This window comes from Cajanus cajan, chromosome 6 (genome assembly GCF_000230855.2).
Source record: "Cajanus cajan strain Asha chromosome 6, NIPB_CcT2T_4, whole genome shotgun sequence".
Taxonomy (NCBI): domain Eukaryota; kingdom Viridiplantae; phylum Streptophyta; class Magnoliopsida; order Fabales; family Fabaceae; genus Cajanus; species Cajanus cajan.
This window is the reverse complement of record NC_138522.1, coordinates 57,649,332-57,771,227: the sequence shown is the minus strand read 5'-3', so window position 1 is coordinate 57,771,227 and position 121,896 is coordinate 57,649,332. Positions and strand designations below refer to the sequence as shown.

Genomic DNA, 121,896 nt, shown 5'->3' with positions numbered 1-121,896 from the left:
TCAAAGGAGGGCTAAAGTGCCTTTGTGTATTTTATTTTAATAATGAAATTACATACAATTAAATAAAAGCATCAAAACAATTAATTATTAATTTTTAAATGCGTTAATTTAAAGAATATTTTGCAGAAATAGAAAATTTAGTTGTGTTTTTTTCCTGTCCTTGCAAGATGAATCTTGGCATCAACAAAGGCTAAAGAATTTATGACCCATTCGGAGAAAAAAAGGAAGAAAAGAATTACGTGGTTGGTTTAGGTTTGTGATGGACCTAGTAAAGTCTGGAAAGAGATAGAAGAGAATCGCGAATAGTAGGATCGAGGAAGGCCATTGAAATAGTCCTGTAGTTTTAGGCTTCTATTCAACGCTAGCTTGGAAATTGGAATGTGAATAAATTCGGACCAAGTAAAGTAGTTTAGTATTCTCAATAACTCCAACAGTAGTGGGAAGAGAGAGAGAGAATCTTAGGAGGAAGAGGAATGGCGACGAATGTGTCAGAGAAGCAAGTGATGGTGGTTGGAGTCGACGACAGCGAGTTTAGCCTCTACGCTCTCCATTGGACTCTCGATCACTTGCTATCCCCTGCTTCCAATTCTACCTTCAAGCTTGTTCTTTGTCATGCCAAACCTACTGTTTCCGCTTCTGTCGGTTTTGTTGGCCCTGGTAACCGCTAATTGCTAACTCTTCTTTTCTTATTATTATTTTTTCATTCCTAATTCACCATCATCTCTTCCAGGTGCTGCTGAGGTCTTACCTATTGTCGATGCTGATTTGAAAAGAACCGCGGCCAAAATCACCGACAATGCTAAAGAAATATGCAAGAACAAATCTGTATGCTATTTCATTTCATGCTACCTATCAAATTCTATTTCTTAAATTTCCATGCTTTTCAACCTTTTCTATGCACCACCACGTATTTTATGTATGCATGCATACCACACACTCGTATTAGATGTATTAGAACTATATATGTTGTTTCAGTTTTAATAGTTTGAACGTGACATGCATTTGATAACGATGCATCATGCTCAAAGCTGCAAAGTGGTAGAAATAGCACTACCTATACTTGATTTTGTCTTCGTTTAATATTGGATTCGAGTAAACATTTTCTTCTTTTGGGGATATAAAAAGATACTGAAAATTGCTGAATGTTGCACCCATCTTTCTAAGAAAATTTGATTTGCCTTTTTTTCTTTTCCAGTTTGAGGGAAAAAGAAAAGAAAAAGAAAAAAAAATGCAGATATATAGGATATGACGCTATATCATTTAACTTCATATTTTTTATGTTGAAGAACATTAAAATTCTATATACTGTGTGGCTGTGTAAAACTATGTATTTATTAAATTATTATGTGATGGCTAAATTAAACAGGTAAATGACGTAGTAGTGGACGTGGTGGAAGGTGATCCTAGAAATGTTCTCTGTGAAGCTGTTGAGAAGCACCATGCTTCAGTGTTAGTTGTGGGTAGTCATGGTTATGGGGCTCTAAAAAGGTACGCGTTCATTCTAGTCCTAGTTATCTTTCTATTTCTTTGTAATGTACTAATGTTGTAGGTCATTCTCCTTTCTTTACATATTCTCTTTAATTAGTCTACTTTGAGACAGTTTTTCTTAGCAGTGATATTCTCCAATTTTTTAATAAGAGTATGTTCTCTTTTAGAGTTTAGAGAAAAGTGTTGTAATTTTTTTATATTTAGTGAAGTTCTTTCTTTTTGTGCGTTGCCTATTTTGTTCTTCTTTTGCTCGTTTTCTATTTTAGTTGTGAATTAGTATTTTGTTATATTATGACGATTATAAGAGTCAAATCTTCACTTCAAAATATCTTAATCCATCTTCGCTTTGACACTATCTTTATTTTGCAGGGCGGTTTTAGGTAGTGTAAGTGACTATTGTGCTCATCATGCACACTGCAGTGTCATGATCGTGAAGAAGCCAAAGCCCAAACACTGATCTTGTTGGCTGTGATTAAATAGCGGCATTAAAGCAATGAACATAAATCTTTTCAGCCAAAAGGAAAATAAATGTTCTTAAAAATTCATAGCATATCGTTTGCACCATGCCTCGCTGACTTTATGCTTTAAGGTTTTACTTTTTTATTTTCAAAGTTAGAATCGACAAATAATGTAAGTAAGCACAGTACTTTTTCCCTTCCCCGCCACCTGGTGGTGCTTGGTTTATTTTGTTCATGAGAAATTTTTATTAATGTTATTGTTCTGCGCCTATAACTTGTGATTCCGAAGCATTAAAATAGGCTTGCTTTTTTCTGGTATTAAGTTTACGAGCATGTTGAGAAATACGGTAACAAATTATATATCTTACACACTCTTCGAACATATAATCTTTTATGATTTTATGTTTTCTAATAAGTTATAACCATTGAAAAAGTATGTATTAAGGAAAAAAAAGTGTATTGACTCAATGGTTTTGATTTTTTTTTTTTCGCTTACATGTGTTGACAATCTTATTATTAATGAAATGATGGAACTTTCTTTTGATAAAAAGAAGGAAAAAAGTGTATTAAAAGATTCAATTCTCATTGTTATTTTTGTGGTTTGTGGTCCCTTAAAAAAAAAAAAAAAAATTGTGGTTGAACTGGTTTGACCCATCGGTTCACTGGTCGGACCAGAAAATTGACCAGTTCAATTCGGTTTGAAATGAGTCAAATGCATAACCGATCTAACTTAAGGTTTGGACCGGCTGAACTACCGATTCCCGTTTCAACCGGTCTGATCAGCCGGTTTGATCCAGTTTTTACAACACTCCTATTAGACATGTCAAACCTCTTCAACACATCTAAGGCATACTTACTTTGATATATAGATCTCATCTTCCTTTTGTAAAATTTCAATTCCAAGCAAGAATCTCATTATGCCAAGATCTCTCATATCAAACTCCTTCATTAAGCTCTTGAAGGTACTCATTAAGTACTCATCATTATTCTTGTATACAAGATCATCAATATACACACTAACAATTAAATCCTTCCATTTGAGGAGTACTTCAAGAATAATGTTTGCTTATTATTGCTTTTTGTGAATCCCACACTAATGTAGTATGACCCAATTCAACAAAACCATGCTTTAGGGCTTGTTTCAGCCTACACAAAGCCTTGTGAAGCTTGTAAACCTTATTCTCATATCCCTTATGTTCATAACCTTTTGAATGCTCCACATATACATCCTCGGTTAGAGTGTCATACAAAAAAGCTGATTTCACATCAAGTTGAAACAATTTACATCCTCAATTTATTGTAATAGCTATTATCATCCTCATAGTATCCATTTTGCTTACTGGAGCAAACACATTTGTATAGTCCACCTTATGTTGTTGAGTGTAACCTTTGACTTCTAACTTTGCCTTATACTTATCCACTTGACCAATCTCATTCAACTTAGTCTTGTAGATCCATATAACTTCTATCTTCTTTGCTCTAGCTAGAAAATCAATGAGTTCCCATGTCCCGCTCTTTAGTATTTTTAGACTCTCAACTGAGCAAACTATGTAATTGAATCTGTTAGCTAAGGACCTCAAAATCTTCTCTATTATGATTATATCCTTCATTTGTTTCCCTTAAGTTCTCATCTTATTGGTCGTACTCATAACTCAAGAGAAGTAGTTAGTTACTCTCTCGGCTGATTTCATCTCAAGAATCTTAAATTATTTCCTTAAGCCTTGAAGAATTGACATTTTTACTCTTGCATTGTCCTCTTATTTTCTTTTCATCAGATCCCATATCTCATTGATGTATTCTTTTCCAAGATTGTCCTATCTACGGCTTGGAAAAACTAGTTCTTGACCTGCAAATCTTTTGATTTCGTCTCGTAATGTTTCTTTCGTTGATGTCCAACCATTACGATTTCCTTTTCTGAATCTTCAAACCTCACTTCCACAAAGCTCCAATACTCCTTGGATCTTAGGAAGTTTTCCATCAACATACTCCAACGGTCATCTAGACCATCTTAGTGAGGAATTGTTGGTTGCACAAAACTATCATTTGCATTCGACATTTTCTCTATCACACATTCGTATGCAACTCACTTTCTTCTCAGGCCTCCTCTAATGCCAAAAAAGTTAGGATCCAAAAGGAAAACAAAGTTAAAATTGTTGTAATATTTCACTGCTATTATATTCAAAAAACAATGTTTTATATAGCTACAAAGATGGCTATACATAACAAACAAAAGACGAACTAACATATAACAGATTTGATTACCAGTTTACAGCAAATTGTCATAACAGAAATGAGTTTGAATTGATTATTTTATAAGTTTGTAAAACTGTCACGTTAAATTATTATTTTATTAGGCAATGTTCAGTGGCTCCACAGTCCATAATACAGCTATCACAGAGATAAGATAAGATACTCCTACACATAACAAATGACACTAAATTGTAGGACAAGTATAAGATTCATCCAATCTAAAAAGTCTAAAACAGAAGAAAGTTAGAGTGAGTTTTTTCTCCACACAAAGTGACTAAAGAAGCAAGAGTGACGTGTCTTAATGTAAGCCATGTAAAAAGCACAAATAAAGCAATAAAAAAAAAAACGAAAGAAAAGCACCATTAGGGATGTTCAAGTGAGAAAAGGGTCCGAGTGAATTCGGTGTGATAGTGTGTGCGAAGATTATCCGACAACAACATCACGAATAATTGGCATCGTCCGAGCATTAGCAACACAGTGGTGGATCTCCGCAATGACTAATGAGCTCATACGCGTGAACATTTAAAGTAATAATATTCGAAAATAATGAAGAAAAGAACAAGTAGTGAAGATGGAAAGTAGACGAAAAATACATAAAAATGGAATGGAAATTAAGTGTACAAGGGAACATCGGTCCAGGCGCCGGAAACGTGACCGTTCTCACAAACGTAAGCCCGAACGACAGGCTCGCCGTCGTCGTGGAAGCCAAAGCCGCGCCTCAAGCAAAAGGCGGAGTGGAGATCCCAGGTGAACATGCAGGCACAAAAGGCGCAGGGCAAATCAAGCTTCATCTTGTTACCATCGTGAATGGTTCTCCAAACCCTAGTGCGCTTGAAGTTCTTGAAAACCCCTCGGAAGAGGCGGTACTTGCGCTTCTCCTCCTTGTGGACGCAGCCGGGCCAGTCGCACACGTACAGGCAGTCGTCGCGGAACTGCCGCGCCAGGAGCTTGCTCCCCTGCTCGCGGCTCAGGCTCCAGCTCCCCGACGCCAGGTGCGACCTCCACGCGCGGGACACCTTCCGCCTCTTGCACGCGCCCACGGAAACCACGCCCTCGCTAACCGTTTCCGCGAATCGCGGCGCATCGGACTCGGAGGCGTCGTAGAGCGTGTCGTAGTAGAGGTCATCGAAGAGGGACCAGCAGGAGGAGTTGGAATCGTGCGACTGAGGAGGTGCGGGCGGTGGCGGAGGGTCGGAGGGAGAGGGAGAGGGAGAGGGAGTGTCGGGGCCGAGGTCGCGTTCCAGGCCGAAATCGGAGGTGTCGAAGAGGAGGCCGGCGTGGCGGAGGCCGGGGCAGCAGACGGAGAGCTTGTGGAGGGAGAGAGGGGGATCTGCGGCGGAGAGGAGGTCGGAGGGGATGGTGCCGGAGCACTTGGTCTTCCAGCAGAAGTCCCGGATGAGGGCGGAGAATTTGGTGCAGACGCAGGCCAGGCGTGCCCAGTGGCGAGGATCCTCTTCCAGGTTGAAGAAGATGTTCAAAACGATGTCGTCGGTCAGTTCCGAAAACACGTTTTTCTCTTCCCTACTACTACTACCCATCTCTTTCTCTCTCTCTCTCCTTTGCTTTGCCTCACCATTCCATTATTAAATTATCTGAGACATGCCAATCACCAGTCACCACCATAAAAATTAAAAACCCCCTATTAAATTAATATTTAATTGCTTTTGCCTTTTGCGTTTACGTCATCCTACTTGCTTTATATATATAATAATACAGTCTGATAATTTTTATAAGATAGCACTTTATAATTTCTATGAACATTTATTTTATTTTATTTTCTTTATTATTGTGAATACATGTATTTTTCTCAGTAATTAAAAAGAATCTGAAAAATAAAGTAAATATTTTTTTCCTCATTTCTTAAATTCTTCTATTATCATTTGTTATATTTATTGGTATTAGTATGGAGATATTTCTCATAATAATTTAGTGATAAGATATAAGGTTGAAATGGGTATATTATAATAAATTTTTATAAAATTAATTAATTATTTTGATTTTTCTGATTTTATTATAAATTACCAAAAAGTATCTTGGTGTTATCTCTTTTAAATAAGTACCAACATGAATTTTTTTAACTAAACTTAAAGATTTAATTTAATACTTATTTACTATTGAATTTTAATATTATTTTTGTACTGTGCAAGTAAGTGAACAGATTATTTGAATAAAATTTTGATTCTGATTCTTGTAATAGTTTTGTCATCTATATAAAAAAAATTGAAAAAAAAATAACATAAAACGAAGAATAGCATTGTTCCAAAAAAATAACAAGAATAACATTATTGATATCCTTTTTCACATTAAAAGATTATTTAAATTTTAAATTACTTGTATACATTATGCATATCAGCATATGATACATACTAACCAGGGTCATAAATATAAATATTAAATATAATATTTATGAAATACATAATTAAATAAGAACACAAATTATTTAATGATTACTTATAAAAAAAATATTTACTAAAATATATTAAACATTCAATTAATACCTTTAATACATTCATTGATAGAAACATGCATACAATTATATCAAACAAGGATATATATATATATATATATATATATATATATATATATATATATATATATATATATATATAATTTTAAAAAAAATAAGAGAGAGAGAGAGAGAAGTTAATTGTAGTTACCTGGGATTAAAATGTTAAAATTAAATTTTCGTATCTCCCATTCTTACTTGATATGTGTTTAACAAGAAAAATTAAATTGATTTGTTAAGATTACTTTATTTTTACCCATACCCACTCTCATAATATACTTAAAAAGTTCAGGTCTATGTAATATAAATATTTAAAAACACAAAATTTTATCATTTATAAAAGTTTTATTTATCTCATTATCTCCGTTGAGAGACACTCCATCTAAAATGAAAATAAATAATGCATGTAACTAGTGTTTCCGCAGTTATTTCAATGTTACACTAAAATTTTAAGGCAAGCAACGTTAACTAACTTTCAGTCGAAGTAATTAACTTATCTTAGTCATGAAATTGAATATTAAATACTATTTCAGACTTTAAAAAAAAAAAAAAAAAAAAAAAACCTTGCAGATAGATAACTTCATGTGTGATCCACACATTCGTAAGTATTTGTCCAAAGAATTTAGGAAAATTATTAAAGAAAAAGCCAAATGATGCAATTGTACACAAACTTAACGCATAAAAAAGAGATTGTAGCAATTTGGATGAACTTTTTGCGTTACAAGAGATTATTATTTGTTTTTATTTCCTCAATTTCACCGTAATCCTAACAGATTTTCTCATGAGGCTACTCTGTTTTTTTGCACGATAAACTTGAGAATAACACAATTATAAAAAATAAAAAATAAATGGTCCAAAAGGGATGAATTACAAGAATGAAAAAAGTGGCGAATGGAAACGAAGCACAAAAATCGCAAGAGACATCACACACTTGTGTGTCTTGTGAACACAAGTTTATGTATATATTTATTTTACAGGAAAATGAAAAAATGTGGCAAGAGAGAAAGAAGTAGATGAATTGAGTAACAGAAATAGAAATAATGGAAGGTAAAAAGAATGGGGACCAGGAGTGATGAAGGGTTATATCTATCTCTATCAATGACATGACATGAAATGAAGATAAAGCAGAACCACACAAGGAGGACAGGCCAACCACCACCAATGATGTTTCGTCAGGATTTAGATCACTAGTCACTCAACGTTCCCTACTTTTAATTCGACTTGACACCAGTTCTAGGGTGGGAAAGACTAACAAGTCTCCCACCGTGCGAATCACTATAATCATGTATGGATTTTATTATAAATATAAAATCATAAGATAGTTATGTATAATTATGTATGGATTTTATGTTGGGAAAATATTTCAAAAAACATGTTCATAACATTTCTCATTATAATATAAAAGGGTTTCGGATGTCTTTAATTATTAATTTTAAGAAATCAATAAAACTTACTACTCTACATTATTCATATTTCTAGCAATAAATGTTAACATACAAATAACTCATACACCGAACTATAATTATAATAATGTACCAGGGCAATATCAAATGAACCAGCGTAATGATCCAAAATGCTAATGTTTGGCATTCGACAGTCTTACATAAATCTAGGGTCCATCAAATCCTCAATACTAAAATCCTCAATATTAAAATTAAGGCGCCAATAGGTAGGAGTTTCGAGTTCAATTCCAATGAGTTCAAACATCATAAAACCCAAATGAGCGTTTTTCTTGGCTAATGTCAATTTTACTAGAAAAACTTAGTAGCACTCTCCATCACCCACAACTGCATCAATTGCAACAATCAGAGCTCACCTGCCAGACCAAGGCCCAAACAGGTTTTAGCATAAATGTAACACCCAAAAAAAATAAAATGGAAGTCAAAGGCAAAATGAAATCAGAGTTTAGGACAGAGACCGAGACAAACTCTTGCTCCTGCTCCTGCTCCTACTAGGACTCCTGCTAGCACTGCCCTTTTTGGGGCTCTTGTTACGCTGCCAAAGGCAAAGAACACCATTAATTGGGGAGGTGAAAAGATGGCTAAGTGTACCAAAACTGTGCTTAAAGCTTCAAATATGCTTTTCTAATGCACTATCTACACCATACCCAACAGTAATTCCACACAAAAGTATTCAACATGTTTAAAGCCACATGTTTTGTCATTCAAAGACGCTATATCCACCGAACAAAATTCCGAATGGTTAAAGTATTATTATTTTTTAATAAATTTATTATAAAATAATTATTTAATTTAATATTTTATTATTTAAATCAGTTTTTTAATAATTCGGAAGAGGTTTCGGAACGTTATATCGGACCATCTAGCATTTTTCTTTGTCATTTTACATGGCTTGAAATAAAAAAACCAAGCAACCCCATTCTTTTTTGCAAATCACAACATCTGACTCGGTGGAGACAAGACATATGCAGTATAATAATGTTCAATCAAAGTTTTTTAAAGTTTACTCACCGGAGGCAATGGAGACCTGGACCTGGACCGTGATCTGCAAAAGTTCCACAAACAACAGAATTTAAAATCCACAAGTTCCCTTATCATAGTGATCCAACAGCCTTGATGCCTCTCCCATGTCACAGTTAACATGTCCAAGAGAGGTAAAAACAAGCATCATAAAATAAAAAACAGACTAACAAAGTAGAAGACTAAAAATGGAAAAGTAACAGACATTATGCAAGAATGATGAAAAGCAAATAAAAATAGACCATATCAGGTGACATGCTAAGGCTCCGATTGACTGGAGAAAAGAAATCTTCCCTACTGCACCACAAAATCCAGAGAATCCAGATAGTGCATCCTATTGACTTGGCAAATCTTGGAGCCCACAATTGAAATGAAATTGTCCCTATGCTCATTGGTGGTGATTTTCAAATCCCAATTGCCTTTATACACAATGCAGCTCTAAAATGGCAATCCATGATCTCCTTTGTTCCCAATCTAGCACCCATGGACATTTACATGCTAAAAGTATTAGAATAGATGTACTGTGAAGGTATCCAAAGTCGCCCATTCTAAAAAATATCATACCTCCACAACAAAATGAGTTGCAGGCAATTGAACCAAATCCCACCAAGTTCCTAATTTCCAATTTCCAGTATGCTGCAAGTTTCCATATCTAAGAAAAAAACACGAAGGAATCTTCACAAAAACAAAAGGAAACTGAGAGAACACTCCGACATCGAGGCAAGTTTTACCAAGTTCCGCTCGGGAAAAAAATTAGACAAGGGAGGGGATGTGACGAGAGCAACAGTTTTGTGTCAGGAAACATGATCAAATCCGAAGTTCATAGAGAAAAAATGATAAATAACAATTTATTTAGAAGCAAGATTTTCTATGACTTTCATTTTCATGGAAAGGTATTAAATAAAACAAGTTCCAGGCTTTGATGCCTATCAACAAAAACAACAGACAGTACAACAATCGACTTCACCAGGACAAATAAAATGAAATTAAGTTTGTTCATACTAAATGATTGCTATAAAAGACGCCTGAATCTATTAAATTGAATCTCTATTTAATCCTCTCCTATTCATTATCAGTATTCATAATTCCCCAAGTCATCCACGTGCAATCTATTAAAATGCCTCTTCTGGTGGGCACTTTCCATCCCTGCACATACTGGAGAGGCTAAAGATACTCTAAACAGATGAGTGAAGTGTAAAGGTGGGTCAACCATACATCAAGATACCAAATAATTTTCTCAATAAAAAATAATTTGATCGATAAGTCACCAGACAAGTAGTACTAGACAAAAAAATTATGACCATTCAAAACATTTCATACCCTGATAATGAACGGGACTTTGATCTTGAGCGAGATCGAGAGGGAGATCTTGATGGAGATTTAGATTTAGCAGGTGAACGCTGTGAAGATTTACCCTTTGGAGATTTGCTGCACAGTGATTAAGAAATTGATTCAGAAAAGATCAACAGGTTAACAATGAATCTTAATAAATGGAATGATTTTTAATTTTTAAGATACATATCGCATAGACCTTTGGCTCCGACCCCGACTGTAACTACGGCTACGGCTACGACTGCGGCTATAGCTTCTTCCTCTAGAATGGGATGGGCCACGACTAGGACTTCTAGAGGAATCCCGCCTTGAATCATATTCCCTCACCTATATAAAGAGAAATATATCAGTAGAAGTAGCATGCACTAGAAAAAAAACAATTAATTCTGAGAACATCAAAATTCAGGCCATACACGAACATAACCCTTGGAAAATGCATTCCGGAATTCAGAGTCATCAAGCTTCTTGATCTGCAGTAAAGAAAAATACAGTCAGAAAGTTATTTAGGCATTTAAAAAAAAAAAAAAGAACAAAACCATATAGGTAATAAACAAGTAACTCACAGCATATTTCATATCATCATAATTTGTGTAATCCACAATGCCAGTAGTACCTGCAAACCGATAATAATACATCAAATAATCACACAGACAATATACAGTAAAACTAACAAAAATCTCAGACTCCTTGTACAGGCTCAAATGCCAACTCTCATAAAGATAACCAAGGCAAGAGAAGAAGGGACAAGGGAGGCAAAAGAAATAACCTAACAGTTTAAAAACTGCTCAACTACTAGCACATCCAAAAATTCAAATTGTGAATCGGAGGGTCTATTTTCTGAATTGTAAGATTCATGATCAATAATAAAACATAACATATACAACTAACATGGACACATAAAAGCGCAAATTCTGATAAATAACCAAAAAAATCTACAAGAATTTCAAAACATGTTTAACTTATGGGACATATATATCCTCTATAAGAAGGATAAAAGAAGATCAGAGAAAGAAAACTGGAAGAATATATAGAAAAAGTGACAGGGAGACAATGGGCTACCCTGGGTTTGATGGGAGGGAAACAACTGGCCTATGTGATCACTTTTTCACAATTTTTCATGGAAATAAAAACATTTCTAGGGTTTTCAGAACCCAACCCAGTTTGGTGCGCAACCCATCTGTGCCAGAATCACACAATTTGTCTCAAGCAAGTGATTCTTGCAATTCATGGTGTGATTCAAGCACCAAAACAATTCACTCAACGATTCATATTGTCAGCTACTTGCATCAAATTGTATGTATCATATCGTGAATTGTATGATGAAATGAATCATATGTATCATATTGTGAATCATATGATGCTGATAACAAAGCATCCAAACAATAGGGTACAATCAAGAACCAGAAACTTCATCCAAAAGTTCCATACCTCTTCCATCATGAAAAACTTGGGAAAAGCAAACATCCCCTGCCTTACGCATGTGATCCTGCATTTAAGAAAATCATTTAGAGACAATACTATAAACTCCCCAAAAACATTCTGATAGAACTAAAATGAACGCAACTCCAAGAGCTCACCTTAAGATCCTGCCAGGATGCTGAAGAGGGCAATCCAGTGACTAGAACTGCAAAATCATGCAAAAAAATTTAGAAGCATGCCAAAAAGAGTCCTAAAATACTATAGATATTCCAAATATCTACACACCACGATATTCAGAGCGCCTAGATACACCTCGTCCAGCCCGGCCATTGTTGTGACTACTATATCGATCTCTTGAGGATGAATGACCACGTCCACCATGGGCAGGCTCCACCTATAAAGTTACAAGTTAAACAATGTTGGCAATTCATTTGCAGCCATCTTGTTTTTTCTCCAATTCTGATAGAATTTGTTAAACCTATCACAGATCATAAATGTATAAATGTAAGATATAACCAACCCGTAACCGGTGACCATCAAAATCATAGCCATCACGCCCACGAATTGCATCCTCAGCATCTTGAGCATCTTCAAACTGCAACAATCAGTCCTCAATCAGGATAAAGGGTGGAAAAAAAGGAAATTTATAACAAACTGAGTGGCATCAAACTCACCTCTACAAACGCATAACCTGGGGGTCTTGGGGGAACCTTTAGGTCAATGTGTGTAATGTGTCCATACTACAAAGTGAAATTTATGAGTAAACAACAAGAAACATCACAACTCTGATAGTGTAAGAATAAACAATTACACAAAACATAAATCATATAATAGATACAACAGAAAATCATTAACAGTCGTATGTACACATCAGGAGCACATCCAACCTACAATATCACAAAGGGGGCGTACAGCAATTACAATCCATTATTATACTATAAATTTGACCCACCTTAGGGTAAAGCCCAATTATGTCCCGAGATTGTAAGCATTGGTCACATTAGCCCAAATTTGCCCTCCTGACCTTGCAAAACATCATTCACTTTAGTTGTTTTCCCCCACAAGTGAATGACATATTACAAAGTGAAGCACCAAAGCGATTATATGCAAAGCCATAGCTTACAATCTCAGGGTCTGAAATGGAATAAGTCCCCGCCTATACTAAAAAAAACCAAACGAAATCCTCAAATTGCAGAAGAAAGAAAAATGTAGGTATAGAAACGAGCAACCTAACGACTTTAAATTCCAAATACATGTAAAAATAGTGTCCCGAAAATATTCATTCACAACCTTATATAGTGAGGTGTAAGCCACCTCCCTCGTCTATCACATTTCAGATAAAAATACATATAAAACCAAAATCAAATTAAAAAATCAAGGCACCTTCAGAAACAAATCTTCAACTTCTCTTTCACGGATGTCACCAGGGAGATTCCCTACGTAGACAGTTCTGCTCGAGCGCCTACTCATTTTTTTTTTCTTTTCTACTTTCTGCGACAAGTGAAAAAATCGAAAAGTAAGCAACAACGTAACAATTTAAAAAATAATACTATTACACATGCCCTAGCGCCCAATACAATACCCGTGTTGAGCAGAAAAGCACACTAGAGCTGATTCAGCGAGAAATTTAAAATTGTTGAAAGAACAAAAGATAAATCATAGAAAAAGGGGGAGGGGGTCACAGAAATCGAAATTGTGTGGTCGAAAACAAATAAGTTAGATTGAAGAAGCGATAAAGAGTGTAATTGGCGGAAAGCGAGTCACCTTGGATTAGTGAGGATTGGGGATCGGTGGCGTTGCGGTGAGAGCTACAGAGGTTAGGGTTTTTGATTTTGAGAGTGCGAGAGGGAAATTGGATGTTATGTATAGAAATGCTATCATAAATGATAAATATAAATAAAATACTATGACGCCTTCTAGTCTATATACTAGAGAGTAGAGACTAGGGACAATGCCAAACCCCCACGCTCGTGCGTTCTGCGCGTCACACGTGATTCTCACTTTGGATTGGATATTTATTATCTTTTTTTTCGAATTCTTTTTAAGTATAATATATTTTTATTCTTTATAAAATAAGTAAATTTTAATTATGATTTTAAAAAATCTTTATATTCCATATTTTATATTTTAAATCACTATTTTTAATTTATGTACTTTTTATTTTTCTAAATTTTGAAATAAACTAATATGTTAACATGTATATTTTATATGTTAAATATTTATTATATATAACAAAAATTCATAATAAATTATATTTATATTTTGTATAAATAAATATTTTAAATCTATAAATTATATTTTAGATTTAAAATAGATATTTTATATTGTAACATAATATTATTTTTAATTATTAATAATTTATTTAAAATATTAAAAGTTAATTCTAGATAAATATGATAAGTAAAAAAGTTGTATTAAATAATATATTTAAAGCATTTCTAAAAATGTTCTAAAGAAAAATAACTCTTAAAAATATTCTCTCATATATATATTAAGGAAATTGTATTGTAAGGGATGTAATACAACATCCAGTGATGGATGTCACCTAACATTTTACCATTTCACATTATGTTAAATATTAAACACAAAAAAACTAAGGATCCAATAAATATTCCTATCTCATAAGTAATAAAATATCCATGTCCAGTAAAGAAAACATAAATAGTAAAGAAAACATAAATAAGAAATATTTAATGGTCGAGAATAAACAATCAAATTTATATGGTTAAATTTGATAGAAGTTTTAATACTTTTTATGATTTAATTGAACAAGTTAGAGCGATGAGCGTGCTCGAATTTAGATGAACACGTTGGTGCTCTGTTTTCAAGTAAGGAAGTACGTCCATGTTCTGTTTTCAATTTACAGTTTTGTTTTCCACCAATATAGGGTAGTACACCCTTGCACAGTGGAGTACAATCATGCTTAATGGAGCATGTCATGCTTAGTTTGCAGATTGTGGCATCGTAATTGTCCCATACTAGTCAGCATAGCGATGCACAAGGGGAGCCAGGAATTCATGTAAAACATTAATGGAACTCTGGGGTAACTTAAATAGAAAAGATACAAATCATTGGATGCTTAGATTAAGAATTAAGAACTATATCCTTTAGCCTAGGAATATGATTTGGGAATTCAAAGATATGAGTAGATTAATTAATTATGTGAAAATTTTCATTGTTCTATGTGTGTTATCTTATAAGGTGCATAATTAGGACTTGATGTCTTTTAAGACGAGTTATCTAAACTATGAAAGACGAGGATGCTGCTCGGTTGAAATCATGTTTGCAAATGACTTAACCTGTGAAAGGCGATGATGGTACTTACTTTATTTGTGGAAACAGAAATTCAAGGGGGCATTTGTGTGCATTTTAATGATTGAACATGATAAACATATAAATTTGTGTTGAGTAAGAATAAATATGAATTAAGATTCTAGAGACCTTGAACGGTCATTGACCCGACTTTGGGAGTAACGTGAAGTGTAGAAATTCCAAATGTTTTATGTTGATCTCATGAGAGTGGAGCCGTACTTCAAAAGCTTGATAACCTTTATTAGGCACCCGATAGTATCATACTAGTAAAAGTGTTGAGTGTTGGAGGCAACCAATGAGGTGTTGCACTCTGCCTTTATGTTAACATTATACTCCTTGTATATTATCTTGATTACTAGTTATAAATACCACATATGCACATGGAGGAGAGATGAAGGAACACGGCAAATATAAGCATTTTATTGCTACGTTAAGTGTAAAATTCTATAACCTTGTGATTATGTGAACTATGTGTACCTATTATTATTATTCTTTGAACATGATGCGATAAGTATTTCATTTTCGTCTTATTTTCTGATTGTATCTTGATATGTTCGGTGTACAGATGACATGTAATTCAATTTTATGCTTAAACGTATTTTTTATTATTTATTATTATTATTATTATTATTATTTACGGTATTAAAAAACCTACTCAAGTTCAGACCCTAAATTTACAGAGACAATATACTAAGTGATGTAAATGGTTTTGATTTTTTACGATAATAAATGAGCGTAGAAATATATTCCATATTGAGGTAGGTAACAATCGAGGAAATTATGAATATAAGAGAAAAACCTATAAAGCTCATTAGTTGTTTCCTCATTGAGGAAGGAATAAATATTCGGCAAACTTCTAAGACCAAAAATAATAAATACAGTACAATACAGTGAAATCCAAAATACATCTTTACACAATAAAATTTAAATGTTGAACCAGCACGATCCACTGATAATAGAGTCATTTCCTTTCGAGGATTTTTAATAAAAATCCAAAATTTATTAGCTAACACCTAACAACTTTAATCTTTTGATTATTTTTTTTTTCATTTCGAGGATTTCAATCCTTTACCCAGCATAGCATGTTTGCACCTAAAAAGACATTTACCAAATTAACTCAGCAAACTTATATAGCAATTTGCAGTCCCAAGATGACCTCCAATTATTGCACAAGGAAACGAAGCCCGCAAGGTCAAAATGTATAAAATATGGGCTCACAGAACATGCAGGAATACTGATCCAAGCAAATTACAAACGTTTTATGAAATAATTGTTCAGAAGCTTAAATTGAAAATTAACTCCGGGTGCTAATGATGATGTTCATTAACAACCCCATCCTCCTGGCCTTTCCTGGCAGCAGCCCTTAGTTTGCGCTGCTCCTCCTTGTAAATCCGGTTTCGTCGTTGAAACTGCATTAAACAACAAAATCAACATCAGTAATTTATTTGCCTATCAAAGCAACACATGTTATAAGGTTTACCACGGAGTATGAAACAATCCTTGACAATTTTAGATAATATAGCATTCTCAGTTGCTTTCAAGACCTAAACTAAATTACCAGGATATACTTCTGTCACCAAAGTAGGCTTCATTGATAAAACATTGTACGCAGGATAAAAATGAAATCAGGAATTCTTTAAGCTTTAAGTTAAATACTCTAGTCATTTTCAATCCTCTCAAATTATCTTTAGTGTCCCACACAAGTTATACAACTTTCACTCCATATTCTGATTCCTACCAAAGCATTGTCTTCACTGCTCCCAAAGTAAACATAATAAGAGTTTTTCCTTTTAAATAAAAAATAAAATAAGCACTTTATGAGTGTGCTTTTGTTCCATTGAGGGGCAATATAAACAGAAGAATACAAATTGTTAGTAACAATACAACTTTTCACATTTTGTTCCATTTTCTATATGGTAGTCAATGCATAGCATGAACAATTTTGATGGAGATTTGGGGATGAAAGGATGAAGAACCAAGGTTGAGAAAGAGAAAGGGTCTTAAGGAAGAAAGGGTTGGGTAATTTTTTTAACTTTTTAATGGTATTGTGTGTGACACAAGATTATCCCATGGTTTATGAAGAAATTTTGAACTTTCATTTTGTTGTGTCCATTGGCTATGTTAGAAATCAAGCATGGGATTAGTATTGTTGTGTAGTCCAATTCTTTATTTTTCAGCAAATCAAACACATCCCAAGAGTATAGATATCATACACAGTACCTGATTACTAGATCAAACAATACAAAATTATAAGTCTGACTGTATTAGGTAACAAGATAACAACAACAAGAAAAGAATAAAAAGACAACTCTACCACTCGTCATTTTCTTTATATTTTCACTAGGCAAAAGAGACACTTTATAACTATATATTTATTTAAAAAATAAAATAGAGTGATTTAGGGTAGTTGTATGATATAATAGTTCCAAAAAAGTGGAGACAAAAAAATTACAAAAATGAGTAAATAATTGAGAAAGCGTGAAAGCATTCATTAGTGAAACAAGTAACTTACAGAGGATACAAATAAAATGTGTAAAAGAAAGAGGGTTAATTAATAAGTTTGTAATATTTTTAAGGGTACAATAGTCCAATAAAAATGGAAATAAAAAAACAGTCAAAGAAAAGATAATACCTTTATGTAATTTATAGTATAGATAGTATAAAACATAGCTTAATGATATATGCCTATGTTTGTGTTTTGAATATAATAACTCAGAACAATGATTAATTGTGTAATTTTTCACCTGAAATTTGAAATTCATGCACTAGACTAGTTATTAGCCCATGAACCACATGAAAATTTCTAACCTTACAATTAAACATCCTCATATGATAACATCAAATTTCTGAAACTAATCACCATATTATTGTCAACCACAGGATTATACATTCTCAGAGTTATGTCTTGACTATATATAAGGGTCTATGAATAATTTTTTAAGCCATTCAGTTCAGCCAAAACACCTAACAACTGATATACCATTATCCATTGTTAATTGAGTATACCCACTGCCTGAGCTACAAAAGATAGATAAATAAAACATGATGTGAAAGAAAGAAAAAAAAAAGTTGAGAAACTTAAAAGGCTTACATCAAATCAAATATTTAAGGTACAGTTGGAATTCAAAGTTCACAATCCATTACCAAATTCTGTTGAGCAACAAATAATTTTGGTCACAGGCAACAAAAAGAAGAACATAGTTGTCAAGTGCCAACAATAAGAAATACAAATGAAATCAGAGAATCCCAAGTAATCAGCACAAACCCCGTGTTGTTTTCATAGAGAACTCAAAGACCGAAATAGATGTAGATTAAAATATGATTGCTGCAGGGAAAAGACAAATAACATTTCAAGATTTAGGGGAAAAGGTATGTTGAAATCTTAAAAAGCACCTATAAAGTTTTATATCAATATCACGTCAAAATAGAACATGAATATGTTAACAATGCAAAATAATGAATTTTAATCAGAAAGGAGGCGTAGTATACAGAAATGTCACTCCCTACCCACACTTTACTCACTATATCCTGATTGTTTCATTAGAGAGAGGCAAACATTAGATACATGAAGAGAATGGATGCAACGAAATTAGCAGTTCATCGAGAAATTGCATGTTTTTATGATAGATTGGAAGTGCTTCCACAGTAAACTCTCCTGTTCACTTTACCCACCTTGTTGTTTTATTAAACTACTATTAGACAACAAGCACAAAAAATAAAACTAACAAGATGGCTCTACCCTGTCATTAATATAAGGCTCTACCCTGCCATTAATGTCTAACTTACTGAATGGATATGTTCTCTCAAACATAACAAAATGCCATTACTTATGAGCAACAAATAATAAAGCAAAAAAAATGATCTGACAAGTTTTAGATAAATTCCCAGAGCAGAGCTAAAAGATTTTTTTTTTTTTTTATGTTTTTTTTCCTAATGCTGCTGTAGTAAAATGATATTCCACAACCACAACAGTGAAAGGATTTTACAGTAACAGTGGCCAATTCAATCACATACAAGTAGAAAAGGGTTTAATTAATTAACATTAAGAATTCTGTTTTCACAATAGAGTATAAATATGAGTTCCTTCTTGATCGTGTTGGATACAGTTATTAAACGCTACATTCATCTTCATTTTGTAGAACGATTGAAGGAGAGGCGGGGAACTTGCAAATTCGCTTCTAACTTAACCACTTCCACAATTAGACACAATACAGTTAATTGAATGATCAAAAATTGAAGATCCAAAACACAATACGTCCGTGGAATTAACGCACTAAACAACGAAAATGGATCTAAGTAAAATGAAAAAGAGAGAAGATGTAACGGAAATGGACAGGATTCGTAAACGAGGAATGGAAATAAATAGGATTAGGGTTTGGATAGGGAAAGGGAAAAGACCTCTTTGGAATGGTGGAGGCACTCGAGGTAGTCTTCGCGGAGAAGAGCGCAATCCTTGGGCTCTCGGCAGCGAGACATGCATTCGCTGAAATCAATCCAGAAATCGTAGCAACGACCTTTGTTTCCTGTAATTCCCCAACCCGACGCCATTCTCTCTTTCTTCGCCGAATTCCTTTGATCTCACTGCTTCCTCCAAACCCCCTTCCCTTCTTCACCTTCTGCCACAGTTAAATTACCAAACTACCACCATTTCTTCTCTCTCTCTCTCTCTTTTATGTACAACATAAATTTTTATTTATCCCTTATTTTTTAATTAAATTAATGAATTTATTAATTAAATGAAATATATAGCAATGAAAGTATTTTCTTTACTATAAAATCTTATATTATAAATTAAAATTCAAGATTTAGGAAGGATGTCTCACAATTTTTTTCTCTTACTCCTTCAATGAGATATTCTTAATATTTTTCTATTTTATGTAACTGATGAATATTTTTTTTCATAATCCTTTTAAAGTTTCATCCTTTTAATCATTATTTATATATATATATATATATAATCATTATAATCACTAATCTTTCTTAATATATATTTTTAATCAATATATCAAAATTGAATTTTAATATCAATAATTAAAATAATTTTACATCACAATTTAAATTGTTCATCATAAATATAAAATATATTTTATAATTATATATATTAAATACATTTATTTATATAAATTCTAATTATATATATATACAGATTAAATTACAAATTTAATTACAAATTTTCATGTAGTTGAAAATTATTAGTTTTTATAATCATTAATTTAAAATTCATAATTATTGTAGTTTTTAATCAATCAAGAAAAATAGTAATTGTGATAGTTTTTAATCAATCAAGAATAATAGTAATGTGATAGTCATTATGACGATGATGATGATCGCAATAATAGCATTGATTGTAACAATGGTCATAACAATAGTTATGGTGTCAAAGTTGATAATGACAATGATGATAATAACAATAGTGGTGATAGTGATTAAAGATAAAACAAATTAGATCTGAAATATAACTTACATAACCTGTTAAAATAAGCAAGGAGAGATGGGAAATTAAATCCACTATCCAACATAGTCCAACTCACTAAGTTAGAAGTTTACCTTGGTAATACGCACTTTTACTTAATGTATATTTCATTAATATATATTTTATACATATTATTAAGGTTCAACTTCAATCATGATTAGAGAACAACACTAATCACACATAGCTCATATTTGTAGAGGTGATTCAAAAGAGAGAGATGGATTAGTGTGAATTTGAAAGAAAAAAAAAATGTTTGATGAGGATATTTAAGAGGAATTAAGAGAAATTAAAAATGAGTCCCATATTATTTTTCATACCTAATTCATTAAGAGGATTCTAATAGTATTTGAAAAACATATAAAATTACAAAATGTAAAAAAAATAACAATTCACTTTATATTATAAAGTAAGAGTAACATAGTGATTGTAAATACCAATTTTATTATATTTCTCATCTAATTTTATTCTACTAAATAATTACAAATTTCAATTTATTTATTATCTATTTCCTATCAAATCTATTATCTTTTAGTCCCTTCTATTACTCGCCCTCCCCAAATAAAACACTAAGGAACTGCACCTAATTTTTTTCTTGAAAGAAAGCATGTGCAGGACGTAATCAATTTTGAGCTTCTTTTATATGCCAAGACTTTACCAAAGCTCTTAATATTGTCACTTTCACTTCAAAGAGTGGGTCATAATTTTAAGTTTGTCTCGTTCCATTTTTTACATGTTGGTGACGAGATTAGCCAAAATAAACCCAACTATCTTACTTTGTCAATCATAATGACAAGAGTAATGATTGAGAGATAAATGACAGTTTTTGTATTGAGAGTGTGGTAGTTGATATGAATGAATGGAAAAAGATATCTTATTTTTTTTATCTCAACTTTCTAGCAAGGATAAAAAATAAATAGCACCAATAAAATTGATAGACAAAACTAAAATAAACAAATCATATTTTAAGTGTGTACTAAACAATTTATTATAATATATATAATAGTTATTCTATTATAACTAATAACCAAATGATCCTTAAAAGCCACATCAATGATAATTTTCTATTTTCAACTAATAGTGTAAATGGTGCAAAAAAATTTATTAAATGATAAAAATTAAGTACAATTTCTTAAATGCGATTGATGTTGTTTTTAATCAAAATTAAAGTTTTGTCTCAATAATATATATAATTCTATATTAATGAAATATGTTTTAAAAATATAATTAATTACACCTAAAAAATTGATAATAAGTTTTGTCCTTTATTAAACTCAATTAATATACATTAATAATTAAAAAAGAGAACCCCTAACATCACTTTTTGCACTTGGTGGGCAACCTTCTTCAAGGAGATCCCCCCTGATGCGTAGGGACTAGTCGAATAGTTGTAACTGGACGAAATTATTTGCAATTTGTATGTGCAATAATCCTCTAGGTGGACCCTTGTTACTACCCCAACATGTCATTAGGACACCTCATCTGGTACTATTGGGAGTGTCTTCCTATTCTATTATTTCATGGCAAACAAATAAAGTACTTTGATTAAAAAATAAAGACTTAAATATGTTTTTTTACCTTAAATTTAAAATAAATTTATTTTTAATTCCTTAAATTTAAAATTATTAATCTAGTTAATTTTAAAAAATCTTATTTTAGTCCCTTATATCACTAATAATATATATGAAAGTAACGAATTGAGACAATTATATACCATTAATTAAGTTTAATGTGATATTTTTATTAATAAAAATATTAATAGGTAGATTTTATGTGATAATATTTGATAAATCTTTTAACAAAATTTAAGAATAAAAACTATTTTTTTAAAATTATAAAAATTAAAAATATTAATTTTAAATTTGAAGGAATAAAAATAAATTTAATTAAATTTGAGAAACTAAAAATATATGTAAGTCAAAATAAATTTTTAAAACCAAGCTATTAGGATGAGATAAGATGAATATTTATATTAGTGTAAAAAAATTAATATTTATAGGATATCTACTTTTAATAATATTTTACATGAAATATTAATTTAACTATTAAATTATTGTTATTAATCTAATGATTATTTACATTAAAATTTAAATGATAATATTTATAAATATATAATTAAAAAAAATTGTGTTTTAAATAAAACAATATATTAAATAAAAAGAGTGATAATGCAACATGTTCTAATATTTTTGCCACCTTGTCAGTATTGGATTTGACAATTTATGGTACAAGTGAAACAATAAATAAAAATCTCATGTATAAACATTTTAAAATGTAAGCATATATTACACTAAAAAAACCCATAATTCGATAAAAATAATATATTTTATTATATTATATAAATAACATAATTTTAATAAATTTCAAAATATGTATTACTTTCAATTTACTTACATATCTTATCGTCTATTATAAATAAATATTATATTTTAAATTATATCTAAATGTATTTTTGTTATTTATTAATATACTAATTTTTAGTTTGTACATCGCACAAATTAAATAATTTTTTTTTGTATATTTATAATAATAATTATTATAATTTATAATAAATAATTTTTTTAAATGTATAAATTATATTTTAAATTTATGATAAATAATATAAAATTATAATATAAGGTTATTTTTAAATTAAAAAAATAAGTTGTTAACATAAACAAGCATCTTTATAAATATGTATGATAAATAAATCGATAGATCTAAATAGTTTGGTAGATAAGGGATGGTTGAATTTTGAAATGATTATATATATATATATATTGCCTAAATACGAAGAATGTGAGTGTAATGCATATTTCATTGACAAGAGAAGGATCGTTGAAAAATTTTAATGGAGAGAATGAAGATTTTACCATCTAATTTAGGAATTTTGAATTAATGATTAGAAGTGGAGCATTTTATAATTTGAGGCATGATAAAAAAGGGACATAGTAAAAAATAAAAATTCAATTTATTTATAAAATAACATAAAATAATATAGAAAATATTTAGTGTGCACCTATATAATTTTTCTGGGTCTGTCCCAATTATGGATTTTGTGGCGTCCCAACTCTATACAAAACCCAGGACCAGAGTGCACCTTCTACATATTTATTTAGTTGTTTTGGTGCCATTGTTAGGTTGTAATAAACACTTTACATCATACAGAAAGGTGTTGTTCGAAATTTTCATCCCTTAATAGAGTAGATTTTCCCCTCTTTTTTCTAATACTTTTGTTGCCTGTACATTTGTAGGACATGATTTAAATTTATGGGTAAGAGTTAAGAGTCATTTTTCTTATCATGTTAAATGAATGCATGGAATAGGTTATAGGCGGGTTTTAGTTCACCTATTTATTGGGAATGGTGATTAGGTCTGCGTGGTTTGATTACGTATTATGCCAACAGACCATGCACACAATTGTCTTAGAAAATGACCTCCTTTGTGCCATAATATACTATACGTTTACGGGTTTGGTTATGCGTTGGAACCAAACACCACATAATAGCTTCTGCTTTGGATCTTTGTTTCACATGATCACGTTTCATTTCAACTCAAAATACAATTGAAGATTAGTCATAAGTACCGATACAATTTGATAAAATCAATAAATGATTTTTTTTTTCTGGAATAAAACATACAAATGAACATGTACACCTAGTCTCCCAATTGAGTATTCATCTAGCCATAAAACATACAAATGAGTGGGTGTGATTACTACGACAGTCTACCGTTGCTTTAGTTTTGGGTCTTTCTCTCTTATTTTTTCTCCATTGTTTCCCCTTCTCCTTTTCTTTTTATTTCCACCACCACAACACAATCGTTGGAGCTGATTTTTTAGGACACACCATTTCCCTTTTGTTCCTATCTCGCTCCATTCTTACTCAACATAAACACAAATTAACCAAATCTCCTATTTATCACCCATTAGTTAACACCAAACAACCATCGCCATCAAAATTCACCTCACCCATAACATACAATTTAATGATCTCATGCTCAGTATTTGCAACACCCATTATCATTTCATATATGCATTTTATCATATTCTTAAAGTTGGTGAAAACTTTTTTGACCCTAACTTAAATATATTGTTTAGCATTGGTAAAAGTTGACGCTACTTTCAAATTTAGTATTAACCCAATTGATGCTATTTAATATTAAAAATTTGAAACAAAATATAATTTATTGGAAAATCTAAATAATAGTATGATGTGTATATATATTACATACTGTACTGTCTGTACCGCGAAGCCGAGCTCGGCATCATAGCACAAGATGAGGTCGGGCACGCGCTATGCGACATCAGCTCGGCATTTAAGCAGATCATAACTGATCTCAAGGGATCTCGCTTCAGACGAGATCCACTATCTAATCTTATCATATCTTATCTCAGGCCCAAGGCCCAAAGCAACCCTAATTCACACTAAGGTACGTGCATTACTTATACGAGATTCATACTCCCACAAACACTAACTTTAGCATCGGAGTCTCTTTTGCATGTACCACCCCCATCTTGGAGCACCAGCGTACCAGTGAAGGAGGCTCACCGATCTTACCTGCTGGCGGATCAGCTTTACAGTAGATTTCCGGTAAGAACACATACTATCCACACATTACATTTTATTTAGGAAAAGTCTAATGTTTTGACATTTAGGTCATACTTATAGTACATTTTCATTATTTGGAGGCACTAAAAATGGAAAGGAAAGACATTATTGACCATTTAAAGTAGGGATGTGCAAAAAATCCAAATTGATCCGAACCGATCCATAACCGATCCGATCCATATTAAAAAATCCGATCCATTTTGAAAAAAAATCCGAACCGAACCACTTTATAAACCGGTTCAGTTATCCGATCCATTTTTACAAAGTGGATCGGTTCGGTTCAGTTTGGTTTTCTAAAAAAACCGATCCATATATGAGTAAAAAAGTGGATAACTGCACCGCATCGAACCGATCCAATTTCAAAAAAACCGATCCATATTTTAAGAAAACCAAACCGGTCCACTTTATAAAAAATGGATCGGTTAACCGATCCACTTTTATAAAACGGTTCGGTTCGGTTTGGATCGGTTTTTTGAAAAAACCGATCCATGAACACCCCTAATTTAAAGTAAAGCCAAGAGCTTAAAATACATAGAGAAGCACATTTTGGAAGTCTCACAATACTCATAACCGATCCACTTTTATAAAACGGTTCGGTTCGGTTTGGATCGGTTTTTTGAAAAAACCGATCCATGAACACCCCTAATTTAAAGTAAAGCCAAGAGCTTAAAATACATAGAGAAGCACATTTTGGAAGTCTCACAATACTCATATCATACTCGTGACTGACCCTAACCTTTTTTAGTCCATAAGTTTCAATAGTATTTTGAAGCTAAGAAACTTATTCTAGAATTAACGCTGAACCTTTGACCTTATTAATGTTTAATGGAAGCATTTTTTTTTTCTTCATTTTTATACTTATTATAAAATTTATCTATATTAGATGTTTAATCGAGTTTCTCTCTCTTTTTTTCCTTCTCTCTCAATTTTAGACGTACATTTAGGAAAGAATAAAAAGGTGAATATAATTGTTTTTTCATTCATAAAAAATTATAGTAATTGTTATGATTCAAATTTAAGATCCTTTCGATATTATTTCAAATTTTCATCGATGGACTAATCCCAATGGTTGAAAATAAATCTAATTGTTAAAATTATAGGGAAAGAACTTAGACGTTAATTCGTGAAAAATGATTTAATTGTTTGAGAACTCCATGAATTAATAAAAAAAATATTAACTATTTTAATTGAATAAAAGAACCATAAAAGTAAGACTTGATGATCTTATCGGATACATCTCTATACCCCAGAAGGAAACAAATGTTACGTTATGTTAATTAAGTGATTAGGCTAACAAGTTGTTAGATGTAAACTCTTGATCCTAAAAGTTTTCTTACTATAGAAATATCCTTAATTTTAATTGATTGTTTTTAATTATATAACTTTGATTATCAATTCCTTTTCTCCAAATCAATATCCAACTTATTTTTTCCCCACTTTTTTGCTTAATTTTGATTGAATAACAATAATTATTAAACTAATCGCATGTCCATGAGGAGAAAACAATATTTATTATTTGACAATATCATACACTTACTCTTATCCCATATCAAAATATCACTTATCTCTGGCTTCCATTCTTAATATGTATAGATCATGTTTATAATTTTTTAAAAATTTAAAAAATTGTTTAATATTTTATTTTATTAATTTAAATTAACGAATATTTATAAAAAAATTTATACTTTAATTTGAATATATATAATGAAATATTATATAATTTTTAAATTTTTTAAAAATTGATAGATTTAATATATAGATTAAAAAATTTTAATTTAATAATTTAATTGTTAAAATTCAATATATATTTTGGATGACGAAATTTTATCTCTCCTCATATATATATATATATATATATAATTTTTTACTGTACGATGAATCGATGATCGTATTGAAATTAAAATTTACGACCTGATTAATATTATCCCAACCCCACCGTTGTAAATCATCCAAATTAATCTTAACCATAAATTTCTTATGTCCATCAAGTTAAGAGAAATTAATTGCGGGTGTTTATGAATTATCAACTAGGCATTAAATCACATTAAGGTTTGTATAATGCCGCTGTGTCATAATTATGGGATGCAGTTTTTGGTTTTTAAGTTAGGCACTTGAATTCCTTCTCATCATTATATTATTTGTCAAAAAAAGGCAAGAACGAACGAGACCTCTCATGTAATCAAATCCAGCATGAGGTATTAGAGCCAAACCAGTTGAGGTCCCATTCGGCCACCCACCCTTCTTTTTTCGCCTAACCGTTTCATTTTGGCCATTAGCATGAGGTAATAATTAGACATTTAAGTACGACTAATAGCAATATGACACATTTATTTCCCTTCTTGTTGTTAGATTATTGGGAAGGACTTGTGGGAATAAAGTTCTGCAACTCCAAACAATATGCACGTCTCCAAGTCCGTTAAGTTTTTCCACTTCCATTTTCATATTGGTCTTTGGTTTGTAGATGTTTATTGTCTTGGATTCTAATTGCTTGATCATATATTGTATGATTAAGATTGATCAACATAAAAAGAAGCCTTCATAATAGAAAAATATAGCATTTTTTTTTCTGTCACTCTTGTTAAAAATTAATCCCATTTGCAGTATTATTTGATCGAAAGAATTTTTCACCCAATAAAAATTGAGTTAATTACTTATATACTATCGGTATAAATTTTTTTTACACTAGCAACCAATCATATCTTTTAATAGTATCATGTCAGTTGTTTATTTAATAAAATAATAATAAAATAAGTAACTTTAAAAGATATAATTGATTGTCAGTGTAAATTTTTTTATAATAACAGTGTATAGATGATTAACTCATAGAAATTTAAAGACGTGATTTTTCTTTAAATAACTTATAAGCGCATATATAGTATCAAATTAATACGTTAGCGCTAACTTGTGGGATTAAACAAATTAACTTATTAGATTATTCTTATCGTGACCAGTCCGAAACTCATTTTCCGTTCACATGTTGATAACTTTTTCAACATATTTTAGTAGTTCACCTCCCGTATCCCTTTTCTTAATTGCACTCACTAGCCTCTTGCCTACGAAACAGTTCCCCCTAGAAAAAGTCCATAAAGTGAAGCATTACATGCTGCATTTAAAGACCCTACCTTCAAACCTAAACCTCTCACTTCTCTCCGTTCTATTCTTAATACACCAAGTACCCAAATAGCATCACAAACACCTTTTTTTTCCCTTCAACTTGTTCAATTCTAAAATGGTTATTATAGCACGCCTTATGTTTCTGTTTGCATTGTTCCAAATGGTATTTGCAAAAGGGCACGATAATGTAAGAGAGGCATGCAGCGTGACAAGGTACCAAAAGCTTTGTGTTCACTCGCTAGCACATTTCTCCAACACTGCTGGAAGAAGCCCCAGCAAGTGGGCACGTGCGGGAGTGTCCGTGTCAATAGGCGAGGTCAAGAAAGTTAAAGCATATCTAGCAGAATTGAAGAGGCAAGGGCACATGAAAGGAAGAAACAGGGTTGCACTTTCAGATTGTGTTGAAACCTTTGGCTATGCCCTTGACGAGCTTCACCAATCCCTTGGTGTGCTTAGAAGCCTGAGCAGAAGCACGTTTAGTACCCAAATGGGGGACCTCAACACATGGATCAGTGCTGCACTCACTGATGAAGATACTTGCCTCGACGGCTTTCAAGGCAAAAATCATGAGAAGCAAATTAAAGTGCTACTCAACCGGGTTCAGAACGTGTCTTGCATCACCAGTAACGCTCTAGCGCTTGTAAACAAACTTGCCACTACGGGTCTTGGAAGCATCAACAATCCATAGAAGTTCAGAAATGGGTAAAAAATATATATATACTTGTTTGTATAATAAGCTGTGAACAGAAGATTTCTAGAGGGGCTATATAACAGTGGTTTTATATATGTGTCTAAAATGTATATTTGTTTGTTCTTCAATGTCCAGGAAATTTGACCATATATATGTGAGATTGAGTATGTTAAGGTTTGGATATGTAATATGTTGTTTTACTAGAACCATGGATTGGATGCTAGTTGCTCTTTGTAAATATGACATGCATGCAATACTAAAAGTTGTTCACCAGTTGAAGTTACTATTGTTTCTTTTGCTGAGTTCTTACATATTTGGGTGTCGTATTCTTTATGCTGTTTGCTCACTTTGTTACGTCGTCTCTGATTAGTATCAGTCAAGTTAGATTCTATTCTATATATATATATATATATATATATATATATATATATATATATATATATATATATATATATTATATTATATTATTTTTTTTGTTAGATGATTCATATTATTTATGATAATTGTTTGCTCTTCATCATGATGTAGAACTATTATTAAAAAAAAAAACTTATCGGAAAAATATTATAATATATTTATTATAATATTTCACCAATTCCTATATATAACATAATAACTAAAATAACTCCAAGCGTGTGGTTCAACGGTAGGAGTTGATCCACGCTTAAGCAAGGTCAGGAGTTTGAATCCTGCCTTGTGTATGTAGCCGGCTATCCCACCCTTTGAGTTGACTCCAACATAACGAGGAGATTAGTCACCACCGATAGGAGTGGATACTCCAGAAACGAACAAAAAAAAAATAGAATAACTAAAATATACCATTTATATGCATTTTTATTAAAGAAGTGAAGTGCTCATTTACCTCAAAATTTTAAATTTAATTACTCATGCATATTTTATATCAAATTTTAACAATTCAATCATTAAATTAAAAGTTTTTCATATATAGATCAAATCAACAAATTTTTAAAAAATTTAAAAATTATTTAATACTTCATTTCATTAATTTAAATCAACGTATAAAATATCTTTATGATTATTTATCAATTTGAATTACTAAAATGAGATATGAAATAGTTATAATTTTATTTTAAATATATAAATTTAATCTATGTATTAAAAACTTTTAATTTAATGGTTAAATCATTAAAATTTGATATAGAACATTGAATAAATTAAGAAACTTAAATTTACTTTTAAATTAATTAAATAATCCACACACAAATCGTGAATTATACTGATTGGGGTCGGTAGTTTGTAACATCCGAAAATACTCCAATTCAATAATTAAAATGAATACTAGGGATGTAACATTTAATCCAGATTAACTAACTTTTTTTAATACTCATCTACCTATCTATTTACAATATAAAGATTGAGCCACAAATTATGATGTTACCATCTCAAATTTTTAGAGATTATAAATTTTTCGCATTAACATTTTTTCTTATGTAACATGTTTTTCCTATTTCACAATTTGCTACATTTTTTTATTAATAGAGATTAATACTTTTTAATTGAAAAATGAATGTCTTTTATTTGTTATTAAACTCATTAAAAATTATTTATGTCATTATTTGAGTAGTCTCTTTCTTTTTATTTATTATTATTTTTTTAAACTTGTACAGGTAGGAGTGTTCGGCCACCACCCTATCGGCCGCCGAATGGCATGACCAGTTAGCCGAACGTCAATCGGCCACCTGGATCGGCCTATCATCACTTGGTATGCTTAATCAGAGATTAGGGGTTAATTAGCCGATTAAAGTGTATTACCTAATACGGTAATTATGTTGCAAGGCCCATGGGGTCCAGGGCCTATAAATGTCAGTATAAATAGCTCAGGTCAAAAGGTAACGTCACTGTTCATTTAATTATCCTAGATATCTGTGCTTGACCTGACTTGAGCGTTGGAGTGCCTTTTGCAGGTACCAACCCCTCTACTCACATCGGATCGGAGCACTCGTTCGGCCTTCATATTGCGAAAAGATCATTAGTGTAACCTCTTTGTAGGTACAAAACTTATGTGAGTTCATGTTATGTTCTTAAGTTTTATAAATATATCCATTTTAATTCAAATAAAAATCTATAAATATATTTTAATTATTGTGCTTTGATTCAATTTTATTATTTAAGTTTTTTGGGCTTTTAAAAGAACAATAATATATAATAGAACTTGATATATTTAATCCAATTTTAGATAAAAGAACTTAGAATGTCCCTCTTTAATATCCATTCATTTCTAACGATGATCATGTTTTATTTTTGAGTTATTATACTTTTAATACATAGTCATTATTTTATTAATTTATTTTTCTTTTTATTTTTCTTCTCTTTTTGTATCAGTCATATTTGTAAATATTTTTTCTTTTCTCCTCTTTCATATATCACTCGTATCAATAATTTCAATAATTTTTTTTATCGCTTCCATTTTCTTCTTCAGATTTGTCTTTCCCATCAACACACGTAAAAAAAGGAAATGCGGTAACTTAAAAAAATCCATTTATTATCTATAAAAAAATAATCCTTTTATTTATTCTCATTATTCATGCTTACTTTGATATCAATTGATACCTACTAAGTAGCACTAAAAGAAATTGACTACAAGAATGACTAAGGACTATGAAGGAATATAAAATAAATTTAATTTTCATCTATGGGCGGTGTAAAGATTTTTATTATATCAACTAATAAAAAAAATCTTAAATTAAATATAATCTTTAAAATAATTATTATAAAAGTTAACAAATTCGTGATGTAATTAAATAAAGTGTAAAAGTTACATTTCCGTTGCGTTGTAATTAAATTTATATTAAGTTACTTATAATGATTCCTATATGTTAAATGAAACGAAGCTTAGTTAAAGGAAAACATTCAGGCATCATGAGTTTATTCTGCTATTCATGTCTCCTTTTCTTTTGATGGCGCATGATGCAAATTGCCATATTGTGTTGTTTTGTGATAACACATGGCAACTGGGAAGAAAAGGGTTGCTTTGTGATTAAAAAAAAAAAAAAAATTTATGGTATATTGTATATTTGGTGTGGTGATGGTGTTGCAGGTGGTCCAAGAAGTAATAGATCCAGAAGAATTCAGGCCCAATAGTTTTTGGCCAACCACAACCTCTTAGTCTTAGGTTAACCTTCCAAACTATCTAGAACTTCCATATTCGTTATTTGATCAAATTGCGAATTGATACATCCAATTAGGAGCTTAACAATAGCATGTGTTGTGATTAAAAGTAAAACAATCTTGATCATTGTATATAGTTGTATGAGTAAGATTAACTTTTTGTTTTGGAAATTTTCACCATATCCGCCCCACTATAAATGAATATACCTACTGAGAATGTATAAAAGGACAAGAACTAATTTTAGGCATATTGCATAGTCAAGATTGGTTTGATTCAAATTTATTTTCTTCCAGGTTTTAATCTTTGCAATGTTGCCCACACACCAGCTCCCCGAATGTTATTTTGATGTTCCCTTTGAAAAATTTCTGGAACGACGCTATTTGGAGCATTGCCACATTTCGCTTTACTTTTGTAAACAATTTAGACTCCTATCAATTATGAAACCATGGGGAAGATGGTCATAATAAAACATTATATAGGTACATAGTCACAGTCCCTTGGATAACAATCTAAATTGCAGAGTGGTGTTGCAAACGGCTTCTTTTCAACCCACACAGATAGCTTCTTCGCCCCTTCCTTTGTTGCTGCAGAATCTTTGCTTGTGATGCAACTGTGGTCAATCTCTCAATGCCATAGTTATAAGTAGTCTCAAATTGTTTTGGGGACTCACAAGTGGCATTGCTCGTGTGCATGTCTAGCCACATTATAATATCTGCAAAGACTTTTTCGATGTTGTCATCCGTTTCCCCCGAAGTTAAGCCATGCCACATTCCCGGGTACAATTTTATGGTCTTATCTTTGCTACTTGCTCGCTCATATAATGCCCTGCTTACTTCTGGGTCAGTCACTGTGTCTGCTTCTCCATGCAATACAAAAAACGGCAGAGTCACCTGATCCAAATTCAGCCAACAAAGTCGCCTATAGTGAGTATATTTAACAGGTGATCATTTTTTAGTATGACATTGCTGATGATAGAGAATCTGATTGACCATTTTGATTATGAACTAAACCCAATGTAAAAACAAACCTTATATAAGCTGTCTTCAAGGCTAATGCTGATTCTCAACATTTCTAATGCTGTTTTTAACCTGGGTTTGTCCTGGTATATCAACTTGTTTTTTCTTATCTGCAACCAACGTTAAAGGGAGAGAGGCACATTAGTTAACTCCAGCACTAAAACAGCAAGATTTCAAGTAAGCATCTGAGAAAGAGGTTAAAGTTTCACCCTTTCGCGTTTGGCAGGGTCTTTGAAGGCTGAATTGATGACATCCTTTGTGGGAACAATCTTCCACTTTGGGATTATGTCTTCCACTTTAGTCAATATGTTGACCACCACCGGGTGTGGCTTCACCTTCTCTGATATCTGGTTTAATTAATTCTAAACTATTAATATGATTTGTTTTTCTATACTAAAAAAAGTTGATGCAAAACATGTTGATAGTTGATACCTTACACATGGGGGCGATGAGAACCGCACCGTCCCAGAATGAAGGGTCCTTTCTATGTAAAAGTAGGCTCACTGCCCCTCCCATGGACTCTCCATACAAGAACCTACCCTTTCCCTTGTACTCTGGGAGCTCTGAGAAACGCATATATTATAAAACATGAAGCTTAGGTGAGATTTGAAGAGAGTAATGGTGAATCTGAATCCCTACTTACTTACCGCTAACTGACTTGAAAAAGTCATAACAATCGTTAACGATGTTATCAAACTTCTTAATGTAACAACGAGCTCCTTCAGAACCTCCATGCCCTTCATAATCGATTCCGAACACAGCATATTTGGCACACGCTAGCCGTACCCCACATTCTACCCGCCATGCAAACCAAACAAACCAACACATTAACTTTCATTCTTACACATAACCACAGTCATAACTACTCCGCATGAAATAAAAAACTTTACTATATACTATTTAACTTTCATTATTTTTATCTTTTATATTTTTAAATAAATATATCCAGCAATAGGGTGTCTCTTCCCACAATAATACACTTCAGAACAATAGTAAATTTCCCTCTTAATTGTCGAATCCAACCAGAAGGGGAAGAAAATAAAGTAAAATAAATCCTTTTAGAATAATACCACATATCACTCACTACTGACATGACATGTCATAAACTTTTGTTAACAAAAAAAATTTAGTTAAGATATCCGGAGCTACCTACATTCTATTTCATAGTGCTGTGAATTTTAGTTGGGTCACGCCAGTACTAAATCTGTACAGCATGCAATCCATTAAAAAAACAGTACTTTTTTGACTTTTTTAGTCAAACCGTACGTACCCTTGCGTGGCTACAAGAAAAATTGGAAGGCAACCAAATTGTAAAAGATCTCAATTTCACAGGTTTCGTTTTGAAAGGCAACAAAATCAATCCGACGCTGATCATCATGACACACAGAATTTGGTCAACAAATTCTCTTGCTTAAAAATAAAGTTAATCAAAAAAATATGGTGGACACTGGCTGATCTAGGACCTTAGATCAATGGGACAGTTTATTTTTTTATTTATTTATTATATACATATATATATATATTAATACATAAATATTAGATGAAAAAACAAAATATTCGTTAGAATTGAAAAGTAAACTGAAAATAGGCCAAAATACAAAAAAAAAAAAAAAAAAAACTAGCAATACAAAACAAAAATTGACAACAAATGAAAAATTAGGAATAGGAGATTCACAATTTAAATTGAGAGGAAAAAATTCATAATTTAAGACACTTACATATATTATTTTAAAAGTTAGGAATGCACCTCGAATATAATTTTATCACTTATGGTAGATGCAAAATTAACATTTGAGTTAACCCTATTTTATTTTATTTTAAATAATTATAATATTGATGTGAAATATAAAATTAATAATTAATTTTTATTAAAAAATATAAACACGCACCTTATAGAATTTATTTCATAATCACATACGTAGCTTTTAGAGGTAGACACTAGACAGCCTATTGGGAGTATGAAGTAATTAATATCTTAATCGGAGGCTCAACCACTAATGAATAAATATTCATGTACTCCACAGTCTATATTTTCATTTTAATTGGAGGGGGGTTCAACCACCTACGACAAGACGGCAAATCACGCGACGAACATAGATAATTATCGGATTCAAACGTTAAAGATTTAAGTCGGTGTGAATTTAAAGTATTCAAGTATACATATCTTTTTATAGAATAATAAAACTCTTATATTCTCTATACATACAAGATTAATATTCGGCTCATATGTTAATTTGATCTTGAACATAATATTTCTAATAAAACTGAAACCCTTGTGTGACACGTAAATTGCAGAATTTAATTTGTGTTCGTGAAACAGACACAGTTGCATAGTTATTTTACCTACTAATTTTCTTTAAAGAGAGAAACATAGGGGGAGAAATATTTGGAAGGAAAGGAAAGGAGAGTGATGAAAGATCATTAATTACCTCTCATGAAACGACTGCACTCCATGCCATAACCTGCAACATATAATTAATGAAACCAAAGTAAAAACGACAGCTACTAAGAGAGAGATAGAACATAGAAGGAAATTAAAGAGAAGAGAATTGTTATTACCATGGCAGAGGAAAACGAGGGCCCTTGGAGAAGAGAAAGGCACCCATTTGCAAGTGAAGAGTTGCACTCCCCTTGAATTCTTCCAATATTCCTGAACAGGACCATAGTACAATTTCCATATTAGAATAGTTACCATAAAATAATGAAGGAAAGAGGAGTGTGTGAAATGAAGAGAGTTACCTCTTGATATTCAAAGTCTAGATCCATCAAAGAGAAGTGATGAGGGATCTGCAAAGTGCACTTCTAGCTCACTGGTTTATGAAGCCTAAAGCACGTGAAGATGATGAAAGTTGTTAATTATAAGTGAAAAGCAACAAGGCAGAGGAATAACATATGAAAGAGTGTGGTGGAGGAGAGAGAGAAAGAGAGAGAAATGGAGAAGGAATGGATAGAAGAAGGTAGAGAGTCCTGTCCCTTTGGAGAGCCTGTTTTCTTATACATATTAATTTCACTGTTTACTTTTTTCTTTCTCACTCAATAATTCCATGTACTTTTTCCCTCAATCAATGTGTTCTCAGTTTTCTTTTATAATCAGTATGGTGTTTTAGTTTATTCATATGGTAGTAATTTTTATGAATAAATAAATATCTTTAATTAAAGGATTCATTACTAGAATTTCTCTTATTACATGTGATTTTTTTTGCGAATTTTTCATAAAAATTCGCAGGAAATGTTGTACCTATAAATTTCTCTGCGAAACTTTATCTGTAGGTAATACTTTCGTGGATAATATATTTTTATGAATTTTAAAATTCGCAGGAAATTTTTCTACGAAATTTTTTGCGAAAAAAATTCGCAGGAAAGTTTCCTGATAAAAAAAATTTGTAAGAAAGTTTCCTGCAAAAAAAATTTCGCAGCAAAGTTTCCTGCAAATTTTTTCGCAAGAAATTTTGCAGGAATATTTTTTACGAAAAAAATTTAAAAAATTACTATAAATTCTATCAATAATTTTTTAACTTTCAAATGCTCATAATGAATTCATCCGAAAAATTTGTTTCCATGCCTTCAACATGTGATACATCATCTTTTAAATTATAAGATTGTAGATTATATAAACCTAACACTCAACCATACAAATCAACTTGTAAGGTAAGTGTTGCCCCAACTTATATACTCTTTAATTGCTTTATTTTCAATCGATGTGGGACTTGAAGTTTTTTAAAATATTAAACTTATAAATTTAAATAATTTTTTTAATTTTTCCTGAGGATTAAAATTTGTAGGAAAATCCGCAAGAAAAGTTACCTGCGAAATTTCTACCATTTAGTAAACATTACTTGGGAATTTATTTTTGCAAGAAAATCTGCGAGAAACAAAATAAAATTCTTACAATATTTTCTACAAATTTTTACCATGAAATTTTTTTTCTATGATTATTAAAATTGTAGCATAATTTGTAAGAAATATCTGTAAATTACTTTTTCCAAATAAATTCGCAAAAAAATTTTGCGAATATTTTTTTTGTAAGAAAATTCGCAAAAAAATGACACTTTTCTAGTAGTGATTCTAGTTCGGTTTGTTGAACTGTGTTATAAATTCTATGTATACTATAAAGTCTTGATAATATTAATACGTCGTTAAATAAAATTTAATTTAATTCTCTTAAATAAAATCTTATTTTCAAAACAAACATAGTTGAGTGAAGAGGCTTCATTGATCATCATCATTCATAATATTCTTTAATAACTATATTCGTCATTTTTTGGAAAAGCAATACCCAAAACAAAATAAAATATATATTTAAATATACTAAAGTCAACATCCATTAATTGTATGTATTATTTGGTTAAACATTTAACTTGTACAAACTGTTAATTGTGTCATCAACTTTTATTAATAATAATTTGTACTAAATGATATAGTTAAAAATGAAAAATAAAGTCAAGAAAAAATTATTTATATTTTTGAAAATTTAACAATTATATATTAAAAGTAATACATCTAATTAAATTAGAGCAACGCCACAATAATCGATTAACATATGTTTGTACATGAATATATAATATAAGAGTTAATCACTTATACACTGTCAGTGTAAAAAAATTTTACACTGGTAACCAATCATATCTTTTAATAGTGTCATGTCAGTTGCTTATTTAATAAAATAATAATAAAATAAGCAACTTTAATTTAAGAGATATGATTAGTTATCAATGTAAAAAAAATTTCACTGATAGTGTATAAATGATTAACTCATAATATAATACAAAAAAAAAAGTACATAAATATGTTATATAATTACATCTTTCATACTAAGTGAATGTTTGGAAATGTTTAGGGTTTGCTTTGTTTAACATTAAAAAAAATCACAAAACAAGTGATACTTTAAGAAAGATAAAGCCGTTTTTTTTATAAAAAAATAATAATAATAGAAGTGTTTTTTAACAAAATAAATAATTTTAATTTTTTATGGTATTTTTCTAAAATAATTTTTAAAAAATTGTTTTTTTAATGAAATAACTACTATCTACTTCTTAAAAATTATTTATCTAAAAACACTTTTCTTAATTTTAAACACATTGGCCTAGCTAGGGACTGTCTTAAAAAGCAGAAAATGACTCTCTTTTTTATATAAAAACAAACACATCAAAAAATAGAAAATTATTTATTTGATTTTGAAAAGAAAAAAAAAATAGGCCTTATCTTGTGTAGTGTAAAGTCATAGTGAGATACAGTGATTTTTAAGTCCTCACTATCGATCTAAACGCATAGTAAATCTATCAGAAGTATATTTCAACCGAAATTATTTTAGTTATAATCAATTTGTTATTCAATTTGGCGTAAGTAGTATTATTCAATTCCATTTTATTATATGCATGCATGTATATCGGAATGGTAACAATGGTGTAATCTCTAACGCTAAACCCACAAATTAACGAACCTCTTGAGGCATGTGACAACACTTCTAAAATACTAACAAACCAAGAATTTGAAATCCCGAATACAAAGAAAGAAGGGAGTAGAGTTAGACGAAGAAGACTGAATGAAAATAATAAAAACAATTCGTGAAGTAATATATTATCCGGAAACAAAATGCTAAAGACAATTAGGAAATGGTTAACGTAATTTCCAAAATATGAAAACGGTAATTTTTGTATAGGCACGGTAATACAATACTGTTAGAACAACATGGGCATTAATTTACGTAAATTATAACAAATTCACTTATTTATATTATTTTCTATGCTCTGTCAAAAAAACATATTTTTTATAGCTTACTCTAAAAAGATATAATAAAACTTTTGATTAGCCTCATTCCTAGGGGAAGGAAATCAAACTGTATATTTGCTGTTAGTTTTGGCCATACTTTGGAGGGTTGTATGAAGGCTTTTGATATTGTTACTTTATTTCTTTCCTTAGTCATTTTTGGCAGATACAATAAACTTTATTGTGTTTTTGTGTGGCTTATAGTTTTGTTTTGGAGTTTTTGTCTTTCTTATTCAAAAAAATATATATATTAAAACTATCTCTTTATTATATAAAACACTATTAAGAATACATAATAAAATAATACGAAATTTGTGCATTTTGAAGTACCTTTAAAAATACACTATAAACGATTCTAAAGACTGCATAGTTATAATAATGTATTTGGAACTAGTAACTTCCAAAACAAAAATTAGAGCTTTATAAATATATTGTTGAAGTCATTCTTCACTTTAATGTTTTATATTAATAATATACGTTAAAATTTAATAAAATTATTTATTACATAAATTATCAAAATAGAATTCCAAATCTGATTGATCAACAGTATTAAATATTGTATGTAAGTTTTATCTTATACGTAATTCATTATCTGTAGAAAATATAATATAACCAAGGGTAGATGAGATGCTTTTGTATTGATTTGTGTGCCCGATAAGAAATGATGGTATTGCTAAATTGTTAAATTTAAATGGTAGTTGCGTGAAATTAATGGATTCCACGTGATAAAGTGTATAAACTAAAATGGGTAGTGGTACAGAAGAAGCGTGGATGTAGCTATCTACACATGCACGTACCCATACTTCTCTTTACATAACATTTAGACAGGGACAACCTTATTTTATTTTTTATTGACACATAGAAACTTCAAAGAAAAAAAGAAAAAAGAATGTCTTGGAGAACTAAATTTTTATGCGTGTTTATCATAATTAAAAAACAACTTCACCTGACCACACTGACGTCCCACGATCAAAAGAAAACATAAATGTTATTTATGATAATAAAGGAAAACAAACTCTCAACAACAACCGATGGATAAGTCTGCAAAAATTTAATAATGTAATATTACCGTTGGATATGTCTAGAGGAATAATTGCTGGTTCGATGAAGGAAGGTTAACATATGTCACTTTGCACTTTGCATGGTGTATGTAGCAATCCAATTGCTTCTTTGTCATCTAATTCTAGTTTTGTTACTTACTATAGGAGGGTTGCAATGGTTGATTCTAATTTAGTTCACAAGACTGTATTCTGTTAACATTTTAAAGTTTATTACATTTTAATACTCCTTTTCAATAAAATTTTATTTGCCGCGAGAAAAACTCACTCAAAAATTATTATCCACTTAACACTAAAAAAAATACAGTGACATATGTCTTATAGCGATTAGAGATGACAATGAAACTCCATGAAAACGAGTAGTAGACAATTCGTCTCTACCTTGTACTCGTTCCATACTTGTACGAATATTCGTTAAGTGAATATCTGCAGGTATTCCTGAATATTTGTAAATTTTTTAAAAGTTACAATTTTTTAAAAAATATTGTGAATAACTTTAACCTTGTATTTTATGTTAATTATATTGAAATATTAAAGATAAACAATTGATATTAATTTTTGAACTTGTAATTATGTTTTTAAAATATTTAAAATAGTATAAAAAGTATAAGATAAAAATATAAATATTTTTAAAAAAATTAGTGGATCTCGCATATATAGATACTACCATAGTCAATTTGCCTCATCGCGTTTATAAACAAGTAAAAAAATGTTTGTATATGTTACTCACGAATATTCATTTAGGCTATCTATTTATTACCCATGATGTATTTTATCTATTGATACTCGTGGGTATAGATTTTTTTTGTCATCCCAAATAGTGATATAACATTGTGTTGTGTGAATTGTTGTTTGTTTAATTATATTATTTAATTGACTAACTGTTGATGTGTTGTTTTAATGTTTTAAAACTCTAATGATCAATAAATTTTTATGAGTTTATTAGTTGTTTATGGATTGTTTTGGGTTGAGGTCAAACTTGATCAAGTTTAGGAGAAGATATATAAGATTTTCCTAATACTTGAACTTCATAAGTTCATTTTGTAAGAATTGTAGAGAGATGTTTTAAAGAGATGAGTTTTGGAAATAAAAGAGTCATTTTCTTCTTTTGACTCCATAGAAACATCTCAATCCTTCCATGTAATAGAGTTGTGGAGTTAGATTGGAGATTCAAAGTTAGGAAAGTTGAGAATCAAAGGTCAAATTTTTCGTACGATGAAACTCTTGAGGAACCTTTGTTCTACATTGTTCTTCCTTCCTTTTATTGTTTTTGAGCAATTCGAGATAAGGAAAACTTGTAGTTTGATCTTTTATGTTGTATATACACTGGTTTTATTGTTGTTTCATGCTTTGGAAAACATTTAAGTTGAAAATGAAAAGGTAGAACCTTGGTGTTCTTGTTCTTGTGATTTCTTAAGGAAGGGAGAAAGAATAAATGATCTTGTATTGCTTTGTTGTTGCATGTTGTATTTCTTTCAAATTATAAGTTGTATGATGCTATTAGATTGTGGAATCTGAGTTTCATGCATAATTTGTGATGTTAGAAGAGAGAATTTTGAGTTGTAAGTTGGTCTTTTGACTTGTTGAATTTGTTCTTAAAGCATGCATGTTTGTTAGGCTTGCTTGCTTAGAGCACCCTTGGAGCCACTCAAGTGAGCTGGTAGGACCATTTTAGAGGTGATCTCTAACTTGACTTGCTTGAAGCCCTTGTTGGTCACTTAGAGCGAATTTTAGTCACTCAAAGCGAGAACTTACTCACTTAAGCAAGTTGATAACTCCTCCCAAGGGTGTTATTTGTTTGAGCTTACTTAGAATGAATTCTGTTGTTCATGGCTTGAAGCGTCTATTTCATTTTGAAAATTTGCAATCTTCTAAATCATATCTTGTTGTCTTGGTTAATCACATGAAGATTGATGATGATTGAATCTAGTTCATAGTATGATGATAAATGGTGAAGATTTAAGTTGTTTTAAAGTTGAAAGTAGCTTGTTGTTTGAAGTTGTAAGATGTTAAGTTATGATAAAAATGTGAAGCATGTTGTTGTGTAGTGTTTTGTTGTTATAGCATAAGGCATGTTGTCGAGTAAAGTAGTGTTGTGAATGCAAAATGTATGATGTTGAACTAGTTGTTAAGTAAAGTAGATTTGTGAATGCAAAATGTATGATGTTGAACTATGTTGTGAATTTAGGACAAGAGGAGATGTGTGTATTTTAAAAGCTGAAAATTTTCACTGTGTGAATTTGTATTGTGGTACTCTGAGAATCTAATTGTTGAAAAATCCTTCTTGAGTATTGTTGTCTCTTGAAGTGAAGTGTTGAGTCCCCTCTCATACCTTAATTGATAGCATATGAAGATCAAGTCAAGCCACATTGGTTTAAAAGTGACCAAATTGTGTAATGTATGAAGTCAAGGATAAAATTCTTAATTAGTTACTGGAAAGGTGCATGGTATCATGAGAATAGTTAGCAGAATGTTCCTATATGTAACTTGGTTAATACATGTCAATGTCATTGCAAATCTACATCCAAGCCATGTTATCCCAAATGATGGGTATTGGACTTTCCTATTGTAAGTGACAAAATCTAATAATAATGCTCTACTGCGAATTGATGTCCAAATTTGTTATTGATTTAGCAAGTCAAAAAATTTGTGTTGTTGTTGGTTCAGTAAGATCAAGTTACTTATACTCTTCACCTGTGTTATAAGAGATCTTTTAGTTAAAATGTGTAACAACACATAAAATTATTGTGCTGTTAAGTTGTTGCTATATTGTTAAAAAGTGTAGATATAACTATAATGACACACAATATATGTTATTCAATCTTTTTTAAAATCAACATTAATATTGTGTGTAGTTACACGTTAAATAAATTTATACCTATATATATTTGTATTTGTGTGTATATTATTGTATGTAACATTTATTGTAATGTAAATAAATTTTTTATTTAATTAAAAAAATTAAACTAGAAAAATCAATTATATCTTTATAAATTCAATTGTAAGTTCACGTGAGTCACTTGTACGTATACCTATTTAAAGGATTAAATAGTGGAATTTCTAAAAAAAACAACTTCATTAAATGATATGTGAGAATCATTAATGTTTATCATTCTTTCATATATTAATTTTATATGTATTGTTGTACATATAACGTCTGTCATTGTTATGTAATTCTTATGAATTAAAAAAAAAAGGTATATTTATTGTTGTAAAATGTTTCTTTCCTATATTAATTAAATCTTGGTCTTAAAAGTCTTTTTAATTGTTAGTTTGATTAAAACTAGAATTAAATTATTAAATAAAATTCAGTCCTGTGAATAAAAATAATATTTGTGTGATTAGAAAAAATAATTCTGCTAAAAATGATTAATTTTAAAAATTAATTATTGACAAAAATGATAAATACTTTTTATATGACGATCTTAAAATAAAAATAAAAATAAAAACATCTAGTGTAATTCTTATTTTGATAACTAAAATGTTATAGTTTAAAATTTTGTTGCCATTGTTATATTTAAAAACTAATGAATATAGCATTATCTTTATTCCAAACACAAGAAAATGAAAGAAGAAAGAAAAGTTGTTTCTTGTGAACGAATAGGTAGCATTAGACCCCGTTCGGAGTTGGGAGTAGCAGATCACCAAACACCCACCTACTAATCTTATAGGCTAATCTTCTGTGAGTGGTAGTTGTGGCTAATTTTTTTATTAATAAAGATTATCAATTATTAACCAGCGTCATGATTTTTTTATTTTTATTTTTTTTACTTCACTGAAGTTTTCTTATATGAGGATATTATTATTATTGAGATTTTCAAAGTAGTAGATTTTCAAAGTAGTACTGCGACAGAATTTGAATACACAATTTGGGAAACACTCCAACCTTGACCTAGCCAAGCAGCATATCATCATCTCAACACCATAATGGTAATCTAAGGACAATTAGGTCGGCTTAGGGGAGGATTTATGACATGTATAAGGTTATAGTAGCTTTAATTTCAATCCACAAAAAGTTGCATTTTAATATAAATAATTTCTCCTAAAGCATGCATAATCAATTTATGTCCTACACAATACACACATGGGTTGGATATCCGTTATTATATATGTGTAAGTAGTTAAAAATTTTACAAAAAAAGTGGGTATTTTATTTGAGTATACATGAGTAATTTTTAGTTTTAAGGAATTTATCGAACTTGTGACCACTCATCAACAATTTGAAATTTAACTTTTATACATATAAAATCTTTCCCTCCCCTCAAGAAAGAGTAAATTAAAGTCATAAAGAGGACAAGAATAAAATATCAATATTAAAGAATATGAATAAGAATTATTTGAATGGACTGATATTCTAAAAGTTGTTATTTTTTCTCTATGACATATTACATATAGTCATGTTTAGGTGTTATATTTTTATTGTTGAACATTTGCATTTTTTATTATTTAAAAAAAATACAAGATAAATTAAGGTTTAACAAAAGTTACACTCATGGCACCAAACAAACCAATAAAACTTAACTATGGAGGACAAATCTATTAAAAAAAACTGAACAAAAACAACCTTACATTTACATATTCTTTATCATATTGAAGAACTTAATCTCTTTTATATTATAGATTATGTTTGCTTATAACTTTTTTTATATAATTTACTCATGATCATATAAATTATATATATAATTTTAAAAAATTATATTAACGTTTCTCCACCTTTGATTTATGAAAATTCGCATATTTCATACTCTTACACTAGAATTTTGAAAATTCGCATATTTCGCATCTATAATTGGTAGTAATAATGTACCCATATGCATGCAACTTACTTCTTTTGACTTTGTTGAAAGAAAAAAAAACTTTTGCATGTAAAAAATCTTACTAAATTTGAGAATTTATTAATATTTACTTTATTGTCATTATTACTACCAGTGGAAAAGAAGGGAAAAAAAGAAGAAAAAAAAAAGACATTTCGTTTTTCTTTTAAAAAAAAGTACGTATTTATTGGCAAATAATAAGGAACCCATGAAAGTAGTTATGATTATTTAATTTTGCAGGTCCAATAAATGTGTAGAATGCCGTAATTTTCACTGAAGTTTCCCGAATACGAAACCAGAATGGCATTAAAGTTGGCTGCCTTTTTATTGTTAAGTCCTTGAAAAGTACAGTAACGTATTCTTTTTTTTACATTCTATGTAATATATTTTATATTATTAGTTATAACTTTAAAAGTATAAAATTATGATGAAACTTATTAAATAAGATATAAATCTCACAAAATATTATTATTTTAATAATTTTAATTAATAAAATTTTGTTTTCTACACTAATAAATAAAATCTATTAAAAATGCTACTAATATTTTTTCTAGACACCCTTTATTCATTGCCACTGTCGCTAAGGGTGAGGATATGATAATCAAAAATACGAGTAAATTACATTATATAACCTTTTTGAAAAGATACTATATTATTCTCTCCTCTTATATTAAAATATTTAATTTAATATTAATATTTGTTGATTAATTTAATGTTATAATTAGTTCTCAAGTCTTAAGGTCTCAATTCTTGAATTTAAGTATAAGCTTAATCTAGTTAAGATTAAGAGAGACTAATTTTCAACGAAATTAATAGATACTTCTATCAATATTATGATATAAAAAAATAAAAATATATAATTTAATCTAATTAATTTAATGTCGTTAAAGTAAAAAACATTTACCTCTTCTAAAGATACATACAAGTATTACTTTATGCTCCTTTTGTATGTTAAAATATAGATAATAAATTATACTTTTATGTATGAATATTGTACTATTACTCTTCCATTATACTAAAATATATAATTTATAATATTAACTAAATCCTAAAAAATATTCATTATAAGATTTTAATATATGTTTTTAATTAAAATTTATGTTGAAATATTTTTAATTCATTATTATTTATTGACTTGATAAAAAATTATAAAATATATAATAAAATTTAAAGTGATTTATAAAAATAATAAATAAAATAAATTATATATTGACATATATATATATATATATATATATATATATATATATATATATATATACATTCGTAAAGTTTTGTAAATATATTTTATTTAATAATAAATTTGTAACATAAACATATTCGTAAAAATTGTATGTTTAATATACATATTTTAACATTATATTCATTAAATATAAAATAATATTTCATCATAAAATCAGTTAATTTAGATATTTTTTAAATATTTTATTAATAAATCTAATTGAGTAATATCTTAAAACTTATATATTATCATAATTCAATATGTAATTAATACATATAATAAAAAAATTATTTTTAATTTTTTATTATAAAATATTACATTAAATACATTAATTAAATGTTTCGCATGTGTTTGATTTTATTATACTATATATACATTATTTTATTTTTATAACTTTAAAAATATTTAAATTATTAAAATATTTATTTTAAATATTTAACTAATCTGAAAAATTTATAATAATTTTAAAATAATAATTAAATTTGTAAATCAATAATTTTTTTTACCAAAAGATAAATTGTTAAAATGTAATAATTATATTTGTTAAAGAAGAAAGTGTTTATTTTAACACTAGAAAGAAGAATAAATATAATATTTACATCTTTTAGAGAATGTTAGTGTAAAAAATATTTTAGTAATAATTTTTTTACAATAAAAATTAATGAAACTTAAACTGAAAATTTAAAAATAAGGAAAGTATGATATATTAAAATCTATTGAAAGAATAGACTTTAATTTTTTTATTAAAAAAAAAAGACAGTATAATATTACTATCTCATATGGGAGAGAGCATGATTTACTCTACAACTATCGTATTCTCTATTTTCCCAAAAATACCAAGAAGAAGATGGTCATAATTGTTTGCACCAATGACGGGTCCCTTGAGTAAATATTCATTGCTTTATTTGTATCCCTCTCTAGAAGGGAAAGAATCTTCAATTTTGTGATGTTTGACTTTGCATCCTAAGGACATAAAATCGCAGACACATATTCATTGCATACATACACATACTTTATATACATTTATTGGATACTTAATTTAAATCATAAAAAAAATCCTTAAAAAATATATAGGTTCAGAAAAAAAAAAAAAAGTGTGATAGAGAAACGATACTATGGAGTAGTAGTTATCAGGCAGTCATCACGGTTACATTGAAAGAAGATTTTTTTTTTTTTTAATAAAAAAAACTACATCAGGCAATAACTTATGAATTGAACATTCAGAAGGATAGACACATAATGGGATAGATGAGGGGCAGTTATAAAAATTTCAGATTACCTAATAAATATATAAATATTAAATTTTATAAAACTAATATTGTATTTGTGTGTTTCTTAAAATGAGGACTAGTTTTTACATAAAAAAATATATATATTCAGTTATTTAAATACTCAAAATTAAAAATATCAATAGTCAGTTTTTCACATTGCCAAGAGCCTTCATGTATTTATAATAAGAATTGGTTTTTATTTTATTTTATTTTACAAAATTCTTATTATTTATTTCCTAAAATATGTTAAATTAAAATAGTTTTTTACTTTTCAAAATCATCTTTATTACAATAATAGTAATGATTAATCATTGAAGAATAAAGTTTCCTCCCTCGAGATTTAGTGTTTGGGTTCATACAGTCGTTACAAAAAGCATGCTGCATGGAAGAGTCTCACTAATAAATAATAAATAAATAAATGAAAAAAAGAGGGGGAAATGAGACGAATAATACTAGAAAAAGAGAATATTGTGGACCTTATTTTCTTAACCCTTAAATCTTCAAATAAAATTTAGTGCACCATCTCATGAGTTGAAGCCTATAGATGATAAGTTGATTTAGGTTTACAAATTTAAGATGTTTAAAGCTCAACCAAAAATGAGGAGAATGCAAAAATCATATTGAATAATTCATAGTAATTTAAAAAGTCGGTTAATTTAGTTAATATCAATATAGTTTTAAACAATTTTTCAAAAAAAAATGTTGAGAATTAGCATTAATTTTTCAAAATAACTCTTAATATCATTGAGACATGTCCTCTCATTCTTACTATCTAATTAATTAATGTTCCGAGAGAAAATAATGATTGTATAATTCTGCTTTCCTAATCGAGATCATTAATTCATTTTATTAAAAAAAAAACACAAATATGATCAAAATTTATTTTACAGTTTTAAAATATGATAATTCCGCTAGTTGGTCCAGTACACCAACATAAATGCTACCGAAGGTGATCAGTGCTTTGCGGAGTGCGTAATTTCAAGACACATGCCTCCTACTTTTTTAATTGATTCCATAGAAGACTAGCCTTTTACTGTTAACATATATAATTGCAGCGATGGGTTACTGGTTTTATTTACATTTTTAAAATGCTATCTAAAATAGTTATTTTTGATTTATTTTAATCGTTAAAATATTATATATTTTATACTTTATAGTAAAAAAATATTATAAAATCAGTTTCATACTAATCGTGTATAGTATAACTATTGAATACTCACATTTAGGGATGAAAAAAAATCTGATACCGACAAAAAGAAATTCATACTTGTTGTATTAGATAAAACCTATCATAGATAACAAATAGGTGACCTAGATGATATTAGCAAGTAATTGTAATACTACATGTTTGCTATTTATAATAGATTATTAAATTAATTGTTATAATGAGCTATTGTTATTGAGAGATTCTAAAAATTTATAAATTCTTTATAAAAAAATTTTGGCATTTGAAAGTTCTCTGTACCGAAGTTTAATTTGACCATAAGAAAAAGATATGTAACGTTTTTTAAATAAATAAAAAAAGTGAACCTCGTAAATTTATTTCTTAGAAAACTTTATAAAGAGAAATCTTCTAGAGTGAATGAGATTTTTCCTCATCTTGTTGACCTCTTTGAGCCCTTATCCTTTTCTAGAGGTGGTTGACTTGTTATGTTTGAATTCAAGGTCTTAGAGAGCCTAGAATTGAGTTGTGAAGATCATGGTGCAAAGTTGCCTCGGTGGATTTCTTCTTCCTTCTTCCTTGTTCACTTCGGTTTCAAGGTAAAGGAAGTCAAAATTGAATCTTTGTTGATTGTTGATGTTGTGTGTTGTTGGATTGCATCTAAATTCGTGGTTATGTTGATAAATTTGGAGTCTAATTCAAGTTTTAGTGAGTTTTGGGTGTGAAGAATGTTGAGGTGATTTTGATAATTCGAGTTATTTGATAGTTGCATGCTATTAGTTTGGATGAATGAGTTGTTTATGATGAGTATACACGTTGGGTTATTCACAAATAATACAAAACAGATTTTTATGACAGAATGCAAATAGATAGTATACTCCTAACCTCCAACAACCGTTGTCCCTAGTCACATTCAAGTTATTATTTGTTCACAGACTTTAGCTATGCTTGACCAATTGACCATTCTCCAACAACCGTTGTTTAAAACCGTAGTTGTTGATCCCAGCTACATCATGTTTCTGCTTAGTGGTTGGTGGTTAGCTTTTATTGTCTTTCTTAATTTTTTCTTCTTAGTACATGTGAGCATACGGATCTTTTTAGTATATACGGATTTTTTTTCAAGTTTGAACTCTATTTATGCCGTTGTATTAATATTAAACATGATTTTTGTTACATGGTTCAATTATTTGTGCGACGCCGCCGCCTGGCACATGGACTCATCTATGGACAACTAATTTTACAACCATTTGTGGATCATCCATGATGGAGCTTACTGATGTGCAAATACAATCAGCTACTATATTTGATTATAAATAATTTGAATCTGCTCAGCTAAATTATATTGCACTTTAATTCATAACTGAGCACTTCTTCAAAGATATACAAGTATTGGGTATACCATCATATGTATAGAGGACAATACATAAATATAAGCATAAATAAGTTGCACTTACCGTTTTAGGCAAGGAGAATACTGTGCAACCAAGTTTTGGATGTTTTGTTGTCAATATGCGCAGTCTCATGGAGCAGAAGAATTGTATATGGGAAATGCTACGAAGTTTAGACCCTTTTAGCAACAGAGAAGTATCATTTTAAGGTTAATCAGGGTGAAGTGAAGCTTATTCTACAACTCTTCGAAACCTTCTTCATCTCCTTCATTCTCTACCCTTTGAAATTCTCGTCTCCATGATTCCATCTGCCACAATATCAATGCCTTGGTTATGCTTTATACACGCTACTATGCACTACCATATCAAAATGAATACAAAGTGCCTCACCTCATCATCAGAATGCAGCAGCTGTTCTGCAATAAATAGTATATTATTGTAGTGCCCCGATGCACAGTCTTTACCAAAACTCTCTGCTACCCCTTCATAGTTGATCATTTCCACCCGAAATCCCTTGCTCATGAATAGTTTATCTACCCATTGCCTTGTATTGGACTGAGTAAGGGACCATAAAAGATTTTCTTTTTCCTTTTTTTCCTTGAAGAAGAAAATTATTTTAATTGAATTAATTAATTGCAAACTAACCTTGATTTCTATGTCTATCTCAGCTAAGCTGGCAGGTAGTTCTCCCACAAAAAGGGATCCCTTCATGGCCAAACTGCTTATCATTGATAATACCTCTTCAAAATTTTCCGGTGTCATCACAGGAAATCCCTGAGCAGGAATAAACTAGTATGACTAACTTCTCAAGCGAAGACCCACTCTTCCCCCAACACTAGCTTTGCTTTTGATTTCAATAGTTCACTAATTGGAAGAAAAATAATAAAATTAATCACCTGTAAGGCCCATATACTTGGTCTACTACCACTATAGCCCTTAAATTGTATAGTCTTCTCTATGTCAGATGGTTCCAGTGGAATATGATAGAATATGCAACCTTTGGGAATCTTAGCACCAACACCTGAAGCTTTGAAAAGACAATTACTAATTAGATATATTCATCTTAGTAAACGCACAATACAAAATTAAAAGGACAAGCAGAGACAAAAATAATATGCATGAACTTAAGAAAACATGCAACAAGTCTTGCAGATTGTTGAGAGGTATAAATCTTCTACGGTTTACCCATGCAGTACCCTGTTGTTGAATTTATAATTCAAATAAAATTGCAGTCTATAGAACAGTTTCCAAGTGGGCTTGGATTGTTTCCTAATCTTTTCCCCTTACATGAGAGAGAAATAGGCACAGAGATATTGCATAACACATTTTGGGATCCTATTTGTCTATCTTTCTCTCCACGTGACAATCATTTGAAAACACCTACCTGACTAAAAATTCAAATCCTTGGCACGTCTAGCATTCATGTGTAATTACTAACTTTTCTGCTCACACTATTGTCCCTATGATCAACTTTGCCTAAATGATATTTCGTTTTGGCAATGATATATGCTTAAAGGATCATTGTTCACTAAATCAACTAATGTCACCTTTAAGCTTCTCAGCTGCAATTTTAAATACACATTCTGGGGATATGTCAAATATTATGGTCGAAGTGGGCCACTTAAGTCTGTATGGCCGTGTATCCATGCCATCTGTCAACAAAACTAGCTGCAATTAAGAGGAAAAACCCTATCAAACTAAGCATTATCCTCCAAACAAACTTCTAATTACTTAAAAGATTAAATGAAAAATTGTAATTTAAGAGGATATAGAATGATTTTTATCAACATACATACACTCAGCAAGTACCTGCTTTAGTCCATCAATAAGGCTCACTGTACTAAGCAGCTTATCATCAATGAACTTGGTTGCAAGACAATAGGGATGCAAGTCCTGAGTCACATCCTTAGGAGTATTATGAGCGACAAAACAACCAGCATATGGGTCTAGAAACAGAGGCTCTGCACTTGCAGAAGTGATACTATGAGACATGTTGAATGCTAATCTTATCCACTACATGACATGACAAAATGCAGCATCTAAACAGCATAACATTATTTTTTGCTTCCAAAAATGGGATAAATAACAATGGCGTGGAACATTTATATTCGGTGAACTCAAACAACCTACTTCCAATGGCAGTTATAAAATGCTTGCCCAACTCGATGAACCTACAATTTCTTGAACCATTCTGTATAAAGATATAAGTTTGAACATAGGAGCATGAAAAGTGAACCATAGTCGTATATCAATCATCACCATCATTGAAATGTTCGATGAAATGTCTAAAAGAGATAACATGCCTGGTCGAAGTGTTTCCTGGTAACGAAGAGAAGCAGAGGCAGTGGCAGCAAGGAGTAACGGGTCATTGTCACTGTTGAATTTTGCAGAACAAACACAGAATTTCTTCTTGGAAGTGCATTTAAGTGAGGTATGCAAATTAATATATGCGACGGGGAAAGCATGTGCAAAACCCATGAAGTGTTCCAGAGGAGTACTTGACCCTTGAGTTAAAGCCGTCTCTTAAATCGGTATTCACCCCTCCCTCCCCATTGCTTTTCGCATTCGGCCCTCACACTCCTAACATATACAAATTGTATTTACATTTTTACACACGCTGTATGTCTACTTAATTTCAGTTATTCATAATTTTATACATCAAATGGTAATAAAAAAAACAAAACAAAAAAACAAAAAACAAAAAAAGATCAGGGTACATTGGTTAATTTTGTATATAAAATACTTAAAAGTAGATTAATTGAATTAGGATATTAATCGTGACATAATTCATGAAGTAATTGAAATATGTAATTTATTAGTTAATAATATTATAGTTATTGACCTTCGATAGTGGTTAAATGTATGTATGATAAATTTTACTTCAAAAATGATTAATAGTATTATAAATTTATTAATCATCACACCATTTGATAACTCCCGTATAATTAACCACAAGCATGCGGTTCAGCGATAAGGGTTGACTTACACTTAAGCAAGGTCAGGAATTCAAATCCTGCCTTATGTATGCAGTCGCGTTAAATCTTAGGACCAGCTATCTCGCCTCTAATTCTAGCAAGAAGATTAGTCACGCCTATCGTCAAAGATATTCCAGGAACGAATCAAACGAACCAAAAAAGAAAAATCCCGTATAATTTTTTGTCCCATAAAATTTCGGCCTTCACATCTAAAAATTGAAACGTTCTCGTTTAGGAAAAAACTCCGCATTTCAATTTGTTTTTAACTTTCAACATTAAAAGATTAAAATCATCTCTCAATAATTTTCATTCATATGTAAATGATAATTATAACAAATATTAAATAGTTAATCAACAATTTGTTATTCGTGTAGCATTTCTCAAATTTTAAAAACAATGCGTAAATGGTAAGGAAGTTAAAAGTCACGCTAGAGTAGATATGAAAAGAAGAAGAAAAAAACTGATACTAAGGGGTAATTTTACACAAACGGTTAGATTGAACTCTGACAACTTCAAGTAGAGAGAGAAAAATATGTCACATAAATAATATATCATTTCCACCACCTTAGGAGTAAACATATTTATATCAATTGGGCCATTAAATTATTTAAAAAATGATAAATTTAACCTTACAACGATAAGAAGGGGAACCCAAAAAAAAAACTATTTTTGTCAAAAATTCTATTATCTTCCCTTGCATACAAATACAATAAACTTCCGCCTCCCCAGACTGGTAAACTCTTGACCTCGCTTGGGCTTCTTTTAATCTGGAAAAGTTTGTCTTTCCAAAAACTGAACTGAAAATTTCTAGAACTGCCTCAGAACCAAAACTCGTGCCGATTAAATTTTTCCCCCCACTTTCGCCTTTTTCTTGGGATTACCATCATTGCCTTTATTTCTCTTCAACTTTTGCTTATCTCCGCTCCGTTGCTCTGTTTTCTCATGAGGATTTACATCTTCAAACTCTATTGGTTTTATAATAACACCTGGTCTCTTCACCACCTGCACATGGAAGATTATATTTACAAGACAGCCAGAAAAAAAATGTAAATTCGTCTTACAGTATTATTCCCAAGTAGTTTCATTTTTTATAAAGACAAGATCCCACTAAAACCCACAAACAGTATCCAATAAATTAAAGTCTTTCCTCCTCCAAGAGGAAGCAAGACTGTCTAAATACTATTTATTACTTAAAATAAAGGCTACAACAGCATGGCACATTTTAACAAAGAAAAATTCAACGATACAAAGTTTGCCAGTGAAGTGTTCCGAAGCACTTACTTCAGGCCGGTTAAGAGGACCAATTGCAGTTGCTGGATTAAATTCAGGACCGATGGGCACCCGCATGCTTTGTTCAAATACCTCTTTGGAAGTAAAAGGGTATGGCAATGATTTAGTATGTAGTTTCTCAGCCTGCGATATCCAAAAGGGAGTATAAAATTAAAACCAGCTCAATTTACTTGAGAGAAAAAAAAAGGTAACCAAAATAATAAGTTCTGAACTAATCAGCAGATACTTAAAAGCATGTTTGGCAGCTAGCGACATGATTCAAGCCACTAAATTATAAAACTGGAATTAGAGCATGAAGGTCTACCAAAAGAAAAAAAATAATTTAAGCAAAAAGGAAACACCAAATAATGAATAAGGGAGAGTTTTTGAATATAATGAGATAGGAGTAACTTACAGCTACTACTACTACTTATATTAATAACTATTAATAATATTACAATTATTACAAATGGTAATCGGCGGTGGATACTCCGGGAACGAACAAAAAAAAATGGTAATGAGGTTTAGTGTCATCGCAAACATCAATATTAAAAAACAGGCCAATCCAGAATAACCCCCAAAAATTTCTTATGGGAAACGAAGATTGCTGCATGCATAGAATCAAGTTGATATCCATAATCTGAAAAAGAATACGGAAGGTCCAAAACCTTGCATTCAATGACACTAACCTTCTTATCTATCTTTTCAGATATAATCACATTTTTTAGTTGAACATCCTTTCTCTTTTTGAGGGATTCTTCCCTCTTCTTCCGGGCATCTTCATGTTTTTTCAACATCCAAGATGGTAAACCTTTTTTTTGCTGTATATGTGTCCACTGGCCCCAGCCAGGAAGTAATAGAGGCTTTTCTGGCTCAGGATTTTCTTCGTTGAGGACCTCCTGCTTATCTTTTTCAAAATCATCTTCTACATCATCCCCAGCAAAAGCTTGCTGAATGAGCTCCTCTTGAGATGGAAGTTCATACGACACTTTAGAAACAGAAGAAAGAATTCCATCCACCATCTGTCCTTCACTATCTGTATCACTATCCTCTCCAAATTCCTTTTCAGTATCCTAAGACATACAAGGACAAAGTATAAGGCTAAACCAATAACACTTTATATTCTTAACAAATAGAAACAGTTCATACTTGTATATTTTGCTTAACAGGCCCATTAAGCTTTGGAGACTTCTTGATAGTTCTGTCTTCATTTTGGTTTTTTGCCTGCTTATCACAAACGCATCAGAAAACAGAACACCCACTTTGTAAATAGATTATATTTTTTTAATAAAAAAGTAAATTTTAAAAAACAGAATATTAAAGCATTTGAACCTTTTTCCATGCATCCGACACAAATATAGAAACTTCATATGTAGTTTTTGGCCCAGGATTCTTAATAATCTCATCAATGTTCTGTGAATAAAAAAATACATTAAATATATCATCTATCAAGGACATAAACTTAATAAAAAGTTCCAAAAAAAAAATTTCACCACCTTAAATACAGATTCCTGGTGAGTATCAGTGTCTTCTTGAATTACAACTGAATCATTGTTTACATCCTTATGCAAAAGCCCACTTCCCTCATTCTCAATGCTGCCACTTTTGCTGGTCCCCAAGTCATCCTCACTATCACTGCCACCATAAAAGTTATCTGATTTACCCTTATTACTCGTATCAGATATCTGGGCTTTTGATGTTCCAAATACTCTTCTACCACTGGTAGAAGCCACTTTTGGATCTTCTGAGCCACCAGAATTCAACAGATTTTCATATTCTTGGGATGCAAGGTTGGCTTCTTCAACAACTGCCTCTCTTTTTTTCTCCAATCCGCGCCTCTACATGAGAACAAATCAATGGAAGATCACAAACAAATAAGAAAAACTTCCCAACCGACAAATTTCAATCTCTACATTGGATACTAAAGAATATATAAAAACAAAAATAGCATAAGCTAAAGATATATGCATTCCGGTTTCAGGTGCCAATAGAACAAAATTTGAAGCACTTGACAGTCTTCTCAGGATTAGGAAAAAGAATTAACATGAGAGGCTAGGTTACAATAATATTTCCTTCAGGAAAAAAAAAATGGACATTACCATAAAAGGCAAAGAAAGCAATCCTGATTTGGGAACTTCATCCTCTTCATCCAACACTTTCATTGTTTTTTCTTTCGCTTTTTCCAAAACCTTGCGAGTCCTATCCTGATCAGAACCAGCAGAGTTCTCATCATCCTCATCACTGGTATCTTCACTGCTACTGCTGCTACCCTCCATGGTTTGCATTTTTCTAGTCAAATCAGAATGCTTTTGAAGTTGTTCAGCAATGGCAGCGCGAGTTCCTTCATCCTGACTACTTAAACCACGCTGTAGGATACGCTTAGCCCACCGATTCTTGTTTTTGTGCTTCAGTGTCATGCGTTCCTGTACCCAAGATGGGAAGTGATAAAAAGATTAATAAATAACTTTCGCATTGCAATCAAGCAGATATAGATGTATCAGAAAATTGCATTGGTTGGCCTAAAATCTTCAAGTTCTTATTTCTTCAGGGATGATGATATACCTCTGCTCTTTGACGCTCTCGTTTCATGGCAAATTCCTCGGCAGCTTCAGGGTCCATTTGTATCTGAGAAGCTTCTGCCTTTAATTTATCTTTCTTCAACAAACGATGAAATGTTCTGGACTTTATCTTTTTAATATGCTTTGCCTTCATTTCATGACGAAAACAAAGGCTCCGCAATTTAGCAATCCGATTTTGCCTATCTTTCTCATCTTCAACAGAGACCTGTCAGACATAATAAACTTCATAAAACAATTGAAAAACAGCCATACATAAATATTTCCATGCCATGTGCATAAAAAAAAATGGGCTAAAACGATTACTCAAAAAGTAGAGCTTTAAAGACATAGTCAATGCCTATTTTATTGTTAAACTCCAACAGGCACAGATGACAACATTCCATGGCACTTAAAATCAAAACTGGGTTATATTGAAGACATCAATCAAGTTAAGATTTATGGCTTGTCTACCTCCATGTAGTTGCCAGGATCATAAAAAGTGGTATGTCAGCTTATGCAGGGTGTTTGGAACGAACTTATTATTACTTTTAGGCAGAAGTGATGCATGCATGGAATCTTCCTAAAAGATTGATATTCTATTCATTCATTCATGTTATTAAATTTTTCTACATGGTTCAATAAGAGGGTGAAAGAATACGAATAATGAGAGGGAGGGGGGGGCACATAGATTAAAAAGTGAGGACTTATTTTTGAATTATATGAACAAGCCTGAGCCAAATATCACAGTGTAGGGAATGCATTTGGATTTGTTGGGGGATAGAGCTTGAAGTTGTTGTTGTTAGTTACTGTCCAAAACGCACAAGACAATTTAGCCTGTGTTGTCCTGCTTATATCATTACAAACACTTTTAATAATAAGACCCCCCCCCCCCAAAAAAAAAATAATAATAATAATAAAGTTCACTCCAGAAAAAAAAATACCATTTAATTTCCCCCTCAAACAAGTCAGTTAGATTGAGTTTACATTTTTTAAATCTTTCTAGGCAGAAGGAAATTCTAGTGGGATAAGGCTTTACTGTTGTTGTAATAGGCATAAGGAATTTCTTTATTTAAATCAAATGCATTTCATAACAATATCCAATCCCTTTAGTTTAACAAACAAATTCAAGTTTGACTGTTAGAAACTAAAATGCTCCCAAGTACGCAACACCGCATCTAATCAACTTTGCCAATGACTAATCAAGACACTGTTATCATACAACAGAAACAAGGAAAGCATGGGAATCAGAAAAAAGACTACTTAATCAAATTCCAAATTTGATAATCAGCTACCATCTGTAATGTCAAATTCAATTATCAACTAATATTAACAACATTCATACCTCGTTCATTTCTAGAAGCTTAGATCCATCCTGTTTATGAGCTTCCATAACTTTGTCATCATGAACTAGTGCAGCTATTTTCTTCTCAAATTCAGTTCTGGGTTCAAATTCGGAAGCTATTGCTCCTATAGTTGAAAACCCTAAGTCTACATTTTCATCAAAAAAAATAGTTTGTGCCTCTCTATTTCTCTGAATAATAGGCTGCCACTTAGTGACATCTTTCTTTGATGTTTCATATGCTGCCTTCCTCTCTACCTTTGCTTGAACTGCCTTTGAAAGTGGTGCATGCATAGTTCTAGAATTCTTATTAATTCGATCTGATCTCTTCCTAAGTTTTCCATAACCAGGTTTTTCACGAAGAGAATCCAGTAGGTCATCTATGCTAATGCGTCCATCACCATCCATAACATCGCGACTAGGATTATATTCAGACTCTGGATACAGCTCTGGTATAATATTGTCCATCATCTTTTTTTTCTTCTTGTTCTCTGCATTATGATTAAAATGTACCAGTGTATCATATCACAATTCTGAAAACACAATAGAAAGGGCAACAACAGTAGGATCAATAAAATTAGAGCAGTGATATTGACACCAGGTGGAAAACTTGACAAACTGACACCTTCTATAACTTTTTAAAATGTTAAATTTTATCAAACCAACTGTTAAATAGAAAGTTCCCGTGAAAAATATCAACACTGTTATTTCTTATAATTTCAGAATTGATATTTCATCATATCACCTGATTAGAACATCTAATATGTTTTTTTAAATATAAGTAAATTTCTACTAATAGATTACATATTTATGAATGTCTAACTTGTTTAAAATTTGGTGTTTGGTATACATGATCATTAGTATAATATCATATAATTCAACATTTGGATTGATAAAATTTAACATTTATTATTTTGTATATAGCTATTAAATTTAAATGTGCCCAGTTAAAAACTACGAAATATTAAAAACTTCATATGCTTCTCTATTGCTTAATTCTCACATATAAATTGACAGCATGCCTCATTGCCTCTTTGTTCTAACATAAATAATGGGTAACACAAGTTAAACAGCAACTTTCTTACCTTCAAACGCCTCACTCGGCATACCAGTTATTGCTTGTAACATCCTTCCATGCCTTCCGTCATCTTCCTCTCCAGAATCGTCAGTCATAGCGTTACCATTCCTCTCTGTCCCAATGTGATCATCATCCTCACTTTCATCATCAGATTGCACATTCTCATCCTAAAATACAAGTGAAAGCATGAATGAAATTATCCAGTATAAATTAGTTGAAATATAAATTTACCAATCAATGAAATAATACAAACCAAAATATTGGAGAAAAAAAAAAGAGGAAATACCTCGAGCACTTGAGAAAGGTCATCGTTGACGGAAGCAGGGTCGTAACGCTTATTCCTGGTGGACTCTTCCTCAGCACGTTCTTCCTCGTATTCGTATACATCATTGTCGTCGTCGGAATCGACGCTGTCGTAGGAAGTGGGAGGGTTTAAACTTTCGAGCTGTTTTTGCAGAGATGAGGGCAAACGAGGGCCTCTCTTCTTCCGTTTATCGTTTGGTTTTCTCTTCGATTTCTGGCTTTGGTTGTTACCTTCGCCTCTCTCCTTCCGCTTCCTTTCTCCCATTCTTGTGGCGGTTTCAGAGCAATCACACGATCCGCGGGAGAGAGAAGAGTGTGTTTTTGTTTTTCGAGCACGGAGGTGAAGTAAGACTAAAACCCTAACCCACGGCGGGGACGTTGAAGGGGACTTTCAAAACCTTGGGCCTTTTCATTTGGTTGGCCCAATGTTGTTTGGATAAATCAAAAACTTGCAGTCCAATAATGTGCCAAATAACCATCAAGTATAAGCCATGTTGCCCGACAAATATTTTTCTATTTAAGCATTTTTTTTATAAATATTTTTCTATATCAATGAACATAAAAATATAATATGTTATTTATTGTGTAAATAGATATTTTTTATTTTTTTTACACCAGATTTAACCCTTTTATAAAATATAAAATTTAAAATAATTATATATTTTAAAATTAAATTATATTGTTGTCTCTCTATTATATTTAATATGTTATTTTGATCTCCTAATTTATATTACCGTGTAAATTATATATGATAAATATAAAATATAAATTATATGTACCAAAAATATGTATTTATTATAAATTTTAATTATAATATAATTTATATTTAAAATATATTTATTTTTTAAATTATAGTCATATCAAATAAATATTTGTTATGTGCAAATTTTTTGGACTAAAATAACAATTACTAATAAAATTGAACTTTTTATTTCTACTAGAACCAAAAAAATACAATCATTCTTAATTTTGTATATTGTGTAAATAAATATTTTTTAGTTTTTATACTTAGTCTCTTCTATTTATGAAATGTAGGATTTAAAATAATTATATATTTTTAAACTAAATTATATTTTTAAATTTTTTATATTTAATTTATAATTTTAGTGTGATCTATGAATGTTTTATAATTTAGAAATGTATTTAAAAATAAAATAAAAGTATTGAAAGATCTAATGATATATTAAATGAAAATAGTAGTGTTATGAGTTGAGACAAAAAGCAGGCGAGATTCAAGTAGTTAATTTATGGACCGCCTTTGAGTGGATGAGTTGAGTTAAGAATAAATGACGGCGTCATCACAGTGTCGTCATCGCTAATAGCCCAATACTTAACCTCACCAGTCACCACACCACCTCCATCAATTTTATTCGGTTAAAAACTTCTTTTTATCCTTTATAATAATTTTTATTTTAATTTAATCTCAGTTTTTATTTTTTATCTCAATTTAATTCCTAATAAATTAATTATTTGTAATATTAAATTTTCGTTTAAATTATTTTGACAAAATTAACTGCGTGAATATTATATAAATATTACGTAAAAACTACGTAAATATCAAATTTTTACCATATATCTAAAACCAAAACAATATATTTTAAACCCTATACCCTAGAATCTAAACAAAATACTTAACCTCACCACACCACTTCCATCAATTTTATTTCATCTTTTCCTTCCCACCTCCCATCATCTTTAGTTGCTGTCTCAATTTTCTTTTTTTCTTTTTTTTTTTCGTGAACGGTTATACAGCAAGTAGTTTTATATCTTTGTTCAATTTTTTTATAATTGAACAAAATATCTTTGTTCAATTATAATTTTTCATAAATAATAAATTTATTATTTTTGTATTATTGTTTTATTTTCAAATGTTTTTTTTATTTTTAGGTAAATTATATTTTTAATCTATTTGTAAATTGAATTTGCGTTTTCCCTCCCCTAATATTTAATTTATTGATTCATTTTAGCTTTTTAATTTTAAAAAATTTATAATTTTAATTTAACAATTAATTGTTTTTTTAACATTAATAACATATTTTATCATATTTATTATAAGACATTTTTAACTAAATCACACATATTAATATAAGTACTATTTTAATTAACTTTATTATGTTCATAAAGTAAAATTATTATGCACTAATTTCACCATTTTTACTTATTATTAAATTTTCATAAAAAAATAAATATATTACTGTATATTAATATTTATACCCTAATACTAATAAAATTGATTAAAATATTAAAAATTTAAAAGACAGGAGAGAACCTATATTAAATAAATCTATATTATATATAAAACTTATTTCTTTCTATTTATTTATGTATTTTTTGTTTAAAATATTTTTATTTTGACCCTTTATTTATCATTTTAACTATATATTTTCTTTTAGTAACCGTAAAATATTATCTCTAATAATAATCATAATTGGATAATTATTTTCTCCCATTAGATGAAACTCCAATTATTATATTTTCAATAATTTTTGTTATTTTTATTTTTCTAATAAGTATGTAGAGACATAAAATGTCTCTTTTTTTCTTTTTTCTTTATAATTATTTCATTCATTAATATGTAATGTTTATATTTTTCTATTTTTTTTATTGTTTTAGATTTCTATATATTGCTTTATTTTTAGTTCTATTTATATCGTATATAATTTGGGGATCTGAATTAATTGGATAATTTTTTAGATAGGTGGTAATAGATTGAATAAAAAATTATTAATTCATTTAAATTCATTAAAAATTCGTTTTAAAATTTAATTCATTTTATCTATTTGAAAAAATATATATTCAATTCATTCATTAAAAAAATGATAGATAGAAATTAAATTCATTCATAAAAATTATATTTTAAAAATTAAATTATTTTTTTATTTTTTTATTTCTTTTTTTTTATAAATCATTACACTTTTATATAATCTTTTAAAATTAATAAAAAAAATATCAAAATAGTCTTTTAAAAATTTAATATATCTAATAAACATCTCATATTATAATCTAATGAATTTTTTTTTAAAAATCATGATAATTCACTAATTATTCAGAAAATTAGATGGATAGATTGAATACAATCTATTATTTATTTTCATCGTACTGAATGGATCACATGAATTTACTTATGGATATATCGAATGATATTAGATAAATAGATTATTTTTTCACCCATTATAATCTATATTTATACTATACAAATATATATTTAAATTTATAACAATAAGTGAAACAAATACTATTTTTTGGTTTCCACTTTTCTTAAGACATATTTATTATTTAATAATTGCAACTCTTCTTTATTTGTCAACACTCTTAATTATTACTAGTATTTTAGTTTATGTGATGCATAGGTTAAATATTAATTATATATAACTAAAATTTATAATAAATATTATGTTTGAATATATTAATTATATTTAAAATTTATATAAATACATGTTTTAAATGTAAGTTATATATTTTATTTATGATAGATAATTTATATTGTATCACAATGTTATTTTCTTTTTTGATAATTTATTCTTAAAAATAATAAATTTTAATTCATAAATATTCATGACAAATAAAAATAAATTAGATAAGAAACTAAAAAAAATTAAAAACATTTTCATCGAAAAAAAAAATCTAAAAATACTCTCATACAAAATAAATATTTGTGTTTAATATATAAGAGTTAATAAATAAATTAAAAAGTAACACTATAAATTAAATTATTTATCATGAATCTAAAATATATAAGTCATATGTTTAAAAATATTTATTTGCGCAAATTTTAATTTAATTTTTATATTCAAACATAATATTTATTTGTATATGTAATTTATTACAAATTATGGTTGTATATAATAAATATTTTACATATGTGTTTCATATTCTAAAACACTAGTAAGCAAAGCAATTAAAATAGATTGTTATAACATTAAGACGTACAATTGATTATTAAAAAGCAAAAATTGAAGTGTAATGACCTTACAAGTCTTACACTTGTTATAATTCAGCTACTACACAACAAGAAAAGTAAAACAACGTATTACTAACTTAGAATTATCATGCATATTGTCATATGTATAAAGAGTAAATATAAAAATAAAACATGTACAGATACAATACACAACATATACCAAGGTATGTTCATCATCCTACTTGTCGATCAAATGATTATACAAGACCATGCTACAACGAACAACGTCACAAAAAGAGTAATCCCTGGCATGACTTGTCACCTCTACAATCAAGTCTCCACCTAATCCTAACATGCTTCCATACCAAAGTATGATTATAACAATTTCAACCATAAGAAAAACCACAAAATAAGTTTGTGAAATAAAAGTAACATACAAGCACAACATCAAACATCTATGTGAATAACATAAACAACAATATTTTCAACATGTAACTTCAATTCGTCACCAATGCTACTCACACAACATACAACATCAAACATTTTAATAACTTTATCTCAACCACATAGTCATATAATAATATACAACTAATACATCATCATGCACATCAATTAATGAGATCGATATTCTGTAACAGAAGTGAGCAATTTAAGGGATTAGACCCTACCAAACCACAATCATATCTCAATTAGTTCATCTAACAACTTAATTGCTTTCTCAAGCTTTATCACTAAAACGATGAAGTTTAGTACTATTGTCAGGGTTGACATTAGTTTGCTTCACTGAGTCACCTATGAGATTAGTTTATTGACTATCTTCCAGTAATATTGAGTTAAGGACTAGATATAAGCAACTTAATTTTAAGAAAAAAAACATTAATTTAAAAATATAGAAAAAATGTCTTGAAATGAGAAATTGATTTTTAATTTTTAAATAAAAGGAATTGTAAGTTAAAGTTTTAGTGATAACGAAGAAATGTCAGCTTAAAGTTTTTATAATCAAATTACTATTTGATTTTATTTAAAAACACACAAATAAGTATTTTTTTATCAGAAAAAAATAAAGATAAGTATTAGATAAGAACAAAAGATTATGTATCATAAAAGAGTTAAGATTTTTCAATATTAATTTTTTTTTTTATAATTATGAGGATAGAATTGATTCTCCATTAGCCATCTGTTTTGAAAATCTTGTTGGCATTCCTAATTACCGGGGTTAATTTGAAATGTATTTGTTTATTCGATGCGACCCTTTCCTCACCAATAATTTCATATTTTAACGCCCTAATATTCTCTTCTGTTTCTGCCTTAATCAATTCACTCTCTATATAACCACCCTACTCTCTACCTCTTCTCCCCATAACGACAAACTCATAACCCTTCTCCACTTATAACTTCTGCTTCAATCACCAATGGCTCCTTCTTTCACTAACGTCAAAACCTTCTCTTCTCTCCTCCACCGATTCTCCAACAGCATCACCAGGTACCCTACTTAGTTAATAATGATTAATGACATGCATGGTTAATGGTTTATAATATAACATATGGTTTTTTAATTTAACAGACGTGGGTACGCCATGGCATCACAAAACGCAACAAAGGGTGGAAGTGGAATGGCCTCTATGGCACCCAAGTCAGGGGAAGACAAAACTGTTTCTCCGTACAAGGTTTCGTGGGTGCCAGATCCTGTCACTGGATACTATAAGCCCGAGAACATCAACGAGATTGACGTTGCCGAATTACGGGCCAGGCTTCTTGGCAAAAAATCCAACAACAACTAATTCCAATGGATTAAACAAATATTAATTAACGCCTTCACTAAGATAATTAACGAATTTGGTTATGTGGGGTTCAAGATTTCAATCGTGGCTTGGCTCTGTTTCTCTGCCTGATGAAGAGAAGACCCTGATTTAGTTTTAGCCTTTTAGGGTACGGTAGGATGCATTAGCAGCTAATTGTAATGTCTTATAATGTTCATGATTACATGAAGGTTTTTGTTTTTTAAATTGGTTTCTGTGTCATGGGTTCCAGCTTCCATTCTTTCACCATCATAAACGCGTTAAGGGAGAGATTATATACTAGAGATGAAAGTCTTTGAGTTTAATTAATGCGTATAAACAATTTTAAAAGATTTTATACTGTTAACCGCTTAAATTTATTCTTCGCATCACTTCCCGTAACAACCTAAACTAGTTTTCGTAATTATTAGTGGAGTCCATGTATGACTTGGAGGTAACAAATTAAATTTGTGTGGAAGATGTTTAAAAATTATTAATATTTATTGAATCAAGTGATATTGTGATTAGTCTTTAAATGTAAAGGTTTTGGATTTGAATCTTAAATTTGTAATAATAATAATTAATTTTTAATAATATTATTTTTTATTTAAAAATTTAAGAATAAAATACTCCAAAAATTATGTACATGAAAATAGGAAATATTTTTTATTATCAGTATAGATAATAACAACCTTATCATGTTTTTTTTGTTATATAATTAATCTATTTAAGTTTAATTTTGATGTGATTTTTTTTAAAAAATAATTGTTATCAAAATCATTTAACTTATTATGATTGATTTGTAACTTTTGTGATAATAATGCTAAAGGAGGATAATGAATATGAATTTGGATAGTTATTAAAGTAGATGATATTGAATAAAATTTAAATAATTAATTTTTGATTTTAAAAAAATCATGTGTAGCAGTAACAATAATTATATTTCTTGTCAACAATATTTTAAAACCAATGCATATATTTGAGAAAAAAATACAATTTCTTTTTATCATTTAATATTTTTAGTGGAATATGAATTAATTTTAAAATTTAAGTCGTATAGAATGTCATTGTAAAACTTTTTAACACGACATCCAATAATTATTTATCATTTTATTATATCTTTTTCTATTGAATATATATGTAAAATTATTTTACACTACAATTTATATAAATTAAACTTTTGTTTTTGGTTTGTACTTCTTCGAATATTTTATTTTATTTTTTAAAATTAAGATATTTAATCCACCTTATATCTTAAACATGATCAATTATGTCTGTTTTGTTTGTTTATTCATCACTCTACCAAAAAAACATGATCAATTATCTTGTGCAATAGTACTGTTAGAAGTTTATCTTTAATAATAAGTTTTTTTTTTATAAAATAACTTCTAATCTAATTAAACTTTTATTTATAAATTAAATTTAAAATTTTAAAAATAAATTTATCCATAATTAAAAATAATATTGTATCGCACTATAAATTATTTATTGTCAAAATTTTCATAAAATAGATAAAGATATTATTCTATATCAAAGTTCATTAATATTGAATAAAATTGATAAGATGACAATAAATAATTTAAGAGGTTTGAGAAAAAAAATTTATTTATCAAATTATCTTCTTATCCAACAATAAAAAAAAATACATACTCTCACAATTTTTAATTAAAAAAATTAATATTCGATAGAGATCATAAACTGACTTATAAAAAATATCAAAATTTCATTTTAAATTATGTCTGATAATAAATAGCCGAAGAAATATTATAATATTGATCGATTAATAACCAATTACGAAGGAAAATGTTTCTTGTTCAATTTCTCACTTTCACGCACTGATAAGTAAAAAAAAAAGAAATAAGTTTTTATAATTCCGGTTGATTATTTTATTTCATGACATTATGTCAATGTATGTAGACTGAAACTTGATATTCCATTACCAACCAATATCGTATTGCTTTATTTTATTTATGCTATAAACACGTTACCTAACGTATGATTAACCAGCAGCGAACGATTTATGATTGAAGCAATTGGTTTGACAGGGGGTGATGTAGACGTAGTTATCTTTGCTTGATGCAGCCCAAGCATGAAACAAACTCTGCTACGATAGTTTAATGGGATTCCATTTCTAACTCATGCATGTGGATAAAGCTGCACCTGTTACCCAAAAACATCGACAATGTCTCCACTAGTACTACCTTGTTTTTAACTACAAACGGAGAATAAAAAGAAAGGACAGGATGAGAAAATCTGGGATTCCGATTCTTGGTTCAACTTGAAATCAATACACCACCACAAAATATAGAAGTGTTTCATTAGATGTTTTCTTATGTGTCAGTGTCAGAAATTAATTGGTGACGATCAACAGTTCTGTTTTGCGTTCATATTCGATGCATGAGTAGATAAGAGAATATGTAATTTCTTGGTTGGTTGGTTGTGTTGTGTTGTGTTGTATTGTATTGTGCGTATATTCAATTAATTAACTCGCTGAATTCGAGCATTATATGCTTATTCCGAAATTCATTGGTAGTATCGATGAAATATTCGATGCAATCTAGTTTTGGTTACGTATCTAATGTTTAATCAGATTGCCAAACAATAATTTCGGGTACATTAGTTTTAGTGAATTTTCCCATGGGGTATGGTTTGGCAAGTGCATCTGTGCTAATCCATCTGTGCTAATCAATGGAGGAACAATTTGATAGGCACCATTCATTAGTAATAGTCACCCCCCCACCCTTCTGTATCACCGAAAAGTTGGGAATCTATCTGAAGGCTTTTTCTTTTATTTGAACAAACTTAGGGACCCATGTCATGTTTGCACAAATAGTGGATAGGGATGTTCAGAGTGAGATTCACGATTCACCCGTTTAATGACTTAATCATAAATAATTGGCAACACTGTAAGTTTTAAGAGATTGTGAAGCCAACAAGGAAGTCGTGCGTAAAGGATACAAAAAGGAATCTTATTGAAAAGGAAAAGTATGAAGAAACAAAAAATAAGTGAAAGTAACACTTTCAACTTTGACGGCTATGATTCTAATTAAGAAAGATCATATTTCAGACTCCAATACGTAACTCAGTCCTCTATTTTGGAATTTTCTTTTAGTTATGCTATGTAGTAAGAACAATATACTATCCATACAAAAATATATGAAATCTAATTTAACAAAAGAAAGGAAATTAACCATTAAAGAGGATGGAGAGATATTAAAAGTTGTTTTTCAATAGAATTGTAACGTGTGGTTGGTACAAAATTTGTGTGGATAAACTTCTACCTTTTTTTCTTTTCTTTAGACTTTTCTTGAGACTGGAGAGGAGATTCTCACCAATCACCATACAAAGACACATCTCAATGGCCCACTTATTAACTTGATTTTAGTAAATGTGAACACATTTGGATGTCGTTTTATACAACCAGATAAAAAAGCATAAAACTTAGATGATTGTTAATTCCATCAATTCAGGTGTAAAAAAAAAAAAAGCAAGTCAGCATAAATGGAGAAAGAAAGAAAAAGAGTCAAAAAGCCCTTGGAAAAATATTATGCGAAAAGTAGACTTCATATCAAATAGCCTTTAAATATGCTTTGCGAAAACAGAGCTCTGTTTTTACCCGAACCAACCCCGGTTTTTAACTCTTCACATTGAGACCACTTATCCCTTTGCTATTCCCTCTAATGAAAGTATGAAACCCAAAATTCATTTTTTTTAACAAACCCAAAATTGTTGAAGCACTGTGCTAGAAGTCACACCGGTACTTATGGTTAATACATATCGAATTTTAAAACAAGACAAACTGCATTTACGTCCAGCAAACACTGGTCTAGATTTGTCCAACTTACCAACAAAATAGAGTGTGTATAGATTAAGACTGTTTTGTAACTAACACCCTTATGTTGTCATTGAAGTTAAGGTGGATTAAGTTAAACTTTTTTTTTTTCAAACACACCCTTATCAATCTCTACAACTTAACTTATACTTGATTCATTCATAAAACAATGAATTTAAGAAAAATAAAACCTATTGAATTTTTATTTATGTACTTTTGTAAAGAAAAAATAGTCTCATTTTTTATTATTGTCCGAAGTATAACAACTAGAAAAAATACTTCTTCTTTTTTTCTTCATTTTTATAAATAATAATGGTGGTGATAATAATAATAGTGATAATGGTATATAAATGTGACAATAATAATGATAGCAGTTGAGTCATGAATCATGATAACAATCGTGATGATATTAATAAATAATGATAATGACAACAATAATAATAAAGATAAGATAAGATAATTATTTTTTAATTATCACTCTTTTCTTTATTTACTTTCATTTTTTTTATTTCTTTCTGTTCTCTCTACAAATAAAACATTAATTTGTGTTATTTTATAATTTTTTTAAAATTAAATATGAAATAATTATACTTATATTATCGAGAATCATAATTTTTAGCAAATTAAGTATATTTTTTACGCAATATTTCTGGTAGTCGAGTATAAGAAGTCACTAATTTTGACAAATAAAAAAAACCTCCAACAAAAGATAAATTGTGTGGTAGATTTTTTTTTTATAGTCATGACAAAATAAAAATGAAAATATCGTCTTTAAAATTCTAGTAGGCCTGATTGATAATATGGTATAATGTTATTTGATCTCCTCTCTCTTAATTTTCCAAGCATAAGAAATGAAGTTTCATATTCTTATTTATTTATTTATTTATTATTATTATTATACAAAAGGTTTGTATATACACAGATATTAGAAAGGTTGTAGATAATTATTTAGAAAATATATAAAAAATATAATGTTCTATTAAAAAGTAGAGATTAAAAGTTAGTATATATGTCGATATCTCCATTATAATAAATATAAATTTACTTTTGCATGTATTTGAATTTTAATTGTAGGTTAAAGAATGTTGATTTATTTTTTGTCAAAAAATTATAAATGAAATAATTCCATTTTTAATACAAATTAAATTTCGAATAATGTTACTAGTGCTGAAAAAAATAGTTACGTAATTTTTTTTTGAGGTTATAATTTAAATTTTAGCGATTCAACGTAGTTTTATTACTTTTTTCTTCTTTGAAGTCATGATCCCATTTGTCTCTAGAGTCTAGAGAAGAATTTTTATTCTTAACCCAATAATTTGTTAAGCCCGGTTTTATTAGGCCTATATAATTGTTATCTTTTTATTTCTTTCGTGAACCCAAGCCCACATACATTTATTGATTATGGTTTATTTTTTATTTCCTCATATTACTCTATCACAGGTGTCCAACACCAGCCTTTTGTGCCGGATAAAAACTGTGTAAAAGCACATTATTTTTCCTTTATTTTCCAACTGAACATTAGCATCTCTTAAATCAAATAATTGTTACCACCATACATGATCCATTTTGTGTGTCGAGCACCAAATTAATTGCATTTTTGGATTTGCGTTAATTTCATTCAAAAATTATAAAAATATGTCTATTTGTATTGTTTATCATATTTTTTCTTTCTATTTATCCTTTTATATATCCTCCTCTTTAGAGAATATTTTAACACGTCCACATTACCACGTGTATTAGCAAAATTTTTTATATATAATCAAATTTTTTTTTATAAATTAAAAAAATGATTATAGATTAAATAAAAAAATACCTAAACATGCTGCAAATCATGACCATAACATAATTTCTTAAAAATGTACATGTATCAATATCCCCAAACAAAAATATGCCCCTTTTTACGAGTTATCAGTTTCAATTTCGTTTCCGTTAAGATGTGTGTATCTATCAGTCATCTTCTGGATCTTAAATCTCAATCTAAAACTTGATATCAAAGACATTCTCTTAATTAGATCAACTAAAGGATCACGCTATGAAGGTATATGCTCAGTATCAACTATGTCGAATTGGGATCAAGATCTTCTGAATCTAGAAAGTAACTATAAAAAAGGAATAGTTATCATCCAACATTTCATTTTCGTTAAATCATGCTTAAAATTATAACTTTTTTTTTATTAAATCACTTTTATATTATTTTCAAAAAACATTTTGAGATACTAATTAAAAAAATCAACAATAAAATTTATTATTATTATTAATATATTAAAAGGTTAGAACCCTTTTCTTTAAAGAAAAAAAGGTTAAGACTCTTATTTAGTCCCTTATAATATTTTTTTGTTTCAATTTAGTCCCATTTTAATTTTTGGTTTTAATTTGGTCCCAATAATTTAAATTATTGCAATTTGGTACTTCTGTCCAAATGATTTAAACGGAGTTAACTGTTAGCCACGTGGATGCCAGGTGAATGCCACGTAGATAGATGCCAAATTTTTTGAATACACCTGGAACCAGAACGGCCCGTTCTGGTTGCACTCTTGGTGTGTAAATTTTGTACCTGGAACGGGCCATTCCAGATGCCAAATTTACACACCAATAGTGTAACCAGAACGGGTCGTTCTAGTTCCAGAATGCTCAATGCCTACCGTTCACGTTGTGAATCGTGCAAGGAAAAAGATCCAAGGTACAAAGCATTTCAAACACTAGATTTGATAATATTGTCAATGGGGATTGATAACTTCAATTGCTAAACATTTGGGCTATACAGTGTATTATTAAAGACGATGTAGTGTATCACTAAGGACAATGGTAGCATGTTTTATTTTATTGTTAGTCAAACTGGAGTGAACCACTTACTACCAAATTGACACTATACAATCAAGGATGAAACGAAACGATGTTTCCCCTTGAAGTCATTGACGATGTACCCCAACAATAACAATCTGTTCTTGAGGAGACACAACCTGAATTTTTGTGGTTTAGGATTTCTCTTCAGCGTTACCCAGATGATTTTCTTTCTCAATAATTTCTTTGAACTTTTTTAGTATATGTTATGTTTTGAATTTTTGTTTTCAGTTTCCGAACCATGTTTCTGTCTTTGAATTTATGATATGTTATGAATTTTTATTTTCAATTTTTGAATAACAGTGTGACATTTTGGTCAACGCATGCATGAAGTTGGCATTCTGGAACGGGCCGTTCTGAATCCAGAACGGCCCGTTCTGGTTTCAGAATGGCCCGTTCTGATGCACCCATGGTTTGTTAAATTTGCATTTGGAACGACCTGTTCCAATTGAAAAATTAACACATAACATGTGCATGCAGAACGGGTCGTTCTGGTTTCAGAACGGGCCGTTCTGGTTCTAAGTGTATTCGTGAGATCTGGCGTCTATCTATGTATCTACGTGGTATTCACCTGACATCCACGTGGCCAACAGTTAACTCCGTTTAAATCATTTGGACGGAAGTTCCAAATTGCAATAATTGAAATTATTGAAGACCAAATTGAAACCAAAAATTAAAGTGAGACTAAATTAAAACAAAAAAATATTATAAGGGACCAAATAAGGATTTTAACCTATATTAAAATCATATAAGAGAGTGCGTTAATAAAAACTCATTCCAAATACATTTAACAGTTGTTCCATATGGATTTTGACATGTCAATAAAGACAGGATAATAAGACTTGTCGGCCAACCAATTTAAAAAAATTCAACCACTGCATGATTGCCTTTATTTATTTATTTTTATAAAAAAAAAAATAGTACGTATATCACATAAATACTCATTTATGATATTTTTTATCTAAAAAACTGATAATACACTTTTAAAAGACACTCTTCGTATGGATTGAAACTCAAAAAGCACATGATGTTGAGAAATTGATGGAGACTAATTTTTCATGATTTATGTAATGCTGTTTTGTCTAGTGTCTACCTCAAAGCACCATAGGCCATAATTCATGCGAAGGACAACAACATGATGATCAATGATTAAGGACGGAAAAAACAAAGCAACAGATCGGAATTCTTCTATATCCTGTTGGATTTAATCTAAAGAGAAGAAACATCACCATTTTTATCGAAACTGTTGCAAACGAATCCACATCCACACTGAGGACTCTCCGAAAAGCTGTCGACGCTAAATCCAGCAGAAGCAATACCCACAGAGAATTGAAGATCATCGCCGTCACGAGTAACCTCAACGATTTTGAGCCACAACACTTCAACCTTCACACTAACACCCTTCAACTTCGCCAATTTGCCCTTAGATATCACTCCCTTGATGGTGGACTTGTACTTAAGCTCATAAGACTTTATGCCGAAGATGCACGTTTCATTCAAATACGCTGTGAAGTGCCCATTTTTTTCGTTTAGTTCATACCCCGTGGCACCCTTCGGAAGAAGACCCACTGGAAGATCATATTTCTCGAGAACATCGTAGGGTGACAATTTCTCTGAAACTGTCACATTCGCATAAGCTAGAATGCAAAGAAATATGATTGAACACCTCATCTTCATTAGTTAGCGTATGTGCTATGGAAAATGGGGAGAATGAACTTGGAAGTTTTGAAATCTATAAAGAAGAGATGTTAAATTCATAAACTAATCAAGAACATGCATGTATATAATTATTTTATATTTGACTTCAAGTGCAAGTGTTTTGCTCGACTATTTCTACTTGCAAGTGATTGTTTTGTCCCTACGTAATAATGCTAATATTCTAATAGTGCGTGAAACTCGCGTGACGCGTGCAGGGCTTTTTAAAGTCGTTTCTGTGCTAAAACGGATGGGATATGCGAGCAGAGGAGGGGCGAATATTGAACTCACATGTAGCCAAAAACAGTATTTCGATCCGATATTTATAGCGTTTTTTTGTTGTTGTTAAATATAGTGTAAGGATTAGAAGTACGTGGATATAATTAATATAATACATGAAGTGTATATAATACAGTAATCAATTGAGGTAGACTGGAAAATGTCAAACCAAAAGTGTTTGGAATCAGAAAGTGTGGATATGAAATGCTATTTCGATGGTAGAAGACTAAGGAGAGGTTTTGAAGAATGATGGCGTGATATATATGTTCAAAGTTTTTCAGACGAGAATTATTTCTTCTTTTTTTTTTTATCAGTTTCTGTTTGAGAGGAATTATTTCTTTTTTTTTTTAACATTACTTAGGTGCAGAGGAAATCCATGACAAAGTGCAACTTACGAAGAAATGGGCATCAGTCGTGCAAACGACCTTATTCTCCAAAAGGAAATATTGTCCTTTTGCTAATTTTAAATCATGTCAGACGACACCAAACAAAACATGAAGATGAAATTGAAATTATGCACCTCTCATTAAGCAAAAATAAACTTACTTACATGAGAAGATATGAAGAATTAGAAGGGCGCTCGAAAATTTACCGGCAAAATATTGAAGCACCATTTTAAAAAAAAGAAAAATGGTTAATAGGGGAAAAAGAAGTTCTTCGAGGATTACATATGCACCTTTTTCTAGAGGGACTCCTAGACGAAGAATTGTTGCTAAAAGGAAACTTTCCATTTCAACTTTAGTCAAATGGAGACATTAAGATGCTTCAACAATAGGACACTGTCCAGGCTCCGTATCTCTAGCATGTTTGATTTTGAGTAAGTTTCATTCTAGATGAAAAGTTATTTTATAGTCTCTTTTCACAAAATAAGCAGGAAGGAAAAGGAGAAGTATTAACTAGAGAAAGTCAAATTCTCCCTGTTTACACTAATATTCTTAATGAAATTGAAATTAATCTCAGAATCATCAAATTTGGCACCAGAAGTAATCTTGAAACTGACCAAATCAATTGAGCAATTTGAACTTGTGCGCAAAATTTCGGCATAGGTCCCTACAACTACAAGAGAAAGGAGACATTTTATCGTCCTATTTGAGCTTTCTTGTTTATTGGCAGAAATGAGCTTGTTCATACTAGTTAAATATTTAATTAAATAATGAACTCGTGTATGGATAAAAATGAAAGACTATTTTATTAAAAAAGGGATATATAAAACAAAAATCGGAAAGCAAAGTTAAAAGACATTTAATTTACTACTAACCGCGCAAAAATTTATTTAAATTGGATAAAACAAATCTAACCTTAAGAGGCGAGTACAACTGCAAGTTTTGACCACTATTCCACTATTAAGGACCCTTTACAATATAATTGTTTACATAAGAATGATTTATATATATATATATATATATATATATATAAGATTTAATACATCAAAAAGTCTAAATTTTTGAGAAATTTTAACCAAGTCTATAAAGTATAAAAAATAAAATAAAAAAATCAGATCTTTGATCTTCTCAAATTTTGTAGTCCCTAAAATTAATAAAATGGTCACAAATTACTATTTTCTGGTGGTTTCAAACAACTATAACAAAGATTCAATTACAATTAAATATTTAAGGATTCCATTGCAATTTTTTTATTAGTTCAGGAACCTAATTCAAATTTTGTAAAAGGCTTAAGGATTTGTTAATATATTCAACCTATAAAAAAAAAGCAATAATATCTGAAGAAATTTTCTACCAAAAGGAAATTTCAGGTTACCGGAAGATTGAAAAGAAACAAAACATAAACTACAAGAATAAAACAAGAAGTAGAAATGTAATTACAAAAAAAAAAAAGTCCTGTAATTAAGGGTTTTAGTTTTTTTTTATTCATTGGAAAAAGAAACAACAGATCACCCAATACAATCCTTCAAGTCTTCAACAAGAGAGAATCAAGGGGAGGGGAAGAATAATTCATAAGTACAAAGTTTGTATCTTGACAGACACCAATATTAGCTAAAAAGTTTAGTTAATGAGCTTGTTAACTTTCTGCCATGTACCAGACTTTGATAACTGGTACAACTAGAAATACTGTAATATTTTAGTTTCCTGAGAAATGCTGTATAATTATAATTAAGAATTCCAATCAAATAGGGATTTAATGGTATTGCACCAACAAGGTAAAGTAATTTTACACAGTAATCCAATTACGGTTTACTATAAATGATAAATTTGTTGACTTATACAATAATATAAACTGTAATTTTTCTTATTAAATGATAAATTTGTTGACTTATACATTAATGAATGTGAATGCTACTTCTGTAAAGATTATCACAATGATGTAGTTTTCAACTGCCCCGAAGTCTTCTATATAGCCCAAAAATAAAGGACCCAAACATACTACATTTCAGCTACAGGCTCCTATGTAGATTAGTAGATATAGATATGTAGAAATACAGAAAAACACTAGTCTCCATGCACTTCAAGCATGGTTTCTATGCATGGTTGTCAAACACAGCGAATTAGATTCTGTAACAAAAGATAACAATCTTTTTTGTGGAACCCACCTGGGCGATTTGGTCCATCAAATCTCAGAATTGTGATATTGTGGTGACCTGGTCGGATAGTGTTCAATATTGTAGGACTGGGAGAATTTAACAAGTGCCTTAAGCAGTGATATCCTGGAAAATTTTGTTTTGGGATCCTTTTTTTCTCTTTCAACTACAGTCTTTTGTAATTTCATTAGATCTGATTTTACTGCAATTTCTAACCCATACTTTGTAAAGTTTGCCAGTGAGTGTTGTACTTTGAAGCCACTCTTGTTAGAGATATAATATAAAATGTTAATGTCTTCAATTAATATCCCAAACTTTTGCTATAAATGGTTCATGACTCAGTTCAAAGTCTGAGAATAACTTCCACCACCATCCCAATTACTACCTACATCCTTCTTAAAACTCTTAAACTACCCTTTTGCCCTCACCTTCTTCTACCTTCCCCACTTCATCTACTCCTTCTTCTACCTTATTCATCTACACCGAGAAAATATAAAAGATAATCTTCATCTAATCTCCCCACTCATACATACACTCTCACCTTTCCCAACCCTTCCATAGTAGGCATTATCTCTCTCTCTCCCTCTATTTTTGCCTTTCTTAAGAAGGTACTTCAGCCCCATTCCTCTCCATAGGAGCACTGAGCTTTCATAGGAAGGTTCAGACAATTTGAGATTTTCGTTGTGCTTATATGTTTTGGATTATGCATTTCAAAATGTTTTATGTGTTACACATATTAGAACAAGTATAACCAATTTAGAATGTAATTTTCTTTTCTGGAAAGCCTAATCCGGAACACATTTTTAACTTTCTGGATTGAGTGCTCCAGAAGTTGGAACACATTTTTAACATTCTAGAATGAGTATTTTGGAACACACATTTCTAACATTTTGGAATGGGTGTTCCGGTACACATTTTTAACATTCTAAATTAGGTGTTCCAGAACACATCTAACAATCTGGAATGAATGTTTTGAAAACATTTTAACATTCTGGAATGAATGTTCTAGAACATATTTTTACATTCTGGATTAGGTAATTTGGGAGTGTAAAACCTATGTGCATTTTTAGGAGGCAGGAATGGGAAGGGGATGGAAATAGTTTTTAAAGGTATTTTTGGAACTTTAATATTTGAAGGGTGCGTGAAGTGTAAAACCTATTGTGCAGGAAGTAAACGCCTCAAAGAATCTATTACCAAGTGATATAAAGGTGGTTCTTTTCTGCTCCCATTCTTCTAAATAAAAAAGAAAAAGCTTAATTTCAACAATGTAGGCCTATACATTGTCCCTGCTTCAAAGTCAAAGGATGCTTACATGAAGAGGCATGCTAGAAATATAAAATCATTCATTTGCCTTCACCTAATAACTTCTCTCAGCCTCTCAAGGTTGCTGCATACAGAGATTTGAAATCCAATGTTTTAGTTTCGATTTGAAGCAACAATTTTTGTTGGCATTGCATTAGAATCTCAGTCCCAAATTGGGTTTCAATTGGCTTGGGATTAATTTTGTCAATCAGGTTGAGAGCTTCTGTATTTCAATTTGGCTCACGGATTTCTAAATAATATTTATATTATTAAGTGTTGTGTTTAATGGTTTCTTTCGTAATTGCTGTCTTTCATAGACCCTCACACGATCCTGTGTAAGACCTACAATCATGACATAATAGGAAAAGTAACCTCATTTCAGTTTCACAACCTACACAGGCTAAGGCTATCAATCATGGTTTTAGAAAACTCTAACTGTGGATCAATGTCACTTCAATAATCTAACCTTCATTTATCATTGGACAAATTTGAAGAAGCAATAGGTAGAACATGATTTTCTTTTTCTTTCATTTTTCTGATAAAAAGTTTTACAGCTAAACAATGTTGTACAAAACAAGGCTAAGGCTGATTAGCAAAGTTACAAATGTCAAGGTAATGATCATAATATTTCGATAAAGCTGAGGTAATTTAACAGGAGTTTTAGTCTTCTAGACCTACATCTATGAAAGTTGAATGAACACCAACAACTACGCAGGAAAAGCAAGCATCGTGTTACACATTTAAGACACTTAAGCAAGCAGGAGGGATAGAGTTCATAACAAATACAATAACATTATATGAAACTATTTAAATCAAATTCAAAAAAAAATACGAATTTTACATTTTAAACAAATGTTTTGAAAAATATTAAAATGCATTTGGAAGACATTGATAGACTGGCCTAAACCAAATAATTTTATCCACAACTCACTATTAAATAATTCATAGTCAAAATGGAACTAGAGACAAAACAAGAAATCAAAACAAGAGGAAGTAACTTACATACAGCTATAAGCTTAATCAGCTAACATCCTTAAGTCTTTTTATCAATGTATCCAATGATTTCCTTTTTGGATTCTGCCTGGCCCCACGACTACCAAAGGTTCCAAAGAGCCGATCGGAAGGATCCCTCAACTTCTCTGAAACAATCACCACTTTCTTGTGGTCCAAAGTATTGTAACTCCTCTCCCTGATCACTGGATTCAAGAAGTTCTCCGGATGATTGCTTAATAGCAAATTAATCAGTTGCTTTGAGCTGGCAAGTGATGACTTCAGAACATCAACATCCCCATCAGAGAAAAGGGAAGCCTGATTATCAGCAAATGATTCCAAGAGCCGGATGTCTACTTCAATTCCATTAATAGCATTCACATTAAACCTCTTAACGGAATCACTAACTAAAGTCCCAACTATCTTCTCTGATATGTGAGCAAAAACTTCCTGTAAAACTCTCTTAAGGACTTGAGATGGCAATATCTGTTGAGCAGTTGAAACCAAAATTTCCAAATAAATTATGACTTCATTTACATATTCATTTCCACTCTGAGGTGCCTCATCACACATCCAATTTACATTCTCGATCAAGGACATAAATCCATCAACTTTGGCTTTGAGTAGCCCAGAGAGCATCTCTTCCGCAACATCACGGGCTTTTCTTAGAGGGAACTGTCTTCTGCTTCTCTCCACCATTCTCAAGGGAACACCCGAAAGCTGTGCAGCTTGGCGAAAGAAAAAATCACAAGCACGCTCCATGACAGCCATATTTGCTGCCATTTGCATTGCCTGGGAGACACCACTAATCGACGTATTGATAAGCTTCACTAAAGCTTCGTCCAAAACCTCACTCAAAAGCCTGTCTAAATATTTCTTAACAACATCATAGAACTCAAGCTGCCCACCATATGACATGAAACTTACAGAATCCTCGATGAAGGACCGCACAATCCTACAACAATCCGGCACGGTGGATGAAAACGGTGCCAGGTAGGGAAAAGCAGGGATGATATCCGATGTTTGTATTTGGAAAGAAAGCACATTCATGGAATACTCATACTCTTTCTTCATCAACATCTGCTCAAATTTTTCAGATGAAACGGCCTCCGCAATCTGCTTCTTACAGTCGGACAAAAGCAGCTCGTGGTACTTATCCCTATGCTTGCTCAAAACATCGAGCAATGCATCAATGGGGTACCCATATCTCCTTAGGGTTACTCCCAACAGACTCACATAGTCCTTAATCAGCAAAAGATGATTAGCAGTTTGCATTCTGGAGAACTGATCCTCCAAAACAGAACACATTTTACTAACAGCAATCTCCCACAGATTCTCAACCTCCATCTTCGATATCAACCCACCCCCAGTCCTCAACACGCGATCCTCCACCACAAAGAACCCCGCAATCTGCGCAAAGAACGTTTGATGCGACTCGAGAAAAGGAGTCATCGACGAGACCTGAAAGTCCGAGGTCAACTGAAGCTTCCGGTTCTCAAAATAATACTGCTTAAACCGATCCTCTAACCCTAACGTCTGATGAATATGGTAAGCCCTATACAACGGAGTCAAATCAAAACCGGCGACACCACCGGCGTCTTCTCCGATCCCGCCGGCAATGACTCCGTCTTCGTCCTCTTCTTCCAACGCATAAATGCAGTCCCTCACGCTGAGCCTACTCTGTTCCTCCGCTTGGCGCTGCTTGCTTCTCAGATCCTCTTCTCTCTGCCTCGCTGACGAGGCTTGACCTATCGCCAATTGACCTAAATTGCGACTCACTACTCGGATCTCCACCAACCAGTCACCGAACTCCTTGTTCACCTTCCTCTCGATGTAGGAGCGAATCTCCGGAATCTTCTTCTCCAGCATCCGCTTCAGCGTGGACGACGCCGTTTGGTCCAAGTACTCGCGCTCGATCGCGTCCACGCACTTGAGCGCCATGTAGAAGTTGTCGTCAGCGAGGTGGCGGTTGGCGCGCGAGCAAACTTCCATGAGCTTGACGCATGCGCGGACCGAGTCGATGGCGAGGTTCACGTTCTTTGAGACGTTGCGCGTTTCAACGAAGGCGTCGAGCGACGAGAGGAGAGGGCGCGCCACAGACTGGAGCTTGGAGTTGGAGTCGGAGAGGGAGGACTTGAGCGAATCGACGTCGGAGAGGAGCGATCGGAGGTCGTCGACGGCGAGGATGAAGTCCTGGTAGTGCGCCTTGCACACTTCTTCGATCTCCGACTCTTTTGACCGCGCGAAGTGGCGGAGGTGGTGGTGGAGCGTCTCCGGCTTGCCGGAGGCGAAGGCCTTGCGGATGAAGGGGCCGAGGTCCTCGTTATTGCAGATGGCGGAGGAGAGGAGGAGCTGATCAAGCTTGTCGGCGGAGTCATCGCCGTTCGCCGGAACGACTTTCCGGCGCGGAGGCTTGGAGGAGATCATCGTCAGTACGGCCGCGGCAGGAGGAGAAAATTTAGGGATTCAGAAAATTGGACGCCGTGTAATCACTTTTCGGACACGCCATAAGAGTGAGTCGTCGGAAGTCTATAGTTTTGGCTATTCCGTAATCTTCTGGGGTGTTTTGGTAATTAAACAGAAAAACGAAAAATCTTGATTTCAGACTTTGTATATGATGTTATGAATGATTATTAAATAGTAAAAAAATAATACAAAGTAACTTTATAGTTGTTGATACTAGGACTACATGTGGCGGGTGTATCAACTCTAACAACCTAAATATATAATTCAAATTTTTAAGCTACATTGGAATAAATTTCTCTATAGAAAAATACAATTAATTTATACATAAATTATTTATAAATATTTTTATATTAAGCTCTTTCAAAATTAATTTATGAGTTTATTTAATAAAATTAAATTATAATTGGATTGGAAATTTATAAATTTAGGTAAAAACTTATAAGTTATAAATTAGGAGCTGAAAAGTTAGAAACTTGTAAGTTAACTTATCATTCAAAGTGCTAGATAAGATTAGATAATAAGTTAATCAATCAATGCAAAATGACATATTTATTTAATAAGAAGAGCGATAGATTAACATGTAGATAAAAATATTTTTTTAGATAACTATGATATTAGTATAAATAATTCATCGTTAAAAATAGTGAATAATCTTAGTCGGAGATCATAAGTATATATAAGGTGAATATTCTCCTTCAAATGTTCTGACAACTTGATTAAGAGACACAAGTTGTTGTCACTTGTGTTAATCAACATTGGTAGACAAAATGATTTATAGACTAAAAAAGTTAAATAAGATTACAAGTAAATTAATAATGATAAAAAAGAGAAGGAAAATAAATTTTAAAAGTTATAAATCATAAGTTAATTCAATTAACTTATGAAAATAAGTTATAAATTATTTAAAAAAGTTTGTATATCCAACAAGTTTATTTTAGTCAAAATAACTTATAAACCAATAAAAATAACTTATAAACTCTTCAAATAACTTCTCAAACATACTCTATTTGTATACCCTCTTAGTTCTTACATTTACATGTTCATGCCTTAGTGTATACATGTTGATATAAGCTAGGTAGGTCTCACAAGTGTTATCATGTCTTGGTCTCGTGCTTGCACAACCCACAAGTTTGACTCATGGTTGATCCTCCATCTTACAAGGGGTGAGAGGAGAACTCATGCAAACATAATGTCAACACTCTCAAAAGACCATTTAATGTTTCATTAGGATAAAAAATTCGGATAAAAAATTCAAACCTCAACGGGAATTTACACAAGGAATCTATAAATAAATAACAAAGTTTTTATAAACCATAATAAAAGATGAAGAGACCTTATAATAAAATAGTTAGGGCTCTCAAAAACAAGTTACCCTCTTAAATATTATAAACTTAGAGAAAGTTTAATACACAAAATGTTTTTACTTTCTTTAAATCTTAAATTGAGGATTTTTATTTTCCATATTTGATAATTATTATTTTTAAATATTTTCAGGAATATAGTTCATTGAAAATCATTTTTATCCTATTTGTTCACAAAAACACTCATGAAAGAAGGTGAAAATGGAAATACAACTTTTCAACTCTCTCCTTCTATTTTCCCTTCTCCCTCATTCTCTCACCCTCACTCTCACTCCCACTCTCTTTTCCTTTTTCCATCTCCCTCTCCTTATTTTCTTTCCCCCTCCCTTCTCTCTCTCTCCCTCTCATGTCTTTATTTCTCTTTTTCTCTCTTTCTTTCTTATATCTCATTATTATTTGACCTTGTGATTTTTAATAATATTATTAGAGTATATTTTGTTTCTACAATTTAATGATATTTATTAACACTTTTTATTTGAGCTAAATAAAATAATATTTTATTCTTTCTAATAATAATGTAGTATTTTATTTTATTTTATTTATTGAATTGTGTATTTAAATATTTTTTTTTCATTAACTGATGACATTGAAGACGATGATCCCTCCATCGATTCAATTTCAAATTCATCATAACGATATTTTTTACAAAGAAAGTTATGTAATGGTATACATGTTAATACAAGTTCTAATAATGTCTTAAATAGAAATGAAGGCGTTGCCTTAAAAATTATGAACCATAATTTAAAAATATCATATATCATTTCGATCAGATTTCTTAAGGACGCATGACATAAATTGAACACTTCATTTCCAATTTGAGGGTCATTACTATGACCTGCAAAATATTGGAGATGATATCTCACACCTCAAAATGGAGCTAAAAATTGGTGTCTATTAAAAAATGTATTGTCCGCTAGAAAATAGTTATCTAATTACATATGCAACATATATAAAATTAGTATGAAAAGTTTATATATATATATATATATATATATATATATATATATATTATTAAAAATAATATTCACCTTATGACACTTTAAGTCCATTTCTCATTGTCAAAGTATCACTTGATGACTTAGAATCATGAACCAAACTCTCTCACTCGTTAAGAACACACATAAATTCCAAAACCAAGTTACATGCTGCTGATACATTTTGTCATATATTTCAATGATGATAATTACTTGCATCTTGTCCCCTCACTTGGAATATAGATATCGCCAATAGTTTTGATGCAATCCAAAATTCTTTTATATATTTTTAATGTTCAACCATTATAACTCTATTGAAATATAAATCAAATATTTCAACCAAAATACAGTCAAAATGACACTTAAAAAAATATAGTTTAACAAAGTATTAATCATCACAACTTTAAGTTTGTCTAGGATGAACTTTCTTTCAATGACATCTTAAATAAAGTGTCATTTATTGCTTTAGTATCAAGTAAATCAACAATCATAAGACAAGTTTAAATATATAAATTTAGGATATCTTTTATAGCATTCTAAACATTATTTTTTTTTTCTCTTTTCCCCAATATGTTAGATATTTTTTTCTTTCAAAATTGATAACAATAGTCTCAATGCAAATAGAAGGAGTATCTAGAACTTTGACATGATTGTTGGTATCAATTAAATTAGAACTCCCTTCACATTTAGATATACTTTTCTTCTGACAACTTGATTTTTTTGATGGAAACCCCCAAACTTAAAAGAGGATTTGACAACGTACTACATTCCTAAGGTGGTGAAGGTTGGTACGATAGTTCGTAATTATCTGGTTGATAAATTATACATTAATATTAATAGATAAAATTATAACAAAAAATATTGATAAATAATAAAACAAGAGAAAGTTAGAAAGATAACGAAGAGAAAATAAACGACAGAAGTGAATAAAAAGAGAAAGAGAATATGAGATACAAAAGACATGAGAAGAGCGAAAGGAAGAAAGGGGTGAAAGAGAGAGAGGAGAAACAAAAAAAAATAGAAGATGAGAAAGAGCGAGAGAGGAAAAGGAGAAAAGAAAAAAAAAAGTGAAGGAGCAAAAAATGAGGAGAAATAAACAAAAAAATCATGAAAATCTCAATGTTTTGGCGAAATTGTTGGATGAGTGAACTATATGTAAGTCGTACTAAAAAATCCAAGAAAATTTACCCTTAAAAATAATATATTAAAATCTTTATATTTTTAACACTAATGAACTTCTTTTAAGTGAAAAAATTGTCTTAATTAGATATTATTAAATTTTGATGTACTCCTAATTTTTTTAAATTTTCTTAATTAAATACCATCATATTTTGTTGTATTTTTAAAAAATTATAGTTGTCTTAATTAAATACTATGTGATTTTTTATATCAACTTTTTTTATTAAATACCACAAAACCTTTTTTTATATATATAATAAAACACTTAATTCTAAACCTTAAATCCTAAACTCTAAAACTCTTAAATAAGGGAAAGTGTTAATCAAATTATTGAAATCATGAAAATCATTCTCAAAGCACCATGTACATGTCAAGTCGAGACAAAAAATATACAATACAAAAATGCGAGAATAACATATATATCTCAATCTTCTTGGCATCAAACAGTGAATCAAATGTTGGGTAATGGTTAAAGATAGTGCATTATTTTTCTCTTTGTTCTCTCACTGTTAGTGTGACACGCAACCACACCTTATACAATTTTGTTTGTGTTACTCGATCAACAAATTTTGTCACCTTTTGAGTTTATAGTGTGATTTCTCTCCCTCTTTAAAACCTTTGCAAAAAAGAAATGACAACTGAGATGAAAGTTCAAATTTCTCCAATCATCTATGGAGTTATTCATATGTTTTCTCATATATATTTTTTAGCATTTTATCTTTTGTTGTTACATCTAAATAGATAATGTTTTGTTGGTGTTAGATGAATTTCGTCATTTCAATATAATATATAAATCCTAATGTTATACGATGCAAAAAAATAATGACACAAACACATACAATAAGCTCCATTTAAAAGTGAAGGATACAATGTGCAAAAACTACGACTTGAGAGTTATAGAGTACTATTTATTTTATCAGTTAAATTTTCGTTCTACATATCATTAAGAACAAAACGTGACTAAACAAAGTTTAAGGAGTGATGTTCAACAAAGTTTGAACGTGTATACAAATACATTAATAATAGATATGTTATCGTAACCCTACACATTATAATTTGTGGCTGATCATCTATGCTCTTATGTTGATTATGTTAATATTTTAAAAATAAATCTCACTATTAATGGTTTTTTTGTAGGTGATAAGTAACTTGCTAACTTGAAATTTATATTCTAACCCTAATTTTAAATGACCTCAACCACATCCCTTAAAAAACAAATAAAATATATTTGCATTTTAGTGAAAAGTAAAGAAAATATTGCTACATAATTTATTTATATTATAAATTTTTCGTATATATATAATTAATAAAAATGCGAGTCATGTTTATATATGAATTTATAATGAAATAAATAATGTGAATTCTATAATAATTTAATAATAAAAAATATAAATAAAATAAATATATAAATTTTTTAACAATAAATTTAGGTGGTTAACGATAGTTTGGTAAAGAATGTACGTGCATTCTTGTAAATAATATTAGAGTTAATTACTTATATTATACTTTACACAAGCACTGTATAGATGATTAACTCACAATATTATACTTGAATTCAACTATTCCTTTTAATAAAAAAACAGTATAATAAAATTTAAATGTATAAAAATTATTAGGCTAAAAATATAATTTGGTCCCTTATAATAATTTTTTATTTTAATTTAGTCACAGTTTTATTTTTGGTTTCAATTTGGTCCCAAACTAATTAATTGGTTTCAATTTAGTCCCTAATAAATTAATTGGTTTCAATGTGGTCCTTCCGTCAAAATTTCTTAAACGGAGTTAACTTTTGGCCACGTGGATGCCACGTAGATGCATACGTGGATGCCACGTGTGGATGACAATTTTTTTTGAAAACACTGGAACCAGAATGACCCATTCTGAAACCGGAACGGGCCGTTCCAGACTCAAAAATTAACACACCACTAGTGCATCAGAACGGGCCATTCTGAAACCAGAACGGACCGTTCTGGTCTCAGAACGGTCCGTTCTGGATTCAGAACTGCCCGTTCCAAAACTGAATATAGAATATTCTTGCTTAATTGTATTTTTAATCGCTCAAGTATTATAATTATGCAATTTTGATCCCTAAGATTTTAATTGAGTAATTTTAGTCCTTAAAAGATTACAGTTGTGTAATTTTAGTCTCACAATTTTTAATTGAACAATTTTAATCTCTCAAATATCATAATTGTGCAATTTTAGTCTTTATCATTAAAAATTTAATAATTTTAAAATTTTAATATATATATATATATATAATGTTTTAAAATTATATAATTATTTGTTTATTTAAATTAACGTATATTATAATTTTTTTAATGTATCAAACGATATATATATTTATTATTACTAAATAAATAAAATTTATATATTATTAGTATTTTAATATTTTTTATGGTAAAAATGTTAAAATTACTTATTTTTATAAAATACAATTGTCTTATAAATAGAGTAATAATTTTTTTCTTTTTCTCTTTCTGTTTGAAGAAATATTTAAATATCACTTTATAATTTTTTGCAACTTATTTAAAATTAGAGGAATAAAATAATAAAAATTAATAAGATAAACATAATAAAATAAAATATAAAAAAATATTAATATATTTATTTTATTAGATATAACAATATAATTAAAATAAAATTAATAATATATATTTTGTAAAATTATTAATATTTTATATATATAAAAAAAATAAACCAGAACGTCCCGTTCTGAAACCGGAACGGGCCATTCTGGTTTCTTTTTAGGTGTGTTAATTTTGCACCTGGAACGAGTCGTTCTCGATGCAAAATTAACACACCAAAAGTGTAAGCAGAACGGCCCGTTCCGGTTTTAGAACGGGCCGTTCTGGGTCCAGGTGTTTTCAAAAAAATTTCATCCACGTGGCATCCACGTATGCATCTACGTGGCATCCACGTGACCAAAAATTAACTCCGTTTAAATAATTTGGACGAAAGTCCCACATTGAAACCAATTAATTTATTAGGGACTAAATTGAAACCAATTAATTAGTTTGGGACCAAATTGAAACCAAAAATAAAAATAGGACTAAATTGAAACAAAAAATTATTATAAGAGACCAAATTTGATTTTTAGCCAAATTATTATTATTACTATGTATTTTGTTGTACGAGTGCGACTAAACGAGTCATGGACGTGGCCCGAGTTGACTCGGGCCTTTTAACTCTGCGGAAAAAGGATAAATAAATTCATCCAACCCTAACAAAAACCCTAGCACCCTTGCATCGCTTGGTGACGGCAGTAGCAAGAAACTCCATTCACAATGGTACTTTCGTCTCAACTCTTCGTCTAACTCATCCACCTTCCAACACTTCATCTCACACTCTTTCCAATTCAATTGCAGGGTATCGATTTGAAGGCAGGAGGTAAGTCCAAGAAGACCAAGCGCACCGCTCCCAAATCCGATGACATCTACCTCAAACTCGCCGTCAAGGTACACTCCTTTTCAAGCTCGTTCATCACCTTGAATGAATAAACGTGAGATTTGCTTTTCGTATTTGACATTTCTCTTTTTGTGTTTTCAGCTGTACCGTTTTCTTGTTCGGAGGACTTCGAGTAATTTCAACGCCGTCATCCTCAAGCGCCTTTTCATGAGCAAGGTCAACAAGCCTCCGCTATCGCTCTCTAGGTTGATCCGTTACATGAAGGGGAAGGTACCTACCTATCTGTTTTCTTCATTCGTGATTAATTTTTTAAGATTTGAAGTGATGATTTTAATTGCCATTGATGTGTATGCTTTGGATTTTCTTAGGAGGACAAGATTGCTGTGGTTGTTGGGGCTGTGACCGATGACATTCGTGCGTACGAGGTTCCTGCGCTGAAGGTAACTGCCCTGAGGTTCACTAAAACTGCCAGAGCTAGAATTCTGAAGGCTGGTGGGGAATGTATCTCCTTTGAGGAACTGGCTCTTAGAGCTCCACTTGGCCAGAACACGGTATGGTTTTTAATGCTTCTTATTGTAACTTGTGAGTTGGGATGACAAATACACAATAATGTCCCTGATAATAGCCTCATGTTAGTATAGACATCTTTGGATAAGTTTCTCCAGAAAACACTTATAAGAGGAAAAAAAAAACAGGGCTTAAAATTGAAATAAGTTTCCCAGTAAGTTAGAGAAAAAAAAGGAAGTAAAATTGAAATAAGTTTCTCCATACATTAAAACAAATGTGTAAATTACAAATAAGGTATTGGACAAGCTAATAGGAGTAAGTTACTTCAAATTAGCTTATGCTCAAGCTAATTTTAGCTAATGTTTTTTTCTCTTAGAAGTGCTTTTTGAAAAATTGACCTAAAGAAACCCTATATGTTAACTTGTTGTGAAGGTTATTGAGCATCATGTTTCTTGAAGGGCTTTTAGGAGCTTCTCTATAGGAAAATGCTCTTTATTTTCAATAGAGAAACATTCAAAAGTCCTAAATTGTATCCAATTAGGCTCATAATGCTTGTTTGAATAAACCTATTTTAGAAAAACTTATAAGGGAAGAAAAAAAAATGAAACAAGTTTTTTCCAAAATCTAAAATTAGAGAAACTCTCATTATTTTATTAAAAAATATTTTTTAACTTATGTTATTTCAGTTTTTATTCTTACTTTCTTTTTTCCATACTTTTGGAAAAGCTTATCAAGCAAGTCCATATTGTTGGCTTTGTGCACTGGCTGTGTAACAAGTAGCAGATTATCAATGGTTTTGCCTGCTGCAATGTATGCTTGACTCTTATAATTAGTTGCTTTGTTCACACTTTATGAATATTCATGTTGATTGTGCTGGCTTATTGGCCACTTATCTTTGTAAAAGTGAAAATCAACTGAATGATAAATGTATATGGAGTCTAGAATTTATTTTTCTTTATCTTGTTCATGTGGAGGACAAATACTATGCATGATTCTGTTTGGCAGCAAATGTTCTTTTACATGTTCACACCCAAACTGTTATTATCCTTTCTGTTTCTAGCATTTTTGTTCATTCTATTTCATACCAATCTTGTGCTGTAAATAAAGGTCAACTTTGTTAATTGTTTGGGGTTGTGGGGCTAGTTGTCATGCTCTTCCGTTTTACTTATAGGAGGAAGAAGAAAATAATAAAGCAAGCTTTGGTTGTCCCCTGCTGTAGTGGCAGTGCTTTAAAAATGTCATATTTCTGAAGCATGACTTTTTTCTTGGAATAATGTTTCAGGTTCTTCTTAGAGGTCCTAAGAATGCCCGTGAGGCTGTCAAGCACTTCGGACCAGCTCCTGGTGTGCCCCATAGTCACACCAAGCCCTATGTCCGTGCAAAGGGAAGGAAATTTGAACGGGCCAGAGGAAGAAGGAATAGCAGAGGCTTTAGAGTTTGAGCACTGGAACTCAAACATGAAGGAATTTTCCTTTTACCATATGATCATTAAGCATTGTTTTCTCGTGTTTTTGGAACAATTTGTTAATGTTAGTTTAATTTTCCTTTTGAAAGGGAAAAAATTTGAAACGCTTTCCCCGAACAATTTTGTTCTAGCACAAACTACTTTTGAGAGGATTAATGAGTAGCTCTTGTTCTACCTGATTTTGCCACGATTATTCTATTTTGAGTTTTGAATCCATGTATTTTTAGTCTGGCTTGCAAAAGAGGACTAGAGAGGGAATGACGGTTTTGTTTGAGTGGGATTGAATTATTTATTGATCTGTCATTCCTTTATATTTAGTATTCTGCTATGGGTCTCCACTACAAACTTAGTCTTTTATATTTTTACTTTATGATGTATGGACGGGATGAAGACAGTGATGATATAGTTCGAAACAAGATAGATATCAATGGTTGGTTAAGTCCAACAATTAGAGCACTCTAATACTATGCGAGGTTCACCGGTTAAGACTGGTTCTTATTCAGGATAATTATCGGATGATGTTTACTTGATTTTTTTGTAAGAGGTTTTTAATTTTATACAAGTATTTGGTTTTTATAGCTAAAAAATCATTGAGATATTATGTGAGATTCACTTAACGTTTTTAGATTGTTGTACCATTGGAGTAATTTTTTTTGTAAAATGGTATACTTTACAAAAACGAGTTCAGGAGATGCACGTATCGGAGAGATCTTAGTTTTTAGGAAAGGTGTTAAAATTTGTTGTCAGATTGTCTTCATGTTTGTTTCTTAAAAATATTTTCGTAGGAATTTTTTTTCTTAAAAAAAGAGAAAAGAATGGATTGTTTTCACGTTATGTTTAAAACTTTATTAGAATATCTTATTCTGTTTAATATTCATTTTTTTTTTCATTGAATAAGATATGAAAGTGGTCTTCGTTTGCTATTACAAGTATATGCATAATATAGCCGTACATTTATTTCATTTTATTTATGACTCTATTGTCCTCTGTTACTATACATGTTCACAAACTAAGCATAGTCTATTTTAAGAGTGTGTTTTCCCTTCCAAAACTTATTTTCTAATGCAGGTTTAATGACAATACTTTTGTCACAGTGAATTGTATTAGAACGTTCCCGGTATCGGGTTAACCAATCTGACGGGTTCAGGTATACCTTAATTCAATTTCGCTTTTGCTGGTATCAGTGCCTTTGACAAAGTTGAGACCATAAACCACAACTTTCGTTTTATCATGCATTCTTGCTGTCACCATATGCCTATTCTATTTTACCAAGTATCACTGCTACATCCAATCGCTAGTACCACATCATTAACTAATAGTCTAATACAAAAGAGACACAGGAAGAAATCTAACACTTGGGAGTTGGGATTTATTCAACCACTAAGACATCATTTATTTGGTGCGGGGGGATGGGGATTTTGAGACTAGTTAAGACTTGACATTCATACAAGCTTGTGAGATAGTGCATCCAAATCATGATTCTAGGAATTATTAATGACATGTACGCGGTATACTTCTGAAGGATTAAAATTTCTTGATGAAGTCGTATATATGCGCGCTGATCTCTTCTGGTCTTTCCTGATTTATAAAGTGAGCAACTCCTTCCATCACAACCAATTCTTGCAAGAACGGTACGTGTTTCTTAAAGCCACCATTACGTATATACTCCTTAGCACCTGGAGTATATGTTATGTCAAGGTCTCCCACAATAAACTTGACCGGCACCTTGATCTGTACTCCAGTCCATGCTGCTGTGAGCTCCCAAGTTCTGCAGACAAAACAGAATTTACTTCACTATACATACACATCCCTCAACAAATCAGATAGGCAAAAACTTTATAACAAATTGATAATACATCTATCGGTACATGCATACAGTACTACATGTCAAGTTCCATTAGTTCATAAAAATTAACATATTAAACCTATTCCTAAACATGACTCTTTAGTTCAACCCTTTTTCTTTCCATATTTCTCTTCTCTTACCATCTCATCTGTCACTTTAATTTGAACTTAACCTTTTTTATACGAGTTATCAGCGTTTTCGAAAGTTTCTCTACTGAAAATAAAAAATATAAATGAGAAACTCTCAAAAGTATTTTTAAACTTATAACCAAACATGCTCTCTATCTAATTTAACCTCACAAAAATGGTGTGCAAGGGACTGAAGCTTTGTTGGGAATACATTTTTCATATCTCTACACTCTAGTTGATGCAGGATCGAATCACCCCCTCCCGCACTTAAGACTGAACATAACCCAATATCAAATTTAAGGTAGATTCTGATATCAAATTTCAACTTGACATCTAATTCAACCCTTATAGAATGAACTATATTTTGATGATATCTCTAGTTGAGTTCCTTCCGTATAATCATGAAGTCTTATCCGGGTTCTTCCCTGTCCAGAGCAAATCATGAAAACAATTTATTCCCAATCTGTAGAAGCAAAAGAAAGTTACAAGTCCATAGCGCGATAGTAGTTGAGGCCACCGGTGAAGCCTTTGTGGTGAAATTTGGTGGCATAGTAATTGACATCTTCTTCAGACAGCCACGGAGGCAAATGAATGGGAAGGTGAGGCGGGCCCCCAAATCCTATCTCCTTAGGCACACAAGGTGGTCGTGGATCGCGACATGTAAGAAATGTCTTTATTATTCTGGCAGCACCAGCACGAGCAAACTCTTCTTCAACCTCCCCAGGTTTCTACGAATAACAAAGTACTAGAAAATATTACCCTTCTAAAACTTATGAACAAGATTGAATTTTTTATTTACCTGGAACCTGCAAATATAGTAATCATCGCCGAAGATGGCTCTGAGGCTCTGAGTGGGCTTTCGTTTAGGGTTTCTGGGGGGGAAGACGACGCTCATGTTGACGAGGGCCTTAACGCGATCGGGCCTAAGCAAGCAGAAATGCCAGGCCATGGAGGCTCCCCAGTCATGGCCCACTAGAAACACTTGGTCGATGCCCAGAGCGTCCAGAAGCCCAACGAGGTCGGCCACGATGTGGAGGGCCGAGTAGGAGGAAGCCGAGGGCGGAGCGTCGGTGTCGCCGTAGCCGCGGAGGTCGGGGGCGATGGCGCGGTAGCCCGCGGCGGAGAGGGAGAGAAGCTGGTGGCGCCATGAGTACCAAAGCTCCGGGAAGCCGTGGAGGAACAGTATCGCGGGGCCCGAGCCAATTGATGCGACGTGCATGTTTATTCCATTGGTGTTCACCGTTGTGTGCTCTATTTTCTCCATTTTTCTTTTTCTTTTTCTCTGCGCTCTCTCTTATTTCAACTCTTATGCAGAATGCAGCTATGGTTGACTTTTCCTTACCTCGTTTTGGTTTTACTCTCGGGGAGTCGGCTAAGGAATTGTTTGTTGCCTAACCAAATCAATTAGTGGGAACATAATTTCTCCTCTTCCCTTATGAAAACAAAAGTGAGGCGGCATCTTTGTTTTTACTGGATGAATACCATTCAACGAATTTTTTACATTTTTCAAAGAAAAATATAGAAGTAGGAAAAGGAATGAGTTGATATTTCGTTTCATCTAACATCAAAATAAACACACACTTAATCTTTTGACAATGCCATTTCTCTTTTTTATTTTAATGTGATTATAAATTATTTAATTTTTTGATTGAGTGACACTTTTCATTAAAATAGAGATTCATTGAATTTCTTTACATTTTTTTATTAAAAATTAAAAATTAAAAATTACAAAAAATTTATTACTAAATAATGTTTTTCACTAGAATATACAGTCGCTAACACACATGTTTAAATGCTTTAAAATTAATTTTAATGTGTTCCAATGTTTCAGATGACAAAATAATTATATATATGAATTGAAAAAAAAAAGTTAGTTATATTGAACTTAACATTTTTTCAAACACACATTAAGATGTTTCTTTACACTTATGCGCTTAAGGAATGAGGGCTATATAACCTTTGGTCTCAAAAGTAGTTACCTACGAACTTAACCAAGACATAAGCTCAATGGTTTGACTTTGAAGAATCTAAAATTTTATAACACCCAAATACAAGTATATACTTCATCCCATAACTAAAAGGGGGTAGGTTGTGTTTTGAAATTATAGTGTCACTAAGTTTATTTTAAAGAGGTTCTCCATATCAAAACAAATTTAAACATTATTTTATTTTAATGTGATTATGAATTGTTTAAGTTTTCATTTGTCTGACATTTTACATTAAAATAGACATTCATTGAGTCTCTTCATACTTTTGTATTCAAAATTAAAAAATGAGTTAATCACATATATACTGTCAGTGTAAAAATTTTTTACACTAGCAACCAATCATATTTTTTAATAATGTCATGTCAGTTGCTTATTTAATAAAATAATAATAAAATAAGTAACTTTAAAAGATATGATTGGTTGCCAGTGTAAAAAGTTTTACATTAACAATGTATAGATGATTAACTCTTAAAAAAATTGTGTATTATTGAAATTTATTACCAAATAATGTTTTTCACTAGAATATGTGGTCATCAACAATATATTTTATTTATGTTCAAATGTCTTAAAATTGACTTTCACGTGTTCCAATTATCCATGTGAGAGAACAACTATATTCATGAATTGAAAAAAAAAACATGGATTACATTCAACCTAAAATTTTTTTCAAACACACATTAAGATTAAGACGACTATTTACACTTATGTGTTTAAGGATTGAGAACAATGTATCCTTTGGTCCCAAAAATCAGTTACCTACAAATTTAACCGAGACATAAGCTCAATTGTTTGACCTTAAAAATTATAAATATTCATTGTAATTAGAATTAAAGATGATTTAGCTATAACTTTTATACATTTTTTTTAAGAATCTAAAATTTCATAACACTCAAATATAAATATATACTTCCTACTAGAGTTAAAAGGAGGTAGGTTATATTTTGAAATTAGATTGTCGCTAAAATTATTTTAAGGAGGTTCTCTATATCAAAACAGATTTTAACATGATTTTTGTTAATTAGTCTTGTTTTTAGTTAATAATATTCCTCCTTTAATCTTTTTTATTTTTGAAACACCTTTCAATTTTACTCTTTTGAAAAGTATGAAAAGTATATATTTATACTTTTAGAAAATTATTTTATTCTTTAGGAAGTATTTTATAAAACATACGTAATGAAAGTACTTTAGAAAAGAATAAATATACATGTTTCAAAAGTACTTTTTGAAAGACTAAAAACATGTTATTATTTTCAAAAGAGCAAAAAAAAATATTTTTTCTAGAAAAGTAAATATATTGTTCTCAAAAGTATTGTTTGTAAGTGTATTTTAAAATTACAAAAACACAATTTTGATAAATACATTATAGTAATAATAAAAATATATTGTTTCTAATTGGTCATTTATTGTAAAATCATCATGATTTCAAAATGTCATTAAAAAATTCAATATATACAATATTGAAGATAAGTTATAAAATTAGGTTTAAAAATCATGTTAAGAATGAAAAAAATAAGATTTAAAGAAGTATATTATTGAGATTTCCGTTGAAGTACTTTTGTTATAATTGTAAATCAGTTTAATTCTATCAACGGTCTCAAACACGACAAGTATACCGACCGTTCAAGTAGTAAAAATATCGTATCCACATGGATTAGAAGGTAAAATAAGCATTTATTGACTATTCGTGACTAAAGAATGATTCCAATTTCATAGTTGTCATGTGAATTCAAGGTTATGACTATTGGAATGTTAAACTACAAAAATAATTGATTGTGAGTGAAAAAGGTTAGAGATGACATAATGGTTTTGTGAGGTTGTGGGGGTTAGATTTCACCGAACGTCAAACTAATGAATCCTTAATCTCTTGTTATATACATTGCATAGTCAACCCATAAGTTTACTCAAACCTAATCCCTTAGAGAAAGAGCCTAGGTGCGGATATTGAATATCAATCCCTTGAGTACCCAATACCTACACCCACATTACAGATTAGGGTTTAAGACTACTAATGGGTCAAACTCTATCCCTAGATACAATCTCCACTAGGCATATGTTCCAGAACTAGTTTCAATGGTATTTCCCAATACTCAATGGAACCTTAAATCATGCAAAGGGTGATCAATCCAAAGCAAGCATTAAGCTTAGAAACGTACACAACAAAGAATGAAACAATACATATATATATCATTAAAAACGTAAGGATTACAATAGAGTACGTTGGTTACATCTAACCCCAAAAAAATGGGTAGAACCACTCAACAATGAGGGTAAATACAAAATAGAGATGAAGGGAGAAGTGAAGAACCGAAGGAAAGATCCACACACGAACGGTCCCAAGCCTTGGGAATCCCTTCCGCAGCTCCGGGAGGCGCCCCTGCATGAATGAGGGAGAAACCCTCGAAAATGGCTTCAAATACGAGCTTGGAGATATCAGATTAGGGTTTCGCGCCCGGCGCGTAAGTCTTCACGCCCGGCGCGGGGTCTTCCAAATACTTTATGCCTTAGGACACGCCTGGCGCAATTAATTTTACGCCCGGCGCAGATGTGGATTTGCAGAGGTGAGACTCTGTTTTGATCACGCCCGGCGCGGGTCATGTGGCGCCCGGCGCATTCACTCTTCTCTGCTCCTTAGCTTCTTAGATTTCCAATCCAAAGGATCTTCAACTTTCCACTCTTCACTCAATACCTGCACAAAAAATGAGGTGGATTAAGGTATTGTTAGATGAATTTGGGTTAGTTATATCTGCACACAAAATGAACCAAAAAGAGAACAATTATATTGTAATGGTTCAGATGATGAGTGAAATTGTTCAATAAGTCTCGTCCAAAAAGAAGTAAAATTGAGACTTAACATATATTAAGGATGAACAGTGAGTGCCTTATTTGCTAAATAGAAATTTTTTTAAAAAAATAAAAAAAGAAGAATTAAGGAAAAAAAGAAGAATAAAGGAAGAGTGATTAGAAAGAGATAAAGTAGAATAAGAAAACGAGAGGAAGAAAAGAAAGAAAATCAAAAAAAAAAATTTAAAACAAAATTCATTTTAAAAACATAAATTAAAAGAGTATTTAATTTTTATTAATTAGATACTTAACTCAAACATTAATTAAGTAGATAAATAAATCATAAAAATAAAAAAAAATTATTTATTTTATTAAACAAAATATATTAAAAAAAAGTTTACAAATGAACTTTTAAAAATCAACTCAAAAACATTAAAAGACTATAATTGCCATGTAAAAATTAATTATAAAATATCATTTGATAATAAACACTATTAAAAAGTATAAAAAAAAATCACAAATAACACTCAAATATTTTATGTCATATTATAAATCATTGAATCACAAGATATAAGATGCGTAAGTGAATTATTTTTATTTTATTATTTAAAAATGATATACCGGTACATTGAACCTAATTACTAAATCAGTTCAGTTTTTGAAATTCATTTTATATAAATAAATTTGGGTCGATTTATTGTCAAATTAGTTATAATTTTTTTAAAATAGTATGGTTGAATTTTAAATCCATTTACATGCCACGACCCAAATTGACAGCATAGTTAAAGAGGCATGTTCATATTCTTTCAATGTCATAACAGTAATGTTTTTTTTAACCTTTTGGATTTTTGGTAATCTATCATTACGATATTATTGATGATTATGATATTATTAAGGATAATTCAGATTAAAATTTGTTGATGAAGTAGCATATATGCGGACTTATCTCTTCTGGTCTTTCTTGAGTTATAAAGTGAGTTGCTCCTTCCATCACAACCAATTCTTGCAACCCAAATTTGGATACAGTGACCCAAATTCATAGGCCCAATTATAAATTTATATTGATAGCCTAGTAAAAGAGGCGCATTTATATTAGGCTCATTATATATACACCTCCTTCTTTTTATAAGTCCATCTTCTTTTTTTAAAAAAATTATAAAAAAATTATGATTTTTTTTAAAAAAATTTAATTTTACACTTTCAACTTTCAATTTGTTACTTTCTTCTTCTTATTCACACACTTTTTTTTTCTCTTTCAATTTTCACATGTTACTAAAATAGGCGGGGTGAAGGAAAAATAAGGAAGTGCATGTAAAAATTGAAAAAAAGAGAAAAGATATGTAAAAAAAAAATACTAAATTAAATGTTGTGGATGTAAAATTAACAAAATTTAAAACAAAAAATTAAAATATTTTAAAATTTTAATTTTTTTTTTAAAAAGAAGTGTACTTATAGAAAAAAAAAAAAGGTGTATATATCATGAACTTTTATATTATTTCAATCTCATAATACTGATGGATCAAAAATATCTCAAAATACTGATATTTTTAGATTTTTAGCAATTTCTAATAAAGATAACGATATGGATAATGATTGTTAATTTTTTTTTATTACTGTCCACGGAGATGATTGTTCTTTCTTATTGATAACATGAAGAATTTTTTTTTCTTATTTATGAAAATAATAGCACGTAATGGGTGTCGTTCAGAATTGGACTCAAGATCCATTGTGTTAAATGGGTCATATCCTCTCAAAAGCTAGAGTAGCATAGCAGCCATAGATTAATAATGTTGTTCTTACCAGAAATCTGCTGTAGAGATGATCCTCCGAGTAAGATTGGTGAGCCTCATTCACTGGTACCCTTGATGCTCTAAGATGGGGGTGGTACCTGCAAAAGAGACTCTGATGCTAAAGTTAGTGTTTGTGAGTGTATGAGTCTCGTATAAGTAATGCACGTACTTTTGTGTGTATTATGATTTTGTTGGGCCTTGGGCCCGAGATCAGTTTATGACCTAATTGGATAGCGAGCCAATGTCGCCTAGCGCGTGTCCGAAGTCACTCCACGCTGTGATACCGAGCTCAAGCTCAGCATAGCGGTACGGATAGTACAAATGTTAATAGAAAAAAATACTTCTCATATGACAATATGAAATCCTGATAGAAAAATATTGTCCTTTAGATGCTATGAAACCAGTAACAAGGAATTTAATCTCATTTCTAGGCTTCTATAAATGCAATATAATTGAGGTACACATTTTCCACATTTCATTACTATTGGTAATTTGGTAGAATATTCACTGATCTGAATATCAAATGTCTTTTTTGCAAGTATTTATTTTAAATTTAAACCTTATTAAATTAAGACTTAATAACATGTTACACAGGATTGAGTCAACTTGATTGTTAACAGTTTTAATATTATGTATAACTAAATTGTAAAATTAATGAATCGTACGTCTACAACAAAAATATATTTATAATACATATTTTAGGATAAATAATATCAACATAAATATAATATCGTATTATACAAAATATGATTTATCAAGTTAAAAAAATTGTATTATTAATACATAATGAACTATTCAAAAAATATATTATATGAAAATGGCTAGAATTATTAAATGTGTCTTTTAAAAACATACGTTTTAATTTTGGAGTAATATTTACAAAATTTTAGATTCAAATTCTAGTATGATCATTATAATTTTAATTAATAAAAAATTTGATCAGGTTTAATTTTAGGATAAGCTTGAACACCTCCTTACACATGGTACAAGATTATGCGGTCTCAACTAATTGTGACATGTTATTCATTGTATTTGGTAAATTATAAATATAATTAGGGAAGATGAACCGAGATGACATGGATCCAAACCATGAAATAAAGACATGTATTGCAAGTAATTTCTACTAGTGGGAATGGAATAATTGAAATGGCTATTTCAGTCAGAAGATGTTTCTGTTCCGAATTCGCCACTTGCACAAGCCAGTTTATGGTGGGGGATCTCACTGCATGAATAACAAGTCGTGTTACAAACACATTCGCAGAGACAACGATTCTGATTCCTGCAGCATCTTAGGTTATTTTCGAATCCAAGAAAGCGTTTGATCACTTCACATTTGCTCCGTTGCTTTTTTACTTTATACTTACCCTTTTTTGCACTTTCTCATCCAAATTATAATGCACGCATATTTTCTTAAACAGATTTATATATACTTGGTTTCTGTCTGGAATCTCAAAATTGTAATGAGTTAAAATTATACGTAAATAATAATAATAATAATAAAGTGGTAAGTTTTTCCTTTTCCCTTAAATTATGTCATTCCAACCAAATGGTGCAAATGTGCAATAAATAATAAAGAACACTAGCCATACCAACTTGAGTGGCAACCATGTATTATTTTATATTTTTATGTTTGTCTTTAGTGATAACCTGCTCCTTTGTTATATTCCCACAGATTCCGATCTGATGGATGATCCTGTTGTCTATATTTTATTGTTGCCAAGTCGAGGGGTATCTACAACTGGCACATAATTCAGTAGAATTTGTAATCATTTTCTTGTTTCAAATTCTCAAGTCCTTTGTCTTCATCTACAAGCATTCACTGATTGCATGAATGTTAACTGTACCAAGTTCGATTTTTGTGGGGCCTAACAAAATTTCACTAAAGAAACTCCAGAAGGCGAAAAGAACATAAAGAGAAGTTTCTCGATGAAGCCCCGCCATAAACTTTATATATTCCAATAAAATGAGCTATGATCATGAATCATGATATAAAGTTACGGTTGTATTATCAAAGGTTTCAGAGTTTTATTTCGTTTCAAAATGTACAGGGATTGAAGGCCCATTTTTCAGGTTGTTATCAAACCACTTGAATTGAACAGGGAAATTAATTGTTGCCTTGTCACACCACTACTTAACTTCTCTGTGTATCATGTACTGGAGCAAAGGAGGATACAGTGCATTTGACAAACCTTAGCACAAATATTGATATTTTGAATAGAATTGTGGTGCTGCGTTATCGTATGCTTCGTTATTCATGGTTAACCACATGTTGTTTGAAAACAATCAAATTGTTGTTTGAAAATTATTGGAAATGCGCCATGCGACAAGTTGTGCTTCTTATCTGTTTTCACGATTGCTTAATTATTTTTTTCTCCTTTAGCCGCAACTACGACCAATCCTATGGCTTGTGATTATTTCTTTTTTCCCCGGAAAAGAACCAATCAAATATGATGAAGGAAGAAAGAAGACCCAATGTCAATATGTTACTTTTTAATTTTTTTGGATTAAAGCTTCAAGTGGATTAGTGGCGTTCGACCAATGAAGAACACCATATAATTTCGCATATACTTTTTCCCTAATAAGACACGTAGGAACTTGAATTTTTATTTATATTTATCATGCTTGGGATGCACAGATTGCGATGTATGTGAGATGCCATCTAATTAATCGACATGCTTAGGGACACTAAAATTGGTTTCTTATCTTTGCAGCATATAACTTTCCAAATTGAAAATAAATTAATGAAAGCAACTCATAAAGAGACAACGAATGCCTTACATCCAGGAGGCCACACACACAACACATCTTGAGTGAATTTATAAATATACAATAATAGTGACTTTAGTTTAAGTTTAATTAATGTTTTAAACATTAAAATATTTGGCAGTTGTAAGTCCAATGAGCCTGACTTGAGACTTGAGACTTGAGACTTGAGAGTGATCAGGTTATGATTTTGATTTTACATTTTCTGTGATGTAGCAAAAAGAGGAAAGCAAACTCCTCGAATATCACATGAGAACGGTGTTGCAGACTTGCAGCCACTAGGAAGGGAAAACGTACGTGGAGAAAATTCAACCAATGGAAATCCTTACCAATGAGGTTTATTTATCGCGACCTTTTTTTTAATCAATATTCTCATTTCAGACCATGGGTACAAGATATATAAGATAAGTAATGATTAAATTTACGACGAAATTGCTTTTCATTTCATATTTTTTGGTGAACTGTTTTACTTTTCAGAACAATAACTAATGCGCGTCATATATCACGGGTTGAGAAAATTTGATATTCTTTACCCAGAAATAAATCAAATAATTAGTATCAGATATGTATTACGATATTAATTTAAAGTATCCCAAAACATGCATAAAATAAAACATATTTATATTATTTTTCATCAAAATAACACTAAACCGCAAAAATTTAAAATAAATAACCCAAATTTATCATCGCTAACGCTAAGGGTGACACTAATTTAGAAAGATTTATATTTTGGTTAAACCTAGTACGTTTAACTATCTTTAGCAAGGATAGTTAAGGTTAGGAACTTAGGCGCCAGGACTAAGGACAAGTACCATCACGAGAATCCTAACCTTTGACATGTCTCTTTCGATTTCTCTTTCCTGAGATGCCGAAAGAAATAGTTAACGAATTGGTGCATGATCACGTGGAAAATATGAAAAGAGGTAAATTTTATTTTTATCATATTATTAGTATTCTTTCTTTTCTATCTAAGACTAAGAGCACGGAAATGCCCTTTCCTATCTTTGTTACCTTTAACGAGTTTAAATATCTTTTTTAATTAGAGTCTTAAAGAATCTTTATTCTTATCTAAACGAAAACATTGGAAAGCATGCCAGATAGACACGGCAATGAGATAAAAATCTGGGCGAGGAAGTTGGTAAGAATATAAAGTTAAAAAGGAATGACCAATGAACGATTCCACGTGTATATATATATATATGTGGACATTAGACTAAAAAATCATTGAGATTAGTCTCTTGAGTGTTTGAGAATTGTCAATCATGACAATGGACCCAGACATTGAATCCAAATATGCCCACAACGGAAAAGTGATGGTAGGCACCGCCATTCTCCTCTTCATCCTTATCCTCATCGTTATTATCTTCCACACCTACGTCCGCTTCTGCCGCCGCCGCCGCCGCCTCCTCCTCTCCCACTCCCTCCCCACCTCCGCCCTGGCCTCCGGAGAGCCGCGCCTGGACCCCGCCGTGCTGAAGGCCCTTCCCACGTTCACCTTCTCCGCCGCCCACCGCCCTCTGGAGGACTGCGCCGTGTGCCTGTCGGAATTCTCCGACGGCGACGAGGGGCGCGTGCTCCCCAACTGCAGCCACGCCTTCCACGCCCATTGCATCGACGCCTGGTTCGCCTCTCACTCCACGTGTCCCCTCTGCCGAACCACGGTCCAGCCGGAAGCGAGTGGCGAAACGGCTGAAGCGGGCGAGGGTTGCTCGTCGTCGGTTGCGTGCCCGAGAAAGGCCTTGGAGTTGGGTATAATCGTGGAGGTGGCGGAGGTGGAAAGAGGGTCGGATCCGGTAACCGGAGATCAAGGGTTGAGATGGACATTGAAGCGATTGAGTTAACGCTGTCACTGTTTCTATCTTGTACCCTAGTGTATGTTTGGACGCAAGTTCAGCTACCACTTTGCTAGGTCGGTTTTCACTTTTTTACCCCTTTTCTGTGTTTGAGTCATTTTTCAGTTACCTACTTTAATCATCTCTCTTCTCTCAATAGTTCTTGTTAAAGAGTACTGCTACTGCATAAGATTATTCAAAGTCTAGTTTACAAGTCATAGTTGAAACATACATGGTTAGGTTCATGTACTCAAACTTGAAAGTGCAAAGGATCTTGTGTTTATTATTATTTATTAGTCCCTAGATTTTTTGGGCTCTTGCCAATTGCCATCCAGCGGGAGACTCTTCCTAATATGTCACGGAGACGTTTGCCACTAAAATTGTTATTTTCTACCCACTTATATGCCATTCTAAAAGATATAATTCAAACCAATTCTTCTCTACATCAATCATAAATCTGTTTTTTTTAATATATTTTTTCAGTTATTAGGCACCTGCTATGGGCATTCCGTTAGGACTGTCCAACAAAAAAGTTGGATTCGAATAAGTTATTAACATATATTATTTTAACATGCACTTTTTTAATGTATTTTTATTATTGATTTCAATTTATTAAAAATTAGGAATGAACAATAATTTTATTCTATAATAAAAAAGTGTATCTAAAAGAATGTGATTAAAATTGTATTTCTAATAATCCTCAAATGTCCGATGCTATTAATTTTAGAATATTCTCAACAGTCAAAAGTAGTGAATGGGCCGAGCAAGCATAAATCTTGGGCTTTAATTGCCAACATTGATATAAATCTTAAACATATTAATTCCAATATATCAATCAATATGTTGTGATTCCAGGAATACACAAATGCATCCATAAGAAGCACGTAACATTCAATATTGGAATTATTAAGTGAGCGTGTATGAATTGCATTCTCTCCTACCTCCTCCTTGATCAACATATTGGCAGTAACATTCAAGGTCTAAAACACAACATGGAGATAATGTCATTGGACATTGTTCGTTTTCTTCCACTTATGTGACTGGTTGTGGCATGTTGAAAATAAAAATGTTAATTTATTTTACTCATTTGCTAAGGAAAATGCACTTTCCATACTAGCTTATCTTTTAATCCTTAAAGGGCAACAAGTACAAAAGTGTTAAAATACAAACAATCATACCAGTAAACCAGACATGAGATTATCGACCAGTGTCATGGAATCTTCAATGGGTGATTACAAGGATGGCGTGGAAACTCGTAAAAAATCATTTCATTTTAGACAATAAAATCCTTAAAGCAAGTAACATGATTCATTCATTTATTAATATATATCAATAAAAGAATCTAAAATACGTATGTTAAATGAGGCAGAAATGTGATGATAGCGTGATATATTTTAAAATTATTTTTCGTATCTGTGCTCACCATATCTTGCTTCACTACTTTCATCCATGCCATTTTTTTTATTTGTTTCTGCTGATGTTGAGTTATAAATACGAGATTGGTATCAAAACTTGATATTGTCCGGTATAAATTTATTTTTAAAAAAATTTGAAGGAGAATATATATATATATATATATATATATATATATATATATATATATATATATAAAATTAATGAGAACGTCATTTTTATGTGATAATCAAAATATTCAAATTCAAACTCTTAAATCGAAATAAAAAATTTAAATTAAAAAATTATAAATATAGTTACAACATATAATTATTGTAACCCCAAGCGTGTGGTTCAGCGGTAGGGGTTGATCCACACTTAAGCAAGGTCAAGGATTCAAATTCTGCCTTGTGTATGCAGCCGTGCTAAATTTTGGGATCAGCCAGGAACGAAAAAAAAAACATATAATTATTGTCGTAATTATCATTTTCATTACGTTGTTACTATTATCATTATAATCATTATCACTACCAACATTGTCATCACTTCCATCATTGTCGTTGCTGACAAGTGGTAACAACAATGGTGGAAAAGTGAATGAGTAAAATTTTTTTAGAAGATTGGTACAATAAGTAAGAGATTACAATATGTTTTGATGATTGTTATAATAATAATCTTTTAATTTAAATTAACGGTTGAGATCCACAACTCTTATTCTCATGTAAAAATATCATTCTCACAATATATTTAATAAATTTTATAATTTTGACATAAAAATGTCATTTGCATAATATAAAATTTTCATTAATATAAATTTGTGAATGTTTGATTCTTATGTTTTATTTATTATTTTAAAAATGAACACTTATAGGAAATTACATTTTTTTAAAATTATTTTCTACACACCTCAAAATATTAAGAAAGTAAAAATCTAATTTTCTCAAATTGAGGGAATAATTTTACTTGTGCTAAATAATATCATGTTATTTTTATTAACTCATTTAATGTTATAAAAAATTAAAGTTTTTGAACCCTAAGCGTGTGGTTCAAAGGTAGGGATTGATCCACGCTTAAGTAAAGTCAGGGGTTCGAATTCTGTCTTGTGTATGCAGTCGCGTTAAATCTTGAGGTTAACTATCTCACCCTTTGAGGTGCCTCCAACGTAGCGAGGAGATTAGTCACTGCTATCAGGAGTGGATACTCCATGGACGAACCAAAAAAAAAAATTAAAGTTTTTGGGAAAGTTCTTTTAAAACTATAAAAATATTTTCAACCATGCTATAAAATATTAACTACTAGGGTGAGTCTCACAATAGGAATTTTGAATAATAAACACAGCATCATATGTTCAAAGTTTAATGTATAACACTAGTTATTAAGTATAATTAGTCTAAGTAAAATTACTTATAAAGTAAGAATCTTTATAGAGAGAGAGAAAAAAAAAAGAGAGATGAAGGAACAAATGATTTCAATAGTAGTTTTTGGTAAAGTTACTCTACTTAATAACCATAGTGTATGTTGAATTTCAATTATCAAACCGTTAAATTGAATTTTTTAATACATATATCAAATTTACAATTTTTTAAAAAATTAAAACTATTTGTTACTTTATTTCTTTAATTCAAAATGATGCATAAAATATTTTCATGATTATCTATCAATTTGAATTGATGAAATAGAGTATCAAATCGTTTTAAATTCTTTAAAACATTTGTAAACTTAATACATGTTTTAAGAACTTTTAATTTAATGGTTAGAACATTAACATTTGATGTAAAACATCAGTTATTGATTGAAATAAATTTATACGTTGTTTTGAATATGTATAACGAAGTATCATATTGTTTTCAAAATTTTAAAAAATTCATACACTTTATTTATGCATGATATTTTTTATACTTTTAATTAAAGATAACATATTTTATTACATTAAATATACAACAAACAATAACAAATACAAAAAATATATTATATTTTTTATTTAAATTTATTCTTATATCATGTTTTTATTGTGAAAACGTTGTATAAATAAATTTGAGGATCAAAGGTGATTCATCTTTGAAATAGAATGATTAAAATAGGACAAAATTTTTAAGAATTAAAATCAAACTTAAAATTTTTCATAGAGACCAAAAATATATTTTACTCTTTAATGAATATAATACACAAAAGAGTAATAAAAATATTATAAAAAAATAAAATCACATCACAAATTTATATTTAGATATAAAAAATGAAATACATAACAGATAATTTAAAAAGTAATATAAAATAGTATAAAAAAATTATCTAAAAAGTATATAACTTAAAAAAAACGGGTCTCTCTTAATGATAGGTATGAAGTGGCCGCACACTATCCTGATCATGATTGACTTATATATAAGTTTAAATATGTTTTTAGTCTTTTAAATTTAAGATAAATTTATTTTTGGTCTTTCAAATTAAAAATTGTTATTTTTAGTCCCTGTAATTTTCAAAAATCTTATTTTAGTCCCACAAATCACCAATATCATATACGAAAATAATAAATTAAAACAATTATGTAATATCAATTGAATTTAATATGATATTTTTACTAATAAAGACACCGATAGATAGATTTTATGCAATAATATTTGATAAATTTCTTAACAAAATTTGAATATAAAGACAATTTTTTTTTTAAATTACAGGGGCTAAAAACATCGATTTTAAATTTGAGGGACAAAAAATAAATTTATCATAAATTTGAAAGACTAAAAATATATTTAAGCCGTATATATATATATATATATGTATATATATAATTTTTTTTCTTTTATCATAATTATATTAATATTCAAACTTAAGATCTCGTGTATATCACTTTAACATTTTATTACTAAATTAAAATATTAAATGAAGAGTGTTGTATTATTTAGATATTTCGAAACGATAAATTTTATTAATTTTTTAATGATTATTTTAAATTCAAATTTATATCATTTATAAATATTTTTAATTTACGGCGTTGACTTTTTTTATCCATTTATTTCTAACATTCAATTAGTAATTATTCATTAATATTTTAAATTTTTTTGTATTTATTTAAATCATATATATATATATATATATATATATATATATATATATATATATAATATTTTATAATGAACCCTACTTCTTAGCCGCGGCTCACTCTTTCTCTTCTCCAAAATTTCTTAATTCTCATGGTAGTATAGAGCAAGTTGCTAGTTCCATTGCCTAAAAAAAAGAAGTTAGAAGAGCATGAGAGAAGGAGCTTGTTAAATATTGAATGACTACCATGTAAATAACTTGTGTCTATCATATGTCTCAAAATGTTTCTCTTATGATAATTTGATTTGGTGGATTTCAGATCGGATTGTGGTTCATGATTGTCCTACCTACAACAATAATTTTGAGGACTTAAGGTACCACTCTAAGTTCTATTAATTTATTGATTAGTACTTTTTATTTCACCAATCTCAATTGTTGGATGTTAATGAGATGTCATTTTATTTTGATATACTCTAAATAATGATTAGATGGGGGAGAGTTTTGAGTTATTTTGGCTTTGATTCGGAATAAATTATTTTGAAAAATTGTTTATTTTTAATTGTACTCCTATGATTTTTGGGTTTATTGAGATACTTAAAAATAAAAGTATATAAAACATGTTTAGGGTTTAGGATCTTAAATTCAATTCATTGAAATTTTATGTTGTGTTGTTGATACTAATATATTCACATAGTATTTGATTAACTTGTTTATGTGTATTCATTGTCATAATTTGGATTTTAAATTTAATTAAGAATTTTTGTATATTCATTATTTTTGGAAAAAATTAATCATTATTTTTTATAATGATATTTTCATATTAATGTCATAATTTTTAAATAAAAAATAATATAGTTGATTGAAAATCATAGAGTTCGTGATAGCAAGTATAAATTTAGTTATTCTTTGAGAACAGTGTGAAAAAATGACCAATTTTGAACTAAAGTATAATTTTTATTTTAAAAATAATGTTGAGTTTTATTTTATCATTCTTTCCAGAAATTTTGCAATTATACAATGTGAATGAGAAACTATTATAGTTTTTGGTTGATAGAAGTGCATCGCACTGAGATAACAAATACAAATTATCTGAAAGTTTATAAAACAAGTCATATTTACAATAACAAAATGGATATGGTTGACATTGTGATTCACAATTTAAGGTAGAAAAAATATCAATAGACATGAACTATAAATTATGACACTATTATATTGTTTTGGTAGTTTTTTTTTTATACTTATTATTGTGATAGTTAAGAGGCAACAATAAGATCACTCGAATATTATAATTAAAAATAGAGAGATAATATATGATAAAGTTATAAAATAATTGTTTAAAGATAAAATTAATTAGGCAAGTCCTTTGCTTAAACTACTAAGAAAAAAAGTTAGTATGTATAGAACATGGAGAGAAATAAAAGACTATTGTGTCATTTGATAATAACAAACATTGATGTAATTATCATGATTGAAATTACTATAAAATATATTTATATGAGTAAGAATATGTTATTTTAAGTTATTATTAATTTTGTAGTTTTTTATTGAGTTGTGAGAAATTACTAAACATTACATTCATTTAATAAAAATATTAGTCTCATACTTATTTTAATGATTTTCACAACTTTTGTGATATAACATGATAAAATTAACTATGTGTGGAATTATTTAAACAAGATTGTGACAATTCCTAATGAAAAAAAAAAAAAAAAACTACAAGTTAAGATAAAAACAGGGTAGATTAGACTATACTTTAAATATAAAAGTTGGGTATGTTATACTAGATTAAAATTTAAGTTTAGTTTATTATTGATCATAAGTTTTTTTCTAAGCCAAACCTCTTTGAAGGCCTAATTTGACCTATTATCGTATAGGAGTATGCAAAAAATTCAAACTAATCCATAATCCAATTGATTTATATTGAAAAAAATTATTCATTTTGAGATCCACTTTGTAAAATCAAATTGGTTATTTGAATATTTTTTACAAAGTGAATCGATTTAATTTGCTAAAAAATGACATGAGTATGGGTATAAAGTGAATAACCACACTACATTAATCTAATTTTTAAAAAAATGATCTATATTTTAAAAAATGAACCAATCTACTTTTATGAAATAAATTAGTTTGATTTGATTTGAAATTTTCAGAAATATAATCTACAAAATCCTTACTAACTTATTTAAAAACCTATTTTACACTGACAATGTTAAATATGCCAATTATTTCAAACATGTGTGATTTATTTAAATTTGTGTGATAAAAATATACTTTAGTATATTTTTATTAAAATTAAAATTAAAATAAAAAATTAATATAAAAGAATGCATACTTAAAAATACTAACCTACATTCATGCACACAAAGAGTGTAATGAAAAAAAAAATCTTATATAATTTTTTTTTGAATATTTTATATATCTTATTTGAAATATTTTAAACAAAAAACTATGAAAATAAAGGAAAGAAATAGAGGAAGATGTGATTACTAAATTTTTAATTTTAACAGTAAAATCTTTAATTATTTTTTTTAAAATGACACCTTTAGTAAAAAAAACATAAAACCAGCTGTGTAACTGAAAAAACTAAAGCAGCAGTGTTTACTGACAATGACATGTAACCCCCAAATGTTGGCGCCATCGCGCCAAAAAAAGAAAATTGAGAATTCGCGCTTTCGTCAATTTTGCGAATTTCGTTGTTCTGCCTACTTTCTTCAAATGCCACACAACCATCACCAGCCATTACCTCCATCTATATTTCTTTTTCTTTACTTTCATTTGTTGAATCAAATCAAACAAATATATTTTCAATAAAAGTCATTATATAGCAATACATAAATTAACTTTGCTCCTTTCTTACGTTGTTTCTTAGACAGATCCATTTTTTGTGTTATACACACTCTACAGGCAGAGCTTCATCTTTCTTATTCGAAGTTAGGGTTTTGAAGATGATTGTCAAGCGGAGTATGAAAACCGGAATAAAGCACAAACGGTGTAAGCCAAAAGACCGCGAGAACCCCGCGATTCAAATTCCGAAGAAGCGGAAAGTGAATGAGCTTTATTCTGCTGAAGGGGTGTCTGAATCCAGTGCGGTCGAGTCTAATTCAAATTCCGTAGACTTGAATGGCACAATTAAATTTCAAACCGCGCAATCGGAAGAAGTTCAGCTTCAAGTTCAACCCCGGTCTTCCAGTGGTCGCGCTCAGAAACTTCCTCGCAAGTTCAACGATTCAATTCTCTACAATCACTTCGGGTTTCAAGATGAGAACGCTTTACAAGATGTTGACAAGAGAAGTAAAAGAGATTCTATTCGTTTTTCACATTCTGCTGAGTTTGACCGTTTTGAGTATTCCGTTAAGACCGTTAAAACGATGGTTAATGGAAGTCGTTCATTATTGGTTAAAGAAAAGAGTAACGCTCCTGGACTTAGTTCCAATATTGAGGGTGTGGATGGAATTGATAAAAGGAAGAAGGACATTTACAGATTAGAAGAATTTTCTCTGGATGATATAGTTTGGGCAAAATGTGGGAAGAGCTACCCTGCTTGGCCTGCCCTAGTGATTGATCCATTCTTGAAAGCTCCCAAATCCGTCTTGAGCCTTTGTGTTCCTGGTGCACTCTGTGTTATGTTTTTTGGTTATTCTAAAAATGGAAAACAAAGGGTAAGACTGTATTTGATTTCTATTTTTAGAAACTGTTTTTAGTTTTTTAAAAAGGTACTGTACTAGGATCTTTTTGGATATTTCTAAGAGAGAAAAATAGAAAGTATATATGAAACAAGTTTCTTGATAAGTTAAAATTAACTTATGTTTAAGCTAATTTATAAAAGTGTTTTTTTCATTAATTTTTCTAAAATCTTATTTCTAACTTAAGGATAAATTCGTTTTAAATTATGACAATTTATTTTATCCCAGAAGTGTTTCTAGAGAAATTTATTTCGACAGAAGGTAGGGTGGTGCAAATTGTGGCTTCTGATATCTTTCAGTGCCTTTGCCTTCTGGTTTTTTAAAACACTTGTTTGAAAATAATTTTGGATGGGAAATTGATTGCCGAGTATAATGTATAAATGTTTCAGAAAAAATGTTTTAAGAACCAACAAGTGAGAAGGGGGATCAAACATGTTTTAAATTTCTTCCCTGTGTGTGTTCATAGACTTGAGTTTTTTTATTGTATTTTTTCAGTGTTAAGTATTTCTAAAAGAATGATAATGGCAGGACTATGCGTGGGTGAAGCAAGGGATGATATTCCCTTTCTTGGAATTCATGGACAGGTGTGTATCATCTACAGTTGTTTCTGCAAGAAGGTTTGGTTTTTACTTATAAAAATTGCCTTTCTTTAGATTCCAGAGGCAGATCCGATTGTACAAAAGTAAAGCAAATGATTTTCAAAAGGCATTAGAGGAGGCAATGTTGGCAGAAGAAGGCATTTTGGACTCACACTTGGGAGCTGAGCAAATTATGGAGGGTGCAGATTCCTGTGTTGGCCATGATTACCAGGAACATTCCTATCAAGACCAGGTGATTTTATATCTTCCACTTTGTCTTGCGTATGATCATGGGCGAGGCTGATAATGAGAGTATCTATAAGCTTCATCTAGTTTAAGAAAGAGGTCCAGTTATGTTCTGGACTTGTAATATAGGTGACAGAGGCTGTACTGCATTAGTTGATATTCATCTTAGTAGGATGGACAAAGGACTTAGGAGTGAGTGCCTAATGCTATAAACGCTCTAGTCTCTTGCGTAGTGACTGACTACTTCAAGAGTTTAAATTATGCATGCTATAATAGGAATGAGTATTTTTTTAATGGCCCAAAATGCAAAATCAGAGGGACTAATACTATTATGAATTTTCAATGGTATCAGTCACACATAAGAGATTCTGAGCCCAGCATGTGAAGTGAAACTGATCACAGTTTGTTTTAAAATATTTTCTTGTGATGTTTCATAATCATGTAGACGTCAGAGACACGCCTTTGATATAGTGGCATACACATACTGTTAGTGTTATGTCACACTGTTTGTGTCAAAGCATTATTCTTATTCATTCCAAGTTTAGTATATACGTTAAGGCAACTGTTAAGAAATCAAAAATGGAAAATTTTCATTCAAGGTTATCGATACATCTCTATCGTGATTTTCCATAAAAACCTTTTATTTGTTGATTCCTTAGGTATTGTTCAATAGCAAAATCATATACATTAACATGGTTATGTAAACTGAAGCATATAGTTCAATATATTTGTGTAAACTGGGGATGAGTTGGCCGGTCTGGGTAAAACCCTTTTTCACTCTTTGTTTTGGTGAAAACCTTTTAAAGTCTTTCATCTCTTTCAATATATCTGTATGATAAATAAGGGTAATTTCTAGTGAATTTATCTTTCAATCTTAGAGTCTGGTTAATTCTAGATTTTTTATTCAGTGAATAAATTATGCAGGATACAATATCTTGTGCTGGCTGTGGTTTGATGTTGCCATGCAAAACCATGAAGAAGAATAAGGACTCGAGTGCTCCTCAGCACTATTGTAAGCCCTGTGCAAAGGTTCTGTCATGGCTCATTCTAGATATCTTCAATTTGTTGACTGGATAAATTTATTGCTGACATTTAATTACCTTTTTTTTGGGGTTGTCATAATAGTTGCTAAAATCAAAACAATATTGTGGCATTTGCAAAAAGATTTGGCACCATTCAGATGGTGGGAATTGGGTGAGTTTGTCTACTTTCTCAAGGTGTCTGTTTAATTTAATTCATTTAATTTCAATAAAAAAATCAAATTTTTGAGATCTTGTGGGGCTGAACTCTGACAGGTATGCTGTGATGGTTGTGATGTTTGGGTGCATGCTGAGTGTGACAAGATTTCCAGCAAACTTTTCAAGGTATCATGTCATGTTTAGCGCAGCGATACATTCATCTTTTCATTATTTTCTTTCTTGTTTGATTTCCTTTGATAAAAAATATTATGACGACTGATTTGTTTCTTAATGCAGGATCTGGAAAATATGGATTACTATTGCCCAGATTGCAAGGGAAAATTCAATTGTAAATTATCAACATCACAAAGATACAAGTCAAAAATTATGTATGTAGAAATTATTTATTGCTTCCTTTTCCCATTATTTTAGGGGCACTGGGTATCTTGACTTGTATTCTTTGAATCTCATGATGTGATATTTTTTGAGATAGATCAACGGAGAATAGCCAAAAACCTGTATTACCTGAAAATCTAGCGGTGGTATGCAATGGCATGGAAGGAATCTATTTTCCAAAACTTCATATGTAAGCCTTCAACACTTCTTTTTATATTATGGACATGAAACTACCCTCAATCTAGATTCTAAGTCTGTTAACCTACCTGGATAGGTTCACAAGCAAATAATTGTCCTATCTGAGAACCAGTGAAATAACTTTAGGTGATTAACTTTTTATTAAATTTTCTTACAGGATTAAGTGCAAGTGTGGCTTGTGTGGTTCAAGGAAGCAGGCACTTACTGAATGGGAAAGACATGCAGGTTGCAAAGCCAGAAAATGGAAATATAGTGTGAAAGTAGAAGGCACAATGCAACCACTAATAAAATGGGTTCGTGTCAGTTCTTGTATTAGATGCACGACAAATATTTCTGGTGAATTATGTCTGTCGGGGTTTTAGTATTAACAATCATGAAGAATTTTTACTCTCACTTGGATTACTTTAGCCTATCTAGTATCTACTTCACTTTTATTTCAAACATCTCCCAATTTTCAAGTATGCAGCTATAGTTCTGTAATGTGTGTATATCGTGCCTTTATATTTCCATATAATGTGTTTATTTCTTATATTTTTAACAAACAATAAAAATTTCTTCAGATCATTGAACACAATCCCCAAGCTGGAATCCCGCAGCAGTTAGATCAGCAACAAATACTCAACCTTTTGCAAGGTGAATGTGTATTTCATATAAACTTTTACTGTTTTACATTTTGAGGATTCCATTTCTCATGCGATCAGGTCTTATGGCATACAGAAGTCACATGTCTTCTGTTGAATATATATTCAAAAGGGAGAAACTAATTTTACTTTTACCATATTTTCTCAGAGAAGTACGAACCAGTTCATGCAAAGTGGACAACAGAAAGATGTGCCATTTGCAGATGGGTTGAAGATTGGGAAGATAACAAAATTATTATCTGTAACAGGTGCTCTCATCATTGTTCATGATCTTTGGCCCAAGCTGTAGAGCCATGATGGATATGTTTAAGTTTCGTTTCTAACTTACAGGGCTTCAAAGGATGAACTATCAATTACGTTATGTACACTTGTTTATTGTGCAGGTGCCAAATTGCTGTCCACCAAGAATGCTACGGGGCAAAGAATGTTCAGGACTTTACTTCCTGGGTTTGTAGAGTCTGTGAAACTCCTGATGTTGAGAGAGAGTGTTGCCTCTGCCCAGTAAAAGGCATGTCATTTACATCTAGTACTTTTTGCAGTCTAACTGCTTTTGTTGTTTCACATGCTGTTCCGTTAAATTCTTTATGACAGAAGTAAGTGATGGATTCAATGCGCTAATTTTTCACCGAGAAATGGACTTGTTTTCATGCATATCAAGATTGGCTTAATTTTGTTGGATCATCAATCTGTACCCCAATTTATGCTTGCAATTAATTTAGCTCATTTTTACATAGTTAAGGAGAATCCTCCAATGAGCTTCAATCTGCTTTTACAATATGGTGGAAATGCTTTGCAGGTGGGGCTCTGAAGCCAACTGATGTCGAGATGTTGTGGGTTCATGTAACATGCGCTTGGTTTCGGCCTGAAATTCTCTTCCAAAATCACGAGGCAATGGAACCGGCCTCTGGAATCCTTAAGATTCCTCCAAATTCCTTCAAGAAGGTAAGGTCTGCATGAAATTTTTTGTCAGGTGGTTTCAGCTGCAGGCCTATAATATTCTTTCTCGCGGTACCTAAGGACATTCTTGTTTTGATAACCATGCAGAGTACACTCGGTAATATAAAAAAATTACAATCATACAACATAATTTTTATTTTGATAATTTCATATACCAACAAAGAACTCATTCATTAGCAAATTAGTTTTCGAAAACACTTTCCACTCAACAGTAATTAATTAATTATACACTAACAGCAAAATAATAGCTTGGACATGCACCATATAATTTTCTTCTACCTACAATTCAACACTAATAGAAACACTCCGCATGATTTTATTCTTACAAATCAGAAAGATAGTTGTTAGGTTATTATTTAATCTTTTGGCTCTCCCTTTTCTCATTGGGCTCGGATGCGGGCAATCTCTTAGATTCATTATTTAATGTTTAAATGCCTATATTGACGACAGACTTGCGTGATCTGTAAACAAAGCCACGGTTCCTGTACAAGTTGTTGCAAATGTGCTACATATTTTCATGTGATGTGCGCGTCAAGAATGGGATATGGCATGGAAGTAAGTCTAACGGTCCTTTTGAATATGAACCAATCAATGTGCTAAAACTGCTTTCATTTTTACTTCTTAACTTGCTTAATTAAGCTTTTCATCTATAGATAAATTCCTATGGAAGTTAGAATTTAATTGTATGATGATTACCACAGCCGGGGCATATGTTGATATTGATTAAATTTACAGTTGCATTCGACAGAAAAGAATGGGACTCAAATAACGAAGACGCTAATATATTGTGCAATTCACAGGTTTGAGATGTGGTCACTAAATTACAATAACTTATTTTCCATTTTTTTTTAAGAATGTTTATATATAAGTCAGTATCATTTTAGGGTCCCAAACCCGGATTCAGTACTGGTTGTACATACACCCACGGGCGTATTCTCACCGAGAACTTCGCTTCAAAATCACCCGGGGTGCTTCAGGGGATCAAGGCTGGTTTCATCAAACGATGTAGAACTCCTTGAACCTTCAACCTCTGATAGTCACGAGGTTGACCCACTGTCTTCTGCCAGGTGTCGTGTGTACAAAAGGTCTTCCAATAAGGTGATTTCTTACAACATTCTATTGTGGCCATAATATTATATAACTTCTGTAGTCTTTGTTTTATGGTCGTAGTCCTCTCCGGTACTTCTGCTGTATCGGAGTCTAAATACTATAATCTGGATTTGATGTAAACTATTATTTACTTACATTATCTAATCTGTTTAGTTTGGTCTCATTCAATAATTTTCCTCTACATTGCCAGAAGGATCATGCGCCAATACTGCACTTGCTTGGGGGGCCAATCCTTCATTCTTTAAGCGCAATATCTCAATTGAACAGCAATAAGGTATTCTTGTTTTGGTGTTCGACTTATTGCTTTTGAAATGGTTAACTAGTCTTTTTGAGCTGTCCACATGAATAGCTTTTTCCCGTTTAGTAGAAAAAGTATCTCCTAAGTTGTAATATTGTTCTGTGATAGGATGCTCAAGTGTTTTCTTCTCTTAAGGAACGTCTTCACCATTTACGGGTTAGTTAGTCTCTCCATCTGCTCAAATTAAAACTTCATTTCCATTTGTTAATTTTTGCTTTAAATTAAAGTTTTATCTCATTTTTTCCCCCGTTTTGGTCAACCTTTAATGTTTTGAGCTGCAGAAAACAGAAATTCAAAGAATTTGCCTAGGAAAATCAGGTATTCAAGGATGGGGCCTCTTTGCTCGTAGAGATTTACAAGAAGGAGAAATGGTAACTTACTTATTTAAGATGGTTGCAAAAGTGTAAGTTAAATACTTACCCGAGTTTCCTTGAAAGGCAATAATATACACATGCTTTTTATGCCTGTCTACAGGTTGTTGAATATCGTGGTGAGCAGGTACGGCGTAGTATTGCTGACCTAAGGGAGGCAAAGTATCGTTCAGAAGGCAAAGATTGTTATGTGAGTATCTTGTCTAAGATTGTTTTTGATATCTATCTGTATTGTACTGTACTCATTGCCACTTGTTGTGTGCTGCTTCACATTGTATTACGATAAAATGAGATTTCATTTGATTGGTGACTCAAATTTTGTGTTTTCACTTGCTGTCTGTTTCACAATTAAAAATGATGAATTAATTATTTTCTGAAATCCCAAAGATTTAAATGGTTTATATTTAGAAATCCTGGGAAATATTGAGACCCGTGTCAAGCTTTGATTTTAGATAAATAGAGTATTTTAAACAGATCCATTTTTCATGTGTTCTAAACATGGGAATTGATTCTCTTTCTCTTTCCAAGATTGCCAAACTGCCGATGCTAAATTTTTTAGTTGGGGGATATGGGGAATTGCGACTTGAACCTTGGTGTACTACCTATTCTACCATGTTCCATCTGTATTCCTAGTTCATGTTGTTTAAATTCCTGTTGTAGATGGTTCATGTTTACTGTTATTGTTAGGATTCATTCATTTCATTGTACTGCTGGTCTTAATGTCGAATGAAATAAATCATGCAGCTGTTCAAGATTAGTGAGGAAGTTGTAGTTGACGCAACGGATAAGGGCAATATTGCACGTTTAATAAACCACTCTGTAAGTTATTTCTGTCGAATCTTGTCTTTGGACTTTGGTTTTACGCTGAAGCTAGTTGGATTTCTTGAACTTTATTTCCCCTGTGAGCCAAAAAAGGAAAGAATAAAATGTGGAAAATATTGATGTTAAATTATAAATTTTATGTTTATGTAAAGTTTTATGAATCAACCTGTCCTGCTACAGTGCATGCCAAACTGCTTTGCAAGGATTATATGTTTGGGTGATCAGGAGAGCCGGATTGTTCTTATTGCCAAGACCAATGTTTCAGCTGGTGAAGAACTAACGTACGGTTTGTTGTGCTTGTATATCTTTTGATGTGTGTGCACATAAAGAATCATTCATTTTGAACGTGTCACACAACATACTAGATGCTTTTTTCCTTTTTTTAAGGAATGAAGATCTTAATTAGTCTGACATGTTTTTTCGCTTTTCAATGTTGCAACAGGTATGATTACTTGTTCGATCCAGATGAGCGGGATGAACTCAAGGTTCCCTGTCTCTGTAAAGCCCCTAATTGCAGGAAATTTATGAACTAGGTTCTACATTGTTTCTGCTCGAGGAGCCATTGCAGTTACCCAACCCTGGGGAATTATTTGTTTATTCTTGTAATTTTTATTTTTTATTTTTTATGTTAAATTAATTTGTATACCATTTGATTTACATAATAAAGAAAAGAGGAAAAAATTGCTTATAAGGAGTAGGATGCTTTTGCTGTAACTTGACATGTGTTCCATTATATTCATTTATAATGTTCAGAAACAATCGATTAAAAATATGATTTTGACAAGTTTACGGAATATTTTTTATATATAATCAATTAAAAATCATCTTAGATTAATTTAAACAAATTTGAATTGGTTATCGAATAGCAACTTAGTTACAGTGTTGAGTTATTATTTGAATTAATGAATAATTTCAGTAAGTTTATAATAATTCACACATTTAATTGAGTAGTTATTTAATAATATTGTGTTTGGAATACATGTTAGGACAGGATGGGACATGGGTTCTATTTCTTGTTTGATGAAATTAAAATGGACAAAATGAAATATAGGATTAAAATAGCAGAACATTTTTGTTCTTTAATAAAAGGTGGACTGGAACCAATTAGAATAAGATAAAATATTTTATTAAACATTTTTTAATGACAAAATTACCATTCTTTAACTTTATAATTCTTTTATCACACATTCAATTAAAAAATAAAATCTTTGCTGCCATCCTTTTTGTTCGACATTGTTTGCTATTTTTTTCCCCTCTCTTTGCACTGTTTGTTACTCTCACTGCATTCAAGGACAACGTTTTTTTTCTCTTTTATTGTGTTATTTGCATCATTGAAATTTTTGTACTTGTTATTTGCATCATAAAAATTATTGATCATTTGAATTACTATCATTTGTTAATAGAGAGAATGCTGGACCATTCAAATCAAATTAATGTTATTATACATACATATATATATATATATATATATATATATATATATATATCAACAAATAATTTAATGTTTTTTTTAGTAAATTTGATTTGCATGGCTATTGAATTTGTTGTCTAATTTTATTTTGGTTTTTTAGTAGGCATTGAATGGAACATTTTCGTGTTTTAGCCTTCTTTTATTGTTGGAGGATGTACATTAACATTCTTGCAATGTGTGAGACAACACTTATATTGATTAATGAGTTTGTGAAAAAAAAATCAAGAAAGATCTTTAGAATATAGTAGTTACATTAGAAATATTGCCCTAGGCAATGTTTTATTTTATTTTATGGTATTTTTTTTAATAATTTTTTATGATATTGAAACTTGATGTTTGGTTTTATTTTTTGACATGAGAACAATGTCATTATTGTTATGATGAATGCATTTATTTGAAACTTTGCAAGTGAAAATTTTAATATAATTTTCTTATTTGAAACTTTTTTATATAGTAATAATAATATATTTAAGTTAATTATATTTTAACAAATATTTCATATTTACGTATTTAAAAAATAATTATAAAATATAAATATAAATATATTAATAACTTTTAAAAATATATAATAGTAATAAAATAGTAAATGTGAAAAAATATTCTATTATATTTTATTTATTTATACTCAATCATATATTAAATAGGATATGAATATATATGTAATTAAATATCATGTTCAGTTATGTTCAATAAGCACCAAACGTAAAATATAACACATGGTTTTGTTCTGTTGTTACCAATCACAATATAAGTATATTATTATTTTGTTCCATTCCGTTCTATCCCGTTTCACTACCAAACACTACTTGAGAAATCACAACATATCAGTTCATTTTTAAATTTGTTGGGTCACTCATTCATTTCAATTTAGTAAAAAAAAAATGGATTTAGATGCATTGATCACAAATATTATGTTTTGTTCAATAAAGCTTGATTGGTTTGGCTAGTTTAAGTCGGTTTTTATAACATGGGCCAAGGTAGGGAAATCATATTATTGACTTGTTTCTGAGCCTTGGAGTATCTGTTTCCACCACATTTATAGAGAAGTCAATGCATATTGGTTAGCCAAGCAAGGATCTTCCGACCTCCAAGATTTACTTATCTATGATTCTTGCCTTCATCAGATTAGTTCCTTGTTATTAGCTGATGCATTGGGCATTTGGTTTCCTAGACTTTAATTATTCTGTCTTTTAAATTTTCTGTAAGATCAATAAAAATATATTTAAAGTAGTGTTATTTAAATAAAATTAGTAGAATATAATTTGCTCATAAAAATAAGATATAAGAAGAAAAAAAATGGTCCTAATAAATTTAGAATATTACAAAGATTTTATTTAAAGTACAATTTTTTTGAGTTTGTTAGGTGCCAGTAGAAACGAATAAAAAAGGAGGAAGCGAACACAATAAAGGAGCTTTGCATTATGATAGTGAAACATATGAGAGGAACTTGAGTGGGAAATTCAAACCTTTGGAACTGACTTATGTTTGAGTTTGATGTGATATTATTGTGTTTTTATATATACTCTTAACTCTATAGTGACTACTAAATTGAAATTTGAGAGAACTATAAACACTTAAAAAATTGACATTTATTACTCTTCTTTTATTCTTCTTTTGTTGTAACTAATTACAGTGAGCGATAGAATTTGAATGTGAGCATAAGATTGTGATCTAAAAATAGAGTTTGATCAAAACAAAAATAATGAAACACAAACCATAAGATAGTGATCTAAAAATAGAGTTTGATCAAAATGGGGTTGTTCTGAAACATATTACACCTTTGAGGCTGTTTTCTACGGTGTCGCTATGGGCTATAGTGACACTAGTGACACGTGGCAATTTTGAGTCTGATTATAAGCCATGAACGTGTTAAGTCTCAATTTTACTTCTTTTTGGATGAGACTTATTGAACAATTCCACTCATCCTCTGAACCATTGCAATATAATTGTTCTCTTTTTAGTTCATTTTGTGTGCAGATATAATTAACCCAAATTCATCTAACAATACCTTAATCCACCTCATTTTTTGTGCAGGTATTGAGTGAAGAGTGGAAAGTTGAAGATCCTTTGGATTGGAAATCTAAGAAGCTAAGGAGCAGAGAAGAGTGAATGCGCCGGGCGCCACATGACCCGCGCCGGGCGTGATCAAAACAGAGTCTCACCTCTGCAAAGTCACATCTGCGCCGGGCGTAAAATTAATTGCGCCGGGCGTGTCCTAAGGCAGAGAGTATTTGGAAGACCTCGCGCCGGGCGTGAAGACTTACGTGCCGGGCGCGAAACCTTAATCTGATCTCCCCAAGCTCGTATTTGAAGCCATTTTCGAGGGTTTCTCCCTCATTCACGCAGGGGCGCCTCCAGGAGCTGCGGAAGGGATTCCCAGGGCTTGGGACCGTTCGTGTGTGGATCTTTCCTTCGGTTC

At 30.7% G+C, this 121,896-nt stretch overlaps 15 protein-coding genes across 21 annotated transcripts; 6 read left to right on the top strand and 9 right to left on the bottom strand.

The window, feature by feature from the left end:
• Positions 1-330: 330 nt before the first annotated feature.
• Positions 331-2,220, top strand: LOC109812235 (Adenine nucleotide alpha hydrolases-like superfamily protein). Its single transcript, XM_020376157.3, has 4 exons — positions 331-657; positions 731-825; positions 1,367-1,488; positions 1,858-2,220. The coding sequence occupies exons 1-4, from the start codon at positions 474-476 to the stop codon at positions 1,943-1,945; spliced, it is 489 nt and encodes a 162-aa protein (XP_020231746.1). The 5' UTR covers positions 331-473; the 3' UTR covers positions 1,946-2,220.
• Positions 2,221-4,690: 2,470 nt separating this feature from the next.
• On the bottom strand, positions 4,691-5,840 carry EID1 (F-box family protein). The gene has a single exon (XM_020376146.3). It carries the CDS (start codon positions 5,732-5,734, stop codon positions 4,808-4,810), a length of 927 nt encoding a protein of 308 aa, XP_020231735.1. The 5' UTR covers positions 5,735-5,840; the 3' UTR covers positions 4,691-4,807.
• A 2,369-nt stretch (positions 5,841-8,209) lies between these two features.
• On the bottom strand, positions 8,210-13,855 carry LOC109812227 (serine/arginine-rich splicing factor SR30). Of its 5 annotated transcripts, none has more exons than XR_014427555.1 (16): positions 13,698-13,855; positions 13,317-13,424; positions 12,608-12,673; positions 12,454-12,528; positions 12,219-12,327; positions 12,092-12,138; positions 11,943-12,000; positions 11,078-11,127; positions 10,928-10,984; positions 10,714-10,841; positions 10,503-10,610; positions 9,747-9,857; positions 9,425-9,656; positions 9,174-9,207; positions 8,621-8,697; positions 8,210-8,518 (listed from the first exon to the last, which is right to left on the bottom strand). XR_014427555.1 is itself a non-coding variant. In XM_020376147.3 (14 exons), exons 2-14 carry the CDS (start codon positions 13,401-13,403, stop codon positions 8,515-8,517), a joined length of 900 nt encoding a protein of 299 aa, XP_020231736.1. In that variant the 5' UTR covers positions 13,404-13,424; positions 13,698-13,855; the 3' UTR covers positions 8,210-8,514. The 5 variants fall into 5 exon arrangements, 2 of the variants coding, with proteins under 2 accessions (XP_020231736.1, XP_082915197.1); XR_003805364.2 differs by having other exon boundaries at positions 9,747-9,834; XR_014427556.1 differs by having other exon boundaries at positions 9,747-9,818.
• A 2,493-nt stretch (positions 13,856-16,348) lies between these two features.
• Positions 16,349-19,892, bottom strand: LOC109812228 (NADH dehydrogenase [ubiquinone] iron-sulfur protein 5-B). The gene is made up of 2 exons (XM_020376148.3): positions 19,644-19,892; positions 16,349-16,654 (listed from the first exon to the last, which is right to left on the bottom strand). Exons 1-2 carry the CDS (start codon positions 19,791-19,793, stop codon positions 16,553-16,555), a joined length of 252 nt encoding a protein of 83 aa, XP_020231737.1. The 5' UTR covers positions 19,794-19,892; the 3' UTR covers positions 16,349-16,552.
• An 8,444-nt stretch (positions 19,893-28,336) lies between these two features.
• LOC109812247 (pectinesterase inhibitor 6) lies at positions 28,337-31,212 on the top strand. Of its 2 annotated transcripts, XR_014427554.1 has the most exons (3): positions 28,337-29,120; positions 30,738-30,959; positions 31,035-31,212. XR_014427554.1 is itself a non-coding variant. In XM_029274170.2 (2 exons), exon 1 carries the CDS (start codon positions 28,534-28,536, stop codon positions 29,104-29,106), a length of 573 nt encoding a protein of 190 aa, XP_029130003.1. In that variant the 5' UTR covers positions 28,337-28,533; the 3' UTR covers positions 29,107-29,120; positions 30,738-31,212. The 2 variants fall into 2 exon arrangements, 1 of the variants encoding a protein (XP_029130003.1); XM_029274170.2 differs by having other exon boundaries at positions 30,738-31,212.
• A 1,276-nt stretch (positions 31,213-32,488) lies between these two features.
• On the bottom strand, positions 32,489-36,268 carry LOC109812246 (caffeoylshikimate esterase). Its single transcript, XM_020376168.3, has 8 exons — positions 35,995-36,268; positions 35,815-35,905; positions 35,685-35,717; positions 33,903-34,049; positions 33,688-33,818; positions 33,465-33,602; positions 33,267-33,365; positions 32,489-33,129 (listed from the first exon to the last, which is right to left on the bottom strand). Exons 1-8 carry the CDS (start codon positions 36,019-36,021, stop codon positions 32,749-32,751), a joined length of 1,047 nt encoding a protein of 348 aa, XP_020231757.1. The 5' UTR covers positions 36,022-36,268; the 3' UTR covers positions 32,489-32,748.
• A 13,554-nt stretch (positions 36,269-49,822) lies between these two features.
• Positions 49,823-52,532, bottom strand: LOC109812251 (S-adenosyl-L-methionine-dependent methyltransferases superfamily protein). Of its 2 annotated transcripts, none has more exons than XM_020376174.3 (7): positions 52,240-52,532; positions 51,746-51,897; positions 51,484-51,604; positions 50,833-50,963; positions 50,582-50,710; positions 50,327-50,491; positions 49,823-50,244 (listed from the first exon to the last, which is right to left on the bottom strand). In XM_020376174.3, exons 1-7 carry the CDS (start codon positions 52,412-52,414, stop codon positions 50,173-50,175), a joined length of 945 nt encoding a protein of 314 aa, XP_020231763.1. In that variant the 5' UTR covers positions 52,415-52,532; the 3' UTR covers positions 49,823-50,172. The 2 variants fall into 2 exon arrangements, with proteins under 2 accessions (XP_020231763.1, XP_020231764.1); XM_020376175.3 differs by having other exon boundaries at positions 50,833-50,957; positions 52,240-52,530.
• An 896-nt stretch (positions 52,533-53,428) lies between these two features.
• On the bottom strand, positions 53,429-59,823 carry LOC109812244 (U3 ribonucleoprotein (Utp) family protein). Its single transcript, XM_020376167.3, has 11 exons — positions 59,442-59,823; positions 59,163-59,322; positions 58,081-58,568; positions 56,743-56,964; positions 56,280-56,603; positions 55,677-56,018; positions 55,513-55,593; positions 55,330-55,404; positions 54,870-55,253; positions 54,193-54,324; positions 53,429-53,913 (listed from the first exon to the last, which is right to left on the bottom strand). The coding sequence occupies exons 1-11, from the start codon at positions 59,721-59,723 to the stop codon at positions 53,752-53,754; spliced, it is 2,652 nt and encodes an 883-aa protein (XP_020231756.1). The 5' UTR covers positions 59,724-59,823; the 3' UTR covers positions 53,429-53,751.
• Positions 59,824-64,680: 4,857 nt separating this feature from the next.
• LOC109812254 (indole-3-acetic acid-induced protein ARG2) lies at positions 64,681-65,365 on the top strand. Its single transcript, XM_020376179.3, has 2 exons — positions 64,681-64,842; positions 64,924-65,365. Exons 1-2 carry the CDS (start codon positions 64,772-64,774, stop codon positions 65,138-65,140), a joined length of 288 nt encoding a protein of 95 aa, XP_020231768.1. The 5' UTR covers positions 64,681-64,771; the 3' UTR covers positions 65,141-65,365.
• Positions 65,366-72,848: 7,483 nt separating this feature from the next.
• On the bottom strand, positions 72,849-75,096 carry LOC109812269 (transmembrane protein, putative (Protein of unknown function, DUF538)). Its single transcript, XM_029274165.2, has one exon. The coding sequence runs from the start codon at positions 73,485-73,487 to the stop codon at positions 73,020-73,022; it is 468 nt and encodes a 155-aa protein (XP_029129998.1). The 5' UTR covers positions 73,488-75,096; the 3' UTR covers positions 72,849-73,019.
• A 3,298-nt stretch (positions 75,097-78,394) lies between these two features.
• On the bottom strand, positions 78,395-81,227 carry SEC15B (exocyst complex component sec15B). The gene has a single exon (XM_020376141.3). The coding sequence runs from the start codon at positions 81,037-81,039 to the stop codon at positions 78,643-78,645; it is 2,397 nt and encodes a 798-aa protein (XP_020231730.1). The 5' UTR covers positions 81,040-81,227; the 3' UTR covers positions 78,395-78,642.
• Positions 81,228-87,732: 6,505 nt separating this feature from the next.
• Positions 87,733-90,151, top strand: LOC109812216 (large ribosomal subunit protein eL18y). Its single transcript, XM_020376133.3, has 5 exons — positions 87,733-87,882; positions 87,961-88,050; positions 88,142-88,270; positions 88,369-88,551; positions 89,790-90,151. The coding sequence occupies exons 1-5, from the start codon at positions 87,880-87,882 to the stop codon at positions 89,946-89,948; spliced, it is 564 nt and encodes a 187-aa protein (XP_020231722.1). The 5' UTR covers positions 87,733-87,879; the 3' UTR covers positions 89,949-90,151.
• Positions 90,152-91,170: 1,019 nt separating this feature from the next.
• LOC109812214 (alpha/beta-Hydrolases superfamily protein) lies at positions 91,171-93,344 on the bottom strand. Its single transcript, XM_020376131.3, has 3 exons — positions 92,746-93,344; positions 92,433-92,674; positions 91,171-91,740 (listed from the first exon to the last, which is right to left on the bottom strand). Exons 1-3 carry the CDS (start codon positions 93,208-93,210, stop codon positions 91,497-91,499), a joined length of 951 nt encoding a protein of 316 aa, XP_020231720.1. The 5' UTR covers positions 93,211-93,344; the 3' UTR covers positions 91,171-91,496.
• A 9,115-nt stretch (positions 93,345-102,459) lies between these two features.
• On the top strand, positions 102,460-103,389 carry LOC109812215 (RING-H2 finger protein ATL64). Its single transcript, XM_020376132.3, has one exon. It carries the CDS (start codon positions 102,531-102,533, stop codon positions 103,107-103,109), a length of 579 nt encoding a protein of 192 aa, XP_020231721.1. The 5' UTR covers positions 102,460-102,530; the 3' UTR covers positions 103,110-103,389.
• A 6,044-nt stretch (positions 103,390-109,433) lies between these two features.
• On the top strand, positions 109,434-118,776 carry LOC109812248 (histone-lysine N-methyltransferase ATX3). Its single transcript, XM_029274164.2, has 23 exons — positions 109,434-111,187; positions 111,740-111,795; positions 111,865-112,042; positions 112,960-113,064; positions 113,161-113,229; positions 113,331-113,399; positions 113,511-113,602; positions 113,707-113,799; positions 113,965-114,100; positions 114,368-114,440; positions 114,597-114,696; positions 114,832-114,956; positions 115,245-115,390; positions 115,856-115,960; positions 116,141-116,205; positions 116,290-116,503; positions 116,706-116,789; positions 116,922-116,969; positions 117,095-117,184; positions 117,288-117,374; positions 117,929-118,003; positions 118,187-118,287; positions 118,449-118,776. The coding sequence occupies exons 1-23, from the start codon at positions 110,474-110,476 to the stop codon at positions 118,537-118,539; spliced, it is 2,916 nt and encodes a 971-aa protein (XP_029129997.1). The 5' UTR covers positions 109,434-110,473; the 3' UTR covers positions 118,540-118,776.
• The last annotated feature ends 3,120 nt before the right edge of the window (positions 118,777-121,896 follow it).

Coding starts and splice junctions, on each gene's coding strand:
- LOC109812244 (XM_020376167.3), bottom strand. CDS start 59,723: ATGGGAGAAAGGAAGCGGAAGGAGAGAGGCGAAGGTAACAACCAAAGC. Junction 58,569..59,162: donor GCCGAGTGAGGCGTTTGAAG/GTAAGAAAGTTG, acceptor ATCATAATGCAG/AGAACAAGAAGAAAAAAAAG. Junction 55,405..55,512: donor TGTCGGATGCATGGAAAAAG/GTTCAAATGCTT, acceptor TGTGATAAGCAG/GCAAAAAACCAAAATGAAGA.
- LOC109812235 (XM_020376157.3), top strand. CDS start 474: ATGGCGACGAATGTGTCAGAGAAGCAAGTGATGGTGGTTGGAGTCGAC. Junction 658..730: donor TGTCGGTTTTGTTGGCCCTG/GTAACCGCTAAT, acceptor CATCTCTTCCAG/GTGCTGCTGAGGTCTTACCT. Junction 1,489..1,857: donor GGTTATGGGGCTCTAAAAAG/GTACGCGTTCAT, acceptor TTTATTTTGCAG/GGCGGTTTTAGGTAGTGTAA.
- LOC109812269 (XM_029274165.2), bottom strand. CDS start 73,487: ATGAAGATGAGGTGTTCAATCATATTTCTTTGCATTCTAGCTTATGCG.
- LOC109812246 (XM_020376168.3), bottom strand. CDS start 36,021: ATGGATCTAGACTTTGAATATCAAGAG. Junction 35,718..35,814: donor CCTCGTTTTCCTCTGCCATG/GTAATAACAATT, acceptor TATATGTTGCAG/GTTATGGCATGGAGTGCAGT. Junction 33,366..33,464: donor ACCCTGCCAAACGCGAAAGG/GTGAAACTTTAA, acceptor CGTTGGTTGCAG/ATAAGAAAAAACAAGTTGAT.
- EID1 (XM_020376146.3), bottom strand. CDS start 5,734: ATGGGTAGTAGTAGTAGGGAAGAGAAAAACGTGTTTTCGGAACTGACC.
- LOC109812215 (XM_020376132.3), top strand. CDS start 102,531: ATGACAATGGACCCAGACATTGAATCCAAATATGCCCACAACGGAAAA.
- LOC109812248 (XM_029274164.2), top strand. CDS start 110,474: ATGATTGTCAAGCGGAGTATGAAAACCGGAATAAAGCACAAACGGTGT. Junction 112,043..112,959: donor AACATTCCTATCAAGACCAG/GTGATTTTATAT, acceptor TAAATTATGCAG/GATACAATATCTTGTGCTGG. Junction 113,800..113,964: donor TATTTTCCAAAACTTCATAT/GTAAGCCTTCAA, acceptor ATTTTCTTACAG/GATTAAGTGCAAGTGTGGCT.
- LOC109812247 (XM_029274170.2), top strand. CDS start 28,534: ATGGTTATTATAGCACGCCTTATGTTTCTGTTTGCATTGTTCCAAATG.
- LOC109812216 (XM_020376133.3), top strand. Junction 88,051..88,141: donor ACCTCAAACTCGCCGTCAAG/GTACACTCCTTT, acceptor TTGTGTTTTCAG/CTGTACCGTTTTCTTGTTCG. Junction 88,552..89,789: donor CTCCACTTGGCCAGAACACG/GTATGGTTTTTA, acceptor ATAATGTTTCAG/GTTCTTCTTAGAGGTCCTAA.
- LOC109812227 (XM_083059071.1), bottom strand. CDS start 13,403: ATGAGTAGGCGCTCGAGCAGAACTGTCTACGTAGGGAATCTCCCTGGT. Junction 10,985..11,077: donor ATGATGATATGAAATATGCT/GTGAGTTACTTG, acceptor TCTTTACTGCAG/ATCAAGAAGCTTGATGACTC. Junction 9,835..10,502: donor AAGTCCCGTTCATTATCAGG/GTATGAAATGTT, acceptor TTTTTTTCTTAG/ATATGGAAACTTGCAGCATA.
- LOC109812254 (XM_020376179.3), top strand. CDS start 64,772: ATGGCTCCTTCTTTCACTAACGTCAAAACCTTCTCTTCTCTCCTCCAC. Junction 64,843..64,923: donor TTCTCCAACAGCATCACCAG/GTACCCTACTTA, acceptor TTAATTTAACAG/ACGTGGGTACGCCATGGCAT.
- LOC109812251 (XM_020376174.3), bottom strand. CDS start 52,414: ATGGGTTTTGCACATGCTTTCCCCGTCGCATATATTAATTTGCATACC. Junction 50,964..51,483: donor TGCAGCTGAGAAGCTTAAAG/GTGACATTAGTT, acceptor GTCTTTTCAAAG/CTTCAGGTGTTGGTGCTAAG. Junction 50,492..50,581: donor AGATAGACATAGAAATCAAG/GTTAGTTTGCAA, acceptor TCCCTTACTCAG/TCCAATACAAGGCAATGGGT.
- LOC109812228 (XM_020376148.3), bottom strand. CDS start 19,793: ATGGCGTCGGGTTGGGGAATTACAGGAAACAAAGGTCGTTGCTACGAT. Junction 16,655..19,643: donor GCCTCCACCATTCCAAAGAG/GTCTTTTCCCTT, acceptor TGTTTAATGCAG/TTTCAACGACGAAACCGGAT.
- SEC15B (XM_020376141.3), bottom strand. CDS start 81,039: ATGATCTCCTCCAAGCCTCCGCGCCGGAAAGTCGTTCCGGCGAACGGC.
- LOC109812214 (XM_020376131.3), bottom strand. CDS start 93,210: ATGGAGAAAATAGAGCACACAACGGTGAACACCAATGGAATAAACATG. Junction 92,675..92,745: donor ACTATATTTGCAGGTTCCAG/GTAAATAAAAAA, acceptor TGTTATTCGTAG/AAACCTGGGGAGGTTGAAGA. Junction 91,741..92,432: donor TACTATCGCGCTATGGACTT/GTAACTTTCTTT, acceptor TTTTGTCTGCAG/AACTTGGGAGCTCACAGCAG.